The 144,179-nt window shown below is 40.7% G+C and overlaps 1 protein-coding gene across 3 annotated transcripts; it reads right to left on the reverse strand.

Annotated features, from left to right (window-relative positions):
* Window positions 1-49,478: 49,478 nt before the first annotated feature.
* Window positions 49,479-119,993, reverse strand: plppr2a (phospholipid phosphatase related 2a). 3 transcript variants are annotated; one of them, XM_004562894.3, is made up of 7 exons: window positions 119,875-119,993; window positions 93,072-93,260; window positions 63,558-63,678; window positions 61,601-61,851; window positions 56,854-57,030; window positions 54,369-54,496; window positions 49,479-53,329 (listed from the first exon to the last, which is right to left on the reverse strand). In XM_004562894.3, exons 1-7 carry the CDS (start codon window positions 119,965-119,967, stop codon window positions 53,221-53,223), a joined length of 1,068 nt encoding a protein of 355 aa, XP_004562951.2. In that variant the 5' UTR covers window positions 119,968-119,993; the 3' UTR covers window positions 49,479-53,220. The 3 variants fall into 3 exon arrangements, with proteins under 3 accessions (XP_004562951.2, XP_004562954.1, XP_004562953.1); XM_004562897.3 differs by having other exon boundaries at window positions 54,353-54,496; XM_004562896.6 differs by having other exon boundaries at window positions 49,479-53,619; window positions 54,353-54,496.
* Window positions 119,994-144,179: the final 24,186 nt, after the last annotated feature.

Here is a 144,179-nt window from a genome sequence, read left to right on the forward strand (position 1 = left end):
TTTGTTTTCGTTTTCTTTTGTTTTTTGTTTTTTTGGTTGGTTGTTTTTTTTTTTTTTTTTAATCTGAAAAGATACAGAGGAGTAGTTACAACTGTATCCAGCCTATACCAGCATACTGCACAGACAATAGGAAAACAGCTTGAGTCACAATTAGGTTTAGGAAAAAATGTAAATTCATGAGTAATGACACCATGCATAAAGTAACCCTTTGAATTTTCTTTTCCTTTTTTTCTCCTCCATCAGGCGACTTTTGGCATGGTGACTGTTTGACCTCTTTGTTGCTTCAGCTTCTGAGTCATTTTGCAGAGATAACACTGAGTCAAGGTTGTCTGTCCTGTTCTTCCAGGACACAAACGATCACAGTCTACTCTAACCTTAAGCATAAGTGCCACCCATTTAACCCCGTCGCCTCCAGAACTTTGAAAAAAATGTTACCCCAAGAATTAATGACTTATATAATTGTCCTCATAAGGAAGACGTGTCCTCGTAATGAAAGTGAGTAAATGGATGTAGGTCCCCACAACATCTTTAATACCTGGACCACGGGAATCTTTTCTTCTCACACTCGTGCACCAGCATGTTCAGTGTGTGTAGTCAGTAGCCGTGGGGTTATATTGTGTGATGCATTATTCATAAGAAATTTATGAAGGTACAGTTTTTATTGAATTTATGCTAAGAAAAAAGCAGAAGGAGTGCAAAGAGTTAAAAATGTATCAGACGAGAACAGATGCAGGGATAGAGATTGCCTGAGACAATGCAAGAGGAAATTTATGTGCAGGTTTATAGACTGCATACGAAGGTGAAATCTCACACGTACAAGAAATTACAGGTTGGTTACAAGCAGAAAGCACAAAATCACTTTGTGACATGGCAGAATCTAAATTTATAGAGAATTAGATTTTAATTTTCAGATGTGCAGAGTGGAAACAAAGGACACTGTGACTGAATGCTTTGGCAAGAAGGTATGTGAGAAAGCATACAGAGATGGAGAAATGATATTTGTGTTCACTGAAAGAGTGTGTCGAGACAGGATGAATCTAATCCCTACACTAACAATGAAGAGCCTCACAGATTTACTAAACATCAGCTGGTAATTAGAGCAGATCAGATGCCAATCAAGGGAGTAGCACAGGGAAATAAAGAGGCGTGGGGAATGTACTGCCTTTAAATTATGTCAGACAATATGACAGAGGCAAGCATGCAAGCAGTGGTTGATGTGCCATCACTTGGTTTCCCAGTGGCATTGGGTTACAATGTGTCAGTGTCATTACCAGAAATTGTGTGCCTCCATACCATTACAATTGAATTTAGATTCCATAGTGGCCTACTCTAAGTGAAACATGTACAGTATAATGTTTACTATGGTTGTCAACACAAAAAGCACATTATGTGCATTAAGTACATTCATTTGGGTCCATAAGTATTTAGACAGTGATACCAATTTTGTGATAGGAAAGCTGGTAGAGAGACCAAGGGGAAGACATGTAGTAAATAGCCTCCAGGCAGATTGAAGCTCAGGCCTCTGCATTAACTGGCAACTCCACACTGGATTTTAAACCAACAATCAAAATGTGATCGAAGTGAAGGCTTTCAGCTTTAATTCTAGGGTTTTACCAGAAGTATCAGAGTAACTGTTTAGGATTTGCAGCCATTTTTATACACTTTAAGAAGCTCAAAAGCAATTGGACAATTGGCTGTGAAGCAGTTTCACGGTCAGGTTAGGCCTTTTTCCCACTTGAAGTGCATCACGAGTGTTTATTGCTGATGCGACTGCTGATAGAAGTAGCAGGTGACGTGTAGAGCAAAGGAGGAACCACAGCATTTGGTGATGTTCAGGGGCTTTAGACATAAAGCAGTCAATAATCAACGTTATGTTCGTTCGTTAAGTTCCTTTTGAGCCTTTGAATATTGATGAATGTGCATAAAAATGGTTGTAATTCTATTTTATTTATTTATTTATTTATTTATTTTTGTAATTCTATTTAATTGAATTCAATTTTATTTATATAGCACCAAATCACAACAAAATTCACCTCAAGGTGCTTAATATTGTAAAGTTAAGACACAATAATACAGAGAAACCCCAACAATCAAACAATCCCTTGTGAGCAAGCACTTTGGTGACAGTGGGAAGAAAAACTCCTTTTTAACAAAAAGAAACCTCCAGCAGAACCAGGCTCAGGTAGGGGCAGCCATCTGGGTTGTGGGAAAGGAGAAAAGATAAAAGATATCATATGGAAGAGAGCCAGAGATTAATAATGACTCATAATTAAATGCAGATTTCAATGCAACAGTCACACAATACTTCTATTAAAGCCCTTTAATTAGAGCTGAAAGTCTGCACTTCAGTCACACATTGATTGATTGGTTTAAAATCCACTGTGATGGTCTACAGAGCCAAAGTTTTAAAAAATGATGCATAAAAAGAGTAGGTACGCCATATTTATCTAGCTTTTCAATACAATTTTATTATAGCAAATAACAGAGGTGAATGCATATGAGTCTGACATCCCATAGATTTCTTTGTTCAGGACTGGTAGTCTGATCAGTTTCAACACAGTAAAAGATGATATAATTATTATTATTATTATAAATTATTATAAAACGAGACCTGAAAACGCATCGCAGAAACTGAAGGAAGCTGTTGCAAAGTCCTGAATTATAGTGGAAGGAAAATCTCTGCTTTCTGTAAAGAACATTAAAGTTCATCACAGTTTGGAGGTGAACAGAAACGTAGTAAATATTTATGCTTTATATGCATTCTCCTTTTCATTACACGAGTGTCATGCTATGAGACTACAACCTTTCCAATGCAATGTCCATCCATCTATCTCTTCATCTATATCTATGGAAGAGATAGATGGATGGATATTGCTATCCCAGCTATAATAGGGCGAGAGGGCACGGTACATCCTGGAAAGGTTGCCAATCTGACAAAGGACTAACACAGACAACCATTTAGACTCACATTCATACTTATGGGCAATTTAGAACCACCGATTAACCTAACGCCATTACTTACATGTCTTTGGACTGTGGGACAAGCCAGGGTACCTAGAAAGAACCCATGCAGACACGGGAGAACATGTAAATTCCACGCAGAAAGGTCTCGGCCAGATCGGGGACTTTTTTTTAAAAAATTATTATTATTTTGGGGGGAAGACACACAGCTAAGGGATTCACACTGGACTCAAACCCAGGCCATGGGGCATGTGGCTGTGGTTCATTTTTTAGGCAAATGTATAACCACACTATGGAGCCACACATATAAGACTTATGTGTAAAAAAGAAACTGTACCATTGTCTTTGCCACTTGGTTAAAGGCAGATCCTTTGAGAAAACTGTTTTCTGGTCAGATGAATCAAAGATAGAGCTGTTTGGCCGCAGTAACAGACATGTTTAGTGTAGATCAAAGACAGATCCTTGGGAGAAGAACCTGCTGTGAAGCATGGACCTGGAAATGTAATGGTTTAGGCAGTGGCGTGCACAGACATTTTGGGGGGCAAGTGCTCCAGGGGGAAAAAAGGGCACTTTTTGCATATGTGGAAAACCTTTTCTTTGTATAATAAAAAAATCGCACAGGTTAAATGCAATTTGACTTTTATTTTCTCCTTTCTCAGCCTCTCTTTCCTAGGCATTATGCTTGCTGAAATTAGTAAATAAATAGACCAAAATGTATGAGAACGAATAAGACTGACTGTGGTCATTACAAGAACAGGGCAGAATGGTCGTTTTCACAGGCAATTGGGAACTGCCCATTTTTCCTTTAGCAAATTAATGTGTTAATGTTGCCAATATGTTACACCAAAAAAAAATTAACATGTCTAACCAGTGCTTCTCAAAACTTTTAACACCCCCAACACCGTACCCTTCAAACTACCAATAACAACGTCACTGTTCTGTCACAATCAGGTCACAACACAGTGCGTAAATGTCTGCGAGCATCGCTGAGTCAGTAACAACCAGTTAGGCTAAAGACTGCATCTTTAGACAGTTGGACGGTGTTCTAACTTTCTCACAGGAGACACCTACTAAAGACAGTCAAAGACATTAATTTCAATCTTACCAAAGTAGGACAGTAGTTGACGTTAGTTATGGAAAGGCTAATCCACAAAAACGGAGAAACGTCCATAATTCTATTATTCATAATCATGTCAAGGTTTTAGGTTTTTCTGCAGTTCCATCTCTAAAAAGTGTGATGTCTTCCCGTCACTGACTTCAGTTTGAAAACTTTGTATTTATTCACAGATTTCCGTGAGATCATCCTAAAATTTATAACGAAAAATGGGCTCAAAAGAGCCCTCTGCCTAACGGCATGTAGCCTTAGCCTATAGCATAACGTGATATTTTCAATAGTGTATGCAAAAAGGTCGGAATTGATGGAGAGTGGGGTTGCCTAAATGGTTTAGGTTACATTTTAAATGTGTCGTTTTTTTGTTTATCCATATGGATGGATGGAGGGGTAAGCTGGCAAAGTTTGTCATGTGCAGTTTCTGACAGGCTACTTCACAACAAAACAATTGCAGGTTGGTCTTAGAGGGCAAACAGAATAATTTCACTCGATTCATGGGTTACCTGACTGGTTGGGAAGGGAAAGAGCTGCCGTGTTGTCCGCCGTGGCTCCCAGTCGCTATAGTTAGCCTACTATGCCTACTCCAAGTAGTCCTGTGTCATGCCGCTGCTACACGCCTCACAACAAATGAACTGCAAGCGTGTTCACGTGACACGGTGACAGTGAAAAAGCGACAGGGTTCGGGTGTCTTTGAAGAAGGGGCACAAATCAAGCCATTATTTTCACACCTTTTTAAATCGCGCAGCTTTAAAAAAAAAAAAAATCACGTCTTTCAAAAGGGCACTTTTTTGGACTGAGGGCAAAAGGGCAAGTGCTTCAGCACCACCTCGTCTCTATCTGTGCACGCCAGTGGGTTTAGGGTTGCTTTGCTGCCTCAGGGATTTCAGCTTGCTGTCATCGCCAAGCTACAAATTCCACATCGTATCAATAAATGCTTGAACATAATGTGAGGCCACCTTTCTAAAAGCTAAGCAGAACCAGAAATAGTGTAGACGTTTTACAAGGATCATGATCCTAATCACACATCAAATCCACCAAGGAATGGTTTAAAAAGAAGACATGGTTATGAAATAACCTGGTAAAAGCTCAGATTTAAATTCTACAGAGGGGATTTGAAACACGCAGCACACACTGCAAATCCCCCAGACCTCTCCACTGGGAGGAATTTTGCAAGAAGTGAATACAAAATTTAAGTAAGCCAACATCAGAGACTGGTAGGCAATTACACAAAAAACAAGAAGAAAAAGAATTATTTTCTGCTAAAGGTAGTATGTGCCTCTGATGCACAGGGATTCTTAGTTTTTCTACATTTTTCTTTTGGTTTGTTGTTGTTTGTCATGCTTCCCATGATGCACTGCCCTCTCTATGGCTTTATAAACAACTCTGCATTTATTCCTTAGGTATTATTCGTCTCTGGTTCTCTCCCATAGTGTGACTTCTGTCCTGTCTATCTCTGTTATTTTCTCTTTCCCCTTGCACCTAACTGGCCACCACAGATGGTTGCCCCTCCCTGAGCCTGGTTCTGCCAGAAGTTTCTTCCTGTTAAAATGTTTAAAAGGAGTTTTTCCTTGCCACTGTCAACAAGTGGTTGTTCATATGATGTCTCTGTATAATTGTAAAGTCTTTACCTTATAATATAAAGCCTGCTGTTGTGATTTGGCACCATACAAATAAAATTCAGGTTGAAACTACTACAGAAATGACAGTGGTCTTGCAGTGAGAAGGTTTAATCTTTTCTACAAAAAGTCCTGATGGAAACACTTGACTGTATTCTGCACATTTTGTGACCATAACCACATTTTTACTGACTTCATTACATTGGGGTGACAGCAGAGATCTCACATATGTGAAAACCTGCACAAAGAAAACCAAAAGTGCAATCACATTTTTAATTTCGATGCAATTACCCTGTAGAGTATACGTTAAAGAAATAAATCAATATTTTTTATTACGGTAACTCCATGGGTCAGAGGAACCTAAAATATGAGATGGGACAACCCAGTTGAAGTTCAAAATTGTTTTAATCATGCAAAAACAATTACTTACAAAAATCGAACTCAAATAAGAAGATAGAGGCTGTGCAGAAACAAACAAAAGAGAAAGAGGGCCATGAACCAACCACACAATGGGCTAAACTAATATTAGAAAACCAAACCGATAAGACAAATACTGAAAACAGGACTGCTAGCAATTCTCATCTCAACTAATAATTAATAAATAAACTTCAAAAAGGAATAACGGCTAATCAGCACTATCAGAGAGGATGGTAAGAGCCGGTTAATAAGGATGATAAACTTATTCTATTTCTTGCCAAGGATTACATGACAAGATCCTAAATGCGCAGAAAACACAGATTAAACCTGTTATGCTCATTTCCAGCTCCTTAACTTTATTTTTTGGACTTTATTACCTTTGCAAGATTTGAAATTAATGGAGTTAGATTAATTGGAGATTCTAAATTGCCCATAGGTGTGAAAGTGAGTGCGAATGATTCTCTGTCTCTCTGTGTTAGGCCTGTGACAGACTGGCCATCTGTCTAGGGTGTACCCGGCCTCTCGCTCTATGGTAGCTGGGATAGGCTCCAGCCACTTCGCGAGCCTGATAAGGATAAGTGGAAGAGAATGGATGGATTTGCAGTTCAAAATAATTTATCTCCTGCTGGGTCTCAGTAGCAGCCCTGCATATCACCCACTCTCTGAAACAGGTTTAGCTCCTTTCCCTTTGAGCAAACTGTCTTTTGATTGGTTGCCCCTCACGAAGGCAGATGAGTGGAGCGTCTGTGGTGACAAGCAGAGCTGCCTGAGTTCAGTGGGACTACTTGAAACTTTGGCCTGTCTAATATGAGCATCCATATTTGTAACACTGAATTATGATTAAAAAAGCAACATAAGAGATTCATTTAAAATGTTTATTGTATTGCGTAGCCTACTGTAGATCTCCAACGCTCCTGTTGTGTTGTTGGGTGCGAAAAACTGATTCTCAAGTCATGGTGTGAAATTGGTGAGAGTGACTCATAACTGGGTGCAAAATGATGCAATTTACATTCTTTACTGCACTTTGATGCCAAATTGGTAAACAGGTACAAGATGGTTGGTAATAATCAACAAACAAAACCCGTCAACTCTCCGCTGGATTCCTAAAAACCTCAGAGGGGTTTTAGAAAGCTTTTGTTATCTGATAGATTTAATTAATTTAGTCAGATTCACTAAACAAATCCTTAATTTACATTTTCAAGCATGGAAATTTCACGTCCCTGATGACTGACTGTAATTAACCCGTAATGATGATGATAATGAGTGCAACAGTGACATTGTTTATTATATTACAAGCGCAATTGAATACAGCAGGCTACTTCATCTCACTGCAGGACAGAGGGCTGTTCTCATCAAGGTGTAAGGGCAAGCCACAGCAGGGCAGTGTAGTGATCTGCAGGCCGGCTGAGAGTTTGGGCCGGTGCCATCTCTGTTGGTTCTATTTGGATGAAGCATAAAGTCTGGGTGTAGTGGCCTTTTTTTCAACCTTGAGAGTAATTGCTGGAAGGAGAAAGGTTGTTGGCTTGTAGCCCAGGACAAAGAGGCAGTTGGTTTCCAGTAGCCCTGCAGTGGACATCCATATGCTGAACAGGGCAAGATATATATCATATTAAAATGTCAAGAGTGCAGAGCAGGTCACTTATAGCCTGGACCTTTGCTCATAGTGAGGTGAGATGGTAAAGTGTTTATTTGAGCAGGAGGAGAAGGTGTAGTGATGTGAACAATGTGCCTGCAGAGCTACAGTGGGGCAAAAAAGTATTTAGTCAGCTACCGATTGTGCAAGTTCCCCCACTTAAAATGATGACAGAGGTCAGTAATTTGCACCAGAGGTACACTTCAACTGTGAGAGACAGAATGTGAAAAAAAATATCCTTGAATCCACATGGTAGGATTTATAAAGAATTTATTCGTAAATCAGGGTGGAAAATAAGTATTCGGTCAATAACAAAAATACAACTCAATACTTTGTAACATAACCTTTGTTGGCAATAACAGAGGTCAAATGTTTACTATAGGTCTTTACCAGGTTTGCACACACAGTAGCTGGTATTTTGGCCCATTCCTCCATGCAGATCTTCTCGAGAGCAGTGATGTTTTGGGGCTGTCGCCGAGCAACACGGACTTTCAACTCCCGCCACAGATTTTCTATGGGGTTGAGGTCTGGAGACTGGCTAGGCCACTCCAGGACTTTCAAATGCTTCTTACGGAGCCACTCCTTTGTTGCCCGGGCGGTGTGTTTTGGATCATTGTCATGTTGGAAGACCCAGCCTCGTTTCATCTTCAAAGTTCTCACTGATGGAAGGAGGTTTTGGCTCAAAATCTCACGATACATGGCCCCATTCATTCTGTCCTTAACACGGATCAGTCGTCCTGTCCCCTTGGCAGAAAAACAGCCCCATAGCATGATGTTTCCACCCCCATGCTTCACAGTAGGTATGGTGTTCTTGGGATGCAACACGACGAGTTGAGTTTATACCAAAAAGTTCTACTTTGGTTTCATCTGACCACATGACATTCTCCCAATCCTCTGCTGTATCATCCATGTGCTCTCTGGCAAACTTCAGACGGGCCTGGACGTGCACTGGCTTCAGCAGCGGAACACGTCTGGCACTGCGGGATTTGATTCCCTGCCGTTGTAGTGTGTTACTGATGGTGACCTTTGTTACTTTGGTCCCAGCTCTCTGCAGGTCATTCACCAGGTCCCCCCGTGTGGTTCTGGGATCTTTGCTCACCGTTCTCATGATCATTTTGACCCCACGGGATGAGATCTTGCGTGGAGCCCCAGATCGAGGGAGATTATCAGTGGTCTTGTATGTCTTCCATTTTCTGATGATTGCTCCCACAGTTGATTTTTTCACACCAAGCTGCTTGCCTATTGTAGATTCACTCTTCCCAGTCTGGTGCAGGTCTACAATACTTTTCCTGGTGTCCTTCGAAAGCTCTTTGGTCTTGGCCATGGCGGAGTTTGGAGTCTGACTGTTTGAGGCTGTGGACAGGTGTCTTTTATACAGATGATGAGTTCAAACAGGTGCCATTCATACAGGTAACGAGTGGGGGACAGAAAAGCTTCTTACAGAAGACGTTACAGGTCTGTGAGAGCCAGAGATTTTCCTTGTTTGAGGTGACCAAATACTTATTTTCCACCCTAATTTACGAATAAATTCTTTACAAATCCTACCATGTGAATTCATGGATTTTTTTTTCACATTCTGTCTCTCACAGTTGAAGTGTACCTCTGGTGCACATTACTGACCTCTGTCATCATTTTAAGTGGGGGAACTTGCACAATCGGTGGCTGACTAAATACTTTTTTGCCCCACTGTATGTGTATCCACATCACTGGAAAAAGCTATGGGAGGTGTATAGTAAGTGTAGGGGTTGTTGTATTTGATAGCTACAGACATCTTAAAAAAAAGGTTTACCAGGGTTGCAGCCAACTTTGAGGACACTGAGGTCACATTCTCTCTGTTTTCTCTGTAAATGCATAGCTGTAATTCAACCATAATATTAAACCTGTGAGATTTATGAATATGGAAGTTTAAGATATGAGTCCACATTTTTGTTTAGTCACACAGAGTCATTTTTTTCTTAACCTCATTAAAATCAGAAAGTTGCCAATTATTCTATTGAAACTGGTCTGCTGGGTGATAATTTGTGTTATTATATGGACAATTATCACCAGCAAGACACTTGAAAGAAATACTGAAGTAGAGTCTAGCCTGATTGTGACACCATGACTTCACTCCAGTGGCAAAGAGGAAATGTGTACACTTTAGCCATTTTCAAACACCACAGTTCTAAAGATGTGCATGCAGGATGTAAAAGGTCTTTGTCCCAACAGCTTCCCAGTGCATAGAAACCTACCTGGGATTTATGAAGCTTGTGCACTTACTTCCATGCATATGTTAGTAAATCATTTAGAACTAAGATGTTTGTGCAATCTCCATTTTTCTATATAAGGAAACATGTTTTCATCCAGGTGAAGTGGAGAACGTAGTGAAACCTGCATCTCTAAATCAAGAAACCAGGAGAAGGTCTAATTGAAGAAACTTGAAGGATAGCGTGCAAAGAGGAAGCCAGAAAAGGCGCAGCTTTCCAAACTGTTTCAACAGGAGTGATTTTTTTTTTAAGCAAAGAAAAAAAAAAGAAATATCGGGCTGAAAGAATGGGATTTCTGGACATCCCCCCGGACACAATGAAACAAAGCTCAAGTACAAAAAAAATAAAGTTTGGACATTAAAGTTGATATGACAACAGATTAACTGACTGAAGAAAACAGGTCGAGGACAACGAGCAACTCACTGTAATGAAAAAAAAAAGATTCTCCAGCATCTGTGCGATAGTGCCAAGAAATATAAGTAAGTGATGACATCCAATGCAATGATAGGAGTCATTTTTAATAAGACAACACAAGATAAGATGAGACACGTGTCTTACAGTCTATCTTTCTATTACATTTTTTTATTTATTTAATTGTAATTCTGAGCATTTTCTGGCTTATGGTGTAAACTATAAATAAACACCAAAATGCAATAATATTAATATTAATTAGTAGTAGCATGCATTATAAGCAAAGGTAAAATACACCTACAGTCATACAGAAAAGGATTACTTCAATTTACTGCAGCCAAATGTTGCTCTATAACCTCCTGAATCATGGGGTGTACTTAGGATTTCACAGGATTGCATAGAGTTCTGTTTCTTTTCCACATAACTGCAGTATCTGTGTAAGAGCTGTTTCTGTCTATGAATCTTTTGTTGCCCTGCACCATGTGGCTCGTGCAGAAAGCTACTTAGGGGTATAATTGTGTCTCAGATACAGCACTGTTAAATAATCAAAGTCTTTGCTCATTTTTCTTCAGCACGAGTGGATAAAAGCTGGGGAAAGCAAAGAAGCTGCCACTGCCCCCCACACCCCCCCAACCCAACTGAAATAGAGACAGTCATGAGATGGGGCCACAGACTCACAGGAAATGTCAACAGCTTTGCCCTCAGGTCAGGGGCATTTGGTGCCTTGATTGGATCTTTTCTCAGATAACCTATAAAACACAATCAGGCGCCAAGAGAAGGCCACAAAGGATAATGAAATTATCTGAATAGCACGCATAAAACACCAGCAGAGAAAAATAGAAGTGAGGATGAAAGTTTACCCAGAACTGCACTTGACATGGATGAGTATACTGAATAATGAGGAAATACTGAGCCATCTGTTCCAGAAAGGAAAGAGTATGAGAGTGTTTGAAAACAGACAAATGCACAAGTGTCTACAGCACAAACCTAAATATTTTAACAGATGCAGTGTGTCTTCAGCTTGAAATATTATAGTCTGACAGTGCGTCTGAGTGCACGTGTGCAGAAACACATCTTTATCTGCGTGAGAGTACAGCGCAGAAGTGTAGTCGTTGTAGTGCATTATTAATATATTGACGCTGTGATCCGCCTTTATTCTCCAGTTTATGCGTGTTTGGAATTTATAAAGCAATAAAATTAGTTGTAATCCCAGGAAAACACTTGGCAGAATAAATCATTGTGTTGCCTTCCTTAGTCAATTACTGTAATTATTAACCTCCCTTGGGCCCTCTGAACAATGTTTGAACTTACCAAGGCTCAAAATATTTCATTATCTCGGGAGGAGACTAATTGGCACTCTGTTGCAGGTAGTGAGTTAAGAACAGCCATTATTCAACAAATAAACATGCAATTTAAATCCATCTTAAGTTTAATTGTTTCATTTCAGCTGTGGGAGAAGGTCAAGATGTAGGAGCGGCTGTGCAGCACACACGATGATAATTTTAGCCCGATATAATATCTTTGTCAGAAACCTGTTACTTCTCATAGTTATTTCTGTTCAAAGCACAATTATCGATGCGCTGCGACACGTTTTGACAAACTGTTTCATATCTTTTTTTATAATCTATGTATCCATAGGTGAATAAAGTCGAGTCCTCCCACTCCTCTGATTTAGGAGGTGTTAAGTTTAACGGCAACTTCTTCAGCTCCTTGCAGATATTACACGCTACTTAAAGGCTCATATAATCATGATATTTGGTGGACTATTTGAAATTAAAATGTGAAAAAGAAATGCAAATGGTTTAGGCTCATACTAATAGGGATAGTAGAGAACCCTGGAAGTAAAAGTGCTTCTCCAGCTAATGGTGCATGAGTAATACAAAGTGCTTTCTAACTAGCCAAATAGGAACACGACTGATTCAGAATACATTAATGAAACATTTTTAGAGCTTCAGACTCATTTCTATCACTTTTTATCACTTGTATTATAAAACCTGGAGAGAGAAAAAAATCCAGAACTTAGAATTTAATTTATTCTTGCTTAACGTTAATGTGTCTGGAAGTACCAAGCAGAAACCTCTGAATAGTGAAGTTATTGTAGAAGTGCCCAAAACGGCAGGTCCTGGAGTGGCCCTCCATATTCTAAAGCAGCGGTCCCCAACCTTTTTTGCACCACGGACCGGTTTATGCCCGACAATATTTTCATGGACCGGCCTTTAAGGTGTCGCGGATAAATACAACAAAATAAAACTAGTACCGGTACCGAAAAAAAGAAGATTTATTCATAACACACGTGAAAAGACCCAGGAAAACCAAGTTAACGATAAAAACAATAACAAAATAACGCTGAAAACCGATAAAAACCTTGAAAACCATACATTTCACACCTGAGCCTCAACTCTCGCGGCCCGGTACCAAACGACTCATGGACCGGTACCGGTCCGAGGCCCGGAGGTTGGGGACCGCTGTTCTAAAGCATTAAAAATCATATTTACCTCAGCCTGGTACACAAAAAAGGGGGGTCGGCCTCTATGAATAAGTTCACCTTTAAAACAAATGTACAACGGGTGATCTGGGGCTTTTGTTTTTTTGTTTGTTTGTTTTGTGAGGTGTGACGACTTAAGCAGCTCTAGCTAGTAGTTTTTTTGAGGGCTTACATTAGGCCCTAGTCAGATTGGTTGGTGACTGCCTGGCAACCATCAATCACTAGGGAAAAATTTGTATTCTCCAACTGGTTGCACTATGAAACTGAAATCTAGCTGCTGAGGTTGCTTGTAGTTTGTACAGAACACTTTGACTGTTCTGCAAACACTTGCCAACTACTCTCTAAGAAATAGTGATGGAACAGAAAGCTGTTGCTGTCCAGTCTTTTGAAGTATGTTGGTTTCAGAGTTAAGGAGCTAGTTTTGCTACTGCTCAGTAGTTAGTGAGTGCTTGCAGACAAGTTGGCCTCCATCATTCAAACAATGAGTGACCAAAGCAATGTGCTTCCAACCAAGAAAATCACAAGGAATCCTGTGAGGATCCCACATTGACTGGTCTCTGGGCCTGTGTGACTGAGACCTTGGCTAATTTGAGTCACTGAGCTCGTCCTTGTTACCATGTTTGTCCTGGTGGTAGATCTTGGAGCATTCTTAATAGAATTATCCGGTGAACAATATGGTTTTCTGTGAGGTGTGGGCTGCAGAATAGGCGTATGTTTCAGTTTTGGTGAGAAAGGTTTTAGTGTATTATTAGCCCATTACTTAGCACTGCTATCATTAGCTGATAAATTGGCGCTCTGTGTTCTCATCCAAATGTGGTAATTTCTGACCAATTTATCGCTCCTACCCATTTTTTAATAAGAACAAGAGCACGACTGTACAGCGATTACACATGACAGAGTGACAAAAACACAGTGGAATAAGGAGAAATCCCTTTAGTCCTCCATCAACTCTTTGAAGTTGTTGTTGTTCTGATGACGAACACAAGATGGCATACTTGATACTGTCCTCCAGTAACGTTACTTCAGAGGGCCCAGAAAGGGGTGGCTTTTCCTTCCCAGTCAGCTCCTACATCAGTGGAATACTCAAATCTGCGGCCTGCATTTATTAGAAAGTGGAGAGTAAAGAGTGAGCAAAGAAAATCCTGAAACTTCCAAATCCCACCAGATAGAGCCCATCAGCCTGCGAGGCTGAATTTTAACATGTATCTCTGTACCACGTTACATAATATTGGTGATGTGCTAATGTAAAGCTGTTACACTCTAATGGGTATAACAGAACAGCCTATGCCAGGTCCCAGTGTGTGTGTGGGGGTGTGCAGAGGCGTTAGAAAAAAAAAAAGGGGGGGGAGGGGGGGTGCCATAAGTTTGTGTTGTGCCATGCCGCAATCTATTCCATTCTACACCCACACAACTAAACTAACTACTGTAGCAACTAACAAAACGCTGGAGAAAAGCTTTTTCAAGAGTAAACAAAACGTGTTCAGATTCACAAAGGCGCAAACACACGCTCAGATTCATATGCACCTGCCATCCTTTTACCCAGACTGGCACCTACTGTCAGTATGATTTAACCCCACTTGTCCTCTATCCTGGGAAGTTTGATGAGCGCCATCAGACAAGAAGAGCTGGTCCCTTCTTTTTCTTGACATGTGAACAGCTGGGGCCTTCTGTGTTATGACTCCCGCTGCCACATCTGGTGCGTGTGTGTCAGTTTATGGGGCGTGCATTTGACGAGTCCTGCCACATCTGGGAGGCAATCCAGCTGTCCCATTCTTCACACGTCTGGACAGCGTCCTGCAGACACCTAGCTGTCACTCTGGGTTACCTGGAGCCCACCTCACCGTTAGAGGCGAGACACTGGCTACATGTGCATCCACACTACCACATCTGCTCTGTGTGTGTGTGTGTGTGTCGGTGTGTATGTGAGAAGCTGTGTGTTGTTGAGTGTGTGTGTGTGACACTGAGGGTACATGTATGTCCTCAGGGCTGAGGCTCCAGTCTTCACACCTTTCAGTTGAAAACACACCCAGAAAGACACACCAGGCACTGTAGCCACGCTGGGTATATGGGTCAAAGACTCTGCTTCAGAGGGAAGATTTTTGAAGCTCAGGCTTTCGTGATGAAGCAAATACTTATGCAAGAAAAATAGATTTAAGAATATTAATTTAAAATATGAAACAAAGACGTGATAGCATCAATAATGATCTAGCCTTTTTGCGTTAAAGAGACAGAGAGTAAGCTGCTGATGGATCTGAACCAGCTGAGTCGCTTCCAATGCAAATATCTTGAATATGACCTGAAGCAAATTTAGTTTCGTTTTTACATTTTGCATCACCAGAGCGAACACAGAAAACAATTTTTACTCGGCAGACTTTTATTGTGTTTGTGGTATAAATATTATGTGTAAAGATTATTTCCAATGGATGTGACAAATACAATTCATCTTTTGGTAGTCTGAGGCTGAGGCTAACGCTTTGGCAATTAGAAGCCTCAAGAAACATCTTTGTAAATGATATATATTATTTTTTATGCAAGTACAGAGATTAAAATCACTTTTCTAGGTACACAAGATAACCTGGTGAAGTTCAAACTGAGCACCAGAAGGGTAAGAAAAAACTGTGGGGATTTTCACACACAACCATCTCTTGGATTTACAGAAAAAAAATGTTTCCAGTCAGCGGCAGCTCTCTGGGTAAAAATGCCTCGTTAATGCCAGAGGTGAGAGGAAAATGGGTCAGACTGCTTTGAGCTGATTGGAAGGCAACAGTAATTGAAATAACCGCTGATCACAACCAAGACATGCAGAAGAGCATCCCCAAATTCACAACACAACTGTGTGCATGTGTGTGCAGCAGATGACCTACAGCAGCAGAAGAGCATCCCAGGTGTTTCAGCCACCAGCTAAGAACAGGAAATCGAGGCTACCTTTGTACAAATTCATAAAAGAAGATTAGAAAAATGTTGCCTAGTCTGTTAGTATTCATTTCTGTTGTGACATTTGAATTGTAGGGTCAAAATTTGGTTTGAATTAATTCAAAGCATAGCTCCATCCCGCCTTGTATCAACAGTTCAGGCTGATGGTGGTGTAATGGTGTAGGGATACTTTCTTGGCACACTTGGGGACCGTTAGTAATACCTGAACATTGTTTAAATTCTACAGCCTACATGAATATTGTTGCCGACGGTGTCCATTCCTTGATGATTGCACTGTACCCATCTTCTGATGGTTAGACCAGAGCTCAGATAATCTCTATCTGGTTTCTTGAAAATGATGTCTACAATCACAAGATCTCAATCCAATAGTGCACCTATGGGACCTATGGGACCTATGGGATCTATGGGACCTATGGGTGAAGGTGGAGATTCTCATCATGGATGTGCAACTGTGTGATGCTGTCATGTCAACATAGACCAAAATCTCTAATGAACATTTCCAATCTCTTGTTGATTCTATCATCACCAGTTTCTGAAGGTAAAAAAGGGTGTACCTAATAAAGTGGTTATGAACGTTTATGTCAGTCTTTAGGGATGTGTGTGTGTTCTTCTCTAGTGAAATATTTTATCGTGATCAGGAGAGCAACATGTTTCTCAGCCCTGATTTATTTTTGATTCCATTCTCTTTTGGTTAGACGAATTGTTACAAAAGAAAAATCAAAGCAAATAAATGTCTGAGATCAAAAACGTCTTATTTTTCTGTGTCGTCAAGGTTTATTTAGAAAAGTGTCAAGAAGTCAACAATCAGACAAACCAAGGTGTTTAGAGCGTTTTCATACTCCCCCTCTTTACCCCAAGAACTGTCATCCAGTCTTTTGCAAATCATTAGAAGACTGTGTGAAGTGTAAACTCTATTTGTCAGGCTGTTCATGACAGGGAGCAACGACAGTCACAAAGATTAAACAAATATCACTACATATATATATTATATATGTAGAAGTTTTAATCTGAGGTTTCATTGAGATTCATTTTTTTATGTTACAGTTATTTTACAGAGCTAAGATGTGACTAAGCTGCTTCTTGATATTTTGACACCAGATCAGTCACATATTGATTAACTGCATCACATTCATCGCTGGTTCCTGTTTCTCAAATGATCATGTTTCCTGCCTATTTTCTGTTTTTTGTCCAAGTATCGTTATCCTGAGGACTGCCATTTGGGAGTGTCTCTAGCAAAATGTGGTGGATGTTTACACTATTTTCTGATATTTGAGCTGCAACAAAAAAAGTCCAGATAATTGTGAATTGCCACCACACCACAGAGTTGTTGCACAAAGTATGATGTATATCTTTGAAGTCTCGAGAGTCTGTCTCTCATGTTTTAAAGGCAGTCACTCGACTGCATAGGTTGATGTGTAAAAAGCAGCCTTGGAATGAAGCAGCACCACAACTCAGTGTTTCTGTGGATGCATGCGCATCTGCCTTGCCATCTACGAGGAGTGTTGCCAGTTCCTTACCTCCAGATCAACATGCATCTTTCCCTAAGCACTCCACAACTGAAGAATCTCCACACTAATTAACTGAGATTACAGCAATTAGCAGACCATTAATCACACCCTTATTAGTTTAGCAAGGCAGAGAGAAGGAAAGAGTGAAGAGAGGGATGGAAAGACGTGGAAAGTGCAACAGTAGAGGAGGAAAGACTGGTGGGGCGTGGGGGAGAGGCTCTCCTCTTGGCACCAGAGTTGTCTGTGACTCCACATAGTGAAGCTTTAGGAGCAAAACGATGTTTCCCCAGATTAATACCGGGGGTATTTGTTCCTAAACGCGTGCTCGGTGTTTTACGACATACTTAGACTTTGCACACAGACACACCTTCATGCAATTTTTTCAAACGCGCCCTGTGCAGATTTTACATACGATAGGGGAGGTGTACACTTAGAGTGTAAAAAATGTGGCGAGTCCTGAAGACAACCGTGTGTATGTGTGTAATGGTGGTGGGTGGCAGAGTGTGAGTTCAGGTTGGCACAAGTGTTGGTATGTTAAAGCTCGAGCGTGTGTGTGTTTGTTTGTGTGTCATAATGCATGGTCTTACAGTATCAGTAAATGTGTGAGCATGTGTGTTTGAGCCAGGGGGGAAGAGGTTGCATGTGTGTGTGTGTGTGATTATTAAATATGTGTGCATGAGTGTGTGTATATTATATATATGTGTGTGTGTGTGTGTGTGTGCGTGTGTCTTAAGGAAGGAGTGAGAGCAAAGCGGCTTCAGAGGCTGAATTTCTAAATGTGCTCACATCTGGTACTATCTTCCATCTACTATTCTATGTTTCTTCTTCTCTCCTCTGCTACCCCCCCCCCCCCCCCTCCTGCCTCCACCCCAACCCCCACCCCAACTTGCCCCCCCTCGTCAGCGAGCGGGGTCAAATGTTATTCCCTCCTCGTTGTCACGGTTGCCAATCACCTCACTTTCTGTAGCAACTGTTTCCAAGGCAACGGAGAGATCCGGTTGCCAGGCACCGAGAGCAATGCATGTGATTGTTACTTATTTATTTAATTCTATCTTTATCTATTTGTTCATTCTAAATGCGTCTGCACTTGCGTTCACGTGCGCACCCTCCATGCACCAGAAAGGCACACACACTCTGCTCATCTCGCACTCACAAGCACAAATACATGAGCTTCTCTCACACACACACACACACACACACACACACACACACACACACACACACACACACACACACACACACACACACACACAAACGACTGAGACCTTAACTAGCTAACCCATCTGCATTTACCACAGGTGTGAAACGTGCGCATTGGATGACAAACAGTGATTATCATAGCAATAAGGATCCTAATCTGAGCCCTGCTCTCCTCCTGGCCTTCTGTTCCCTCCTCTCATCTGCCACGTCTCATAGGAGCTGCACAGTGATAAAGACAGGCCCTAATGAGAGGGCTCTTATTGCGCTGTGATTTCCTCCCTCTGTCCCTTCATCTCCTACTGCCCCCCCACCTCCCCCCACCCCCAACTCTTCCATATCCATCCTTCTATACCTACAGCATCTCCTTTCTCTCTCTCCCCTTCCGTCTATCCATCAGATCCCTGCAGCCACTCCTGCACACAGCAGGCCTTTTGTTTTCCTGGATAAGTATTACAGGGTAATTGTAATGGAGTGACCCATCGAGGAGGAAATTACTTCTATCACTGCGCGGCCAAACCCAAGGCATACTTATTCATTCAGAGCCTGTTGTCTCTGTTTTGTTTGGTCTTACTGTGGTTATTACAGACTGATCTGTCGGGGGTGGGGTGGGAGACAGTGTAGATGGAGGAGAAAGGGGTTGGGTTAGGGTGGGTGGTGCTTCAGCTGACCACATTGTTGATTCTGATGGGGGTTGCTTTGATGTAAGCTCAGCCACGGATTGTAATGTGGGGCTATTTGATGGCCATGTTTAGCGCCATCGCTTTTGAGAGGCAGATCGCTATTGTTGGCCGGAAATGATAGATTAATCATGTTCATCAGCAGCAGCTCTATGAGAAGTGGACAATGAAGAAATGAGGTTGATTTGAGTGTTGGGAATGTGGTCAGTTTACTGATTGTGGAGACACAGGGGTGGAAGTTGAGTTACAGTAAGTAGAGCTGAGAGGGCTGCGAAATATGAACTACAGCAAACTGCCTATGATGTATTCCTTCATAGCTTCTTCATAGGTCAAAAGAGTACTCTTTATTATATTAGTCCACTACTTTAATTTTTTTTTAACCTTAAGCTGCTTTAAAAAACAAACAAAAAAATCACAAGAAGAGTCATCCAGTCTTAATTTGTATACTTCAGTTTGTGCACTTCTGTGTGCACTTTATTTACTTACTTGCGCGATGTTTGAATTTCTCAAATTGAACACTGCAAGTTGTGTACTTAGAGACGATTGATATCAGGCATTTTGCAAATACGTCCGACTTGTCGTGGATTTGGCTAAATTGTTGTGCAGTGAAGGCAAGAATTATATGACGCCACACATGTATATGTACAATGCCCGATCAGAATTGACCTCCTATAGTAACTTTGATATTTTCTCGTTCCCTCTAGTGCCACCAGCAGAAAAATCGAACGTGTGTCAGGCGTACATGGTTCGTTGACATTTATTGCTCTGCTGAAATGTCTGTTTGATCTGTTGCCTAGCTTGCCATGAGAACACATATAATGAGGGGATACGATTGTTTGTTAGGATGACACCATCTTCTCATCTAACACCAACATTAAGTGTATATTTTAACTTGATTCATGATATCTGAGAAGGAAATGTCAGAGTTAAATGCACATTTAGCTTTGTTTTGTACACAGAAAATGTTGGCGTTACATCAGATTGTAGCTAAATGCAGTCAGTGGATATAATAATCATTGGGTTTTTTTCTATAAATTTCCACAAATATTGAAAAATATGCTATCATGTGCCAGCAAATTCAATATTTCTAAAGTATTTCCTACCGTATGAAACAAAGACATCTTGGCCTTTAAGAAGCTAGAGAATTAAAAGTACTTAAATAGTTAACTGCTAACAAAATTCCTGCCATAAATTTTCTGTGGATAATTATTTATTCTGTTAATAAATGTTTTTCTTTTTCCTTTTGAAGGCATTGTATTTAAAGGTAAGGTGTACACGTTATTGTTCCAGCTCCCTGTTTAATCAGATATCATAGAAAAACCAAACTAGTGAAGCAGGTAATCAGTGTAGGCAGGGAAATCAATTGGATCTTTAATTGCTGTGTGGAAGAAGAGACTGAAAAATTGCAATCTTACACATGCGTGCACACACACACACACACACACACACACACACACACACACACACACGCGCGCACACACCCGTGCACAGTGACAGACAGACAGTGGCACTGATATGAGTGGTGTCTCTGGGGAGTGGCATGGAGAATCCTCTTGGCTGGGAATTTCCAGGGTTTAGCACAGAGACACAGTTTCTGTCAAAGGGCCCTTTACATGGATGAGCCCCAGCATCACATTCGCCCACTGTGAAATAGAGGGATTTGAATAATCTTATTACATCCCATTACAATAACACTAATATGATCCAATGCCCTGCAAACTAGACTGGAGTGGGGGGAAACTGACAATCTGACCACCCCACATGGCACCAAAGCTGGGGCAAGTAAATCACTAAAAAGATATTAAGGGGATAGCATTTTCATGAGATTACTTAACCAACATTTCAACCCCACAAACATGACTCGATTAGTGAGTTGAAGCAGAGGCTGGTGGAAGGACTTATGTGGTTAAGGTCACAATTGCACGGCAAAGGATAAAGTCATGGATTTTTACTCTGCTTAGTGAAAGCAGAGATGTATCGTCTCCTTATACATAGATATATAAGTATATATAACCTGGTTGAAATTGTTCTATGGATGTACTTGAAAAATATAAAAAATAAAGTTCACACAGCTTTAGAATTATGCAGCGTGATCGTAGAATTAGCTGATTTTCTTGAAATTACTGACTGCAAATGATATCGCCTTATAAGCAGTGTGTGATAAGCAGTGTACACTGGTAGTGTGCTACTTACAGTAACATGTAATGTAACGTAAATTGTGTGCGATTTTTAAAAGTAAATGTATGCAATGCATGAAATTTACCTGCAGAGTAACTGTAAAAAAATCAAGTTAAATAAGGAAAAAGGTGTAGGCAGGATGACTTTGGTACATTATAGAAAAGCTAATTTTCAGCATTGTTTTTGATACATTGTTTCGATTTTCACCACCTGTTATCAGCCAGTCAAACCCATGCAGTTTGCTCCTGGCAGCCTGAGTCTGTTAGGCCTGCAATTGACAAACCACTCCACAGCAGGTAACCTTTATGTGCCGAAAATTCAACATTAATTTACTTAGGAAATTTAAAAAAGCTCTATAAAAGCCCTAAACCTGAAAATAGAGTCTTCAGAGGACTTTTCTGCTTTTTGTCCAGTTAAAACATTAAAAGTAATCAAAAAGTAACCAAATGTAATAATTTACATGACTTTTGTGAAAGACTTGAAATAAGTTAATTCCTTACATTTTTAATAAGATAGTAAACTGTAACCTATATTTCAGAAATTACCTTCCCAACACTAAAGATTGATTTACAATCCTGTGCTAAATCTATAGTCATGGTTGTCATGTAATTGCATGATCTAATGCTATTAACTATGCCATTTTCTGAGACCTTCCCAGGGATGTAAGTACACATTTCAACAAAGCACACGGCAACAACTGTGACTCGTCTTCTTGGTAGTATGCTGCTTAAATACATAATGAGGCCTCTATGAAACAAAATGTAATAGAGAGAGTGTGTGTGTATATGTGTGTGTGTGTGTGTTAGTGAGTCTGGGGGGGTTGGGTGGTGGTGGCTATAATTGTATTTAGTTTGCTCACCATGCTAACACAATAGCTCGTATTCTGCCAGTGTAGACATATGCTGTTTTCTTGTTTTCATAGCTCTGACAATCTGCGCTTCAATATTTTTTTTAGCTCCAAGTCCAACATGATCAGCTCACTTTCAGACACGAATGGCAAAACGATGCAGACGCAGCACACAAGTATAAATGCAAACGACGACGTCGCCCACTATAGGCTCTGCAGAGATTAAAGCTAAAGAGCTGCTGGTCTCACACACTGCAGTAAACAGACAGACCTGTATGTCTGTATTAATCTGTCTATGCAAAACTGCTCTCTGCCATGGTTTTTTTAATGGATAGTAACTTTTGTATCTATATATTGAAAAAATATATAAATATATAAAGTGTGTGTGTGTTTCATGGATTTAGTAACTTATTTATAGTTTTACTGTATATATACATACATGGCCTTGCAATTGTTACACTTTTTTATATTGTATTAGTGTTTTTAATATAACAACAATATGTAGTTACTGTATTACTTGTTTGCAATAATGTACTTTATATAAAATGTAGTTGTAAAAAAATAAAAAATACCACATTTGCTTTTGAATCCAAATCCAAATAAAATGCTGCATGTCATGTCATGACTAACATGTTCCCTGCCCTCCCATTTTCTTAGAAAATGAACAGTTCAAAGAGTCATACTGGAGCACTGAACACTGCACTGTTTTCTATAAAAGCCTGAAACTATATATTACAAATAACTAGATGAGTGGAGTGGAGTCGTGGAGTCGTTTGTTTAGTAAAGCTGTAAGTGAACTTTATTTAGGGCCAGAACCTGAGCACGAGAACGTAAATGTACATGTTACCTTCCTTTCATCAGATATTTGAATCACAGATATTGCATGTGAAGGTTGTTCCCGTGTTTGCCTGTCTTATAGCCCCTGTTTCTGTTCTTCTGTCTGCTTCTCCACCCACCCTCCTCCAGGCAGCTTGCAGAACAGCTGAGAGTAGACTGAGATTTATCTCTGACTTTCTAAATGCGTTCCTGCCCGTGCCCCTACCTGCCCGCCAGCCTGTTTGCCCGCCCGTCTGCCCGCCAGCCTGTCTGGATATTGGATTTGCTCTTTGACTGTGACCTTATACACAGTGAGCCACAGGAGCTAGTGCGACTGCTGGACCTTCTGTCCTGTCGTGCAGAGTCGTGTCTTCCTGCCGTCGGGGGCCCAGCCTCCCTCCCACCGAAACATCAACACTCCCCCCTTCTACAAACCCCTCTGCCATGTGCACTTATTGGATTCCCCTCTTCACCACGCACTCTGATAAGGGCATCTGTCAAGCGGATGAACAATCCAAGCTAAAAAGGTGTGTGATGCACGCTTGGAAGGATCTTACTTCCTGCAGAGGCCGAGAGGATGCTGGGTAGAGAGTCTGAGGACCTCGAACGGGACTTCGGAAAGAGGACTGCCATCACCACAGGTGCTCTTCACATCAGGAGGAGAAATGTTTTATCACTGCACATGATGGTGATGATGACGATGATGGCTTCCGCTCAGCTACGCGTATTCTCAAGCAATAACATCGACATCTGTATTATCAACCCAAGAATACCCGTGGTCGAGACGGGAGCAAACGGTCACGCCACCGCTCTTCCCTCCACCTTCTCTCCTCTTATGCTCTCACCTCGCATCCCTAACCCACCCCCTCTGTCCCTGTTCGACGTTATACGGCAGGAGAGAGCTGGAGGGAAGGGTGGGGATTTCATAAGCGTTTTCATGAACTGTCCAGGTCCTGCAAAAGGAAAAGAAGAAGAGGAAGAAGAAGAAGAAGAAAGGAAGAGAGAGCAAACACAATTCTTATGGGATTGATTCAGAAAATAATTGCGACCGCAACAGTTTTTTTAATCAATCATTCATCTGCACATTATTCGCAAAATATCATAAAAATGGTACAAATAAAAAGGCAAAAGCGGAAAATGCCAAAACCCTACATGATATTATAAAACCTCCACATTAACAGATGACAAAGAAAAACAGGAAATCTGTAAATGATTGTTATTGTTTTTTACTTTAAAAAAAATCACTGAAATTATGACCAAAAGCGTCAACTGCTTGTGGAAACATCGTCTTCGTCTATGGGCGCATCACGATCACATTAAAGTTTTCTTTAAAGTGAGAGGATTACTAGGAAGCTACTGAGGAACGAAACAGGAATTCAAACAAAACAAAACAAAACAAAAAAAAACAGGGAGTGGATGCGTTCAGATCATCATCTGAACCGAGAGTGAACGCTCTGCTCAAGATGCCCGCTCCACGTCGCGCACAAGTCCTCGCTAATTGCCGTGAATACGTCTTGTGTTTTAGCGGTGTCAGCCACGGTGCGACAATGAAACTACTCTTGTTTCCAGCGTCGTAAACACTCCCTCCACTTACTCGCCGTTTCTCCCGCAAACACCAAACCGTATCTACAGCCAGCAGCAGGCGAGCAATGAAAGAAATAAGAGCGAGAATGTGATGGACTGCCGTGCTCGCATGAATAGTCATTTTGTCACCGCACACTGGGGCGCAATAAACTCCCCCTCCCCTTTTTTCTCTCTTTTTTTTCTTTATTCTGTTCACCTCTTGGAACCTCTGACTGTGTGCTAGTGAGGAAGTGGGAGATGTGAGCTTTAGCCATCCCCTGTCCCCCGTGTTTTATCAGCAAACGCTACAGTCGCACGCTTGCATCTGAGGGAGTGAGGGCTGCCCCCGCAGTGCTGCGAGCTCGAACCCCCCCCCCCCCCCCCCCCCCCCCCCCCGCCGTCACCTCCTCCACCCCACCTCACCCCGTGCTGCACATGTAAGAGAAATCAGGAGAAAAGGAAAAAATGTATGGAAGAGGAGGCTTTGTAGGGAAACGACGAGTATATATATATATATATATATATATATATATATATATATATATATATATATATATATATATATATATATATATATATATATATGATAAATGTCAAGGAAGGAAAAAAAAAAAGGAGACGTGTGCGCAATTTCAAGAGAAAGAGAGGGAGAAGAAATGGATAGAGAGAGGTGTGTGTGTGTGTGTGTGTGTGTGTGTGTGTGTGTGTGTGTGTGTGTGTGTGTGTGTGAGAGAAGAGAGAAGGGTGGGGTGGGTTTGTGGGGGGAGGGGCGGGGGGTGATATCAGCTGGGTTCGGACTGTCATTCTACAACATGATTGGCTGTGTCAGGGAAGAGAGATAAGCAGTCTTCACATCCCTCTGCCCTCGCATCTTCAAGGCCCCGGAATCAAACGGTGGAGAACACCGACGTGCGCTCCTCTGCACTGAAAAGAGACTTACATGAAAGGAGTGATTCCTGCTATTATTCTAAACACCTCTGCATGTGAAATACCACACTTCTTTTCAAAGGGTGGAGGTGGGGAGGGTGGGGAGGAAGGATGAAAAGGCAGAAAGACAGAGAGAGAGAGTGAGCAAGAGAAAAAAGGCTGCTTTAAAAAAAAAAAAAGAGTTAGAATTCCTCATAGGAGGTTGTAGCCTGATAGTACCCCTGTGGTTCCAAGGCCCTGAGATCTCAAATCCCTGTGTCTTTACAACTCTTTCTTCCTCTTCCACTCGCCATAAGCTCTCACATTAGACAGCATTAAGGGAGGAGATGGAGCGAGGAGAGCAACTCCCCTACATCTCAGTTCCTGTAGGACTTAACATCTTAGCTCTTAACTGTCCCGGTGGCCTGTCCAGCCGCTCTCCCCTGATTCAGTCCACCACTTCCCAAGCGTCATCTAAGAGAAATCCCCAAATTAATTCTCCAGGCGTTATTATAAGCTGTGACACTCTTGTATAGATCTGCAGGATTAAAAAAAGAAACAGGCAGGTATTATAAGGTATTACTTGGTATTAGTTTTTTTTAAGCAACAGCTTAAACCTTCACATCTGATGATGGACTGGTGAAAGGGCTTTTAAACGTTAATTCTATTGATATAAGTAGTTCCTTGTGAGCGCCGAGAGCTACAGGGTGGTGTAAAAGATTCCGATCACAAACCCTTTAAAAATAAAGAACCGCAGATTGGGGATTGATTGAGAAGATCTGAGCGCACGCCGCAATAAGAGCGAGTGTTGTAGTGTTTGGACCCTGCGAGGATAGAACGCCAGGCTGTGTCTGAAACAAGACAGACTGTCTGCGAGGCTGCACAGGCATCACCGGCAGTCTCTGGTGTGCTCCCAAACAGCTCCCCACTATGCGCCGCATCAATTATTCAGCATATTTATCTATGCAATTTGACGGCCTCTCCCCTCCAAAGCTCTGAACAAATTGCGGAAGCAGCTAATATCGCTCCCCGGCTATGTGGCTCAAATCGGCGCGCTATAGCAAAAAAAAAAAACAAAACCCAGAGGCTGAGCACAAGAGTAAACAATCACTTGACACTTAGCACTTATATTTTTTGATCTGTTGGGCTAAATGCAGGCTGTGAACTCGTGCACACCTCCTCTTCCCAGACGTGCGTGCCGCAAGCGCGAGCCTCTTTTTTTCATGAGAGACACAGTGGCGATAAATGTGCGCGCAAGAGACCTGTGGAGCTTTTACAATACCAACAAATCTAAGCATCCCTCACCCCCGCCCCACTCCCATTGGCGAATCCATGTGAACACACACACACACACACACACACACACACACACACACACACACACACACACACACACACACTCTCCTCATTTCTTTCTTTTCTCTCGTTTTCCACCAAACCGGCATTTAGCATGACACACGCCGAGGAGCCAGGGTAGCCAATTATCAAACAGATGTCAATGTATGCGTTACAATACTGAGGGGAGCCCAATTACCACACAGATGTTTTGTTTTCCTTCTCTCACTATTTGCACCCCCCCCCCCCCCCCCCCCCACACACACACACACACACATTTTCTACCCAGCATCCTCTCTGCTCAAGGCCCTGTGGGCCCAGATCCCCCCCCCAACCGCCCGAAAAACACAACCTCCACTAGTCAACACTAAAACCGAAGTGCACACATGTGTATGCGCGCACTCGCGCTCAGCCTTTAGCGAGCCAAAAGGAGAGCATTGGGATGTCAATCAACAGGGCGGAGGAAGGGAAAAGGACTGGAGAGGGAGTAGGTGGGGGATAGGAGTGTGTGCGTGTGTACATGTGTGAGTGGGGTTTTTCTTCCGGGGCGGGGGGGGGGGGGGGGGGGGGCGGAGAGGAGCAGTATATACGGCCACTGATCAGAACCAAGGACAGCTCCCAGTGGGTAGACGCTTGCCGCTTTGCTGCGTTATTAAATGGAAGTCTTCAGACACACACGCGTTCATATGAACGCACCCGTGCAAGTGCGCTAAAGCACCGCTATACGAGCAAACTGATTAGTGCGTGTGTGTCTGTGTGCGCGCGCGCGCACAAAAAGTCAGACACACACATGCACATATAATCACATGTACACCCACACACGCGCGCACACGCACATGACCTTTGTCCAAGCACTAACAACAATTTAGTAATCAACTATTAGCTCATTCCTGTTTCCTCTCTTCATCCATCTCCCTTAATGGATTCCCAAGGCTTCGACCAATCTTTTTGTATTTCCTCCTCCTACTCCACCCCCTCCCCCCATCTCACCACCACCCCCTTCCACCTTCTCGTCTTCATAGGGGGGCCAGCAAGCCTAAAAGACAGACAGCTAGCTCCAAGCCGAGCCCACATGAAAACCGAGGAGATGGAACTTTATGTCTCTCTCTGCTGCTTGATCAATAGGAATTTAATGGACAAGGATTGAGTTCAGGGAGTTCATGCTTGCCAACGTGCCTGAGGGGCTGAGCACATGCACACTGTGAGGGAGGCAGGGGGGCTTGCAGACACACACACACACACACACACACACACACACACACACACACACACACACACACACACACACACACACGGGCACGCATACACTCATTCAAATGGATGTTCTTTCTCTATACCATACAGATGCACGCGTGAACAGGTGCACATCACGCCGTCACATGCCGCCACGAACCAAAAGCTGCAAAATTAAACAAACAAACAAACAAACAAACAAATAAAAAGCCAACAGTTGAAATTCAACTGATTGCAAGTTACAGGCGGGATCGGACATAACTGTTCACTGCACAACTCACAGAAAGAAGACATGGACACGCCGAGGAGAGAAAGCACGAACATGTCACTGAAGTGAGCCGAAACCAAATCATCTGAAGAGGTCCATCACATTATGCTGAGCCCTCGCGCGAGAGAGCAGCTCCTGCCTTACAAATGTGGGTTTTTTTTTAAAGCGCAGGCTGTTTAGCCTGCATGGATACTGACAGAAAACTTATGCTGGATTGCTGCAAAAAACATAAAAGAGAATGTCAAATGAAGAAAGGCCCGAAGAGTTCGGAGTAGATCCACAAATACATCAGCTTGGTGTTGCAAACATTAAATGATGCTTAACATTCACGGACACACAAACTGTGACGGTGATGACTTTCGGATTTATCAGGGCAAAAGAAAGAGTGTCATGATGTGGTGTTGCATTGTTTCCACATTTTCCTTAGTTCTAAGCTTTATTTGGCGGAGAAAATAAAGTTATTCACATCTGCATTGTAGTGCAGGCTGTTCACTTTGAACACGAAGTGAAGTCATTGCAAAATTACAGGCAACAAGCAAAGTCACGTCCAACTCTTAAAAAAAAAAAATTAGTCTTACTAAAGTCTGTGAAGAGGAATTAGAAGAAAAAAATAGGGAGTGGGGAAAAAGCACGGGAGCAAGTTGGAAAATCGCGCGCGAGGAATGAATGAATGTATGAATGAAGGGAATAAAGAGAAGGGGAATGGTCTTAAAGCGCTGTTTCATGACACTGGTGTTGGCTTTGTGCTGCGATTACACTACACAGAGCGCTTTTTCTTCCTCCTCCACCCCATCCCCTTTTATTCCCCCCTCTCTCTTTTAATGGACAGTCTGCTCTGTAACGATGGTCAGTGATTTGAATAAACCCACCTGACGAAACTGACAGCTTTTCATAGTGCACTGTAGCCATATTGGCCACACATTTTCTGCGTGACTTAACGGCTCTGCATTAATTCTATTACACAGCATTTATGTCAAACGGATTATGAGAAGAATGGCAGCAGCGGCGGCAGCAGCGGTGGCAGCAGCAGCAGCATCATCTCTGGAGGATTTATTCCATACTCACCCCATTGTTGGAAGTCTGTCAATTCCCCCCTCATGCACTCAAGTCGACGGCAGTGTATTGGCGATATCTGGAAATCACACTGAAGAGAGGAGGGGGAAACGCCCCCCTTTCTAACTCTCTCTTTCTCCTTCCATCCAGAAAAAGCCTCACCCTTGTTCGAGGGAGGGGAAAAATGAAGGTAAAAGAGGAGAGGGGAAAAAGAAGAAGAGAGATCCGAGAGGCAGACACTCTCCACCCTTTATCCTCCCTTTAGATCCTGGAATCTCTGGCTCTGCTTCTGCCCTCATCTCTCTCTCTCTCCCTCTCTCACTCCCCCCTCTCTCTCTCCTGTTCTCCCATTGTTGCGAATCAAGCGTGGTCAAAGGGGCGCGGCGGAGGCGACTCAACGATTCAGGATTCACAGAGAAGGAACAGATTCAAGCCCCGCGCACGCGCGCACGCGCGCACGCGCACATACATCGCGGTCATGGTGATGCACGCTGATCAGCATGTAATGACAGCTCACACACTGTCGGGGGAAGAATCGGCGTAGGTCTAATTACGACGACGATGATAATAATAATAATAATAATATTACAATAATGATGATAATAATTCGTGACTGTAAAAGCAGAGTGTATTAACTCGTCCGCATTCTTTGCTCACCGGACTCAGTGCAGCTTTTTTCCCTCCTTTGTCTCAGTGTCTTAATTCCATTAGGCTATAACAAGCGCATTAAACAATAGTCTCTAACTAAGGCTTGGAAATTATTCAAATGTAACCTTCACCAAAGTGTTCAAATGATAAACCTGCACACCGGGAGACACTCATTAGGCAGTGGCAGGCTGCCTGGAGAGCTCCGCTTTGGAGCCGTTTGCCCTGAACATGACCGCGTTGCGCGTTAGGCTAATTAACTTTTCAAAATTACAGATGGTCCCGCATTTAAATTCTGGCCGGAGTGATGGACATTTTTTTTTATTAATTCCGCACCCCGTCTTCTTTTGTACCCCAAAAAGAGAGAAAAAAAATAATCATTGTGCCCAAAATCAGGCCCCATCAAAAATCTTTTTTTGTCCTCCTGTTCCTTTAAAATTGTCTACTTCCTCAGCAGCAGCATATAACACGAGCTGATGGATAGATGCACAAGAGAAGGAAGTCACTGCCTGCCCATTCAAAAGCACAAGCACAATCTGTATACACACACAAACACACACACACACATGAGTGTGTGTGTATACTATGGCCTACTGTGAGCATTGCAGCTCCCTGACAGCAACTTCTCAGTGACTGGCTCTATATCCATCCTAATCCAATCCCATGGGATTTCCAGCCGTTGAATTTCCACAGCAAGAAGACTGGCAGCTTCAGCAGGATCTCTGCTTCTCAAATCTTCCCAAACCTCGCCTTATCCGCCGGGGGATTACACAGCTCAACTCCCCGGGTAGCAGTGGAAGTAGAGGTAGTATACTCCAGCAGCAGCAGCAGCAGCAGTAGTAGTAGTAGTAGTAGTCTGGTGGAGGGTGTGGAAGTGGTGTTGCTCCATCATTGCATAATAGCTCAGTATCGCTGACGAGGTGGGCACATTGTGGGACTGCGCCACCCATTCATCACGGTTTTATTATTTGTCAAAGAGCATCAGGATGCAGGGTTTTTACTGGGCTGACACCGAGAGGCAGGTTTGCTTTTCTCCAAAGAAGGGGCCTGGCAGGAACAGCACGCGTGAACATGCACACGCATCATATCTGACCATCCATCACTCTGCGGCTGATAGGGCTGTAGCATTACATAATATTGCTGCATGCTGCCTGTCAATCACAAAGCGGTTCGATTTCCTATCCCGTGCATACTGTAGGTAATCAAAGTTTTTCTGTAGTAATGGGGGTTTGCACAGTTTTTTGGGTCCCCTATTTACTGAGCTTGAGATTGGCCCCCAGCCTTGGTGAGGTGGTGGTTTTCCAGGATCTGAAGCCATCAGCGGCTGTGTGAGGAGCCCAGACAGGACAGCTGAGTTGTAAGTCCTGTTTCCTGCCTGTTTCCAGTCTCTTTGGCTCTCTAATTTCTTCTCTCTGTCTTTCCTCTGTCCCCCCAATCCGCCCCCCCCCCCCACTCTTTTGCAGTCTGCTCAGATCCCAGTGGTATGAGCACATTTCTCATTCCCTCTCCTTCTCTCTCTCTCTCCCTTTCCCTCACTCCCTCAAGATTGCTGCTTTATTAAACAGACTCTCCCTATCTTTCATTTGCCACTCTCCCCACTGTGCTCCCCACTCTCGGCCTGTGTGTGTGTGTTTTTTTTATTTTATTTATTCTCTCTTTCAACGCACACATCACACTGGCTTTTGCATACGTCAATGCATTGCTCAGCACACATGCCTGGGTACACTTTTCCCCACCATATTCTCTTTAGTGCAGTAAAACTAAAGGATGGGAAAGTGTGATAGCAAGAGAGCGAAAAAAGAAAGAAAGGAAGGCTTCCCTTCTTCTATATGTTCCACCCCGACTCCAACCACATCGCTCCCTTTGCTTGGTGTCTACATCGCTCCTGCCCTATGTGCTCTCTCCATCTCTCTCCCTCTCTTTCAGACCCAGGGCAGCTATATTTAGCGGCAGGTTAACTGCTCCTGTCAAAGGTCTGATTTGTATTCTCTGCATGCAAGCCTGACTCGGGCCTCGCAGCAACACAAACAAAAGGCCCTAGTTTGAATATGCACTGAGCCCTACTGGCTTAGGAATCAAAGCCCTCTCTCTGCCCCTCTGCCAGTGGCGCCACCTGCTATGGAAAGGGGAGGGTGTGTGAGGAGAAGGAGAAGGAGGAGGCGGTGGGTCACAGGGACTCAAAGTCAAGCTCAAGTCGCTCCAAATGCACACATTCATGTGCGCGGGGGGGGGGGGGCACCGGTGCAATAGGCCCAAGTCGCTCTGTTGCACAACCCCTTGAATGTGCAATATCTGAGTAAGTGAGGCAAACATGCGATCAGTCGCACCCCTGTGCCAGAATCTGGGATGGCAGGTGGGAGGGACGGGGAGAGAAAAGGAGCCCCCATACAGGAGACAGACCGGGAATAGAATTCTTTCCATCCTCAAAGTGTGCCCCCGGGGGCTTCAAGTGACAAGGGAGATTAAAGTGAAAGGCACATGCATTCCACGCTACTGTACATGTAAAGACACATGGGGAGCCCACGGAGCCTGGCTGGCGGAGAGGTGTGATAAACCCCGCTGCTTTCCCCTCGCTTCCACTGCCTGGTCTCATCTGGTCCTGCAGCAGGCTGTAGGTGACAGGCTGAAATGGCACCGTGCTACATCAAGAGATACAGTCACTCTGACCAGAGGCTCTGAACACAACACATCCCACATACCAACACAAAGCCTGCCTCAGCTAGACTCTTTTCTAGGTCCTTGCCCTTATTAGTTGATGTTGCCTTGCGTGACGTGCTTTCCATTCTCGCACTGGCAATACAGTGACAAAGGTGGCAGATTTAATATCGAAACCATTAATAGCGTTCAGACAGAACCAGGGAAAAGCAGCTACTCATATCTTACCAGTAACAGTCAGTTTTCCTGAATGAAATGAGAACTTTCCCTGGCAACTTATATTAGCTGTAGAGAACTAGTAAACTGGCATTAGATTTTAAACTATAAGGCCTTCCGAGGTTCATTAATACATATTGGATGGTAATCTGTAGAATAGTCCTGCTAGTGAATAGCTCATTTACACATTGCACATAGGAGTATCTCAGTAAATAATGCTGCAACACAACATTGTTGTTGTGCTGCTGCATGCCTGCTGTGCACTTCAGTGTTGTTGCATTATCAAACAGATTGTTCGACGTTTACTGTTAGAAGGCAGAAGGCTTTCAGGATGAGGACTAATCACTGCATTTGGCAAATGTAACATCCGGGAAAACAAGTTAGAGCGGGGTTGCTTGAGGGTAAACTTCCCTAAATCCAATAAAATAAAAAAAGAAACACAGGACAGAGACACTGAGCTGACACTCTGAAAAGCATCAGGAAAATACACAAAGGATGAGCTAGTTGTGAGCAAAAACCCCACTAAACCAATTAAAAAAAAAAAAGTAGTATAAAATGCTTATTGGCATTGGAAGCCATGCTTTGTTAGTAGTTTAGACGATTGCATTTAAGGTCAGAGCTTCATGTTTACTTTCGTGTATATGTGAAATTTGGCTTAAGAGTAAAAGGGGAAGACAGAAACTTCTTTTCATCCATCACTTTCCGAGCACATTCACACATAAAGGAATGTCTTTCTGTGCAACCTTTAAAAGTCTTTTCACTTTTCATGTTTCAGCCCGCTGAGCACTGGGCTCACTTCAACATTATGACTGTGTCGTTGCTTTCGTACAGCTGTACACTCTCTGGCTAGATAAAGATCACTTTTGAGTCTGAGCACTTTTAATTATTTATTGCACTGTAAATATGATCCCACAAACAACTGCGAACATATAACAGGGCTAAAATTATTTGAAATGCATTGTGTGAAGGGTTGATGTGACCCCATTTTATCCAAAGCACTATTCCATTCCCTATTTGTGTCACTAAAAGTATCTATTCAGTAGCAGAGACCACACCTCAAATGTGATTAGACAATGTTTATTGGAAGAGAGTGGAGGATGGAGTGAGTGAAGGTCTGGCACTGAGACTGCGGTTTGGGGAAGGCCTCAGTGAGGATTGGTGACTACTCCAGACAGATGGAGGAGAAAGTATGGAGCCCAGAAATGGGAATAAATAAACTTGTAGGGCAGAAAGGCTTTTATTAATTTTTGTAAGAGGTGTGTCCCTTTTCTTGGAATTTAGATAAATTATCAAAAATAAACAATCAAGGTGTGCAATAAAAAAAAATCCTTTACTGATTTGAGTAAAAATACACTACTTGTCCTCAGGCTAAGAAGACAGAGACAGTCCAGCTTACTGTAAGACTAATAAGATTAATATATGGCAAGTGGGGGAAAGGGCTATATTCAGTAAATGGCCCAGGGTGGGCTAAACACCAGGCCTCTGCTCAATCCAGTGAGTAATATTGGCACTCTGTGTTGATGTAGACTGATCAGGCATAACATTATGATCACCTGTCTAATACTGTGTTGGTCCCCCTTTTGCTGACAAAAGACCCTGACCCATCCAGCCATGGACTCCTCTAAACCCCTGAAAGTGTGATGTGGTATCTGCATCAAGATATTAGCAAAAGACTCTCTAAGTCCTGTAAGTTACGAGGATTGGACTTGTTAGTCCAGCACATTCCACGGATGCTGATTGTGCTCCTCAAACCATTCCTGAACCATTTTTGCTTTGTAGCAGGGTCCATGATCCTGCTGAAAGAGGCCACAGCCATCAGTTAATACTGTTTCCATGAAAGGGTGTTCATGTTCTGTAACAATGCTCAGTTTGGTGGTGTTGACCCAAGGTTTTCCAGCAGAACATTAACCATCGCACTGCCTCCACCAGCTTGCCTTTTTCCCATGGTGCATCCTTGTACACATACACAACAAACTGTGAAGCACTGTGTATTCTGAGAAGTTTCTATTAATTTTGTTAGCAATTTTAGCTCGTATGTTGGATCGGACCACACGGGCAAGCCTTCGTTACCCACTTGCATGCATGACCGAATTTCCCAGAGGAACCCACCCGAGGGATTAATAAAGTTTTATCTTATCTTATCTTATCTTATCTTATCTTATCTTATCTTATCTTATCTTATCTTATCTTATCTTATCTTATCTTATTTTATCTTATGAGTCTTGGTTTTCCATGACTCTGTCACTGGTTCATGACTGTTCCTTCCTTGGACCGTTTTTGATAGATACTAATGCACATGCAAACCAGGAACACCCCCACAGGAGCTGCAGTGTTGGAGATGCTCTGACTCCATCATCTAACCATCACAGTTTGGTCCATGTCAGACTCACTCAAATTCTTATGCTTCCCATTTTCCTGCTTGTAACACAACTTTAAGGATAGAATGTTCACATGCTTCCTAATATATCCTACCTACTAACAGGTGCCATGATGAAGAGATGATCAGTGTTATTAAGGGCATCTGCCAGTGGTCAGAATGTTTTGGCTGACTGGTGTGTTTCTAAATGCTAAAATGAAATTTGATAATTTCTGCAATCTGATCGTCAGATTGCAACACAATTTAATTCAATTCGATTCATTTCGATTCAATTCAATTCAATTCAATTCAATTCAATTCAATTCAATTCAATTCAATTCAATTCAATTCAATTCAATGCACTTCATACTATAAGGTAAAGACCCTACAATAATACAGAGAAAAACCCAACAATCACATAACACCCTGTGAGCAATAATTTGGCAACAGTGGGAAGGAAAAACTCCCTTTTTACAGGAAGAAACCTCCAGCACAACCAAGCTATGGCCATTTGGGGGAGACACAACGCACTCCACTCCACGTGCAAGGACTTCCATCCATTCCTATACTGTGTGTCACACGGTGAGCTTGCAGTACACCCTTTTAATAGTTTATCAGCAAACAGATTCAGGTTGCATCTTTAAGATGCATAACCGTGTATGTCCTACTGCTCCCCTTGAATGTCTGCATGTGTTTTTCTTCAAACTCATAACTGTTCAAATGAAAACTTTTGAATGATATTTCTTCAGGCAAAGCATGGTCCAAAACAGATGTCCATCTTGGTCTGAATCCGGACCAAATCAGATGGACTAAACAATTTTTGATGACTCATTTTGGGCTAAATAAAGACGATGACTGACCAAACACACAGCCTCCACGGACATCTGGTGTTTGGTGGGGAAGGATGAGAATGACTAGTCTCCCTTAACAGGACATATGTTTATACCACGGCTAAGACACCATGACAGACAAACATTCATGTTCACACTCGGGGTTTCCAAATCAACCAAATCAGCAGGGCAAAAGAGCCTCAAATGAGACGTAAACCGACACCTTGCCTGTCACATCACATCACTGTGAAGAAAAAAAAAAACACGCTCTGGCGCTGCTAAATCCCAGAAGGAAAGTTTCTTGATTCTTGTATCTGCCATAAAAAACTCAAATAGTATGATTTGCATATCCTTTAGGAGTTGTAAGAAAGATTCATTCGAGCTTGAATTTTGCCCAAATGCATTATGATCAAAGTGTGAGGTTTATGACCATGTGGTTGGTAAATATTTTGAATGCAAACAGTGACAGTTGGTGTCCAGTCTGCTCAGTCGGGTACTGACACAGCCAAACAATATCAACAAACATGACCAATGATTGCGTGATTCAAAAGGGGACTTATCCAATCAAATCCAAAAAGGAGGGGAAAAAAAAACAATCTTCACAGAACAGTTTCTGAATTGTCCATTACATCCAAGTGGCACCTCGACTCAGACAAGTGAAAATGTGGTTTGAAAAATAGGCCAGGCGCAGACATGTAATGAATACATTTCCTGGTTGGCAGAAACATATTTGAATATAATTTCTAATGAGCTGTGGAACACTTTATATTTTGCTCACTGAAAATAGCTTTGAAAATGAATGAATTGCCGGTCAAATAAGATTTTTCCCCCTCCCCTTCTTCCTTGCTTGTTTCCACAAACACTTTATGACGATTTGTTTAAGGAATGGAAATAAATCACAAGCTATTTTTAAATTACTGTACTCTAACTTGGCTGTGATTACATGATGGTCGTATTAATGCCGAAGCATATTGCAAAGAGATAAGTTACGGCATCGTATTTCTTTGGAAAATTACATCGTAAAAGGTTATTAAAAATAAATATATTTTTTGTAATAGAGTGGGGACCAACGCATGAGGCTAAGCTTGGAGAGAAAAGAAGGAAGTCTCTCTCTCGCTCTCTGTAGATGTAGTTACAACATAGTTAAATACTACATCAAATATAAACATATGAAAAGGAATAAATTCAAATGTGCTGTTTTTTAATGCAAGGCATACTTTTGCAAAGGGATTTCTCTGCTATGAATGCACGGACACATGTAATATTTATGTGTGTGCATGGAGACGGTTTCCTCTGTTTTCTTACATGTGTTTTATTGTTTGTGCAGTTGACACTGCAGACCTGTGTTTTGGGGCTTTCTTTTATACGTGCATACATCCACGTGTATGCACGTATGTTTGTTTTGTCCGTAGACACCGTGTACACGTGTGTTGTTTCTCAGTGAGTATGTGCAGCTTTGTTAGGTGCACTAATGTATGAACTACATTAAGGATAAAATAAATAATAACTGCTATTTTAAGATTAGACTTCAAGGTTTCCTTTTTGATGGAGCTTATAGTTAGGGCTTGATCAGGTGATCCTGAAACCTGCCCTTAGTTTTGTTGCACTGAGTGTTTTTTTCTTCACTCTCTGTATATTTATACACCACTTTGCATGTGCATTAGTTGTTATTAATCCCCCCACAGCGTGTCTTTTGTCCTGTCTCCCTCCCTTGATCCTCAACAGATGGCTGCTCCTCCCTGAGCCTGGTTATGTGGAAGGTGTCTTCCTGTTAAAAGGGAGTTTTTCCTTCCCACTGCCCCCAAGAGGTCGTCTGATTGTTGGGGTTTTCTTTCTATTATTGTAGTGTCTTTGCCTTACAACCTAAAGTGCCTTGAGGTGACTGCTATGTAAATAAAATTGAGTTTTTTCCTCATATTTATAACATAGTTTTTGTATAAACAAATACAGACCTGTCTGTACCTTGTAATTATTTCAATAGATGTCAGATAGTCGGGTGTATTTTAGGTGAAATTGTGTGTCGGAGCTGAAGTGTTGCCCTCGTTCTCTTCCTGGAGTTCTTTCGATATAAGTGGCACCTCGCGTGTCCAAATTATTTTACACTGTCATTTGCTATGTCATTTAAAGCTGTGTCGCTTTAAATATTTTTATAGGCGTCTGGGATGTCAGACTAGATTGTTCCAAGACTGAAGCCCTTATCCTTCAGATGGATGACAAGCCAAGCTTCCACACAACTTACAACGCCAGAGGCAACCTACAGTCCACACAAATGACCCGATCTTTGGAACATTTTACAGATGTTTCTACTTTGCTAGAAGAAAAAAAGCAGTTGCTGGCTATCTCTGCCCAGCCCTCTCCATTTTCTTGTCTATCCATGTCAGTCTGTCTGTCCAAAAGCTGACATGCACTGCCAAGCCCCGCACCCATAAACTCTGACCGATTTTCTCATTTGCAGCTGTCTTAAGGAGACTGGGAGGTGTTTTCAGTTTTATGGATATTGACTCCTCCTCTGCTCTTTGATCCTGGTTGTCCACCTTCAGAATGGAATCTATCAGCTGCTTGTAAAACCCGGTGACAGCTCCAGACAAGTAGGCCCGATGTAAAAATGCATGTACTTTTATTGTTCACGTCTAGTCTTACAATAACCAGGTCTGCCAATCAATCACTCTTCCAGTCAGTCAGGGCTCGAGATGAAAGGGTTTTTGCTACTGGACCGCACACAGTTGGACTTATGATATGCTTGTTTTTCATTTACCCTGATTAATAGGGTGAAAAAGTGCACGTGTGACAGCTGCAGTCTCAGAGCGCTTTGTCTTGTCTGTGCTCACACTCGTCAGCCTCGCCTACTCTCAACAGCTCACTCAAGGGAAATGTCCTTATTGTCTATTAGCTTGCTGTATGTCCATGTGTTTACGTGTGTGTGAAAAAGGTCCTGGGCCTGTCATCAGTCAGATTTACTACAGCAGTAGCAACAGAGGCAGAGGCAGTGTAGCGATGGCAGGCAGGGAGGGGCTATATGGGCTGGGATATAAGGAAGCTGAGCATGGCTCGGTCCCTCGGGGCCTGCTCTATGTGTGAGGATGTGTGTAATGTGTGTGCGCTCAGGTCAGCACCTCGCCCACAGCCCACTGATGATGTCCATGCCTGATGATGTCATGCTATCGATCAGCAAGGCGTCTGTTGTGGGATTTGGTGTCAGTATCTGGAGAGAAGAGAAGAGAAGAGAAGAGAAGAGAAGAGAAGAGAAGAGAAGAGAAGAGAAGAGAAGAGAAGAGAAGAGAAGAGAAGAGAAGAGAAGAGAAGAGAAGATACTGGTGGAGAAAGAGCAACAGATAAAAGCGGGGAAAGGGAAGCTTGTGGATAGATAGAATGGATAAAATATGATTTAAAGTAAAACTTTATCAGGCATTTTAAAGAAAATATTTGAAAATTGAAAGTGACTCAGCTAGCCTGAGGCAGTTCACTCCATGGCCTGAGGGCCACTGACTACACAGGCTCCATCCCTTCTTGTTTTACAGAGAAGGGCAGAATGAAAACCCCTGAGGATGTCTTTGTATTGTTGTATTGTACTGTTGAATATATAGTTAGAGATCCGAGATCTATCTATCTATCTATCTATCTATCTATCTATCTATCTATCCCTGTCTGTCTATAACAATGGGTTCACTGTACTCAAATGGCCTCTGGATTCCAAAGAAATACAACAGAACGGCTGCTTGTCTGTGGTGTCTCAAGCTGTCCGTGTTCATTTCAGAAACAGAGTATAGCTTAGCATGAAACCTGGGCGATTTGATTGCTCTGTCTGAAGGTAGCCCACTTATGTGCTCTATTGTGTAACTTCCAACAGCAATTCAGAGGGCTACCTGTGTCTAGGAAATTTCAACTGTCTCTGGGAGCCACCCAAGATGTGTTTTGTCCTTGTTTGTAAGCATAGACTGTGCTATATACATTAGATGGTTTCCTAGGCAACTAGAACCTGCAATGTCTGCTACCAACAACCAACCCTTCAGCTAAAAAGTGATGTGCGACAAGCGAATCACCTCCTGTGCGGACATCCCTTGAGAAGCCAGAGACGTTACGCTCTCGTTTTAAAAACAACTTGTTAATCACAAAGTGGCGACGCCCTAAAGCATGCCCAGCTTCATGATCTATTTTACTCTAAATAGGATCATAATTTACAGCATGAACATCATACTGGATTGAAAAAAATTGACCCCCCCCCCCCCCCAAATAAAACCCCTAATTAATAGATATACATAATAGATGTTTCCTTATGTTGTAAATTACAAAGAAAACAAAAAATCTGACTGCATATCTGAAGCATGTCCACATAGGCTTAACCTTTGGGACCACGGGGCGACATCAGTCTTTTAAAACCCACACTGACAGGTGCTACTGAAAAAGTCTTCTCTCTAATGTCGGAAGGATCAGTGTTGCTACTACTTGTTATTAAATTCTCTCCAGGGAGTCGGTGGTGTTGCATTCGGCTGTACACGTGTCACAATAGGTTGAGTCTGAAGTAAAGGACATCCAACATGAAAAGGTGAAAGGGGAGGTGGTGGCCAGAGTGCTGTCTGAACATACAAAACATCCTTTTAGCTCAGTTTTTGGTCTCCATTGAGTCCCGAGGGAACATTAGCAGGCAGATTTTCCACTGACATGTATGTATGGTGTGGTTATAAATGATTAAGATTCAGAAAGAATAGATAGATAGATAGATAGATAGATAGATAGATAGATAGATAGATAGATGATAGATAGATAGATAGATAGATAGATAGATAGATAGATAGATAGATAGATAGATAGATAGATAGATAGATAGATAGATAGATAGATAGGTAGATAGATAGATAGATAGATAAAGTATGAGCATGAAATAATGAAGTAGGCTTCCATCTCTGACTTACAGTGGTGAAGTGTATCAAGCCCTTTAACCATCCAGTGGGCCCAGGGGACTTGTGTGTAGGAGGATTACAAACCTTACTGCCAGCTCCGGCCATCATTTAAACCTTCTTCAGCATCTCATGCACTTCTAATCGATGCGTTGCCAAGCATTAGCATCACATTAACAGTGTGAATATATAGACTTCTGCATTATTATAAACATTCACTGCAGTCACCTCGTACCATCAGCCCGCGTAGCGCCGCCACCCTGCCAATAATGACTTTAATGAGCATCCTCCTGCGTGATAGTGGGCTTTTATGAAGTGGGCAGAAAGCATGAAATATACAGTAGCTTGTTTTATGGATTTGTGTCCTCTGGGTTTCCCTCCGATGCCTCGGCATAGCACGGCACCTCCATCACATTGACAGTCAGTCGGTGGGCTGAGCCGTGCTGCTGAAGCTGTATTGTGTAGGCTTGTACAGTACAGTTAAGCTACAAGCTGCTGCATTAGAGCTTGCAGACTCTGATGTGTGCTGCACAGAAAAAGAAGAAGAAGAGGGGGAGGAAAAAAGAGTTTTTCCTTCATCTCCTCCTCCTCCTTTTCCTCCCCTATCTTTCACTATCTGCTTCCTGGAACCTGCCCATGCAATTGGATTTAGTGTCTGTCTGTGTGCCTGGCTTGTCTCAGCCCTCTCTCTCTCTCTCCACTGCTCCATAGCACTCCACTCTCCCACTTTACTGCCCCCCTTGGCTCGTCTCTGCATTCTAATAGGACAATAATGCAGCCAGTGTGGTCCACAACTACAACACTACATGACAGTGCAACAACAATAGAGCTCCTCCAACAGGCTCACTGCCGACTGTGTATTGAGCCGCTGCTGCTGCTGCTGCTGCTGCTGCTACTGCTGCTGCTGTGGTGTGTGTGGATTATTCCACGTCTGTTTACATTCGTGCACGCGCAGTGTGATACCCAGGTCTGTCCGTACAGTGACTATTTGTATTTAGATAAGGGGGGCTGAAAGAGGGAGCAGAGACGAGGGACGGCGAGACAGTCCACTGTTTACCCTCATCGATTGAACTCCAACCACCACGCCTCTCGTTCACATTCCTAGCTGGTTTTTTGCCTCTACTGCATGTGTTCATTTTATGTGTTTCCCCATCCATCCATCCATCCATCCATCCATCCATCCATCCATCCGCTCTCAACAAAACCCTCCTGACCCTCTGCACACTTATCACTGCTCCGATTGCCCTGTGCTGCTCCCTCTGCATCTGCTCCACGTTCAGCTGGGGAGTGGGGAGCTGGCTGGGTAATGGCTGTAGAAACGGCCTAATAACATTACAAGCTGCCATAAGAGTGGGGAGGGGTCAGGAAGGGTGAAACGAGGGAGGGGTGGGTGGGTTAGCGGGTGTACTTATGAATTGCAAGGGGTTGGTGGGGTCTAGAAGGGTGGATGGTTGTGAGTGAGGGATGCGGGTGTGTGTGGGGGGTGGGGGGTGGAAGGGGGGAGGGGCAGGTGCATCACTAATGGCTTTTTAAAAAGGTTACAGCATGTCGCTCCCTCTTCATAATGGGGCCCTGGCTGTGCTGGAAATGCAATTTCCGGGAAAGATAATGCAAGGAGTGAAGGGGCTGCGTGTGTGTGTGTGTGTGCCGGGCAAGAGGTGGGTGGAGGGTTGAAGATGGGGTGAATGGGTCTGGGGGGAGGCTTAGTGTGTACCTTGTGCTTATATTCAAGTCAAAGAAACAGAAAGGGAGTGAATGAGACGGGGGGATGAGGGGGAGAGAGGAGGTGCAGGTGTGAAAAAGCACGGGGCTTATGGAGGTGTGTGCATGCATGCGTGGGTGTGCATGTGTGTGTGTGTTTTGGGGGATGTGTGTTGGGGGGGTGTTTACACATTTTCTCGGATGTTCAGATAAAGCAGGAGAGACGGCGGGAGACGGGCATGAGAGGAGGAGGCGTCGAAGGTGGAGGAAATGCCGCATGTACGCTGGAGGAGATACGGGGTTTATCTGTGTGCTGTGTGCAGCAGCATCAATACTTAATGAAGACATTATCTGCGGACACTGTGCCCGTGTATCTAAACAAACATAATCCTTCAACCTCTTCCCCCTCCACCCCTCCAACATCCTGAATGGTTGGTTAAAGCCAAGTATACTAATTAACCCCACTCCACCGCTGGATATGAGTCTCAACTTTGCTTGATTGAATCTTCCTGCTTTTCACCGGGCATCTGTAATTGCTAGTCATGTTAGAGGGAGGATTTAAGTGTATACATTATGTTCCTGTCGGCGCTGCACACTTTGCTCAATGCTGTAGTAATACTTTCAATTTATTTCACACCCTCTGCACATAACACAAAATCAATACCTCACAGTTATGTGTAATTTCATTGTGTCAGCCTGTAGTTCTGCCTGAACAATTATAATTTAACTAAATTAATATTGAGCTGACATCTGGTATCAGTGCGTGTGTGTGTGTGTGTGTGTTCAGCATGAGTGTGCCTGCCTCTGTGCATTATTTTTCATACATAAATAAAAGAAGAGACTGAGGATTGAGAAGCAGGAACTTAATAAGTTTCTCTACACCTGCTCTGTGGCTTATTTTCTATAGAAATTCAATACAGCACCACACACACACACACACACACACTCACACACATATACCCACACTCTCACTTTCTCTCCCCTCCCTCCCTTCCACGTCTCCCTCTGTTCCATCATGACTCATCCGGCTTGTCTCTCCTCCTCTCCTCCACTTAACCACGATGATGACATGTGCAACTTCCTCAGTGGAGCAGCTCAGCTGACTGTGCCTCACCTCCAAACTGTCAGGGGGAAACTGATGCCCCGAACCTACAGCACCCGCTTTTAGAAACAGGCCCCATATCCCGGCAGATGGGAGACAACGTGGAGTGGGACGGAATTTGAGATTCGAGTGGGAATGCCCCCATCGTCTGCTTGTTATAGATTTTGTGTGGTGCCTCTCCTCTGCCTGCTCGCTTGCTCGCCCTGCTGTAATCAAAACTACAGGAGTGAGAATTCAAATCAGGTTCCACGGCAACACTTTAAACACACTCAAACACACAACGAAATAAAAAGCAAAAGACTGAAATAATTATTGTGAAGATATTATTTTATTTACTCAGTTGTAAAATTATTCTGTTTATAGTTTTGGAAATAAAATAAATAAATAAAATAAAACCTGCTTGAAATGCATTCGCTGCATAAACCTGGATAATAGAAAGTTTATTCAAGAAAAAACAAACAAATATTGTTTAGTGCATGGAACATTTAAATTCCAAGTGGAAAGATGTCAAAAGAACTTGTGGTATCGTACAGAAGACACACAGCTTGATTTGAAGTCCCTGCCATAAAGAGTCATGCTGAAATGTTTGCAACAATGTAAAATTCATTCATAACGTAACTTTATTAAAATCAGGACCGGATTTCCTGGCTAAAAGTAGCAACTCATTACATGAAGGCAACCATTTCAGAAGGCTTGTTACTTCCCGTAGTGACAAATAATCCAGCAGTGAGCTGAAGATGTGGTTGGACTTTATACAACTCGTGTATCATATGATATGAATGGCTGTGTAAGGTCCAGCACAGTATTGGAGAACAACCTCTCAACAGTAACATGTTGTCCGATACTCTGAGGTTTGTGCACTTTTTTCATTTAAATATTTAAGAAAATATAAAAGCAGATGGAATTTGTGAGTCTTCTGACTCACAGCGGTTGTATACATGTGCCTGTGGTCTCTAAACAATGCTCAGTAGAAGCAGCCTGAACCAGTTTTTGGTGATAGTTGTTGTAGCCTCAGTTTTCTCTTCTTAGGTGGCAGGAGAAGTACCTGCTGTGGTCTTCTGCTGTTGTAGCCCATCTACTTTGACTTCAGTGCATTGTGAGATCATCTTCTGCATACTTAGGTGGTAATGAGTGGTTATTGAGTTGAGGCCATTCTCCTCTGGCATCGGAGAACTGTTGCTCACTGGATATTTTCTTTACAGACTATTGTCTGTAAACCCAAGAGATGGTTGTGTTGAGAAGCAGATCTGCAGTTTCTAACATACTCAGACCAAATCTAGCACCAACAGCCACGCCAAGTCCAAAGTCACTTAAATCACCTTTTTTATCCATTCTGATGCTCAGTTTGAACTTTAGGAGGCCAAGTTGACCATATCTTCATGCCTAGAAGTGTTGGGCTTCTTCCATGTGATTGCTTTGTGTTAAGAAGCAATTGATCTTTCAAAAATGACTGGTGCCTGTATTCTTGTCATTGAATGCAAGATAATAAGTGTCTAAATGGGCAGCAAATATTTAAATATATATTTATGTTTGCAAATATTTAACCCTGTAAGACCCATTATTATATATTTATTATATTTTTTTGTATCGCATTTCGATACATTGGGCATTTTGTGCAACTTTTTGTAACAACAAAAGACAAAAAAAAAAGTTTTGTCCATAACATTTTGAAATTATGGCAAGTACTGATCATGTTGATGAGATAGAGGTCTCAGAAACTCATGTATCAAATATGATAAAAAGGGCATGATAGGGTTAAAGATCTACACTTTCTCCCATTATGTAGAAGATGTGATGCATAGTGCGGTTGTGTTTTTTTGCTGTTTGTTGGTTTGGAAAGAGAAAAACTTGAAGATCTCTCAGCCTTGTGCACACTGCTCACACATGTGCATAAATCTGAAGCCCGACAGGCTAAAAATAGAGATCATTTAAGGTTTAGTGATGGGTCACCTAAATTCACTAAATTACTCAATAAATATTGATTAACCTTCACTTGATATCATCTCCTGAGCAAATGGTCCACATTTGCCCATATGCAACTTGACTGTCCAGTTTTACTGACTCGGGAAGGAGATAAAGGATCAGTTGTGTTTTCACCTTTGCCTCTCCACGTCATGCATATTTGCGAAGCATAAATCAGTTAGACGGCTTCAGCCTTGAATTTTTAATATATTTTCTCTCTGTTGAATTGAAAGATGTTGATTGTATCTATCAGGATCATAAGCATAAATCATCAGACTCCTGGAAACAATAACAAGGACAGTCACTGCTTCAGTGTATTTCTTTTCCACTTATGCAAAAGAAGAAGAAGACAAAAATGACATGATTTCTCTCTAAGAAATCTCTTAGTGCACATTCTGCAGTCATATTTTTTGCGCACTCATCCCCAGCATGCAAAACCCTCTCTGCTCCGAATTGGTATTAAAGCGTTTGGTCACCCCAATCACGTTTACCTTCAAACCCAAAAGAGCTTTCTGGTTGAAAATAAAATTACCAAAAATTACAAGAAAAGCTTTGCGATAGGAATGCAGAGAAGAAGACAGTGGAATTAAAATTCCCAGCAAACTAACAGAAGGAGTTGTGCTGCCCACACTAATGAGGCCTGTATGGGCAAGAAAAAAAAGAGACAGAAAGATGCTGCAGGTGGGATTTCACCAGGAAACGGCACCATCCTTTGAACCTCTCTTACTGGGATGTTTGGTAGTCATTTACATTCAGTCAGGCAGTTAAAAATATATATATATATTTATTTTTTAGGAATTGCAGGTGCATCTCTCTAAAAGTCTGGAGAATTGAGCTGGTTGCAATTAGCGTCAGCTGTACTGTAAGGTTTCTTTGATCAGCTTTCCGTGGATAGTGTTCCATGTTTCAGGGCCCGAATTTCCCTCCAAAAAGAAAAAAAGAAAAAGAAAAAGAAAAAAAATCTGTCAAAAAAGAGCCACTCGCTGTGCAAATCACACGTGCAGAGTGGCAGAGCGCGCAGACGCTTACGTATAAGCAGTTCTTACCATTATCTGTGACATTAAGGAAATGGATGCCATTATAACTCATTAGCGTGCACAGGTGCAGATCTTCTCATTAGAAACTTTGATTGTTCCTTTCATTTCATGACACAGCTTGAGATGTCTCTTCACGTCTGGAGGATGAATGCTTTGTTGGAGCCGACTTTGTGCTCCCTCCCTTAATATTTACATGTCTGTGATGTACAACGCCATCGTGTGGATTTAACCCGCAAACGCATGCACCCCTTGAGAGTGGCCAGTCAAGTGTTGTTAAAAAGAAAATGAGAAAAAGCATACTTTTTAATTTTTTTGAATTTAAAGTTTCATATGGTTTTCTTTCATGTGGTCATTCCCAGCACGCGTGACACCGTAGTTTAACTTCCTTTCATTCATATTTAATTGATTCATTTGAACATATTTTAAATAAAACTCTGAAAATAACTGGGCTAAAAGATTATAATTCCCCTTCACAATCATTGAGCTCCATCTCAGGTGTGTGTTGGAAAGGAACGCTTTACCCCACATGATGGCAGTACTGAGCCTGCCGTGTCGCACAGCTTTAAACAGACTGGGAATTTATGCCGAATGAGACTATGTATGTATTTGTTTTCGGTTTCTTTTTTTCGAATATTTTAAAAGTTGTGCTGTAGGTTTAAAAGAACACTTTGCAGACTTAACAGTTCAGCAGTCATGCGGAGCAGCCTGTGAGAACAGTTGGAACAGCATGTCCCCTGATGATGTCATTATTAAGTGGAAGACTGTGAATAGTTTCTGGAGCTTGATGCGTAAAAACAAGTCTGAACATCACAGCCTCTGAATTACTCATATATGCCAGTGATTCTCTTAATATCTTTCTTAAATGCAATATATCTGATATCCTTGTGTTGGAGTTCCTGCATCATAATAATGTTGCAATTGGCCAATCACATTTTGTGATGTCATAGCCTTGCAAAGTGGGGATAGAAAGCAAAAAACAAAAGGATAAAAAAGGCTTTGTTTATCTAAAACTCCTTTCTGGAACAAATTATCAGCATTTCAATTGTTTTATTTGTTCATTTATACAACATAATGATGTCATGTTAGTCAGATTTACATTATTCGTGTTGGTTCGCTTGTGAAAGTTTTAACAGCATTATCTAATGTCTTGGCTCCTGCTAACCTAAAGCATTGATCAGTTGCATTGTTGATGATCCTGGATCAATGATGATGTAGGAACAACACCAACGCGCGGATATCTCATCAGATCGTGCCATATATATTCTGTTACGGTGCTGGTTCATAAGAAAGATGGCCAAGGGTTCAATGAGGTCAGTGTATGTGCGAGTAATCCCTATGAGCCATACTTTAAGGCTTTTTCTCTACTCCTGGCTTTATAAATGTCAATGAAAGTGGATAGCCTAACCCTGTTAGGAGGGGTGCCCGATGCTAGCTTAAAGGTGGTCTTAATGGAAGAGAAGCTAAAACAGCATGTTTCAGACAGTGGATGAGGTGTGTGGCTGCATCAGCTCGAGATAAATAAGGGTTATTTTGAGCTGTGAAGTATGCAAAGCTACTCTAGTAGAGGCCACGAATAAAGCAGGATGAGTTCCCTATGGAACAGATGGAGGTGGAAATTAGCCAACTACCACAGGTCTGCTTCGTGACACTTTAATGTTACTTTAACTTACAACTCAGCAGCTAGACATTTTAGAGAGACATAGGGCACCCTGTCTGCAACTGATTTCATACATTTATTCAAAAGTAACTTTAGGTAGTAAGATTTTATATTTAAAAAAATTAAAGTCGAGAAAAATTACCTTAAAACTTCTCTCATTTTGATTACATTTAAACAACTACTTCACTTTAAAACTTTAAAAGCATAAAAGAACATTTTTTCTGTTCTAATGTTTAAACTTCTGACACCCAGTGAGACTTATCAAGAGACAAAGGGCCTAGGTTATGTAGAGTTAACGATCCAGTAACATGATTTTTAATGATAATGAACATAGAGACATGCTGCTGGTAATACTGCTAAGTACTTTCTGTCAAGTAGAATGTTGGATGTGGGACTTTTTTCATTGCTGTACTGACACATTTGTAAAGAATTTGTCATCTGGAGATATACACCATGTGTATATGGGAAAGGAATGGGAATAATAATGTAGTAAGTCGTGACTAATCATTTTAAATGAATCTGTACCTTTTGTTATTAGTTTTTTCTTTTAATCAGTGATACTTTGGCTCCATGTCAGGAGATCAGAAGATACTTTAGGAGTTGAGCTGCATTTATAAAATACAAAGAAGGGGACAGAAGGCTTTCTAAAAAGCCCTGACGTTATCACTTTTTCCCAACAAAACGAAATGAAATGCAGTCTCAAACCATGACAGAGTCTCCACTGTGTTTTACATGGCAGTTCACTGTTCTAACTTTCTCCTGACCTCCTCTTTATATATTGATAACCTTTTTAACCAAAAATGTAAAATTTGGAGCTATCACTCCATAAGACCTGCTGATGCTGATTTTTTCGTCCAGTTTTTGTGTGACTTGGCAGCCTTTTCTCCCCGCTTCCTTTCCTCAAGTCAAAAAAAGCATCCTGTTCACATGCAAAACAAATGCAGCAGCTCTGACACACAAAATCACCGCCAATCACTCTGAGAACACAACAGCAAAACAAGAAGTGCAGACTGACACAGACAGCTTTTCTTATTTCAATATCCATTTATTGTTCTCATCACACAAATCTTTACAAAAACAGAGGGTTTGCTGCATCAGGATCAAAGGAAACACGGTCCTGCCTCTGAGTAGCAGATCTGAAGGAGACTGGTGCTTTTTATTCACATGTCAGTCAACTGCAGCGTGTTTGTTGTTTGATTTTTAAACATGTGTTACCGAAGACTTTACAGGAAAGTAAAGCTGCGGCGACGGCAGTCGAGCCGGTGGAGAATCCGAGTCTTCGTGGCGGGCGTGTTTACCTTTCATGTTTGATTGTGTCTCATTTGTGCATTTTGGATCACAGAGGATTCACAGAGAATTTGGACAAATGACAAATTCGCACTTGCAAATGAAATTACAGCCAGTCACTGCTTAGAAAACACTTTCGTTACATTTTGTCATCAAGATTATCTTAAGGCATTTCTGCTTCACTGGGACATTGAAGACTGGAAAGAAATGAGGAAACACATGAAACAAAGGGCCATCATGCAGCAAAGGTCACATGTCTGACTCAGCTTCACAAAGTTGCAGGTACACTATGTGGTATAAGTAGCCCTGGCTCTCTGAGCCATCAAAATGTCACAGTTTTGATTATTTATTTATTTGTTTTTTCAGTGAAATCAAACCTCTCACAAGTACAAGATGCTGATGATAATGAAGCTTAGCATCCATCAGGGAACTATATAAGGGTAGTTTAGCACATATTCTCAATGGTCAAACACATGCTTTTGGTTAAGTAGAAGCTATAATGAAAAATAAAATCTACTGGGTGCTAGATTTGGATCTCCAAAAGATGGTCATTTTTATTTAGCTGAGCACAATTAAAAAAAAATAAAATGAAGAGAAGTTATGTTCTTTTTGTTTTAATTTCCAAAATGATACCTATGACAGCCACATAGAGTGTGAGTGGAGCGTTCGTAAGGAAGGTTAACAAAAAACTTAAAGATATGTAGGCTGATGGAGGATTTAGTTGTTGTCACGCAGTCTGATGGCGTATTATCACTAATGTTATAATGCTAATGATTAGCCAGAGAGGCACATATTTACAACACAGGCCTATCATCAGAAAATTGGGCCATCTTTATCTTACATCCACATGAATGGGGAACCAAAAGCGATACATGCCTTTCCATCTGCAACAATTATTCTTTTCTGGGACCTTGCGGCTTTATTACACAATAGACATGACATTGATGAAGTCAGATAGAGCATTCGAGAAGGGGTAGTGATCAAGGTGGGTTGCAAAGCAGCTTGCAGAAGTGCATTAACTGCAGACAGGCTACACCAACTCAAATAGCATAAGTCGGATCAGCTAATGTGGAATAGCATGAGGATCAGCTGATCTGCTGGTATCATGAATGAGTCTCACTTTATGCCAGATAATTAAGACTTAAGAGCAGTAAGCTCCCTTCAGTGGGGAAACCTCTGGTAACTGTAAAACTGGTCCAAGTAGACAGCAGACAAACAAAGTTAGCAGCTGGCTGGTGATCATAGTAGAGCATAGTAGAACCAAAATAGAAAATATGCCCATTCATCATTAATATTACACCATTCATCAAATTAAAGCTCTTAATTTGTTAAGTTGGATGTGAAAGCTGTTAGATAAAATATTAGTGCTAACTAGAATGCAATAATTTGTGAAATGTGTGTTCACAGCTTGACCTATTGCCTTGAAAAAGGAAAAATAGATCTCTTAGGGTGTTTAGATATCTATGCTTTAAACTTATGGCCCCACTATAAACTGTTGACCTGTCTGGGATGTAACCTCACTCTTGCCCCATCACAACTGAAAAGTAGAGGATGGATGGATGGATGATCAAAGCATGAAAAAAGGAAAGTGAAAATGGCCTAATAAAACTCAGAAAGTCAGGATCACATAGTGTCTGATGTCAGAGTAAAATGACTTTTCCAATCCAGCTTTATTCAGTCCAACAGACAGACGCAGCAAATTGAAACAAAAAGTGAGTCATCTGAGTACTTTCCAACTGATGGGTCAGAGTGGTTCAGCACGTCTGCTCGAATTCTCCATCATTGTAACAAAAACAAGATTTTCCTTCAATCGCCACACAGAGTCTTGGTGATGCTCGTGTAAAAATCACACTCTCAATAGAAAAAAGAGCTATGTACAATATCTTACAGGTTCGGTGTTAGAAAGTGGGGAAGAGGAGAAGGAAAGTACAGTAACAAGTAGGGGGTATAAGTGTGCTTGTGCATGTGCGTGCTTTCAAATATGTTAGAGTTTACGTCTGTAAAACGAGGTCTTCTGTGCTTTGTGTGTCTGTGCTTGTGTGTGTGTGTTTGTGTGTGTGTGTGTGTGTTTGTTTGTCCAGCAGAGGGAAACATTTCACAGCACAGTGATGGCATATTAGCCTAGATACAGACACCACAGAGAAGAGAGATAAATGGAGAATGTAAAAAACAAAATGTATTTGTAAAGAAAGGAAAAGCAAACAAAGGCAAATGAAGAGAACAAAAGACAAAAGTGGATCGTGAGGGAGTGTGCAAATCAAAATCAGCAAAACTGTCACGCCACACGGAGCGCTTATGGCAACCACGCCGTATATACACAAACGTCAGTAAATCAATATATCAATAAAATCTCAGAAATAAATCACAGTAATTACACGACGCAGCCAAAGGAGACGCCACTTCGGGATGAGCGATGCTGTTCCACAGTTAAATGAAAGAGACATTTTTTTTAAAAGTCAGTTGGCATCACAGAGAAGTGTCCTGTATGAAGGCTCCTCTTCGCAAAAGAATACAAAAAAAAAAACAAGCAAAAAACAAATATTTGCTCCTGAATGTGATGCACTTAATTTGGCTCACTGTTGTGCCACCTGCATTCGGGAGCTTGGGTTTGTCTCATCCAATGTGTGTTTCTGTTTCACATTAGGTTTTGGCAAAATTGCAACCATCTGAGAGCGACGGAAAACACAAAGTTGATAGCCAAGTGAAGATGTCTGTACCTTCATCCTGTTTGCTTTTGTCTGGTGCTTCTGCTGAAGGATAAGAAACGGATCCTTTGATCCTGGGAAACCTCATGCGAAGCTGACTAGGGCACTGCTACTCAACCCTGGTGGGTGCTTATGCGTGTGTCTGTGTGCACGTGCATGGGATGAAATAAGGAGAGCAAGTGTGTTTGTTTGTGTGTTCATATGGCTTGCTAAAAGGATGTTTTGTACGGGTAAATCTCAGCAGCACACATTTCCTCAGGTGGGTTTCTTTGGTCCAACACGGCGCACGTCAAAGCCGCGTCCTGAGAGCTCACCATCACCTTTTGGGTTCTTTCCTCAAACAGGCGTGCGCTCGTACGGTTGGAGAAAAAGAAGCAGCGGACATTCTCAGTGGTCACCGTTTGATTTCGTTTTTGTAACAGAGCAAACCACTGCTGATGAAAGTGAGCTTCATGTGATTGAGTTTATATACATATAAAAAAATTAGTTACATTTTTCAACATGAAAAAAAAAGGAAAGAAAAAAAAGATGTACCTGACTCTGTACTTATTGATCAGAGCTTTACTTTACTGGTATTCCAACAAAGAGAAAGTCTTTGAAGAGTTTGCCTATCGGTTCCCCGGGGGTTGAGAGGGCAACGGGGGATGTGTGTGCTGTGTATCATGTATTAGGAGGGGTGGGGGGTCTAGACCTGCGTGGAATAGGAGCGGTGCAATGTTGTGTACCGCCCAGCCGGATGGGCGGCGCATTGTGGTGAGTGCTGCTCCGACTGGTCTAGACTTCGCTGGAAATGGAGCGAGACGGTATGAGGACATCGGGGGTGGCGGGGAACCGATAGGGCTGATGGTCATGTGATCTCTGTGAACGGAGACCCCCGCGGAGTCTGCAGGGGAAAGAGAGGAGTGAGAAAGAGAGAGGAGGACGGGGCAGAGAGGAGGCGGAGGAAGAGAGAGAAAAGTGAAGAAAAGAATAATCAAGAGCAATGTACAGGGATGAGTGGAGGACAGAACAGATGTTCGACAGAGCAAAAAACAGAAATAAGGCAACAGATGGTGGAGATAGTGTTGGGGGGGGGGGGGGGGGTGACAACGTTGGGTAAAAAATATTCAAAGCTGGTTAGAATGGTTGGACGTAGGTGTTGTAAGGTGGGGAGGAGGAGGAGAGTGCAAGATGCTGAAGGAGAGTGAGGGACAAGGGAGCAGATTGAAAGGAGAGAGGCAAGGTGGGAGACAGAGGAAAACAAGGCAGTCAGGTGAGGGTTAGAGACAGTGAGAGACCACAGAGGACGCACGGTATTTTTCTAAATGCTTCACCCCTGAGAGAATCGCTTTAGAAAATGCAGCGCTTTCGGAGAGCAGATATAACTTGAGGGGATCGCTTCCACAGCTAAGACTATTTTCTTTTAGCCTCTGCTGACTTCACAGTTTCCCTTCAGCCAAGTGCTCTGCATTATATCCAAATGGTAAATAACACTTGGAGTGTGTCAGCCAAACTGCTGATTCACCTCAAAGACACAAGTGGCTCTCTCTATAAACCAGATAACGTGAAAATTTGTAACACTGTGGGATTTTTAGGAGTAAGCAGCACCTCTTTCCAAAGCAAACATTCACACTAGAATTTGTTCCATCCTCTGACTGAAACATAACCGTGGCTCATTTCACACCACTAGAACAAATCTCACATGCGTTCTTATCAGGGTACAACAAGCCTCGCGTGCGCAGAGATTTAAAGGATTCACTTGGGTGTTTTGCTAGGACTGGGCGTGCGGGTGGGCTTGGAGCATGTTTGAATTTGTTCTTTTTTGAGGAACAAAAGGAAGGTCACGGATTCAGTTAAGAGACAAGGGGTGTGTATCTCAGCCCTTCTGTGAGCACAGTTGTGCCTCACACCCACCCCCGCCCCTTACCTGAGGGCCACTTAACTTTTCGAGTGGACTCTCCACGGAGGGCAGTGTCACCATCGGCATGCCCAGCATTGACTCGGGACGTTGGGGTCGCGGTGGAGGAAGACCGGGCTGCAGCTGTTGGAAGTTGTTAATCACACAAGTCACCTGATGATAGAAACCAACATAAAGAGTTAACTGGGACCAGAATGAGACACATGAGAGAAATTGACCATTTGTCAAATTCAACACCTAATCAGATTGTTCAGTAACAGCTTAGTGGATTTTCCTGTGTGGCAAAATGGTTTACAAGGGCTTTGGGGGAAAAAAGGACCGAATTATCAAAGAGCATGAATGTTAAAGTTATTTTGGGCTTTGGATAAAAACTTTGAACTGTTCTTTTTCCAGTGTACATCTTTAATGGACAAGTTTAAATATTGTTCTCCAATCCACACGGGGTCAAAAGTACTCAAACATACTCAGATATCGACATACATTCACTTAAATCTTCTAATATGTGGTACGAAAGGTTCTTGTCTTTTAACTTGACATGGTCACGGCATATTAACCTCTCATTAGTGATCATGATTGACTACAACTGGTTCTACAACTTTTCAACTCAACATAAAAAGAATTTGACAGTACTCTCTGGATTACTCGATACTCAGAATGGGAAAGTCCACGTGAAAATCTAAGAATGAGAATTACAGATTTACACAAGTTGGGAAGGTCTCAACAACTGCACCATCAGTTCAAACATTTCTATGTAAATGCAAGTTATTTGGATTTTTCCCCACCAGAAAACCCAACTGTCACCCTCAGCTGAGAAGAAATATGTTAGGATATTCAGGAACAACCAAGGAACCACCAAGGTTCCAAGGCATGACCTGGAAACTGCTGGAACACCAGTGTCACTGTCCAAAGTGATGTGGGTTTTTTCACAGCCATGGACTAAGACAGTGCTAACCAAGAAAGAAGGCCCTGCTCCAAAGGTGGCACTGTCAAGCTCAACTGAGACATGCTGCTGCCCACATGGCAAAACCTAACACTCCTGAAGAAAGGTTTTATGTTCAGCTAAAGTAAACAGCAGTGGCGTTTGCAGGGTTACTTAAGTTGGACTACCTGGTATATAATGTTGTGTTACCTGATTGCTAGCGACACAGCTATGTTAGCATAACATTAGCACAGTGAAGCTGGAGGATGAACGCCAACTTTCTTTCCACTCGATAAAAGTTAATGTGAGGGATTCTGGTGATTAGGGACAAATGCAATCGCATAGCAGGATGCTTTCGACCAAAACAGGCGCAGCTTGATGACATCATCAACATGCGCTATCGCGATAGAGCTATATAGTCAAAATCTCTATTGTTGGCCAAATTTATATCGTTTCTATCGTATATCGTTTATATCGTCCACCCCTACTAAGAACACTCCACCAAGCCTCAGGCATGGTTGAGGTAGCATCATAATCTGGGGTTGTTTTGCTGCTGGTTGTATTGCATTACATTAGATTAGAAAAAATCCAAAATAAAGTCAAACATTTGCACCCAATTCTTGCTTTTTAAAGTCATTAAAGAGTATCCTAGAAAAAGAATATATCAAAGAAATAATTAGGAGTCCAAAGTTACCATGGCATTCATGCTCATGATGAGTGGGTGTAAACTGCAAAACATTATCAGGCACCGCTAACTACTGTTAGGTCTGCAACTTTCAGTTACATGATTTTTCATAATTTGGGGTCTCTATGCCACTATAATAGGTTTGAAATGAAACACTCTGTGTACAATTGAAATTGAGACTCTCAACTTTGATTCAATGAATTATACAAAACATTTTGTTACCTGTTTAAATGTTACAGTTATTTTAAGGAGTAACCTAGAAATTCACTTAAAACAATTTTATAGTCAGATTAAGGTTATTTTTCAGTATTTCTTTATCAGTTAGGCAAAGAAAATGTCTTGAGTAATTTATTATTGTGGTACTTGCATTGGGAAACTGTTATAGTGGACCAAAGCAATTGGTCAAAACAAAACCAGATACTATAGCGGGAAAGTTAGAACCAACCAAAGCATGACTCATGCCATGAAAATGTAAAGCTCGCCAGGTATAGTAACAGTAACAAAAAGGGGTGTGGTTTAAAAAAATGGTTGCTTGACTTCTGCTACTGTGGTGCAGCATATTAAAATTGCATGTAAACCTATTTCCGAATGTCATTTAATCTGTTGAGATATTAATGTGGTCTTTAATCATCTGATTGATATGTAGCCCATTAATGACCGTTTTTGTCTTTTTTCATAATTAAAAGCACCTAACAGGACATTTTTCTAAGACACATTGTTTTAGATTATGAAGAAAGATAATAAATTACCATATGAGACATTACACAGCTGTTTTCACAGTGCTCTCAGGGGCAAGTAAGCTCGTCTTTACATGCAAAGATGGAGCGCTTAAAAAACTGAGAACATGTCTTTCTTTTTTAATCTATTTGTCTGCCTGTCTCTCTGCTCCTTCTATTCTCTCCTCACCAAAAACACAGCGATGGCTCCCCCAGTGAAGAATCCCGCCAGGACATCAGCCCAGTGGTTGCGGTACTCAGCCACTCTGACCACACCGACTAGCATGGCGAGACAAAGCAGCGTGAGGCTGATAGTGGGCTTGGTGAGCCGCGTGCCTTTGGTTTTGAACACCAGTGTCACGTACATCTGCAAAGAAGCATAAGGGAGGGAGCGCACAGTAGGGTGCAACAAACACAGAAAGCCACAAAGAGCATGCAAGTGCATAAGATACATCACTATTTTAAACCAGGTAATAAGACGTACAAGAGATTTTCTTCCTGTAATTGGCTGGTTAAAGTGGACCTATGTAGCTTGTCCTTACTTTCTCTCATTATATATTCAGCTACACTAGTGGATGGTCATATTAAACACAGCATTTACCTAATCATAAGGGGAACTAATCATAAGAAAGTTAGCTTAAAAGGGAATGGAGCATAAAGCAGGTGAACTGAGGAACTGCACTAAGCATAGGATAAGTTACAAGAATAAAAATACTGAGATAAAAGTGAGCATATTATGCCACCTTTAAAGTTAAAGTACCTGTTAACTGTTTCGACAAAGGGAGGAAATATATAATCTGAAATTTTGTTCAGGCTAAACACAAATCAAATTTTTGAGGTGGCAGAAATCAGCATAAGTATCCACTTGATTACATCAAATAACAGCCAGTGTTATTTCTTGTTCAGCGTGGTAATGATTGTTTACAAATGACAAATACAAACTGGTAGAAACAAACTAATCAGTGTTGAAATAATTGGTAGGTGGTGCCTTTTTAACTGAAGGCAGCATTTCTGCAAATGTGTTTGTTAAGGTCTGTTTACTTGCATACATCCTTGTTTTGCTTAAATGTGAGTGGTAAAAGGTAAAAAGGTTAAATTTATATTAGTGCTGTCAGCATTAATCTTGTTAAAATGACCTTAACTCCATAACTGCATTAAAGTGGCAAATCTCCATTAGCGAGTTATCGCGGATAGCCTGGTGCGTGGGGCTGCAAGGCCGTGGTTAGCTCTTTAACGCGTTAGTGCCGTGCAGCCACGTGTGAGTGAGAGAGAGAGATAGATAGATAGATAGATAGATAGATAGATAGATAGATAGATAGATAGATAGATAGATAGATAGATAGTAGGGGTGCAACGATATTCGTATCGATATTGAACCGTTCGATACAGTGCTTTCGGTTCGGTACGCATATGTATCGAACAATACAACATTTGTAATTTATTTTATCAACTTTCCTTCTGACGATGCTGTCTGTGTTGAGCGCTCAGTGAATCTGTGTTCGACTACTCCGCCTAGGCTGCACTGTCGAGCGCAGATCCACTGAGCGCTCAACACAGACAGCATAGTCAGAAGGAAGAGCGCAGGGCAAGCTAGCAAGACAGAAGTTAAGCTCTCCTTGCAACATGGACCTCCCCCAACCTCAATCAGATCTGGCGTTTGGAATTATTTTGGTTTTCATGTGACGTATGACCCTGAAGGTAAGCGAGTCATGGACTAAAGTAAAACAGTATGTTGGATGTGCCATGCAATGCTCAATTACATGGGTGGGAACTAGTGTGTTAGCGCAGTAAGCTCGTTAACGTGTTGGCCGTCTAGCCCCATGCACGGGGCGATCGGCGGTAGCTCATTAAAGGAGATTTGCCGTGTTGTGGCGTTAAGGTCATTTCAACGAGATTAACCTGAAAGCACTAGTGAGAACACAACGAATATGACTGCACATTTACGCCGACATCATCCTAGTGCAAAGACAAAAACAACAAGCATGCTACTAACTTTAGCCGAGTCATTTAGACAGCTGTTAGCACATGATTCTCCTTATGCTGCTGAGAATATAGCCCAGAAGAAGCGGATAGTATAGCTTTTATTTTGGAAAGAGACATTTCTCTGTAATAAACACTCTTTTCCAAAGATGAGTGATTCCTCGATCAGATACAGGGCTCGCAATATCGCTAGCCCGACGTCCTGGGGCTAGCGATTTTTCCAGTCGGGCTACCAAAATCTATCTCTGCCCTGCCCGTCGGGCTATTGTAGGAAGGAAAAATATATGTCAATGCTTTTGCATTCTTTCAGAAATTTAGCTGGGTAATTATATCATTGGCATCGGTGAGCCACTGTCAATATGTGACATATTGAAATCGTGTTTGAATTTGCGCTTGTTTTTTGCTTTCACTTTGCAATCGCGCGAACTGTGTATAGAGAGCGACAGCACTGATCTGTGAGTGATGATAATTTGTGCACCAATTCCTCTGGCATCGTCTTATTAATCGTTAGCTTACTATGCAAACATGACAAGTGAAATCTCCCGCAGCAAGCTTAAACATGTGAGAGGTTGATCGCGCAGAGAATCGCTGAGCTTATGTGAGTGCGTGTGTAAAAGCAGCAGGATATATATTTTAGTTCTGCTGAGCCAAATAAGACAGGTCAGGGTGAAGAAGTGACAGCCAAAGAAAAGCTTACCACAAAACGGAGAAGTTATGACAAATCAGACTATAAGGCAAAAAGAAAGTGCAGCTTTATGGTTTCATGGACAAAATAATTTCTGTGGCTGCAATATGACGAGCTAAATAACCAGGGCTGCACATAAGTGGTCCGCAGGTGCGCATTCGCTGTCAAAATAAAAAACACGCACAAGGGTTAGGGTTAAATTTAAAAACTGTACTTTTGAGTTAAAATATATATTTATAATTTTAATAAATGACAAATTAAAAAGGCATGAACATTTTTTTTGTATCGAAAAAATATCGAACCGTGACACCAAAGTATCGAACCGAACCGTGAATTTTGTGTATCGTTGCACCCCTAATAGATAGATAGATAGATAGATAGATAGATAGATAGATAGATAGATAGATAGATAGATAGATAGATAGATGAGCACTCGACTTTGACCGAGTCAAAGTCCAGACCTCAACCCAAGTGAAAACTTGTAGCAGGACTATAACAGAGTGGTGCATAAATGAGTGCCCACAAACCTCAAAGAACTTAAGCAAAGTCCTAAAGAAGAAAAGAAAACACTTATTTCAAGTAGAGATGGCACGATACCACTTTTTTATGTCCGATACCGATACCGATATCATAAATTTGGATATCTGCCGATACCGATATGAATCCGATATAGTGTTTTTTAATCAACAAAACTGTTTTTTTTAATATCTTGCTGCATTTTGTATAAGTTCATACTCAAGTTTAAAACAACAACTACACTAAAGCTATTCTGTTATACCTGTATGCAAAAAAAAAATATTTCATAGTTCAGCAATACTGATCAATCTAATAAACTTAAACCTACACCATCCTCCCTATTCTGGTATTTTAAAGAGTACTTAGCGTAAATATTAAGCAACCTAACTAATAGGGTTCCAACTCCCAGCAACAACAAAAATAAATAAATAAAAAATAGGGAACCACCCCTCACACTCCACCTCATGGTGCTTAATCGACGTAATCAACTTTAATTTGATGCAGTGTGAAAAAAAATGCACAGAAATCAATTATTTTTCAAGAAATATTAAATAGATTCAACATCTTTCTTCAACAAAAGTGCAGACTGCACAGATGGTACCTTTCCAAAGGAAAAAGTACTATAGCTTACTAGGGTATATATATTAGACTTAATAGTCACTATATACTATATACAGTAATTGACTTCTATTCATTTTACATCAAATTAAAACTTTGGGTGTCAGATAATTATTTATTAAAAGCTAGACATTTTAAATGAGAATAAGAAAGAAAAGTATGTCTTTGTGCCCCCTTTTCCCTGTTAATGCCCTATCGGCCCCCCTGGCTAAACTTTGCTAGATCCGCCCCTGCACAGTTACCAGCCGTCAGCTATGTAGAAAAAGATCCTCGAGTAGAAAGTAATATTAAATAAATTCTAACGACAGCTTATCAAGCTTAAACGTGCTGCTGTTGTTCAGCCACTGGTTTCCTCTTTCTGGTGCAAAGTGGGCCAAAAACAAACCAGAGAGACGGACTCACTCGCGACAGAAAAGCCGATCAGCTGATCATTAAGCAGTTTCATGATTGAAGTAGCAGCAAGAAGAGGCAGTCGCTTGTTAAGCTTAACGCAGGAATGCTTTACATACATTCAGAGATGGACTTACACACTTGCTTTACTTCTCTCGGGGATAACTTTGTCGGAGATGACATGCCGGGTTGCTAGCGAAGCTCCAAATGCTATCCAGACCACCGACAGGTCCCGCATGCCACAGCCGCTCTATCACATGATGCATACTGCTCCGACGTGCTAACGTTCTGAGGTGAGTTACGGCGTGTTGCAAGTTTTGTGAGGTGCTTTCATGATATTTAATGGATCGGATTACATTTTTTATTTTTCTCCGATATCCGATCCAGTAATTTAGGTCAGTATCGGACCGATACCGATACGTAATATCGGATCGGTCCATCTCTAATTTCAAGTTATGGATGCTAAAAGCAATTCAACAAGCCATTTTATTGCCGTTTTCCACAGGACCCTATGTAACTTTCCTTTTCAAATGACTGCATTCTTTAATATGTGATGGTCTTCTTTGATTTCATCCTAATCTGAGATCTAGTGGCAATGGTGTTCACTAAAAACAGAAAGTTTGGCATGGGCCTGAAATAACACAGTAAAGACAGCAGGTGGGCTTCAATTGCTAGAACACATCTGAAACTCCCGTTAAGTCTTAAATCTTTACAGTAGCAATATCACCTCCAGTTTTGTCCAACCTACCACTGTGTACACTGCTGAGTAGACGCTGAGTGCTGCATCCTTAGATGGGAAGGATTTACGTGCAGACATAACAATCAGTGGGTTGCCTGTGCAGGCCCGTCGCTCTGTGATGTACTGCATCGTGGACTGGCAGCCTAATGCTGTGTAGTTTGGTCGGCAGGCAGACAGGAAGTGAGGCGTCTGGTTTCCTGTCACTACCTGGCCGGCATTGGCGAAAATAGTCGTGGTGAATAGACCAAAGGCATAAACACCTGGACAGGACAAGAGTGTAGAGAAGGGGGAATTGTGGAAAAGTTAATAAGCAAGCATATATTTTATTTTTATTAAAAGAAAATATAGATTTTGAAAGAGACACACGTCACCAGGTGATAAAAGTAGTAAATGCTTCTACTTCAAAGAGCCCCAACACATTATTATGTGTGAAATTGCAACAGAATCCTCCTCCTCAGCTGATTCAGCTCAAGATGCAGATTGGTAGGCTTCTTAATATTCATGGGAGCCTTACTGCCAGGATCCTGAGCAATCTACCTCAAACATTATGCCACATTTGATCATCCAATTAACAGCTTCATGTGCCAGCTGTGGCTGACAAACAGCAGGTCAGGTTTTTCCAGTTCAGCAATTTCTTTCATAATGTTAAATGGTACTTTTTATTCTCTTTTATTTTTCATCATTCAATTACACACTTATGAAGCACTTATTTATAGACTGAGGATGCCTGTAAGTGAGAGCCCCAATGTTAAAAAAAACAAATAAACAGATTAAAGCCTGCCATCGAGCAGTGCTGGGTCCAACACATCCCAAAGTAATGTGTTACTGCACTAAATTCAGTAATTATATTACGGTTACATTAAAGTCATTACTTGTGTTACAAGTTATCTGCACGCTGAGTGGATACCCTATATATGAACGAGCCCATTACCATTTACCATCAAACAAATAGCTAGCCAAGAACCCAAAGTGACGTTAAATCTTACTGCATGCTGACCTCAGCCCAGCAGCCAGAGTTTAGTCTTGCCCAGGTAACGAAAGCAGTGATGAGCAGTCAGTCTTGCAGCATTGTAGCATTAATTTCTACCTGTTCATGTTTCTATAGTAGAACATGAACAAGTAGAACTGTGGAAATCACTTTAAACTCTCTTTAGGTTGTTTTTCAATGCTGAGTAATTAAGTAACAAAGTAGATTAAAGTTCATCCAGAATGTTCTCACAGTGCTTCACTTGTTCCACATTGTGTCATGTAAAGCCTTGTTCCATTATATTATACAGCAATTACAGTCTCAAGTCTTTTGGAATGTGATGCTACAAGCATGGCATACCTGTTTTTAGGGCAGTTTCTTCTTTGCAGAACTACCGAAAAAAATAGAAAAAATACACCCAGTGGCTGTGTGCTTAGGGTAGTTGTCCTGTTGGAAAATGAACCTTCACCCCAGTCCTGAAGCCAAGAGTGCTCTGGAGCTGTATATCATCATGGACGTCTCTGAACATTGCTGCACTCCATGTTCATCTTTCCCTCAACCCTGACTAGTTCTCAGTTCCTGCTGCTTAAAAACATCCCCACAGCATGATCCTGCCACCACCATGCCCAGTGCTTGGTGCCTTTGTTACTAATGGTCACACGCCGCAAAATGTGGACCAAGTGAAGTGCTATGAATATTTTGCACTTTTAATAAAAGTAATACATTACTTTGTTGAAAATGACTAAGCATTGCCCAGTACCTCAAAGTCTATGTGATGTTTAAACAAGTCAGTGTCAGAATACAACAGGTAAAGAGAATTCATTACAAGTGTTTGTTACAACTCCAGCTACCTGCACACTGCACCGAGCTTCCATCCTTTTGGAGGAATCGTGACCTGACACTGTCCACAGTTTATATATGAAAATGGTTAGAAAGATTTAGATGTGTCACTTCAAAAGCCTGAAAAAGGGACTGTGGAAGACACTACAGCATGCTCACCCAAGAAGCGTATTATGCGTCTCAGTAAGGGGTTGAAGTAGCAGCAGTCTGCAGTCACAATGGTCTTCTCCTGGGTTCCCTCTGCCTTGGTGAAGAAGGCGCACAGCTCTCCAACAAGAATCTGGAAACACACAAAAAACATAGTAGCCATGGTTCCATCCATCCATCCATCCTCTACTTTTCATTGTGGTCCAGATCACAGCGGCGGCAGTCTAAGCAGAGATAACCACATGGGAGCCAAAAGCAACCTCCTTGGTTGCCTTTGTCACAGGAGGGATCCTAGACATAAAACCACCTCAGCTGGCTTCATTCAATATAGAGTAGCAGCTCTAGCCCCTTCAGAATAACTTGCATGCTACCTAGAAGGCTAAGCCCTTCAGAAGAAGCTAATTTCTGCTGCTTTTATACAGTGTTATTCTTTTAGGGGTAATTCAGATATATACATATAAAGGAGAGGACTGGAACATAGATTGACCAGGCCATCTACAGACACATCTTCACATTATGTTTTGGTAAATCTTCAAAAATTGTTTTGTATAATATCACTATAATTTTTAAAAAAAAATACACTCCAAATACCATTTCTAGGTGCACCAATAGTACTGGGGGTTGTGTGTGCATAGACCAAGTTTAAGCATGCCATTTGTGCATGACTCCATTGTGATCCCTGTAGTTAGTGAGTCAAAGTTACTACCTGGTTTTATTTTATTTTTTCTTTATTTTTTGTGTTCCTCTTGTTCTTCCGGTGTGGTTTTGTGGTATGATGTGCCATGTTGTCCTGATAGGGGATGCAGCCACCATTAGAAGGTGCTGACAGCAATGGTAAATAATATCCACAAGCATGCAAGGCACCAAGGTTTCAGAACATTACATTGCAACGCAATAATCAATTAGGTTCACTTAACCTCTCAGTGGTTTTAATGGCATGGCAGGAATGGAGTGGCAGGAATAGAAGCGATCATATTATATGTTACAATTGAACAACTCATAAACTCCATAGACTGTTCACTGCAGAATGACAATGAGCTCAGGATTTGTTTATCTTCAGCTATAAACATGACATAGCTCTACAAAGGATTTAGCCATGACAGTATTGCGGCTCCAAACATTACTTATGATCTCAGAACCCACTGTGCGAAAATAGCTAATTACACACTTTAGTTATCATCTCTTTAATTAAGTGTGAGCTCTCTGGCTGTAGTGCCATAGAGCTGTAACCTCAGTACAGTGCTGCACATTCTGTGAGCGAAAAATAGCAGTCATCGTTGCTGGGTGCTCACAGTTTTATTGCTGTTTTTGTGATGAGCATCAGGCTTGGAGCAGAGAGTCTGGTCAGATGACTTTGTTCAATTCGCTCCCAGCGAGTCTGAAAAGTGGTGGCTTTCCAGACTGATGATCCCTTAATGGGCTGCAACTGTGAGGCTCATCTGTATGAGAGCCTACTCCACTCAAAGACTATAGCACACACTGCAACAGAGCCCTGAGTAACCACCTATGGCAGATATATCCTTCATCATCCTGACAATATGCATGCAGACTGTGACAGAAGTGGGACCGACATTGACACTGATTGTGTTCCACAGATTCATGAGCCTTGCTCTTACTCTTTCCATGCTTAATATAATTCACCATTTACATTCACAGTGGCAATATCTGAAGCACTTCTGTAAAAGGAAACGGAGCAGGAGAAAATGAAAGAAAGAAAGATGAGAGATGCAGAAAATGATCGCGTTTCAGTCAGGTTTGATAAATTTCCATGAGGGACCAGCCAAGCTGAAAGAGTTAAAAGCATGCAGGGAGCCAGCCAGTGCAGCAGTGCTGTGAAGTGCATGCCCAGCCAAGTGATTTCTTTCATTAGAGGCACACGGCCCCACTGGGTTTCCCATGGCAACCATCTAAACACTAATATAAGCATGAAATCAAAGCTACGGGGGGATTAATCAGAAGCTTCAAATCAGAGATGTTATGGGTAGTATGAGACTCTGGACAAGCATTTAGGGGGCAATTAAAAGGCAGGATAGCGTCTATTTCCACAGGGACAGCTTGTCTGCAGAGCATTTAAGCCTGGGTACGCCACAAAATATGAGATAATAGCGCTTTTTAACACTTTACCTGGGGCATAGATGTGGAGGAGTGGGTGGCAGGCATTTTAGAAGCATTTAACAGCACTATAACCCCAAAAAGCCTTTATTTTTAAGGCTTTACAAAACCCCACACTCAACATTCCCAACTCCTCACTGCTTCTAGCACTGTCCATCCTGCCCCTATTGTCCAGCTGACATAATCCTCCCAAGAGAACCTCTTAGTTGACAAAATTGATATGCTTGCAGAGATTTACCTCCTATCGGTCTCACAGTGTGCCTCGAGTAACAGGCTTTACAGACCGTGCCTAAATCAAGTAAAATTTTAAATTAGAAAATTAAAAGGTTTATAAAGTATGTCCACTTGGAAATTACATTCAATTAGTTAAATTATTACATTAGTTAATCTTCAACCTAATTGATTTAAAGCAAGAAAAAAAGTGAGTTTACTTTTCCATGGGATTGTTCTGCAAACGTCTAAATAGATTCTGTGTTAAAGCATTAAAGCATCTGTTTTCAAGTCTTACTTACTTTGTATGTTGTTATATTGCTTCAAGTTTAGCCCATTATTGGAATAGCATGTGCCTTTTACAGTAAAGTTAAACAGTAAAGTGTAACACAAACAGTGCGTGTGAATTGTCTGGTGTTGCTCTGGAAAGTCACCCATGACAGAGATTAACAGGATTTAACAGCTCTACATTTTTATAAAGTACAAAGTAGCACAACAATAACACCCACCTGTGCTGATCAAGCATGACGGTCTTTATCACAGAATAGGCATGATATGGTAATATTATTAATGTGCAATTACACATGTGTATACTGTGAGGGAGTCTCATGATTTTCTGTTCAGTTACTCTGTCGTGACTTACAGACTTACTTATTTATAAACCAACCAATCTGAACAAGACAGTGTTTACTGAGTGGGTGTAAGTGAAAATATTAGGTTTACATGAATACACCTTGTTAGTGAAAACACGCACCAGGCCGGGAGTTTTGAACAGATAAACCCTTAATAAGACAAAAATTTAAAATATAATAATGTTAATTTATGGATTTAACGTTACATTTAGATCCCCTGGTGTTTCGATGAGATGATTTAAGTTGCTTTTAGACTCAAAAATAACCTGTAAATGTTTTTGTCTAGTATTAATAAAGCGGGAAACAGCCATCAGCAGTGGGGGGAAAAAAGTACCCAACTACACCAATAAACTGTGACTAACTACAACGTTAAAACTCATCTGTACCTTTCAACATTTATACCCTAAATGTTGATAAAATCTTATAACACTGACTTTAAGTAATCTGATTAGATGTAAATTTTCAGTGTAATTTTGTTACATAAGTACACTGTAAAACTTTAACTGACTCTGGCCAAATGAAATTTACTTGACTGGTATACAATCGGTTTATACAAAATATGTTTTTCTTAATGATTAATGATTTTTATATTTTTGGCTGCCTTTTAATCAAAATTGTTGTCTCATGTTATATGAGAGCCAAGAATAAATTTTTTTGTGTAGAGTGTGTGAAATGTTTTATGCTGCCTCACTTTGCAAAACAAATCCCTGCTCTCAGAAGCAGCAGGAGCAAAAGAGAAGATGAGTTTATGAGTGAAGAAAGAAGAGGGGGCGCTGTGCTGAAGGTAGAAAGTTAATGGGGTTAGGGTTAGTAATGCAGGAATACATTATTCATGCATTGATGGCATCCGTGTGAATCATGAAGCGCATTATTTCAACCAACATTTTTAAATCATCTCTCTCGGCTGCGGCAGAATGCACTCTGGCTCCCTGCCTCTGTCCCGACTGCTCCTTCAAGGACTCACGGTTAAATGTGATGAGGCTGTCACTGCAGTTTAGAGACAACAGGATAATAATTCCTTGAAATTAAGCTGCTCATCAAGCGTGCGCGATGACAAAGCGGAGGTAGTGTGAAGCATTCGGAAACCAAGGACGTGCGACTTTGTTGCTTCAGCGAACTGCAAAATCAGTACGTAAAGGTGAGTGACAGGCAGTTGCATTGGTCACATGATGCAAAACTAGAGATGAGTTGAGGAATGAAACATTAATACAGACGTGAGATGTGATTAACAATCGGCATCATGACTACACAGCCCATTTTTGTCCTCACAAGGAGGCTGGAGGATTTGGCTGTGTGTGTGTGTGTGTGTGTGTGTGTGTGTGTGTGTGTGTGTGTGTGTGTGTGTGTGTGTGTGCGTGTGTGTGTGTGTGTGTGTGTGTGTGTGTGTGTAAGTAATCAAATCTCAATTTGTGGGTATTAGTAAAATGCGAGTGTGTATTCAGACTGGCCCTTTTTATGAACGTGTGTCTATTATGAGGCAATAAGCGGGGACGTTTTACTCTGAGCCACGAGATGAATGAAGAGGATTGTGGAGATGACAGACAAGCGGTGGGAGTTGGAGAATAAAGAGAGCAACAAGAAAGCAGGGAGGATTAGAGCAACATTATTAAAGAAGAGGAGAGCGGAAAGAAATAACATTTTAGATAAATACATTTCACACCCATGTGCGTTATTTTATATCTAGCTTTGTAATTAGCAATTTCACACTGAACATGTTCATTCAGAAGAAGGAGGAAAAGAAGTCAGGATACACAATCCAGCAGTTTCCTTCAAAGCCGTGTTAAACAAAACCAGCTTCATCTTTTTTTTTCCCTTTTAGTGTATGAAAGAGTGAATTTCAGAGAGCATATATGAGAACAACAGCCAGACATTTTAGCATCTTCTAGAATAATGACATGAAGCTGTGAGGGCCAAATCAGGCATCTAGGAAACAGCCAGGACCTGCTGCTTAGCAGCAAGATACAGATTACTTCCATTAGGATTCCTCTCTGCAGACAGCTGACTTTGGTGTGTTAGTGATCAAATAAGGTGGCAAAAACAGAAAACTCAAACCAAAGGGACAGATGAAAATAAGACTCATGTTAGGCTCTGAGTATTCACATAAAATGTATCAGTATTTATTAAGTCGTCATTGCTAGAATCTGTTTAATAGTAAAATGATCAAAGACACATTTCTAGTCTACATTGTTAACCCTTTAAACCCTGAACTGTTAAATAAGTGCCAGAAAAGTCACATTTCTTGAAAATGGAGTGTTTATAAAATCTTATGACAAATAAAAAGGTATTACTCCACATATATGAGTTTAAATTTGTATTATATTGGCTAAATCTGCCAATTATTATAGGTTTATATTTATTTATTGGCAGCTTATTGCTTAAAAATGTATTGTGCAATTTATTTAGGTGTTTCTGGGGCAAAAAAAAATCAAAAATCAAACTGATAGTGTAGAAGCACTCATTTATCAAATACGATCGACTAGGTGTTAAGGGCTTAGGTTAATTTCACCTGCTGGTGAACACATTTGACCCATTGTAGTGTTTTCCATTTGTCTGAACAACATGATACACTTGGTCTTAAGTCCAGTAAGGTCATTCTTTTGTGATGTGATGCAATATGAAAGAAGTTCGCACTGCATGGGTGTTTTGCACTTTGTTAGTTAGTGATTAATTTTCACTTGGTGTTTTTTTGTGTTTGTTTTTTTCTTCACTTACTGGTTTAGTTTAGCACCAAAGGTACTTGGTTAGGTTCGGGTACTTAAAACTAGTCGGTGGGTGCAGGAAAAGGTTGGCGTGTGGGCTAAAATATTCTCCTTCACAACAATAACTCTGCAGAGTGAAAAATGACTCTATCCAGTATGTTGAAATGTGACACCAAGGGGTTATTCTGACAAGCTGGAAGTGACAGACCCATCTCACTACAGCCATAACCCACTGTGTCACATGCCAATGTCAAAGGACCTCTTGCATAAATGTGACACACCAAAGTCTTTGAAATAGCGGTATTTGAAGCCCCAGGAATGCGCTGCTGATTTGTCCCATGTTTCTACAGTCTGTGAAACAAGGTGACAAGAGCACACACAGAGACATATGAAAGGCTCACTTTTTGTAGTCCACATTCATTAAACTGTAGTTTCACCGCAGTAGATCTACAACAGCATTTGCTATCAGGTTATTAAATACTGCAGTGCAAGTGTAGCTGGATACTCTGAGCTCTGTGTTTGTCTTTTCCTAAGTGCCTGTGTTCACTCTGTGAACTTTTCTACTGAATTTGAGAGGCAGTGATTAGAAAAAGACACGATACACGAATATAGTCCAGAATTAATCCACCCTTGCAGGACTATCATTAAGTGCAATATAAACCAACACTGTTTTTGATCCATATGAAAAGCTGGATTAGGGCCAAGCTCCTTTGTTTTTAACATTTTCTTTCTTTTGCTTTTCTTTTTTGTTTCTGTATGAGAGGGATGGGTGGGGTGGGGAGTGTTCTGGGTATTTCTTAAAATTGGCCATGGTGCAATATAGCTGGAGGGTATTGTGCAATATTTGAGTGTATTTGAGCTAAAGCTTAGTCATTTGGGAGTAAAATCCATGTACAGATTTTAGTGACCCTCTTTGGTTAAAGCATAATTCTGGGTGTAGAGCTATTAGTTATTCCCCATGAACAATTGATTACAGTTTGCATTTCTGCCACTTTCTGGTGCGTGGAAATCTTAAAATACACTAGCTGCCTTTAATTTCTTCTTCAGGATTTTGCTATTCTCAAATGATTGAGTCAGCACTTAGCTTTAGGCACCCTCTCAGGATCACAACCGTGATGTTATATATAGTTCTTTTTTGTCCTGGCTTATTTTTATCTAGTGGAAATTACTGTAAATGAATGTGAATTTTAAGAAAGTTTCTGATTTCTTTTTTGCTGGACATGCATCTCCATATGTGTTTTTTATTGAAAATAAGTACTGTATAGCTTTCAACAATATAAAGATGAGAGAAGTTAGGATAAAGCCCCCAGAAAGTTCAACTTAGAAAAGCAAGAAAAATATCCTCTGTCAATATTATTCAAAGATTGTATGTAATGTGTATGTACAATTTTGTTGCTGCAGATGTTTAAATTGTCATGTTTAAATGACTGAAATGTTTTAAGGTGGACCATAAAATAAAAACAGAACAAAAACCTCAGGCTTTATTTAAACCTTAAGTCCAGAACAAACAAAGCATAAAGGTGTAAAACTCTAAAAAGCAAACATCCAAAATACACAGACAAGAAGCATGAGGAAAGGGAACACATGGGAGGAAAAAGTGAAGCACAAAATTCAAAGAGAAAGGCAGGGCTATTTATACACACCAACTAGAGTAGTTGGGGATAGGAAACAGGAGCCAATCAGACACAGAGGAAGTGAAACCCTAAACAAGACCAAGCAAAACAGGAAACAACCCCAAAGTGCACTCACTGGTCATTTCATTAGTTACACCTCATTAGTTTTAGGTTGGACCCCTTTTGCCTTCAGAGCTGTCTTAATTCTTCAAAGCAAAGATTCAACATATCGACACAGACACGGTGCATACTGACATGACAGTGTCATTCGACTACACATCCATAATAAGAATCTCCAGTTCCAGCACATCCCAAAAATGCCTATTGGACTGAGATCTGGTGACTGAGGACAGTGAAGTGATCGTCATGTTCAAGTTATCTAAAAATTCAAAACACAACACAACCCCATGGCCTTAACAGTTATCCTTAATGTACCAGTAGTTCTGTGTATCTCTATGTCTCAAGACACAATCACTCACATATTGTATAGCTGAAAACCTTTGTTGGGAGATATTCAGTTCATGTCTGTGGCTTAATTTAATGAAGGCATGCTGCAATTCTTGCATTGCATGGACCAACTGCAGATCCACATTGATGAAACGCAGCTCTGCAGCCATGAGACTTAATGCTTCTGACAAGATTGGGAAAGTCATTCATGTGTAAAGTAATGCGATGCAGTGTATAGATGAGATCTGGGCTAATGGATGTTAAAGACACGGCACCTGTCTGAGCAGATCAAGATCATTACCTTTCCTTACATGTGGATCTCACCAGGACTTTGACTGTGAGGGGTGGGTACTAACACGAGACTCCTGGTCTCTGTAAATACAGACTGGACGAGTCTATAGATCAGAGACTTCATAAACACTGATAAGATATGATGAAGAATAACAACTGAGAAAAGAACATGATCTCATTTATGGATGAATAGACATACAAGGCCAAGGGGCACTTTACACAAATGCTAAGGCTTCTACAAAAATGGAGCCTATCAAGCATACACATCAACACACATCATACAACCTAATAAACAGAGTGATGCCCTTCTTCTACTAGGAAAAATTCAACATCACAGCCACTGTTATCCTGCTTGGTATCCGTCCAGAAAGTCAAACCCTGCCTGCTTGCATCAAAGCGATCCTTCTTCCTTCTTACATAAGCACAATCGCTTCATCATTGCGTAGCAGCATCACTAATCCCCTTCTTTCCCTTTAATCTCTTCTTTCCTCTTCCTTTACCTTAGTTTTTTTAAACTGAAAGAAAAAAGTAGGTTATACATTTCTTACTTTTCCCTTCTCTATTTTTATCTTGTTCAATTTCACACCCCACTTTTCTCTGCTCGGTAACATCCCTTAAAATATGTATCAGTGGGACCTATGGCTGCTTTATATCTCATTGTTATCTATCATTCTGTTTCTTTCACACTTCACATCTTTGCTGGGACATTGTTTATTTACAATGAGCCACCTGGATGCACATCCGATGACAGAACTTGGATTTGAGTAACAGAAATTTCATGGAAAATATTCCCCATATGTAGCAAAATGGGAACAGATGTCAGCCTGTAGATGTGTAGGCCTACTACACATGTGAGCAGTGTTGGGCAAGTTACTTTAAAAAAGTAATTAATTATAGTTACTAGTTATCCATCCATCCATCTTCATCCGCTTTATCCGAGGCCGGGTCGCGGGGGCAGCAGCCTAAGCAAAGAGGCCCAGACCTCCCTCTCCCCAGCCACCTCCTCCAGCTCATCCGGGGGAACACCAAGGCGTTCCCAGGCCAGCCGAGAGATATAATTTCTCCAGTGTGTCCTGGGTCTGCCCCGGGGCCTCCTCCGGGGGGGACATGCCTGGAACACCTCACCCAGGAGGCGCCCAGGGGGCATCCTTGTCAGATGCCCGAACCACCTCAGCTGGCTCCTTTCGATGTGGAGCAGCAGCTGCTCTACTCTGAGCCCCTCCCGGATGGCCGAACTTCTCACCCTATCTCTAAGGGAGAGGCCAGCCACCCTTCGGAGGAAGCTCATTTCTGCCGCTTGTATCCGCGATCTCGTTCTTTCGGTCACTACCCACAGCTCGTGGCCATAGGTGAGGGTAGGGACGTAGATCGACCGGTAAATTGAGAGCTTCGCTTTTACACTCAGCTCCCTCTTCAACAAGACGGACCGGTGCAGCGTCTGCATTACTGCAGCTGCAACCCCAATCCGTCTGTCGATCTTCGGCTCCCTTCTCCCATCACTCGCGAACAAGACCCCGAGATACTTGAACTCCTCCACTTGGGGCAGGAACTCATCCCCGACCCGGAGTGGGCATTCCACCCTTTTCCGGCTGAGAACCATGGCCTCAGATTTGGAGGTGCTGATCCTCATTCCCGCTGCTTCACCTCGGCTGCGAACCGTTCCAGTGCAAGCTGGAGGCCCTAGGGTGAGAAGTTCGGCCATCAAGGAGGGGCTCAGAGTAGAGCAGCTGCTGCTCCAAGTTACTAGTTACTTCTTCAAAAAAGTAACTGAGTTAGTAACTGAGTTACAATATTCTAAAAATAATTAATTACTTGAAAAGTAATTATTGCGTTACTTTAAAAGAATGTTTAACCCTCTGGGGCCCAGGGTATAATTGGCCATTTTTGACTACGTTTGATGTTTCCTCTATATTTCACCTTTAAAAACTATTTACTTTGCTTCGTTTGGTATCATCCTTTTCAGCACAACCTCACGTGTCTGAATTTACAGTTATGTTTTCATTTTGACATACTGTAGTAACACAACTGATCTAAAATCAGACAAAAAAAATATAAAATCTGAGTAGAAAAAGTTATATTTTTTACTGTAACAACCACAAACATGTTTATTGAATCATATTTCATAACTTTAGATGCAAATATAAATTGTCAATTTTAAAATCCTATGCACAAGTTTTGCGGACAACAAAGTTATTTGCAGCCATTTACCTTTTACCCTTAAAAAAAAACATTTCAAACTATTTACAGAACAATCAGCTGTTCGGCATTAAATAAGATGCCACACAAATTATTTGTGCCACTCCCAAAAAATAATTTCTGTCCACTATAAAGGAGAAAATCACAGCCTGATACCTGCAGGTCTGACAGCAGCAGGTGTCTCGCTCATCCTGTTTTTTACCTGAAGACAGCAGTCACCTCATTGTTCTGACACACGACACAAAACTACCCACTAACTACACACTAACTACACAAAACAACACTCCAAACACGCTAAACATCACAAATCTCTCACATCTCAAAACTCGCTCTCTCTCTCTTTCTGCTGTTTCTCTCTCTCTCTCTCTCTCTCTCTCTCTCTCTCTCTCTCACACACTCCTAAAACTTCCCCCTCTTCCTAAACAACCAAATGTCACATTGCCATATCAATTTTGATTGGTCGACATGTTACATTTTTCCATCAACACGAACAGGCTGTTTTTTGTTTTGTTTTTTTATTTTTTGCTCATAAGCAGAGAGTGCTCGCTGTGCTGTCCTTCGACAGTAAACGTGACGAAACTATTGAGGAAAAAAACCACATATATATTGTTTATCATGACTCTGGTTTTACGTGGCCTATCAACACAATTTAAAAACTGGTATATATCACCTTGTTGCTTTGTCATCTTGAAGTGGTCATGTGATTGGCTTACCACGACTTTATTCTTCCTCAGTCAAACGGCAGCGCTCATTTGATTGTTTTCCCCCTTAGCTCCAGGTGTTGTGCCAAAAAGTGCTTGTCTACCAGAAAGTGATTGCAGTCCGCGGGAGCGCGCGCAGCTGCTTAAAGCTGTAGTGCCCAGATTACTGACAGCTACTGATATAAGATGCGGTAAGCTGAAGACAGCTTCAACCGTCTGTTTGTTGAAAAATAGTAACGGACCGCATTTTCTTGTTAGTAACAGTAACGGCGTTGTAACGATAGAAAAAGTAATTAGTTAGATTACTCAATACTGAAAAAAGTAATGCCGTTAGTAGCGCCGTTACTTGTAACGCTGTTATTCCCATCACTGCACGTGAGCATGGACACTTATATATATATACATGGGTCAAAGATGCCTTTCCCACATTTTATTTAAATAAATAATCATTAAAATCATTATTAAAGTGAATAAAATTATATAACCTGAGCCTGTTTCTTCCTGTTAAAAAGGAGTTTTTCCTTCCCACTTTTGCCTGCATGCTCATAGGGAGTCATATGATCGTTGGGGTTTCTTTTTAATATTTTAGACTCTTTACCTTCCAATATAAAATGCCTTGAGGTGACTATTGATGTAATTTGCTAGATAAATAAAACTGAATTGAATCAAATTGAATATATTACTTACAGTAATGCTTTTATACTGTAAACAAATAAGCTAATAAGCTTTGCAGGTGGATTCTATTATCTTTAGATACAGTGATTAGCTGTTTTTGATGCTAGCTTAAGCTAACTGGTGGTTTCAGCTTCATATGAGCGGTACAGAATAACAATGGTATCAGTGTGAGAAAGTGTTTGTGGCTGGTCGTGCAATCAGATACACAAGCTTCCTTTTTCAAATAAGTATACAGTAGTACTCTCCAAGCATGACATCCTGGTGCATTTCAGACCCAGCAACACGCTCAGACAAAAACTGGTTCGCCCGAAAGACAAAACTCCAAAACACAAACTTAACAATGTGGTGTATGCTGTACAGTGCAGCGAGGAATGCCCAGACCTCTACATTGGAGAGACCAAACAGCCACTTCACAAGCGCATGGCACAACATAGAAGAGCCACCTCCACAGGACAAGACTCAGCAGTCCATCTGCATCTTAAGGATAAAGGACACTCTTTCGAGGATGCCAATGTTCACATTTTGGACAGAGAGGACAGATGATTTGAAAGAGGAGTGAAAGAAGCCATCTATGTCCACTGTGAGCGACCATCTTTGAACAGAGGCGGTGGTTTACGACACCAACTCTCTGCCATCTATAATCCAGTTCTGAGATCCCTCCCCAGACGCCTTAACGCTCACTCACATCCTGGGCCATCTGACCTCAGGAATTCGCATGATAAGGTGGGGCCAGGTTTCACAATGAGCTCACCCGAAACTCTGGCTGATTGGGACCCACACCCATTTTCACAACTTGGCTCAGGCGATTAGAGGATCATCAGGGGGTCCTTTTGTCCCTCTGTGGGGGGTTACTCCCACTAGGTTTATATCTGGGACTCTCCACCATTTGACCTTAGAACTGAAGAAGCGTCTCGGATGAGAGGTGAAACGTCTTCAAGCAACTTAAAGAAGTCCAGACGCTTTTCTTTGCAAGCTCCTTTGACTACGATGACCTGGATGACTGAGAACCTTCACAGATATACCTGGTACAGTATATACTGAACAGAAGCATGCAGCTCAGAAATCATCATGTCATGTAAAATCAGCATGCAACAAATTTCAGTTTGCTGCGATGGCGCGCAGTATTTACAATTTTACCACCATCGTCCCTGTACCCAAATCCTCCACCATCTCCTCATTGAACGACTGGCGACCTGTAGCCCTGACCCCCATCGTAAGCAAATGCTTCGAGAAGCTGGTCAGGGACTTCATCTGCTCTGCACTACCCGACTCACTGGACCCTCTACAGTTTGCATACCGCCACAACAGGTCCACTGATGATGCCATAGCCCTGACACTACACACTGCCCTGTCACACCTGGAGAAGAGAGACACGTATGTGAGGATGCTGTTTGTAGATTACAGCTCAGCATTCAATACCATCGTTCCCTCGAAGCTGGACAGGAAACTGCAGGATCTAGGACTGAGCAGCTCCCTCTGCAGCTGGATCCTTAGCTTCCTGTCTGACAGACGCCAGGTGGTCAGACTAGGCAGCATCACCTCATCCCCCATCACACTGAACACTGGTGCTCCACAGGGGTGTGTACTGAGCCCTCTCCTGTACTCACTCTACACCTACGACTGCACAGCCACTAACAGCTCCAACATCATTGTGAAGTTTGCGGACGACACTACAGTGGTGGGTCTTATCACCAACGGTGATGAGACGGCTTACAGGGAGGAGGTCAGCGCCCTGACCCACTGGTGTCAAGACAACCATCTCACCCTCAACGTCGCAAAGACAAAGGAGTTGATAGTGGACTTCCGGAGGTGCAGAGAAGTACACACCCCCATCACCATCAACGGCGCTGCTGTGGAGAGAGTGAGCAGCTTCCGGTTCCTTGGAGTACATCTGGCTGAGGATCTTACGTGGTCAGTACACACAAACAAAACAGTGAAGAAGGCGCAGCAGCGCCTCTTCTTTCTCAGGAGACTGAAAAGATTCGGCATGAGCCCCCGCATCCTCAGGACCTTCTATCACTGTGCCATTGAGAGCATCCTCACTGGATGCATCACCACCTGGTATGGCAACAGCACCACCTACAACTGCAAAGCTCTCCAGCGAGTAGTGCGGTGCTCTGAACGGATAATTGGAGGTGAGCTTCCCTCCCTCCAAGACATCTACAGGAAGCGCTGCCTGAGGAAAGCGGGGAGGATCATCAAGGACTCCAGTCACCCCAGCCATAAACTGTTCAGACTGCTTCCATCAGGAAGGAGGTTCTGCAGCATCCGGTCCCGTACCAGCAGACTGAGAGACAGCTTTTTCCATCAGGCCATCAGACTGCTGAACACGTCATAGACACCTCAGCTTCACTACTGGAACTTCAACATTATGCACTCCACACTGTATATAAATGCCACTTGTTTTGCACATATTCAACTCTGTATATTTTATATATTTTATTATTATTATTATTATTATTATTATTATTATTACTTTTTTTTTTTTTACTATTTAATTTGTAAAAATGTGTATACACACACACACACACACACACACACACACACACACACGTAGGAAAATATTTAGTATACACATCCAGAAATGCATACACTATTATATATTGTACATATATTTATTAGTTTCAGGTTGGCCATTCTTGTATTTTGCTCGTTTGTGTTGTTGTGTTTGCACATCTCTGTTGCTTGTGGGGCTCGCACACAAGAATTTCACTCGCATGTGCTGTGCCAGTGTGCCTGCACATGTGATGTGACAATAAAAGTGATTTGATTTGATTTGATTTGATTTGATTTAGGGTGAAAAAACATTTATTGGAAACCAATATTTTCTTTAAAAGTAAATATTTAATAGTAATATAATAATTTGAGAACCTTCAAACCCTTTTCCCCATTTTTAGATAAGATAGTGACGATGGAAAACAGGACAACTTTGAGACACATTTCCTTACAGAACGTATGCCTCTGCTTGCTGCCTTTAGCCAGAATCATTTTTCACAGAGAACTTGTGTGAGTATTAATCCACACTACTGCATTTTTCCTTAGAAACATATAAGTATTACAAGCATCACTAAAACAGTTTATAACTTCTTAAATGGAGACATTTGGAAATACTGTCAACCCAGTTTCAGGTTTTAGACTTTTGGAAATGAATGAGAATCTATGCTTGTTTCATTAGTTAAGCAATTTATGTCATAATATTATAATTCATAGAGTTAACTATTGGTAGGAATACAAACTTAAAACAAATACCAAGAAAAATCTTCAAGGCTATTTTTGATATAAAAATATGTAAAAAAAAAATAAAAAAAATTACATGCAAAGATTATAACAACACAGACAATAATATAGAGAGTTATTTTTAATTTGTCTGATGTAGTGCTGCACTACTGATGATTTGAAACCATTACTTCATTAAACATAGAGATGGTAAGGTCGGCTACCACGGTTTCCATGTAGTTGCCAACTAGTAGACTTTACTCAGCTTCAGTCTGGGACTTTCAGAGAAACATTTATTTACAAATAATTATTTCACACTGTTAAATGAACACTATCATTATTTCAAATGGGCAGGACTGAAAATGTTAGCTACCAAGCTCCTACATTGACATTATTGTTTTATTATTACCCATAGCTGCTACCTTAACAATAGCTTAGCAGATGGCTAATGTTGATGGCTATTGGATAAACATATTTTCATCTGCTCCATTATTTCCCGAGGCGTCGCCACATCATTTGGATCTACTGATGTCTGATTTGGCACAGTTTTTTACGCTGGATGCTCTTCCTGATGAGCCCATTTATCCAGGGTTGGGAAGGGCACTAGAACCAGTACACTAGCTTGAGGCTGGATTTATATGTGTCAAATAATGGCTAATAGATAATATGTGCACTTGCCAGGTTAACATTTATGGTAACCGTTTAGTACTAAAGCGTTGTTGAAACTGGAGTTTTACTGAAATACCTGATAAAATATTTTTTTATGTTTTCAATCTCAATTACCGTTAATGTGTTCAGCTGCTAGTGAGTGGAGGGGTCAACCCTAACCCTATGTCCTGACTAAAGTTTAGTGTCAACCACAGGAGGTTAAAACAGAACTGTTAATATCGATACCGTTTCTAATTAGCATCTAATTGTTTTTGGGTTTTTTTTACAACGCTATACCGTTTGTAATTTCTTCCTTCTTTCACTGTCCTGAGTGTTGGATAGAGGACCTACACTTCAGGCTGAATATTAAACAAAAGGTGAGGCTTTATTGTGGTGGATCAAAGTTCCACTTTAAATACAAAAAAGTCCAACTAAAACCATGTAAAAAATATGAAGGCACAGACAGGAGCAAACCAGACTGAAAAAAGGAAAGACTGTAAATACATTTTGTAGTAATTGGTCAAGAAGAAAGAACACAGTGAAAACAAACAGGAGATCAGGGGAAGACAGAGACAGACAACAAAACAACAGGATATGAAAGAAAACCAGTCTTCAAAGTAAAACAGGAAGCAAAACACAAATACTAAACAGAGATAAAAACACATTTCAGATGACAAATAAAAGAAAACAGAACAAGAAATAACACTGAAACAAGACAGAGGGGGAAACAGCGAAGGTTCTTGAAACACCCTGATTTTATTTGAAGCCGTTGCAATTCCTTGTATTCGTTATTTTCTGCAAACAAATAGATCTCTGCTCTCTGTCTACACCGCCATAGTCAGTGCGCACATGACAGAAAATATTTCTTAAACTGTCCAAAAGTGTACATCTGGAGAGTTTTTTAAAAATGCTGTTTTAAAAAGAAGCATTATTACTGTGATTAAGCGTGAGTGTGAGTTAGATGCTAAAAAGAAAACCTAAGCCTTGGACCAATGTACCCATGTAGAGATGTAAGAATAGACAGTAGCGAACCAGTATGCACCCCTGTTGTGAATGCAGATTGGGCACCAGCATTTGTCAGAGACCTCTGAGGTGTTGACTGAAGCATGGCAGTCCACCAGCCAAGCAGGACCCCTGAGGTGTCTCTGCTTTCGCCTGAGTAAAAATGGATCAAAGCTAAGAAGCAGAAATGACAACCACTGTTCAGTCTAATCTCATTTCACAGGAATGGGTGACTTTAGCTGAAAGCACTAGGAAGGCATGAACTTTATCTTTCTCGCCCTGTTCACTGCATAGGCAATCAGGTTGATGCAATAACCGCCCAGGGCCATAAAGGAAAACGGTAAAGTACAAACTGCAGACTTATGAAGACACAGAGAAACTGGTGGAGAAAAGAGAAGGTGATGGACGGAACGAGGAGATGTGAGTTGATGATTAAAATGGTATGTTGATGCAATCCCCTCCTATCTTAAGGTGATAATCACCATGAGGAGTCAGATGAGAGCTGTGACTGCATGCCAGGCAGAATGGGAACTGTGCAGACTGTGGTAAATTAGCCTTCTGTATGGATTCCAGCATCACAGATAGATAGAAAAGATAGAGAGTCTTTAATGTGTACGGAAGAAAACAGCACAAACGGCTTCTTTCCATGAATAGAATCCTTATCAGTTTCTTTTTCTTAAAGTTGCTTTTTTTTACGTGTATTTTCCCTTCTGGTAGCAGCCTCAATATCAGATGTCTCTCCCTGCATTAACATCACCTCTTCTATTATTATTTGAACATTTTATCTCCTTGCTCTTGTCATCACAAGCTAAGGAACAGAAGTTGAGGGGGCAGAAACCTTCGCCCGTGTGACATATGCTCTCATGGCAGCCAGTGTCACAGAAATCGATGCCACTCCTCTGCCGCATGGAGCCCACCCTGCCATCTGTCTCATTAACCTGGCTTAGCAGCATACAAAACCAGACCGTGTGCTCGTGGGCCCGTGTATGAAAACATAAAGGAGAGATGCTAAAGAAGAAAAACAGCAGGGAAGACTAAAAAGCAAAAGCTTAAGGTAGAGTGAAAGTCTGGAAAATGGGCACTCATCCTGTGGGCACAATTTAAAATGAAGGTGAACTGTTTTGTGGGGTCGTCAACATGAGGTCGTAGTTTGTGTCAGTGATGCACAGTGAGGTTTAATGGAGGAGGAAGAAGCAGGCAAGACATCTCTAAGAGAGGTTAGGTAAATCATTCAGCTTCACCTGTTCGGACCTCAAAGCTCCATCCCTGTTAGTACTGCTTTGAAACCTGTGAAATACCTAGCACTTTTGGGGAGGCTGTGGCTCAGCAGGTAGGTAGGGACATCGTCTCCCAGAAAGTTGCTGGTTCGCTTTTCAGCTCTTGCAGTCTGGATGTTAAAGTATCCTTGGGCAAGATACTGAACTCCAAGATGTATCCACTGAACTGTGTGTTAGACAGAGTGCTTAGGTATGGGAAAAAAGTATGTGTGTGTAATTAGGTAGGCTTGTAATAAAAGTGCTTTGAGTGCTCATTTAAGAGTAGAAAAGTGCTATACAATCAATATATTTATAGAGTACTTTAACTAAATTGAAAACATCGGTTTATTATCGATGCACCAAGGTTAAGTTAATGTTACCGTCAGACTTGATTGAACTTTAGCACTTTACCTTTAACATAGCTAAGATTACCACTGTCTTCAACATAATTTTCTAGGATTGTTTGCCACTGGGGGAAGATGGGTATTTGGGCATTCTGACAGGAAGACTTCAGGAAGTTAGGGAGGAAGCATAAAGTTAAACTAAACCAGGAGGAAGCTGTTATGGCTGAAAAGCTAAAACAGGACTTTCAGTCAGTAGATAGTGGTTTGAATCCAAGAAGAGAGTCCATGTTAATAAATTATTTTTAGCATAAGTTGATTTTTTTCTTTCTTTCAATTTTCTGCTGGACCTTGGGACAGTGGGACAGGCCAGCCTCCACCTTTTGACTTTGCAGTGAAAGACATCTCTATAATGCTTGTATTATTATTATTAGAAACCTATTTTTGAAATAGTAATTTTTCCAGTGGAATTCAATTCAATTCAATTCAATTCAATTCAATTTTATTTATATAGCGCCAAATCACAACAAAAGTCGCCTCAAGGTGCTTCATAGATACAGAGAAAAACCCAACAATCATATGACCCCCTATGAGCAAGCACTTTGGCGACAGTGGGAAGGAAAAACTCCCTTTTAACAGGAAGAAACCTCCGGCAGAACCAGGCTCAGGGAGGGGCGGGGCCATCTGCTGCGACCGGTTGGGGTGAGAGAAGGAAACAGGATAAAGACGTGATGTGGAGGAGAGACAGAGATTAATAACAGATATGATTCAATGCAGAGAGGTCTGTTAACACATAGTGAGTGAGAAAGGTGACTGGAAAGGAAAAACTCAATGCATCATGGGAATCCCCTGGCAGCCTATGTCTATTGCAGCATAACTAAGGGAGGATTCAGGGTCACCTGGTCCAGCCCTAACTATATGCTTTAACAAAAAGGAAAGTTTTAAGCCTAATCTTAAAAGTAGAGATAGTGTCTGTCTCCTGAATCCAAACTGGAAGCTGGTTCCACAGAAGAGGGGCCTGAAAACTGAAGGCTCTGCCTCCCATTCTGCTTTTAAATACTCTAGGAACAACAAGTAGGCCTGCAGAGCGAGAGCGAAGTGCTCTAATAGGGTGATATGGTACTATAAGGTCATTAAGATAAGATGGGGCCTGATTATTTAAGACCTTGTATGTGAGGAGCAGGATTTTGAATTCAATTCTGGACTTAACAGGAAGCCAATGAAGGGAAGCCAAAACAGGAGAAATATGCTCTCTCTTTCTAGTCCCTGTCAGGACTCTTGCTGCAGCATTTTGGATTAGCTGAAGGCTTTTCAGGGAGTTTTTAGGACTTCCTGATAATAATAAATTACAGTCGTCCAGCCTGGAAGTAATAAATGCATGAACTAGTTTTTCAGCATCACTCTGAGACAGGATATTTCTCATTTTAGAGATGTTGTGCAAATGGAAGGACGCAGTCTTACATATTTGTTTAATATGTGCGTTGAAGGACATGTCCTGGTCAAAAATGACTCCAAGGTTCCTCACAGCGTTACTGGAGGCCAAGGTAATGCCATCCAGAGTAAGAATCTGGTTAGATACCATATTTCTAAGATGGTGGAAGAGGTGAGTGAGTGGAGATGAAACTTGGTTTTATTTGAATAAACTGAGTTCAACTACATATGGATTTAACCGCAAAGGATTCTGGGAAGTAGCTAGCCGGTCGTCACGGCAAAGCTACGAGAGCGTCTCTCAGCATGGGCCCGAAAAAAGTTCTGTCAGCCGAGGAAGGAGACGATATTAAGAAGTCGCTGGAGTTTATGACAGAGGAGATTTCTACTGTCAAACTGCAGCAGAAAGCCATCCTGGACCTGGTCGAGGAAGTTAAGGCTCTCCGCATCCAGAACGCCGAGAAGGATCGGCGGCTGGCGTACCTGGAGAACAGAGTGGCAGATTTGGAGCAGTACACCCGGATGAACGATGTTATCATCACGGGGCTTCGCATCAAACCCCGGTCATACGCCCGGGCGGTCGCCACTGACAATGTAGGAGGGCCAGGAGAGGAAGATGTCAACTCCACGGAGCATCAAGTGGTTACCTTTCTACGGTCCAAAGGTGTGGAAGTGGATTATAACAACATTGAGGCTTGCCACCCTCTACCCCGAAAAAATGACAGTAACAAACCAGCCATCATTGTGAGATTTGCAAACAGAAAACAGAAAACAGCACTGTTAAAACAAGGAAGGAAACTGAAAGGATCCGATGTCTTCATGAACGAACATCTGATAAAAAGAAATGCGGACATTGCCAGGAAAGCACGTTACTTGAAGAAACAGGGAAAAATTCAAAATACATGGACCACCAACTGCAAAGTATTCATTAAACTCAATGGAACACCGGAACAAGCCAAAGTGTTGGTCATCAGAAATATGGAAGAGCTGGACAAATACTGAGGTCAACTTACTCTGGAGGTATGAATACACATGTGACGTGACACACAACACAACACATGGCACAGTCCAAAAGAACTTCATCTGCATCCGGCAACAATATCAACATGACTCATTGGAATTCTCTTTATGATAATCTGGAACTGAGAACATTTCGATACACAGACCATAATGTTCTAGACTTAGAAAAGGATATAGACCCGGAAAATAATTTCTTCTACAACATCAGCTGTAACTGCTGCTACTTCACTGATGAACAGTTTAAGCACACCATCAACACGGAAAATAAATTATCAATAATCCATTTTAATAGCAGAAGTCTGTATGCCAACTTCAACAATATAAAGGAATATCTAAATGAGTTGACAAATCCATTTGGAATTATTGCCATTTCTGAAACATGGATCAATGCGGAGAAAGGAATGGACTTTGGACTGGAGGGATATGAAGTGAATTTTGTAAATAGAAGGAACAAGAGTGGAGGGGGAGTAGCTGTGTATGTGGATAAAAACCTAAACTACAAGGTGGTAGAAAGTATGACAACTGTAATTGATAATTTACTAGAATGTATAACAATTGAAATTTATAAGGAAAAAGAAAAAAATGTAATAATTAGCTGTATATATAGAACACCTGGCTCTAGTATTCAAGTATTTAATGACTTCATAGAGGAAATATTCTCTAAAACAAATCAAAAAGTTATGTTTATCTGTGGTGATTTTAATATTGACCTGCTGAATCCAAAAAAGCATAAAATGACCGACGAATTCCTAAACACTATGTACAGTTTGAGTTTACATCCTAAAATAACCAGGCCTAGCAGAATTACACCACATTGTGCCACCTTACTTGACAATATTTTCACTAACAATATGGAAAACAACATTGTGAGCGGAATATTAATTAATGACATCAGTGATCACCTACCAGTTTTTGCAGTTTATGACACTAATTATAAGAAAAATCAGCATGAAGAACAACTGAGATACAGACGTGTAAGGACAGAAGAAACTATGACTGCATTTAAGAACGATCTATTAAATCAGGACTGGGACAAGGTGTACAAAGAAGCTGATATTGATATTGCATATGGCATATTTTTAAGAATATTCATGGAGTTGTACGATAAAAACTGTCCAACAATAAAATACAACAGAAAGCACAAATATTCAGATAGACCATGGCTCACTAAGGGTTTACAAAATGCATGTAAAAAGAAAAATACACTCTATAGGGAATACCTAAAACAAAGAACAAAAGAAGCTGAAAATAAATATAAAAAATACAAAAATAAGTTGACCAATATTATACGTGTATGTAGAAAGGAGTATTATAGTAAAATATTGAACAACAATAAACATAATATGAAAGGAATATGGGATGTTTTAAACGGTATCATTAAAAATAATTCTGGACAACAAAGTTATCCACAATACTTTATCGATAATGGCAATATTATGGAAAACACTGCTGATAAGGTCAACAGCTTTAATCATTATTTTGTAAATATTGGACCAAAACTGGCAGAACAAATTCCTGAGTCACTGCCATCAGTAGAATGTAGTGAAAACCTGATTGATAGGAACCCTAACTCAATGTTCCTCACATCAGTGGAGGAAAAAAAAAAAAAAAAAAAAAAAAAAATATATATATATATATATATATATTAAATATATATAAAATTGTAGGTTGTGTATCCTTCAGGTGTTAATGGGGTTATTGAAAATGTGTATATGTGCGTATGTGTGTATATACGTAGGTATGGATAGATAGAAACATATATGTGTATATATTAAAAAAAAAAAAAAAAAAAAAAATTACACATAACATATAATGTAATTACAAGGAGGTATTTCTGTAGTCTATTGATACTAGATAGTGGAAAAGGGGTGGGATTAAATAAGCTTATGCTTCTTCCTGCTCCTTTTTGAACATGGACGTTATTTGGAGTTGTGGTTGCTCGTTTTCCTTTTGTTTGCTTTGTTCATTTGTCTCTTTTAATTCTATTTTTTTTTATACTTTTTCAACATGTTCAAAATAAAGATTCAATCAATCAATCAATCAATCAATCAAACAAGGCCTTGAATGTTCTGTGGACCTCTCCTTGATTCTGTCAGAACACAGCGTAGCTGAAAGGTGACGTTTTTTCAGATTTATTAAGCAAAGCATTCATCTCCGTGTGTGCCTTTTAACTCAGTGTGACTGCAGTCACATAAAAGACTTATTCTCCTCTTCATCAGAGGTAAAGAGTGGGAAGTGGGACAGATGAGCACAATTTTGATCATTTTCTGTAAGATCTCTATGCTTATCAGTCTAGCCACAGATTTTAATGGCAGTGAGGTGAGAAATCCCATCAGGTGTGAAAATGTGTTAATTGGCAGGTGAGACAAACACAGAAGAGAAGAGCGGTCAGGAAGGATAAAGGGTAAAGATTTACAAATGGAAGGAAGGGTGTTGATGAGTGGAAGCAATGTCACAGTACCCAGGATGGTGAAAGGTGGGGAAAAAATATTTAGTACTATTATGCTGTTCTAGTTACAAACAGGATATTTCTGAATAAATAAAAAGAAAAAACACAGAAAATCCTAAATAGCATAGAAAAGAGATGAATGGTAATAAATAGAACACGAAGGCAAAAAGGTCAATGTGGATGGGATGTAGTGGAGTGAGAAATGTGGACGGTCGTGGAAAACGGCTGTGCAACAGAGAGAGAAAAAGACAAAAATGAAGCTGATCAAAGGGTGGATTTACAGAGAATGAACACACATTTGTGCGCAAACTGTCAGACTGAATCTTTGCAGGATAAGTTTATTTATCCTAAGATTAACTGGCTTACAAGCTCCATTAGGCAAACTTCCAAGATGTCCTTAAAATGAACCAAACTAAAGTGTGCGTTTATACAGAGAATTCTTACTGTTATTCCAGATACAGCAGTGGTCTTTTGATAAATGCTGACAGCATTTATGTGCAACTAATGTATCAATAAAAAGGCATATGGATTATCACAATATGTGTTTTCCTTAAGTAAAACATGATCATTTTGATTACAAATAAGTGATTGACTTGCTGCAGTGTTTTAGGTGCTTTTTGCATTGATATGGTTGCAAGAATTATTCCTAAATATGTCTGTGAAGGTTCTCAGTCATCCAGGTCATCGTAGTCAAAGGAGCTTGCAAAGAAAAGCGTCTGGACTTCTTTAAGTTGCTTGAAGACGTTTCACCTCTCATCCGAGAAGCTTCTTCAGTTCTAAGGTCAAATGGTGGAGAGTCCCAGATATAAGCCTAGTGGGAGTAACCCCCCACAGAGGGACAAAAGGACCCCCTGATGATCCTCTAATCGCCTGAGCCAAGGTGGGAAACTGGGCATGGGTCCCAATCAGCCAGAGTTTCGGGTGTGTTCATTGTGAAACCTGGCCCCACCTTATCATGCGAATTCCTGAGGTCAGATGGCCCAGGATGTGAGTGGGCGTTAAGGCGTTTGGGAAGGGATCTCAAAACTGGATTATAGATGGCAGAGAGTTGGTGTCGTAAACCCCCGCCTCTGTCCAAAGATGGTCGCTCACAGTGGACATAGATGGCTTCTTTCACTCCTCTTTCAAACCATCTGTCCTCTCTGTCCAAAATGTGAACATTGGCATCCTCGAAAGAGTGTCCTTTATCCTTAAGATGCAGATGGACTGCTGAGTCTTGTCCTGTGGAGGTGGCTCTTCTGTGTTGTGCCATGCGCTTGTGAAGTGGCTGTTTGGTCTCTCCAATGTAGAGGTCTGGGCATTCCTCGCTGCACTGTACAGCATACACCACATTGTTAAGTTTGTGTTTTGGCGTTTTGTCTTTCGGGTGAACCAGTTTCTCTCTGAGCGTGTTGCTGGGTCTGAAATACATGAGTGTATTGAGTCACCCAACAAGCTTGAAAGTCAACTTTTGGTATGACCACCATTCTTCAACATAGCCTGAACTGTCTGAGGCAACTTTCTTGTCATTTCTTTAAGTAATCTTCAGGAATAATTCTCCAGGCTTCTTGAAGGACATTCAAAGCTCTTCTTTGGATGTTGCTGCCTTTTTCTTATGTCCTCTGTCAAGATGATCCCACACTGCTTCAATTATGTTGAGTATCTACTGACTCATGGATTGGTTCTGGGGAGGCCAATCCATGACTGATAGTGTTCCATTGTGTGTTTTTCTATCCAGGTATGTTTTGGGGTTCATTGTCCAGCACAAAAATAATTCCATTGTCAATCAGACAATAAAGTATATTCCATAGTGGATTCAACCTAAAGTAGTTTTCTGTGTAATTTCATCAATTTTGATGACATCTCCAACACCACTGAGTGAAACGGAGCCCCAAACCATGACAGAACCTCCACCGTTTTTTTAATGATGGCTGTAGTCACTCATGTTGTTCTTCACTCCTCATCTTCCCTGTTCACTGACAGTTTAAACATAAAATTTCAAATGCATCTCTCAGGTTTTATGTCAGGTTTTGCTGGTTTTTCCCTGTTCCTTAAGGACATGACTTCCAGACTGTTCATGTGCTATATTCCTGCCTCCCCCCCCCCCCACACACACACACACTTGTGCAGGACACGCTGCACACCAACCTGAAATATGCCAATTTTTCAGCTAATAAGATAACCTTTATTAGTCCCACATGTGGGAAATTTAATACCTCTTTGCTAAGTTGTCTGTTGTGTGTAGCCGTAACACTGGTCCTTGGATTCCTTGATATGACCATTTATGCTTGAATGAGTCATAGGGTGGTGTTAAGTGACTCAACAAACAAACAAACAAACAAACAAAAAACAAGTACAACGACATTCCTCTGAAATATAAAGAAATCAAGTGTGACTCAAAACTTTGCTTAGTAATTAAGATGAGCCATGGCCATTGTTTGAAAAAATTACAGCGCATTTGGAAATTTGCTCATGCATAGCAACAGAAGCTAACAGTAAATTGGCAGTGCTTACCGGGTGGGAGGTTAGTGGGGGATAATTACATTGTCTCCATGTGGAGATGCAAAGATAGTTTGAAGAAATAATTGACCAGTTATTCAGTACTCCCTGAAAGTGGCTGCGATATCACCCAACTACAGTATGCTTGAGAAAGAAGGCAAGTTTGCTCCCATGGAAAGATGAATGTGACCTGGACGCATATGAATTTTAAAATCTTTACAGATTATAAAAGATCTTACCTAAATTACCCTAAATGTCCGCTCATATTGTTGGGTTATCTTAACAGGCAGATTAACAATTCCAAGAAATTGGACTAATAGGAACTGGTTTTCTAAAAGAACCGGTTCTCAAATTCCATCCCTAATTATAGGCCTGTTGTGGACTGTATTAGATTTCATAAACTTATAGGTGTAACAAATTTTGACTTTTTTTATTACTGAAAAGATGGATCTCACCCATGCTCAGTGCTTTTGGAAATAATCTAAAGAAACTATAGAAAAAAATAACCCCTTCTTTATTAGTTCTTCCCACCTTTAGTGTAAGTTATAAAAAGGTTCACCTTAATGTTACTGAGGCTGAAACCTGCCTTGTACCTCTTCTTATGTTTTGGTCTCCACACAGTGGACTGGGTCTTTGTGCTAAAACCTTCAAAAAATGATTGATGATTTTAATTAAATGTTGGGAGCCACACTGGGAGCCGACTGAGTGCTAGACTGCCCTCTGTTGGGCTTGGAGGACTGGCACTGACCCAAATACACTGGATGCCTATTACCTTCAATGGCTCAGCCAGACAAGGTCTCATTTACATGGTCAGTACAAGTAATTAAGTCCACATTCTAAAGTGTAATTAGTTCCTGCAGTAGCAGTATTATTGTACGATGCTCTAATACTCTATATCTCTACTACATTCAGTAGAGATTCATTCTACATTCAAATCAAAGAATATGCACAATAACTGAATATAATTAAAAAATGGCAACGCACGTTTACACCAGACTGCCACTATCTCAGGGAGTTACTGCTGTGATTTTCTTTGGTGCTTGTTACACATACCAAGGCCTCTGTCAGCACAGGTTAGGGCAGACTAGCTGGTGTAAGTAATGTGCTCTGACCCAGTTCAACATCCCGAGTAATTTACCCTGAGTTAGGGCAGATTTAAAGGTCTCTGTGGATAATCCAACTCAAGAGAAATTAAATTATCCACAAAATAATATGTCCTGCTGTGTGGGTATTAGTGAGTTACTTAGCACTAAATAACACGTACAATTTTCTGCTAAGTCCTATCCTGAGCCAGCCCTATTTCTTTATGAGACAGACTTTCTTGTCATTTTTAAGTGGTCTTTCTGAAAAATTTCGAAAATTTTATTTGGACATTGGCTGCTTTTCCCACTCATCTTCAGTCCAGTCCAGTTTCTTAAGCCATCATTCAAGCATAAAAAAGCTCCTAACTCAGTGGATGAATCAGTGTTGTGTCTGCACAGAACAGACTTAGGCCCATTATTACAAGCAGCAGTGGCAGTCCTAGCCTGTTTGGCACCCTGGGCGAACACTCCCTCCCTCTAATTTTGCACTCCAGTCGAACACCCATCCCCCAACCCGAGGATCACCACAACATAACCTAATACACCTACACCTTAATTCACAGATTCACTTTGTCTAAGGTGTATTTCTGGGATTTTGCACAACCCAGGATTCAAATCATGAATACATAATGGGCTTGGATTTACAACATTAGGATTGAAATGTGCTCTTTTTGGAAGCAGCCGGGCACCCTCCCCTTTCGACAGGTCGTGTGTGAAACTTTAAATCATCAAACTGTAAATTTTAAATTTTAAATTGTTATTGATCCGTTTACCCCTAGTCCTAAAGTGTATATTTATTTTCTTACTCTTCTTATATTTATTGTTTGTTTACTTGCACTGCTGTAACTCGAGCCTCGTAGTCTCGTCTCTCTGTATACTGTACTGTATGTAGCGGAGATGACAATAAAGTTTATTCTGACTTCAGCACAGCAGCAAGCAGGCGCACTGAGGGCTCTCGCGCTCACTTTTCGCGCATAGAATTTAGAAAAAACAACGGTGCAAATTATAAGTCTGTATCATAATGTCTGGTGTTTTCGTGTTTGTTGGTTTGTTTTTATTTTGTTTTATTTTGCGAGTTGGTTATTAGATGCAGCTCCAGCCAGCCAGAGAATCCCCCGCCGCCCCGCCCTCTCCTCCCTGTGCCGCAAGCAGCAGGCGCACCTCGCAAACGGAGGGCGCCCTTACTCCCAGCAAATGGGCGATAGAAAACCAATCGGTGCCTATGCCATTCCCAGTATGCGCTGGCTGATGTTGGGGCAGCATGAATAAGAGCAATTTTTTTTTTTTTTGCCGCCCCGGACAACCGCCTGTGTCACCCGTATCAAAAACCGCAAGCAGCCTTTCACAGAAACACATAATTTGTTCTGATTTCTTATTTTGAATTTATAAAAATGCAAACAGTACCACAGTTTAAAATAAAGAAATAGTACTTTTGCACCAACAAGGTGATTCACAAAGAGTTACCATATTAGCTGAAAACAGCATGGAGTGCAGCATGTCCTTAAAATATTGAAAAAGTGAGGAAACTGTACAAATGGAAGACAAAAGAAGAACCCAACAAACATGCCCTATGCACACACAGCCCTACAATCCAATCCCCATTTATGAATGAAATGAAACAGCATTTATAAAAAATAAATGCTGTTTCATCCAAATGTGAGAAAACAAACACTTTCATAAAAGAAGACATACAAACTTGTACATTTGTACATTTTCTTCTCTCTTTTATTATATTCCTACCAAATAAATCAACTTTATCACTTAGTTGTGAATATAAATACTTTCTGAATCCATTAAATTACTTACGCGTATTGTTTTGTCTGCTGTGGTTGCTAACAGCTCACAATTAGAAAAAAAAAATCACTGTGTATTGTGGCTGGGAGACAAACTGTACACAGCGGTACCACATTATAACAGCCCACAGTCTTTCTTCTGGCAATGAACTGCTGCACAGAAAACCTCATCATCTGCGATTGTTTGGTGCTCCAGTTGTGGAGTATTCTTGTCTTTGCACTGAGTGCAGGCTGTGGTTTTTGTCTGTGCATGTAATCTGCTCAGGTTGTTTGTGTGCTTTGTATTGTGGATGCTGGTTGGTTTCTGTATGTGCTGTTTATTTTCTTTCTTTCTTTTTTCTTTCTTTCTTTCTTTCTCGTGGTGTGCTGGGGATTTAAGCTGTTCGGGTTTTTTTCTGCACTCAGGGTCAGGTGTTACACATTTCAGGCTCAATGCCTCCTATCTCACTTGAGGCTCAACAGCTAACCTCACACGCACACACATGCACAAGCATTCATGCATGTGCAAACATACATGAATACAGTACAAAAATAATAGCACACACCCCCTCTTAAAAAATTACTCTCCGTCGTGCTCATGTGTCTTTTTCTCACCTATTACTTCAGGGTTTTTTTGTTTTGTTTTTGAAGAACAGCATCTGTTGCCTGCCATCACTGCTCTGTCTCAACTCCAACTTTTACCTCGCTTCGTTTTTATTGCTTTCTGTGTTGTTTGTCTCTCTTCCTCTGATGCTCTCTTTCTCTCTCTCTAATGACCTGTCTGCCTCTTCCTATCACATCTCTGTGTGGTCCGAGCTGATGGTTTCCTCAGTTTTTTTTGTACTCTTCACACACATACAAACACACACTTGCATCCGCTTGTCAAGAACAGAGGGCGGAGGGGGTTACCTCTATGCAGCTTACCAATCTGCACACTATCGACAGTGGTGCAACACACAAACACACACACACGCGCACAACAGATGATTCATCATGAGAACTACCAAACACCAGAAGTAGGAGATTCTTATGCACTTTCGCAGCATCTAAAGACAGAGCAAATCTAATACACAATCTCAACTTTGATAACTTCCATCTTTCTAACGCATCATTTTCCCCCACTCTGCTTTTTCAGAGCACGGGAGATGCAAACCCACTTGCATGATTATCTCTTGAATTTCTTAACTACCCACCCCCTTCCATATCTGCCAAGCTTTACTTCCATACTTAGAAATGAATAAATAATTAGAACTCTTACCGTGAGGGTAGGGATGGCTGTGACGAGCGAGTAGATGAGCACCGGAGGGATCTTGCTGGTATCATCCGGACCAGGGTAGGGCTTAGAGAAGGTCTTGTCGTAACAGAAGAAGCCCTGGATGTGCACGGGGAAGGTGTCCGTGTACTCAAAGTAGTAAGCCAGCAGCACCGTCCCAGCCATGATCACCAGCTGGAAATAGAACATTATCCCTCCGTTAGGAAGCGAGAGGACGAGAGGTGAAGCAGAGGAGGTAGAGGTGGAGGAGCCGGAGTGGGAGCGGGAGAGAAAGAGGGGAGAGACGAGTCCCTGTACCCCTCAGCAGCGGGGAGATGCATAGGAAATGCCGGATCCAGAGAGAGGCAGAGTGAGAGGTTCAGTGTTTGGAATTAGGAGACATGGCGAGAGAGAGAGAGAAAGATGAGAAGACAAGAAATAAAAGAGCCAAATCTGCAGGAGACTTCTTTCATCAAGAGATGGAAACAAAGATTCAAAGAAGGGGAAAAAAAACAAAACAGGATAAAAGAGGATTCCCAACACCGCAAGCAGAAAAAAGACAAAGAATTGCATAGAGAGTGAGCAAGAGAAGGAGAGAGTGAGAAAGCAATGGAGAGAGAAAGAGTGATAGAGAGAGAGAGGGAGAGAGGAAGTGAAATGTGAGGGAGAGGAAGGGGGAGGCAGCCTTCATGCTGCTGGCACTCATGAAATCTACTACAGTTGAGCTGTGGGTGTATTTGTAGATGCTGCGTGCACATGTGTGTGTCAGTGTGGAATACGTGAGTGTGTGTGGCCTCATCACGTGCACAGAGACTGAAGTTTCTGCAGACACTCTGACTATCAGCTGCTATCCCCGCTAAAAAGTTTAGTTGATATCATGCAAAATTTAATCAATTTCATTTCATTTTCTGATGTAACTTGATGGCTTTTTAAGTTTTCAAAAAACTCTTTTTCCCTCTGCGTGTCCATTTTAGAATTCATTTGTGCACTGCTTTCTACTTTGTTTTCTCTGATCACTTTGATTTCAAAGTGATCAGAGAATGCTTCCATGTGCCATTTCAAGCTGACACATGCAAGCAGTGCGCCAACTTGAAATGAAATTCCAACCTAGTGAGCAGCGTCACGAACCCTGATTGGTACTCACAGCTTGTTTTTGCAGTTTTCAGAAGGAAACAAGGAGGAGATTTCTCTAACACAAGTCCCAAATGAGAGTGCACTCCTCAGATCTGCAGATTCACAAATGCAGCAGATCAAAGGCAGCAAAATTGATTACGATTTGTAGTAATTAAAGCCTCACCAATTTACCAATATTGTGGACCAGTATTGTTGACTGATATTAGCTGCTGGCCAATCCATCTGTATCAGCATTTATAACAGCTAATAACTGACAATGTACAAAATAAAGATCGTAGAAACACCCTTGACACGTGTTATGGATTTTGATGTCACGTTATTTGACCACCAGAGGGCAATCTGCATTTTCCTTGTTGGCATCATCAAAAACACAACAACAAGCTGGCTTAAATGTGAAGTCAATAAATAACGGCAAGTTATTGTTAATGTCTGGCTCTCTTCCACAGTGTCTTTGTCCTGTCTTCCTCCACTCAACTCCGTTGCGGCAGGTGGCTTCGCCCTCTCTTAGCCTGGTTCTGCCAAAGCTTTCTTCTTGTTAAAAGGGAGTTTTTCCTTCCCACTGTTGCCAAAGTGCTTGCTCATCAGGGGTTATCTAACTGTTGGAGTTTTCTCTGTTTGCTGTTTATTGCTGTCGGGTCCTTACCTTACAATGTAAAGTGCCTTGAGGCAACTGTTGTTATGATTTGGTGCTATAGAAATAAAACTGAATTGAACCAAATTGTTTATTTCACCTTTGCTGAAGAAAATTCCTATTACCTGGAAAATCATCAACTGAGATTCTAACACGGATCACAGACAATGGGAAATGGTGGGAAAGCTTATTAACTCCATTTGATGGCAGCTGGGACTGTATGTTTTCAACTTGGCTAAGACAGGAGGACCATGGGCTGTATTCACCCTTGTTGTGTTGGCTATTAAACCTTGATTATACTCTAATTTAGTCAGACATGGACAGCTAGAAATACTGCAGATGAGTAGGTGTTCCATCTATAGGCACATGTGTAGTTGGTGTATTTTTGTGTGGTCACAAAAAGCTTGGCAAGTCTGATGACAACATTTCATTCGAACCCATGATGTCTGTACTGAGAGGTGTGCAGTCTGCTTTACTGAAACGAAAGCTATGCACACTTGATGTTTCGGTCTTCTGTCACATCATCAATAAGCACAGGTTACTCAGTGCCACTGGAAGTCATGCTTGCCCATACATCACAATGTTTCACACAGGTTTTACAGATGATGTTGTGAGCGTTGAATCATGACCCATTCCAAACCTTCTCCATATATTTTTTTCCCTATAATTCTGTTGCATTCATAGTCATTGATCCAATGAATGCTGTTTCGGAACTTTTCTTGCTTTTTACATTTTCTTTCTTTCTTTCTTTCTTTCTTTCTTTCTTTCTTTCTTTCTTTCTTTCTTTCTTTCTTTCTTTCTTTCTTTGATGGACTTGTAATGATACATCTACCTCCTGAAAATGGTTCTTGTGAAGGGCGTCAAAAGCATCAGGCAATCATCTACCACTGGTCTCTTCCACAGATATCCAGGCCTTTTTATGCCTGTAGAGCTGACCAGCTCACTATATTTTCAGAATGAACTAGAACCGAATGAACTCTCATGTTTCCACTTTCTCTGTGATGGATTTGTTTTATTTTTGAAGTATGGGCAGAATTGCCCATTTCACACACATTGAGAGTTCCACTGAAACTGTTTCCGAAATCCAAATGCTACACTTGGAAATCAACTGCAGACCTTTTACCTCCAAGTACGGGAAACAGCTTTTGCTAGAATTGTCCGATTACATTTGAGCCTCTGAAAAAAGACCGTCCCTTAAAATGGATGTAATTCCTAGAAGAAAAGTCAACACTTAAGGCCTATATCTATCTTAGAACTGTAACCTGGGTAAGTATATAAAATAAGTTGTATTAGTGCCTGAAAATATATGAATGTTATGGTAAGATGAAGCACAGATCCTTATTCACCATTCATCATTGGCAAATTTTACCTCACATACATGTACACATGTTTACACATGTCAATGTATATCAACATCTACACATATACGTCTGGCATGCACTTTACATATGTCCTGAATTTATATATAGAAGGGTGCATGTATTTATATTATATGCAAATATACATAGGGGCACAAATATAAAGGATTTTTATTTGTATAAACACCCTTCATTTGTGCCTCCCTCGTTTTGTTTTTTGACTAGCTGCAGTTGTCATAACTGAAACACCAGAATTATAAAATACAAAAAAGTGTTTGTACAGATTTGTGTTGAACTTACGCTTCACTTTGTGGTTTATAAATTATTGTAGTAGCGGTTTATGTTTGTATTTTATGTGTTTGTGTATCTTGCACACACGCTTGATGGGAGCTGTTTGTTGGGTTTGCTTTGGGTGAGAGGAGGTGTTCTAAATGTGTGACTCATAAAGCCTTCCCTTGTTTTCCTGTTTGATGGTGTAGCGCTCCTCCCCTGCATTTTCCCAACGTATTGTGACTGACTGTGACTCACACTTCTAGGAAGAAACACTTTTAAGTCACAACGCCACGTTAAAATCATGATCATACTTATGCATAGTTGAGCACAGAGCACAGCATACCATGTCTCCTTTATTTCCACTTCTATGCGCTGGAAAAATATTAGAGAATGTGCGTCTGCTGAAGATTTTGCCTCAAGCTCCCATATGTCGGAGTTCATAGTTGTTGACCGGCAAATCTGCATCTCCAGCCAATAGATGAAGAGCTTATTTTTAGAGTCATCTTTAAATATGAGCTCTTTCTAAATCAAACCAGGAACCAAAAAAATACTACAAATGAGTATTACAGCCACATGAATCGAGAACAGAGAATATTTAATTTACTTTACAGAATAAATAGAACATTATTATATTAATATTCATTAAAATGGAACATCAATAATTTAGTAGCGCATTGGGCTCACAGTTAATAACACCTAACAGATTATTGTTCGTAAAATGATCAATATAACCTTGACCATGACTTTCAGCTTTATTGTCCATAAACCTATACTTTATTCTTAGCATTCCAACTTCAACATTTTAACTCAGGGTTCTCAAGTTTTCAAACTTAATTTATAGCACTTTTTAACTTTAAAGATACAGTGTGTAGAATTTCACCACTAGATGTTAATAGATTGTAGATTGCAGTCAACTAAATTCTGTTTTTTACACATTCTAATTCAAGTGCATTATGTTATCTATGGCAGCTGTTATAGGACAAATATTTTTTACTCAGCAATAGAGATCAGAAACATTGAATTAAATTAAGAATGTACCACATAATGTAACTCCTGTTGTTTCTGTTGTTAGCCACTGTTAGCTGCTGCCAGCTAGCATTAGCTGCTATTAGCCGATGTCAGTCAAGTTTTCTTTTAAGTGGATCTAACATTGCTGGACTCAGGCACGTAGCGAATAAACTCTCATCAATTTAAAAATATAATCAAACTGTTTATCAGATTGAAAGTGTAATTTTTAGGACACTCGAGCCAAACATTAGCTGGCATAATGTTAGCTTATAACCAGCTATTGTTGTGGTTTAGTTTGTGGTTTTGTTGTCAGGTGCCTAGAAGAGAGGACCATCAAATTTGTCCAATTTGCTGAGAATAGGTAATTGCAACAATTTCAGGAATAAATAAGCATGTTTATGCAGTTTTTTTGTGTTTAAGAGCATTGATTCCAGTTTAGGAGATTATGTTTAATGTGAGGAGGAAGAGGATGATTTTTAATCCAGATGGCTGTTAAGTTGTGTCTTTCCTTCATATTTTAACTTCTTTGGTGAGAAGGGGATCCCTTCTCATATGTATGATCACAAGTATGAGCAATCTTGAGTCTGAAGGTGCAGATATGAATAAAAATTTGTCTCCACAGCACACGTACGCTGCTGCATTCTCTTATGTATGTGGCCGGTCTATAGCCATAAATGTAAAATGTGATTAGATGGAATGGTGCTTTCCATCTTGGCCACTGTATTCAAGATGGTGGGGCCACATGGCAGCTTCAAAAAAACAGTGTCCGCTCCTAAGTATTTGTATGCAAGATGCAATTGCACTCTAATCATGTATTTTTATGAGTTCAATATTCTTTTTTAAAGTTAAAAAAACAAAAATAAAAAAACCCCACTGACTGTTCCTTTAATTTAACTTGTGGTTTTTTTATTCTCAGAATGCAAAATAACTAATAAGTGAATAGATGTGTGGCGATACCACTCCTTCAGAAAAGACAACATGGAATCAAGTACACCATAAAACTTGTTTTTGAAGCTATTAAAGGGGGGGAAATAGTCTTGAGTCACTTTCATCGTACTTAACATAAGAACGTTTTTTATATTTGCCAGTGCAGATTAAGCCGCTACTCTCATGATGGTTTGCTGTTAACTGCAATGTGACTTGTGGCAGTTTATTCACACCCTGGCAACTCTCTGTCCTACCCTCCTCTTGGCACTCCTTCACATTCTTCTCTCCACTCTGCTGTGTACCTGTCTTTCCTTTTTTCTTTATTGACCTCGTCCAAAAGAGAGCAGCTATTAACAGAAAAAAGGGACAGGCAGAGTTAGAAACCTGCCCTGCTCTGACCTATTTTTGTCTGGAGATGGAAGGGCAGATCAGCAGCACAAAAGATCCGTGGCTTGTCAAGATGAAAGGTCACATTAAGACAGTTCAAGTCTGGAGCTGTCAAAAAGCAATGTGTGGCTGCCTGTTACAGTCGCAAAAAGAGGGTGAAGACTGACGAGTGTCTTCTTCTATTCCCAAGCTTCTAAAGATGTCATCATCTCCCTCTGAGCCTCAGCATTTTCGAAATATGCTTTTTGGCTGTCATATTATGAAGGCGTTAGGAGACTACATCTCATTAAGACATAAAACTCACTTCATTATTTTAGGTATCAGGATATTTTTAACGAGCTTCATTTCCTGATTTAAAAAAAACATGCAGGAAATAAGTTTTGAATCATTGATTTCTGTGAGTATGAAAAGTGCTTGTCAGTGATAAGAAGAGGGCTTATCTGCCCTGCATGTCTGATCTGTTAAGAATAAAAAGGCAATGAACAATAATTTAATTCATATATCTAAAACCTCGGGTACCCTTACTTTTGTATCATCACATTAAAACAAGAATAATTCCACATTTACTCTGCTACAATTGCAGCAACATACACTTTAAATACAGTTGTGTGTGTTAAATTTACATAAAAATATTTCTGAAGCAAGTTTACATAATGTATGTCTTTATTCACTGCTCCAAATTAGAGCTGCCTATTTTTCATCTTTAAGTACGGAAATAACTCAAGCTCAACAGAGTTCTTTGTCATGAGGTAGATGTCTTTTTCAGATGATATCTTCCAGTAAAAACTGAGTTTCTGATGTTCAGCTGGCTTCTGGTATAAAGGAGAATATCACTGATGTCAGGTTGCAAAGCTGAAAGTTCACAATTCTAGCAACAGAAAATGTTCTTCTTAAGGTTGAAAGAATGTCACCAAATATAACAGGAGCTGATGAAGGAGTCGCTGTCTAAACCAAAACCAAATGCAAAATGCCTGCAAAACCAAAAGTGTTAGTGTAATGGTGCCACTGGTGGAAAAGTTTTGGGAAGAACAAAGTCACTACTTTGGGAAAGACTAATATCAAATGCAAAATTTAATGCAAATCTAAATTGTAGATACTGAGATACTTTAGTGGCATAAAAAGTCAAAACTTCACAACTGTCAGATTAATTCAATGACCAACATGAATGTCTTAATTCACATCAGTCACTAGTGGTCCAAAGTTTGCTTTAAAAGCATCCATCAATCCTTCCATCCATTCATTTTTTTTCCATTCAGGGGTGGGTCACAGGGGTTTAGCCTAAACTGGGACACCCAGACCTCCCTCTCCCCGGCCACCCTCACCAGCTTAACCAGAGGAACACCAGCACATCCTGTGTCTACCCTAGGGCCTCCTCCTGGTAAGACATGCCTGGAACACCTCACCCTTGAGACAAGCATCAACTGACTCCTTTGCAAAGGCAGTTTGCTTAAAAACATCTGGAATGGTTTTCCCAAAGACCCAACCTCAAGGTTGTGGACTATACTTAACAGCTGGTTCCGTGCTTTTAAGGTGAACTCTAACAATTCTGCCAAATATATACAGTACATATATATTTATATTTGATGGTTATGTGTAAAATTCAATAAAGAAGGACTGTGTTCACTTATCTCCCTGTTTTCCCAGGTTTTTGGCTGCTAGTCTATCCTTTATCCTTCCCTGTAAAACAGAATTGCTTTAGTCCAATCGCCTTTCTGTCCACTTTGTCCAAGCCAATCAACCTGCTGCATATTGCGTATTTTAAATTGCACTGATCCTCTTTCATCCAGCATGCAAACCACCTCCTCATCTCTGCATCACCCAAGTACTCAGCCTGTATCCTATCTTCACCACCACTGCCATCTAGACTGCAGGGGGTCCTGATCTAATTCCTATCACTGCTGGGATTCTGTCTGCTGTGATGGCCCATCAGAGTCTGATTGCCAAATAGCATAACTGAATTCTGTATTGCAAAAATTCCTATTTATTTTATTGTAATGAGCTCTCCTTATTGATATATATTACTATTTATATATTCAGATTATTAAAAACCTCACAAACAAATGTGTAAAGCTTTATATATCTTTTTCCATTAGTTATAGTTGGCAGTCCAGAGCAAAATAGCAGATTGGGTAACACACTGGCTGCATGACTGATAAGGAAAAGACAACTTTAAGTATTACAGTCTCTCCCTTGGCAAGACTTAAAAGCCTTAAGACCTCACAGCACACAAATCAAGGCAGGAAAATATTTCTCATCTTGCACATCATCATTCACTAAAAGGGCACAGTATTCAGTATGTGCTCCCTCTGTGAGCATTGTCACATTCCCGATGGCACCACAGGATGAGCTCTTGCCCTTTTCTCAGATGAATATCCTGTTCTACCTGATATCAGTGTGTCTGACAATGGAAACGTCGCAGTGTGTTTCTCTTTAAACTGCTCCATGCTCCCTGCTGCTTTTAAAGGATAAAACATGGCTCAGATACCCAGACACTCCTTTTCCTGTCCCTGACAGAGATGAAACATTTTACCTGTCAAAAATGCACCCCACCCCACCTTGGTATCAGTTCTTCCACTTCTCCACCAACATACACAGCTTTTTGATGAATATTTCATATCAGCTGATGAACTGACAGACTGTGCCCACTTCTAGTGGCTGCGATGCCACGAGGCAAGAAGGGTTTACATCAGCAGTGACATCAAGACGTCTGAAAACACGGCACAAATAACTGGAAAGCATTTCAGGAACAAGTCCAGGGAACAGCAACAGCCAACGGCATGTGAAGGACCCACCACAGCGAGCTCAGATCCAAAAATATGACCACTTTCCCCTCCTTCATTTAACCGGTGTGAAATACACAGCAACATCCCACATATCCAGTTTTTTTTCTATAAACAGGAAGAGACAACACTGCTCAGAGTTGATGAACTCGATCTTAAATAGAAAGTTGTCTTTATATTTTTACAGTTGAGATTTGAGTTTGGACGTTCTCAGCTTTTTTTGAGCAGATTATGTATAGACATCATAGATATCACAACACTTTGCCACTTTTATTATTAATAAACATAAAGTGGTGAAATGTGCAGTAACACCTCAATTCTCTTATTTCCACAGCTTTTATTGTTTTCTGAGGCTGCCATGGACACGCCACAGCGCTCCTGTATTTATTAGCAGTTCATTTTAAAAAGCCACAGGGGTGCGCCTTTATACTCTACCTGCTAGGTAGAGCAGGCTGAGCAAATCCAACATAGCCATCTAGCTCATTAAAAATAATAAAAAGGAATTCTAACATGGCACCTTATCTGCAAATCTACCCTCATGTTGTTAAGTGGAAAACGTCTTTTAGGTTCTCTTTTTCCAAAAGCAAAACTAAAGACTTTCTTAGGTTGGAGCTCAGACTAATGTAAACATCTACTACTGCAACCATATTTTTTATCTATCCAATGGATCAAATTCAGATGACATATGGAGTCATTATGAGCTGCGCCTTTAACAAGCAAATATTAACTCACAGGCCAGGGATGCTGTGAGACTTTTGCTAGCAGCTCAAAGCTTACCATCTTATCATGTATGGAAGCTTACACTGAAAAAAATGAATTAACTGCATTTTCCCATTCATAGGTCAAAGAATTCAGGCTCTCAAAAACTTGACTTGCTGCTTAAACCATTGATTTATTTGAAATTTTTAGATAATAAGTGGAAATATTGACTGATTTTTTGTGTTTTATTTGTTTTATTTTTACCAGCAGCGAGCTACTATAGAAAACTGAGACAAAATTAAAGAAACTATATTAAAATTAATTACTAGTTAGCTGTTTTAATGTCAGTGAACCAACTAATATTGATGTTAATTCTTTTGCACTGTCTTGCAATGTTTCACTATAGTTCATTCAGAAAATGTGATTAATATCATAATAATATTGTTGACCGTGCTATTTGTACTTCCACTTAAGCACTAAAAGTCGACATGAGCACATGTTTGCAGTCAATCCTTAATGAATTATAACATGGACTGTGTGACAGAAAATGTACAAGAACCCACAGTTATATAAAGCAGTGGTTATCACTGTTGCCTAAGAACAAGGAGTTTCCTGGTTAAAACCATCTGGTCAGATAGAGGCTTTCTGTGTGCCGTTTCTGTGCTCTCCCTCTGTCTGCGTGGGTTCTCTCAGCATGATCTGGGTTTCACTCACGGTCCAAAGAAATGTATTTCAAATGGTAATTTAAGCTGGTCATAGGTGTAGATGGAAGGCGGATAAAGTGGTCACCTTCATAGAATAAAGTGCTGTATTAAAAGGTGTCAGAAAAAGGGTAAATTTGGCTTCAATTGTGGCCAATAAGACCAATAAATTGTATTTTATATTTTCAATAATGTCCATCTCTTCAAAACCCATTACGCCAGTTTCTCAAACTTTGAGAAAATAAGTGTTTTTATTTGCTTGTTTCTTTTTTCTACATTGATTTGGTTAGTTTGGTGGTTTTATATCAGGATTGTTCACTGATTTATGGATGGCTGTGCATGAAAATGTTACTAAAGGCACGTGAATACGTTTGATTTTTTGTTTTTTACATTTTTGAGTCATTCTTGTTCTGGAAATTCATCACACTGAGGCACTGATAGACATCTATCAGATAGATAGAAATACACATCTTACATTATATGTTTAGTAATACATCATATCATCATGATATTGTAATAATAAATATAAATAGGAATAATTTAGCACTAAAAAACTGTTTCAACCATACATTGTGGCCTGGGATTTTCCTGACTTGAAATCATCCTTAAACATACATTTAAATAATTAATTTTTCAAAGGTACACAAAGGTAGGCAAGCTATCTTGTAATTTCTTTAAGTAGTCTTTTGAAGTAGTTCTCAAATCTTCTCTGGGGAGTCCAGTTTGTTCCAGTGTATGTTGTTCCATTGATGCTTTGACTTTGAATGACTTGGCAGCATGTTAGAGATCATTGTCATGCTGAAACATGAAGCCTGATAGTATTGCATGGCGGATCAAAATGTGACAGTATTTTTCTGCATTGATAATTTCATCATTTTCACCTCGTTCTGAAACACCACTGGCTGAAATGTAGCCTCAAACCATGACACAGCCTCCACTGTGATTTCACAGATGGGTGTAGTTACTCATTGTTGTATCTCTTTCCTACTTCTTTGTTCAACAACGGTTTGAATAAAACATTTAAAATTTGGATTCATCACTCCATCAGACCTGCTGCCACTGATTTTTGAGTATAGTTCTTGTGTAAGTTGGTATACTTCAGCCTTTTCTTTCTGTTTTCCTACCTTAGTAATGACTTTTTGACTGTCACCCTTCAACATTTCTGAACCAGCTTCAGTGACACTTCACTGAAGTGTCACTGAAGCTACACACTTTTATTTCACACTTCTGACTTGCTCCATAAATACAGACATGATTGACAATGGTTTGAAACAAAAAAAAAATCAAATTCAGTCTGACACTGCCACTACGTTTCTCCTGCACTCGTCCAGCTTACTTTAAATTTTTGCAAGAATATCGGGTTCCTTGGAAGCAAAATATAATGAAATGATGGGAGACTCAAGACTTCTGCACAGTACTGTACATTAATACTTGTATTGTTGGAAATACTTCAGAATTAATGCAGAAATATGACATAAATGGCAGGTTTACATTAGTGATAGTATGAATTTAAAGAGTACACTTTCAGCTCCTTGCATCCACATCAGTGAGTGCTTCGTTTCCGTAATCGCATCGCAGCAATGACGTTTTTGCTGGAAGCATGCTGCCCTCTTTCTGTTAAGGTTGTAAATCAATCAGATAGATTTAACAAAAAGTGTAAACCAGAGAATGCCTCGGATTTGATTACCAATAAAATGTTTAGTTGTTCAGACTGATAGGATTGATAAATGTTAAGATTTGCACTTCCACGTCTCCACAGTGTAAGTAAAAGCCACAGCGCTCTAACGAGGGTCACGATCAAAGCTTGTCTTTCCTGTGTTGTTCTCCTTCCCTCTCTTTCTCTGGAGGTCCACGTGTCTCCCTGAATGCTGTTAAAGCTGTGTTACCTAAAAGAGCAGTTTTGTGTTTTACAGATGGAGGATTTAGAGCAGAAGCTCAGGAGAGGCACAGGAGTCCACCATCAGACACATGCTATCCATTAAGAGGCCTGCATCAACACACGCTACACTGCACCTGGCCAGCATGTCAGGAGTCCTGGAGGAAGAGGCGGAAACCCAGAAGAGTAGCGGGGGTAGCAGGGGATTGAAAAACAATGGAACAGGAAAGAGAGTTGAAAGAGGAGTTTGGACGATGATGGTGAAAGAACACAGACTGGGTGCTGGGGAACAGGTGCAAAGCTTGGGGGTGCAGCAAAATTACCTTGCTGCCTCCACCTCTGCTCTATTTTCTTTTTCACTGTTTGTCTTTTAAAAGTATCATTTCTACTCAGGTGTTTTTGGGTTTTTTTTGTGGAATCCATCTCATAGTCTCAAATCCCCAGTGCTGTCAGCATAAAAAGCAGCCACCTTGTTGAAAATATGAAACACGACAACAAAGTCTCACTGGGGTGTACATGTGTAAGCTCTATGTGCTTTTGTCAGACCTGCAGCAGCGCTTCGGCTTTGCTGCTCTGCCGCGAACGCCACAAAAACACGTCTACGGTGCTCAATGGTAACGCTCTTCGGTGTTGAAGCAGAGGAGCTTCACACCATGACAAACTGCACAGAACAGAAAATGTGATAAATTATTGAGCAACTGGTGTATCTGGTTTCCTCTGCTGCACATTCCAGAAAAAAAAACAAAACAAAACAAAAAAACCCCCACAAAGACTGTAAACTTGAATTCTTTTACTGGGATTTGGAGCTTGTTTCACCACCTAGGTTTGAAGCCAAACACCACCTACTAGCCAATACGTTGCCAGTGCAACCACCAACACCACCCACACGCCGCCCTCCCACTTCCATTTCTTTGGTTCTCCTCTCAGCCTTTGATTAAATAAAAGAAAGGCCATGACCCTAGCTCTACGCATGGGATGATTTCCATCATGTCATCCTAATATGTGTTATTTTATGTGAACTGGAAGCTAACAGGCAGCCGCTGCTAACTTCATGGCTCAGCGGTCTGTGCTGATTCTAATCTGTCATTCTAAATACAATAGAGGCTTTCTGCTGAGAGTGGCATTAAGGGAACTAGAAGGGGGAGAAAACAATAAAAACCCAGTTTATTTGGTGCAGTATACCCTGTTATATATCAACACTGTTAAAAAGCCTTGTGGCTAGAAGTGTTCACGAATGAAGGGCTCAGGTTTGTAAAAGTTTGCCTGCACGGAGACAAAAGGATGAAATTTACTTTTCTTCTTTTAGTTGGCAAACAAACTGTATGTTACTGCCCTAAAGTGTTGAAGAGGTTCGAAACAGACATTTACGATCTGACTCTGCAGTTCTTCTAAGCTAACCGCTCCACAACTTTACTTTTGTTTTAGTACATCACCAGTTTACACATTATAGTTTTAGAACAATAGTCTGGGCTCGCACCTGGTCCACTACACACTGTTAGAGTCGGAGTGAGAGGAATCCTATTCACACTAAATGCAGGACAGAACAGCTAACCATCCACAATTAACTCCATTTAGCTGGGCATACAGCATGGTGCATGATGATTTGTGAAGCATAAACAATTTGTTACATTAATATTTGTACCATCCATTCTCTTCCACTTATCCAATTCATGGGGGCTGGAGCCGTGCCCAGCTACCATAGGATGAGAGGCAGGGTACACCCTGGGCAGGTCACCAGTCTGCCGCAGGGCTACCACATAGAGACAGACAACCATTTGCACTCAATTTAGATTCTTCAATTAACCTAGCCTAGCTAACTGCATGTCTTTGGACTATGGGAGGAAGCCAAAGAGAACCCACACTAACAGGGTGGTGGAATTGAATTTAGGACTTTCTTGTGGTAAGGCAACAGTGCTAACCACTGCGCCACCATGCTGCCCCAACAGCTCTATATTTCAACAATTACAACAGCTTTTTGGATAATGCTACTCATTTTGAAAAGTAACAGCTGGGCAAAGAAGGCAAGGCATCCCTGTTTGAAGACAGCAGGAAGATTAATTTCTTTACTTAAAAACTCTGATAAACTTGAATGCACTTCTTGCCAGAAGTAATATCAATAACGGGAAAAAAATCCATCAACACCCAGAACTGCTGGTGTATCCGCTGAAGTAAGGCTGATGGCTGAGGAGAAGTAGCAGGTCTAAATATTAATCAAGGTTCATTAATGTCTGTGTAACACAGACATTTCTACTGATACCACCTTCATCTGATCAGCAGCTTCATTATGTCTTAAAATATGTGCTTGTTTGCCTTCACACACATATGAACTTGAGTGACATCCCATTTTTAATCCATGGGGTCTATTATGATGTCGGTCTATCCTTTGCAGCTGTGACAGCTTCATCTCTCAGTGGAAGACTTTACACAAGGTTTAGGAGTCTGTTTATGGGAATTTCTGACCATTCTTCCAGAAGCATTAAGAGTTCCTTTCACCACAACTAAAGGGATCAGTTCCTGAAAAAACAATCATGTTTGTCTGCAAATACTTGCCAGCCAGTGGTGGTAAAATTTGAATAAGGTACATGTTCCTAAGTGTTGCAGCCAATGTGTGTTTAAATAAAAGCAAAATGTTTACTTTGAAAGCAGTGTCCATTTCTGCTGTCTGCTGCACTTTTCATGATTTCACAACAGCTCGGAGAGTAGCTGGTCAGTGTTTGCACACAAGTTCGTCACTACCACAGCAATATGCTAGCAACCAAAGCAATCACAAACAGTTGGGGAATACAAGCTTTTCCCTACCCACAGCTGGATGCATGATTGGAGCCTTATTCACTTGAACTTACACTGTCACCGTGATTATCAGCCACCGAAATGGAGGACAAGTTGACCTCAAGAAGTCAGTGTCTGCATATCTGGAAAACCTAAAAAGGTTACCAGAGTTTTTAGGTCCTCCCCAGGGACTGGTGACAACACCAGCACACCAACATTATTATATTATATCATAGTGCTTCTTGGAGTGACTTTGATTTAAGGTTCACTGTAGGTAACAATAAGAACTTTGTCTCCTATTTCAAAATTCATGTCAAGAACTTAAAATTGAAACTCATCTGCAGCTTCATTTAGTGCCTATGTCAAAACGGTGTCTCAGTCTTGTGTAATTGTGTTGTATCTGTGAAAGCAACAGTTGAAGCGAGTCACTAAACCTCACCACTAACAACTAATGATTCAGCAGCTTCTGCCAAACTGTCTCTTATCGATTCTGTCTGAACATGGTCTGCCCAGCATTGCTCCATAAAATTTTCTGAGACTATATCTAAGTTTGGTGCAGATTGATCCAGTGTGTCATCTGATTTGGTTGTAATATTATCTTTCATACAGATACCTGGATGGACAGACAGGAAAATACATTTGCTGTCTCCTCCTCCCTTACTCTGTACCATGCACCAGTACTCTCTTGATATTTTGCTCAAATGATGACAAACAGCTATATTAAAGCAATAATAGTTCGAGCTGCCTTGAGCACCTAATCTATACAAATATTCCAATGTGACAAATAGGCATTGTAAGCAGAGTAAATGGCCCTGCTTTGTCAAGTTTTTGCAGCTGAATGAGAACGAGAGTACAAATTTGAAAAGTTTAGGCAGAGTGCTCAAGAGTGAAAAATGTGGAGCAATGGGAGCTGGAAAAAGAAAGAACTAACGGTGCATTTAGCAAGTCCCAGAAGACGAAAGGAAAAATAGAGGAAGGAGAAAAACAGGTGTTCAGGGAACGAGAGAGGGTGGGAAGATGATGGGAGCAGACTGAAATAGTGCGTGTGAATGTAAGAGCAGGACGAAGAGGTGAGCTGGTGATGGAGAGGGCCGCCCAGAGAGTTTCAGTCCATCTCCGAGTGAGTATGTGTGTGCGTTTGTTTATGGGCAGGTAGGGTTAGGACAGATGTGAAGAGAATACAAGAGTGGGAGCTTTTGTACATTCTGCTGTAAAAAAAAAAAAAAAGGGCTGAAGGAAAAGGAGTCCAATGGGATCAGTAAAAAAGAGATGAGAGGAGCAAGCACTGCTTTAATCATCCTCCAATCCAGCCCTCTTTTTCACACTTTAAAAAGAAAACACCTCTCCTAGTGCTCTTATTTCACTGCATACCAGTCACCATGTAAACTGCCTTGTAGGAGTCTTTTAATAGATAACACTGTGCATGTACAACCATGCATGCTGCTGGGGATCCACCTCTTTGCATGCCGTTGGTGCAGCAAGAAATCCACCTCTGCAGTGCATGTATCTCCACGGGGAAACCTTGTGTATACAAAATATAGAGATTACACTGCAGCAAAACAGCTATTACCAGCCCACAATCTGCCGCAAGCTCCTAACTCCTTGTCTGCCAAGTTATACAGTGTGCAGTCTATGTATTACTCACTCCGACTACAGTAGCTGGTTTACCTTCTTTTTTGATGAATCATCAGAATATTTTTTATTGCTAAATTTACCATGCATTATTTCAACCAGAGCACAAACTGTAAATAAAAGGTGGATGTAGCTACCATATTGCCAGCCACTGGTTTATGGACTAGTATAACATTTTGGTTCCTGCTTTGATGATTCTTGGAGACTGAAATATCTATAAATAAATACGTATAAATTTCACTTACGTTTTGAGTTCATTTAATAGGAAAAAATGTGAATAGGCATCGCCATTCCCCCTGACTGTATTGTAAGTATGTGACTGAGACCAAGTTAAATGTGGAGGTGAATATAACTCTTAGGAGGGAAATTTTAATTTGAGTTAATTTGGCCTCAAAATATGACACTGGGGCTCTGACACTGGAAAAAATGCATAACACAATTACAATCACTTATTGCCAAAAGATTAGAGAAGTGACCCTCCCGTCTCCAGACAGCTTGCTAAAAAAGAGCAGCTGGTAAATTATAAGTTATTGTTATGTCAGCTAATGTTAGCCTAACGTGAGCTAAAAATGTAATTTTCCCCTGTGGTAAACAGTTCGAATCAAACTGTACTGTGTCTCATATTGTATCAAAGTTTATTTTCTAAGAGTCCAAGTCCTACAATCTTAGATCAACTTCAAACAAACTTTTACTAATGCCAGCTAACGACAACTAACAGCAACTAACAGCTGCTAACAGCTGCTGTTAGTTGCTAGTTGACAGCAGCTAGCGTCAGCAAAACAGCAGCGCTTTACTGAGAGAAAAGTTCAGACTATCCTCAACAATCGGGCAGCTTTCACAAAGTTTTACAGCCTCCAACAGAGTAAATCAATGTGGACACATATTGACAGCTCAGGTCAACACTGGACTGTTAGCCTGCACTCAGAGTTGTTTGTCCTACAGTAGCCAACTTTATCTAGGACTATGCACTTCAATTGGGAGGAGTAGAAAAACAGAATTCAGTTGACTGCAACCGACAATCTACTCACGGGGTGAAGCTAATATTTTCAGCTAAAAGTAGCTAACTTAGTTAGCAGTCTGCAATCATAAACTGTATGAGTGCAATGGACAGACACACTAGTAATATTAGTAACAGACTGAAATACTAGAGTTTCACTTCCCAAACTGAGACATAAAGTTCTAGTAGTCAGCAGTATGATCAGTCCCTTTTGAGCTTTTGAGTTACAACTCTATTATAAAAATGCTTCAAAAGACGTGGCTGCTCACCTATTTCCCAAGGGGTTACCAATGCAGATAGATCCAGATGTTTGGTTTGGCATTCTATTCCTGCCTTAACCCTCACATTTATTTCGTATCATCTCGGGACAAACACTAGGAGTACACTAGCTTGTCACCCTCTGAGACTGGGTTTATGTCTCCTCCCGGTCTCAAACATTGAATCTTTCACAGTGAAATAGGTTAACAACCACACCATAAAGCATTTTTAGTGTTGTCGAGTTTTGGCTTGCTTTTGGATCAGCCACAAGTGATCACTCAACAAAATGCATCTTTTGAGATTTTTCTTCATTGTCAACAAATGTCATGAATATCACCTACTGCTTATTCTCTAAAAATTGTAGCTGCATCCTGACAATGTTTGTCTTATTAATCTGTCACTGAGCCGATTCCCATAAACACATAGATTTCAAACTAAAGCCTGTACTGTCTATCATTATCTTCTCTGAATACAGATACAACATGCAACACCAGATCTGTCCTTTAAGGGAAAATCCTGGTTGTTATTGTGACATTTTGAAGAGATTTTTGATTTAATATATACAGGTTAGGTAACCTCACAGCACAGAGCTTTAAACAGACACGGTGACACAAAAATCAAGCAGCTCTAAATTGCTCTGCCAACAAACCATAACCTTCTGCTGGTCTTTTCATATCATCTTTATTACATTCACTGTCAAAATAGCATTGTCTAACCTGGTGAATCTGTCAGTCATATAAGGCAATAACACATTCAGTTTTACTAGCTAAGGTCTCAGAACAATCTATATGTCATATAAGACACTCATTCAACTACAGCTAAGCCACCGAACTTGCACAAAAAATAAAAGAAATTAAAGCTAGAGCACAGCATTGTGCTGTGAGTTCTACTTATAGAGTTAACCAGATGGACTATAAAAGAAGTCATCTAGTATGATTCGCTTGATCACACCCAAGGTACAGCATTACAGCATCTGTTTTGTGGGTCAGCGTTTGCCTTTGTTTGAGCGGATTTAACAGTTAGCTCAGTATTTCTGGCTATTGACTGTCTATCTCATTCTCCATACATTTGACCTTGTGTGCATGCAAAGGTTTGATTGCGTGGGGAAGAGATGTGGTTGGCTACACCGGGAGACTTCGTGTGACTTGGTAAGCTATCAGCTATCCACCATTAAACACTCTGGCCTATTTATAGCAGCTGAGGAGGCAGCTCAAGACACTGATGTGATGCTGAAGTGTTCTCTGTCTAATCTCTGCATGTCACTCTGGTGTTAATGAGGCTTCTGAGACCGATGTGTGTGTGCGTGTGTGTGACACATTCAAGAGTTTTTTTGTTTTTATGTGCTGTGTGTCAAAGTGAATTAAGAGAGAAAACTGAGTAATAAAAACTATGTGAAAGATCAAAGTTCAAATAGTTAATGCTGCATTTTGCAGGAAAGCTTTAGCTGTGTTACAGCAGTGCCCTCTGGTGGAGACATTTTTGCCTGTAAATCATCAGACTGAGAGGCAACACCAAAGGAACGGATGTATATATACCACAGAAATGAAGGTTTACTTTCAAAAATGTGAAAATTTTTCCACAGATCTACAAAAACAATGAGATTGATGTGCAAGATGTAACCCATTGCCTCTCATTTAATTTTTTTAAGCAAAGGAGTTCAGGGATGATCGAGATGTGAGTTAGTCATATTTGGTTCAGTTTAATTGTGGCACCCACACTATCAAAACTGGAAGTGCATAAAAGCTGATGTGCGACACATTGGAGAAATGCATGCAAGCTCCGAGTTAAAGAACAGCTACCTGCCTTCATGGTAAATCTTAACTATGGCTAACATCCTAATTTTAACCTTAACAAGGGCATGAAAATGACTTCTTTACAGTATTGCCTCAGTCCATCGAGGCATTAATTTATGCACAGCTGTACTCCAGCATTTCAGTGGAGTTAAAGTCTGGATTTTTGATTGGGACATTGTGGAGCCATGATTCTTTCTTTTTTTCATCCACTCTGTTGCAGATTTGCTGCTGTGATTGGAATCATTGTCCTATAGCATGAGCAGTTTGGGCCAAGCTTTAGCTGTCACATTTGACTCTACAGAGGAGTTCATGGTTGACTCAGTGAGTGTAAGGTGCCAGGTTCTATGGCCTGAAAACAAGCTCAAATCTTCCCCCCTGCATCACCATGCTTGGACAGCTGGCTTGAGGTGTTTGTGCTGATATGCCATGTTTTGGTTTTCACCAAATGTGTTGCTGTGTGTTATGATCAAACATCGTCACATTAGGCTTGTCTGGCCAGCAGACATCATTCCCTAAGTCTTGTGGTTAGTTGAGATGCAGCTTGGCAAACTTCACAGTGCTGTCATTTTATTCTTGAAGAGAGGAGAATTTCTCCTACCAATCCTTTCAAACAAGTCATACTTGTCAGAAATTTTTTAACTAAATTGTCGTGGATTTTAACACTTAACATGCTAACATGTCTGACACACAGCTCTTGGGTTTTTCACAATTTCTTTGCACAGTATGAACTTGGGGTGAATTTGGGGCATCCATTCCCAGGTAGGTTGTGGCATTGTTCTCACAAACACCTGAGTGCTCCAGACCAGCAAACTGCCAATATGTCTGCTTTTATTGAGGAGCTCCCACTTGCTGATAATCAGTTAATCAAGTGCATTTAATTAGCAGTGTCTGGCTGCTACTTATCCTCTTGGTTTTTATGTAAGCAGTAGTTACACAGCTTATTTTATTGCCATGATATGGGTTCGAGTATTTGGACATCTTATTTCTGTTTTTATTAGTCTCAAGGAAATGCACAATCATAGTTTTAAGGCTCAGGATTTAAGGCTCAAAACTACTTTGGCCTTTGAACACTTCTGTTTTTTGACTCCTACACCCCAAAAGGACAAATTATACAATTAGCTGTCCTAAATAATAGCAGCATGAAAAGGCAAAAGGTACGTTTTTAACACAGCAACCACATTTTAATGTCAGAAGTCAGACTGAACAGTTTAGTTCAACTTGTGAGGAGACCTGTAAAAAGCATTTAAACTGGCAGAATGTGACTTTATATCTGGTGCTCCACTGGTTTAGATAAGAGTAATCAGCTGTTCTTCACAATCGAAAACACCTCTACACTGAACCACACAGTAGATTAGCATTGAACAAAAGTTTTGTTTAAACAGCAAATTTGCTGGTGTCTCTCCGAATGGCAAAGACTATTTTTTGAGGTGCAGAGGTAGCGAAAGTATCACCTATCAGATAACAAATAGAAAAAATGTCCACAGAATATATTTTTAAATATGATATTTAGGTAACAAAGGTTAAAACAGTTCTTATCTCCAGCCTTTACAGAATGGGATTAGATTAGGAGCAGAGACGATAAGATAGAATTGAACACGGTAAAACAGGATTAATTTGAAATTAATGAAAGGTGATGTTGATATCTGTGCTGCTGTGAATGGCTGGGAGAAATCCTGCCAGAACCAGAGACCAAAGATAAGTGCTAGCAGGGAGGGAATCACACTGAAAAATGGGAAATGACAGAGCAAAATGGAGGGGATAGAATAGACACACAGAACAAGATGGCTGAGTGGGTAGCACTGATAGAAAAGGTTGTGACTTGTGATTAGGGCACAGAGGATGAAAGGAGTCAGAAGAAAAAGAGCACAGATGGAGAATGAGTCTGGCTGATTGGTTTCCATGGTAACTGCTGATGAGGTGTGTAGGGCTCAATAAAAGAGCAGGTCCTTCTGGCTTGGTATGGATCACTGTCACACACACACACACACACACACACACACACACACACACACACACACACACACACACACACTAAAGATGTGGAGGGACATGTTTGATAGGTATTGTCAAACCTGTTCCTACTGCAGGACAGTGAGAAATTATTAACATTCTTCATTTATGCAATTTAAAAATATACATCACTTAGCAACAACATTACAACTACTGCCAGCAGAAATAAATAACACTGATTGGCACATTACAGGGCAGTGCTCTGCCAGGAATCCTCAGGTGCTGGCATCAATGTGGATGTTACCCAGTCTAAACATGCTTCACACTAATAACACACCCCCATGGCTTCCTCACTACACTGGTTTGCCCCACTGTAACGCATAAGGTGCTTAATTATTGCTTAGGGTTGCACGCCCCATCCTGTAACCCTGAGATTTGAAAATCTCTGCTGCTTGTTCCTGATGATACGACAGGGCAACCTTAGAGGTCCCATGTCTGTGCGATGACAGGTTAGAGCTATACAATACCAAACTGATGGTTTCAATGTAATAGTTGATCTGCGCATCCAACTCCCATATTATGACATCCAGAAGAACTCTGTTAAACCACAGTCTTTTGTTTGTTTGACAATATAAAAGCTGGACAGTCTGAAAAGTGAAAACAATGGGGAAGTGCCTTAAACATGAATTCTTCTTTGTTGCCTTTAGGAAGCAGTAGGTGTAAAAGCAAAAAATATTTCTGGTATTAAAGAACTTTTACTTTGCCCATAGCAAGCCCTTTCTCAATGGTGTGTTAGTTAGCTAAATCCAATCTGAAAATGCTTTTTAAAGCTACAAGTTTCTGTTCATTTATCAAAGGCCTCAGTATTTCTGTTTATCCATTTTTCTATGACTGGTTAGTGAGTAACTACTACTTCCCAACTAACCAGCCAAACAACTCCTGGAAACCTATTTGTGAAATAGTAACTGTAGTTTGCTCACACTGCTTCCTATGGGTCAGTAAGCAGATTAGGCACTGTAGCAATAATTGTGGTTACTCACCATGGCTGGTAAGCATTATCATTCATTATTTTTGAAGTAATTGATTAAGAATTTATTTGTTGTCTTTTCTTTCTTTCTTTTTTTTCTTCAGTTTCAGACAGGAATTAAATTCACCATGAACTGGAATAAACTGGGATACAGGATGGCAGTAGTATCCTGTGAAGGTAAGCATGGCGAGCAGCAGTTGCCCAGTGACAACTAAGAATAAACATGAATTAAAACCTACCAAAGTAAGAGTGAGGTCTGTCCTTGCATTTCAAATTACATTCTGTCATCAAGAATTCTTCCTGTTTGAATTTATCCTTTCAGTCACAGTTGGCCGTTGTCTCTGGAAGCATGCTCGTACCTCTTGATTGGCTAAGAGCCGTTGAAATCTGTAGTGTCTGTTGATTTCATTTGCATGTCCATGTCACATTACTAAATGCTATAGGCAGCTTGTAGTATCCAGAGAAGTAGCAACACAAACCCTTGACAATCACAGAATATGCAGTCATCTCCAAGAATCATCCCCTGCAACATAAACTGCTAAAGCACCTCACAATCAATAATGTAATGTTATTTAAGGCAGTGTAGAGGCTCAATAGTTAACACTGTCAATTTACAGTGAGAAGCTCCAGGGTTGGGAACTTGAATGCATGGAAAACATCCAGGTAAAATTATGAATGTAACTTGGACTCTTTGAACTAACAATGGGTTTGTTATTGTAGCTGTGTCTTTGAATTTAAACCACACAGGCAGCTGTCATAATATATGGAAGTTTGGGCAAGAAAACTCTGGTAAGTTTTTTTTTCCTTGCTTGCTTAGAAGGCACCTTCTAATGCCATATTTTAGACGTAAGAGTTAGAAAACCACTGTTCTGCAAAAAAAACAACCAACTTTGATGCCTCAAAAGAAATTCGACCCTTAAAAAGCAGTGGGAGAGAAAAAAAAGCTCTGTGATGTTTTCTGTCTGCTTAGCAACAGTATCAGTAATGAGACAACCCAGTTTATACAGTGACTCAGTGCTGTGATTTCCAGCTTGCATCAATATAAGTCTGTTGTAAGGGTATGTCTAACTGTAGAATGACTTGTAAACACTATTTATCTCTAGAGTATTTCTGCATCTAGTATTACCATTTATCAGGGATGAATGTTTTAGTAGATCATCCACTGCCATGTCATTCCCATTGCCATTTTACAGAAAGATCATCATCAAACAAAACACATCAATCTAGTCAAAAGAAGGAAAAAAATCCCCAAACTTCTTTTCCAAATAACAAAAGTCTGTTTGTAGCTTGACAACCACAAATACATACATGCAGTTATTTTCTGTGTACTTTTTCAATATGCTTTAGACATAATGAAGCTCAGTGAATCCAGGGGAAAAATTCTAAAACATTAAAAAATTAACAAAACAAGAAGGATTTTTAGAAAACACATTCTCCTCCAAGGCCTGTGCCCTGTTTTGCAATTATAGACAAAGAAATTCATATCCATCCCAAAACTCAATTGGATTCTTTCTTTACCCATGCTCAGTCATGGAGAAGACAAACAAACAGCTCTCATTCTGGCAGAAAAGTAAATCTGGGCAAACTCAACTGGCTACAAGTAAAGTAAGAAAACTGTGAAGACAAATAGAGAATCAACAATCGAAAGACGAAAATAAAGAGAATTAAAAGAAAAAGCAGGTGCCATGTATTAGTAGCCTAAAACAGTATGTTTAACAGAGGTGGGAGGTAACGAACTGTACTTAGTTAGAATTTTCAGGCATCTGTACTTTACTTGAGTATTTATTTTTCTGACAACTTTTTACTTTTACTTCCTACATTTTTAAACAAATATCTCTACTTTCATTTTTAAAACAGGCTCATTACTTTCGGTTTGACACGTTTGAGGGGAGGGGAGAGCCCGTACTTTTTCACTTTTACTCGAATAGAAGTTAACTCAGTACTTCAGCTTTTACTGGAGTATGTTTTAACACTAGTATCTGTACTTCTACTTAAGCACAGGATGTCTGAGTGAAGTAACTAGGAGTATAGAAAAGTACCAATTCAAAATTGCTTCCCCAAGACTGCTAGCTATACTATGCTCCCTGCATCAGTGACCAATCATTACTAACACAGTGAAAAGACCACATGATTAAATTGTCTTCATTAGTTTATTATATTTCAAGTTATGTTAAATGGTGCACATCTACAATATAGTATTTCACATGTGTGTCAAAATGAGTCCTGTTAAATATTACAGTGTTAGCTTAATTAGCTAGCTTACAGCGGTGGATTAATTCTGCTACCAATAGTTGCCATAAATGGGGAGCCAGTTATTCTTAAATACAGAATTAACAGTTCAAGAATTTAGATGGAGGCAGGACTTAGCAAACAATCCGTTTGCTGTCCCTCATTAGTGCTCCACCAGTATTGTAATTTTCAATGCAGTAATGAATTTGGCTAATAGCTCATAACTTTGCAGCTGTGCCATACAAGATTTAAATCATTCTATTGTTTAAACGTTGCTTAATTTGATATATATAAATATAAAATAATAGCTTTAGAAGCCTTAAGCTTCTCTCCCATGCCAAAGAAACCCTTTTTTTCACTACTCTGCCTCTACAGGTAACAGCTGCTGGCCTCCTTTCTTTCAACTCGATTACTTGCCAGGCTTCTCTATCACAGTGCAATCATACACATACAGACACACATAGATGAAGAGTTAGTAAGGGAATTGACTGAGACCTGAGGGGTGAGCACCAGTGTGTGGGAGGCATATGGCGGAGTGGCCTAATGGAGAGCTTTTAGAGTGTATTATAACCAAAGACACCAGTGTTTCATTGGTAGCCTGATGAAGGAGTTGGCTAGTGTAACTACATTATTCAGGTCCCCCTTTGAAACAGTTTGGTACAGTAGGTGCACAGTGCAAATTTGCTGAGCTGTTCAGATAAAGGGCAGCAAAAGGACACCAGGATCCCCCTTTATTTCTTACTCTTGCGTCCACATATAAAACAATGAATGCACTAACAGCTGAAGAAAGGAAAACAACAGATCTCTAACACACCCATTGAGTGTATGGATGAACAAGCATTTCAAAAATTGGACATTTCTGCATTGCAAATCCTTTTTTGGTTGATTTTATGAGATATTGAAATATTCTAACATACTGGGATTATGAGTTCACTTATTTCACACATAAAGTGATATTTCACTTTACATGCAGTGCATGTATAGAATGTGATAAAGTTTAATTTTTGAATTCAATTATAAGGAGCAAACCCTTTTGTGCTATTCTAATTTTCTGAGATGTACTAGTACTGTATTACACTGTCACATTGAATTGAAAATGTGCATCATAAGGGTGTGTTTAGATCTGACTGAGTTATGTCTGCAGGAAAGGATGAATTTTGACAGAAATCAGCAGGCAAAACAAGACATAACTTGTTTTTGGAAAAACAGCAACTGTCAGTCTTTTTCACCTCACATACTGTGTTTTGTCTCATGTCTGTTTTTGTGTTTTCTTCACTCTTCGACTCTGCCGTGTCCTCTAGAGAGGTGCATTTCATTTCAAAAACTTCACCTAGTTCAAAGTTTCCTTTAATGAGACCCATCTCCAGATAAAGTGCAAATTATATCCAGCACATACACTGTGCGCTGCACATGTATTGTCAACACTAAACAGAATCCTAATGTTTAAATCCAAAAGGATGCTGTGGTTGCACCTGGAAAGCAATGGTGAAAACAGCTTCTCTTATCTGTAACAGAACAATGCTTTAACTGCAAAGACTGCTCCCTAAAAAGCTGATGGTTGGCTTAGCTGAAGCCAATGAGCTTCAGGACCGCTAGCTTTGTCTAATTAGATTGCAGATCGTCTGATTACCTCACCAGTTTGTGCTTTTCACCACCTCAGTTTCAAATGGGTGAAAGCTCTGGGACTTCCACAGCCCTCTGAGTCATCTGTCTGACTGTTCTCACAAACAATGTAGAGCACCCTTTCCACAAGGGATGTAGCGGTGTGTGTGTCCATGCATGTTAGCGTGTTTTTCTGAAAATTTTCAGCCTGCCACAGAAAATGACCTTTGGTGTGCCCAAACCTAAATCCTGCAGTACATCAGCTGAAAATCCACTATGTCTCTGCTGTGACATCCACAACTACCTCGATGAATCATGCAGTTCACAAAAACCTCAGCATGCCACAGAACAACTGTAGCCACTTTACCAAGCCACCACTTCCCCTGGTGCTGGAACAGAGCAGAGCGCGTGACACAAAGTGAGAATGTCAGCAATTTGCTGAGCTGTCCCAAACTCCACTGTTGAGAGCCTGAAAAAATGTTACCGCTGAGGCTGAGCCTGTAGGGATGTAAAGAGATGAAAGCGCTTAAAGCTGGGCGTTAAATAGTGAGTCACTTCTCAGGTCTCTCCTCGCTAACACGATGGGCAATCTCAGAGATAAACCTGGAGTCAGCATGAAACAGGAGATTTGGTCAAGCTTTTTGCATGATCTGCAAAGTGAGGTGAGGAGTTTTCTGGTGATTTCATCAGTTCTATTGAAAACCGTTTTCCTTCCTAGTGTAACACAGGATTAGTGCAGAAACTGCAAGCCATACATCAGCATGTCCATACTGCTTACCTCCACAAACAGAAAGCAGGGAACGATGGAGCTGCTGCTCTTCACGCCCGGCTTCTCCTCCACGGCCATCCCTCTCTTTGTTTCTTTGAACATCCCCCTGAACAGGCCCAACTTTCTACCACCTTATCCTGAAAGAGAGAGAGAGAGTAAGTCAGATGAGTGTGCTTGCCAGCCTTGAGGTCATGCCCAGAGTGCAAGATTAAGTAAAATCCATTCAGGACAAACGAGCTTTGGATAGATCTGAAGCTTTCTTTGATGTCTTTTTTTTGCTGTTATTTCATATGCTTCTATTGTTATTTTGTTACAAACTCTAAGAGCAGATTGTACCCAAAGCCCTAACATTAGTACACCTACTCTAATGAGCTCACCAGCCATGCTGTGAGCCATCATTTACATTCGATTTTTTAAATAAATGTATTCATTTGTCTTCCTTTTACTGACGTTCTGCCACTGACTGTGAGTAAATATTATTTTGCATTATTGCAGTCTGAATTTAAAAAGGGAAAAGCGTGCTGTCATACATTTCATTCATACTATTTGCACAAAATCTAAAGATTTAATATATATAAGAGTGAGAAACACACAAAGATTTTCTCAGAATAGGTCATTTTTGATGATTTTGCTCATTTGTCTAAGAAGTTAGAGATCATATTTCTCCCATGTTAAATTATCTTCATTGGCTCCCTGTTAAATTTAGGATTGAATGTAAAATCTTTCCACACGTCCTGAATAATCATATCTTAAAGACCTTGTAGTACCTTATTATTCTAATAGAGCACTTGGCTCTCACACTTCAGGCTTAGTTGTGGTTCCTAGAGTTTTGAGAAGAGTTCCTTATCTCTCTGTCCTCGTGTTTTTCCCCTTATCTCTTTCCCCTCATGGGAGAGGACTGCCCGTCCCTTAGCCTGGTTCTGCTGTCTCTGTCTGTTTAAGGGGATTTCTTCCTTCCCTTTGTCGTTGGGGTTTTCTATCTAATATTGTTGAGTGTCTTCTATTTATATCACCTGCAGATTTTTGCTGTTATAAACTGGAACTATATAAATAAAATTTAATTGAACTAACTGCACAACAGAGTGGTCTACACATGTCCCAGGAATTTTATGTAATAAAATCCCAGAAATACTGTTTCAAATGCATAGCTGGTACAATATTGGCATAAAGCCACAACAGCCCACCAAAGCTAGTTGTAGAGACAGACAACATTACCCAGACAATACAGTTTATTCAAGATCGCGATTTAATGAGTGTAAACAATTAAATTTCTGGGAAGAACATATAGTGTATTTGGATGTGTTTCTTTTGTTTGTAGAGACTGCAGAAATCATAGAGCTGTGAATAGTGTGAATAGTAGGTTTTGCCAGCACTGGGTTGTAAGGAGGTTTTACACAATTGTTGAACTATTCCTTTTTTGGTTGTTTTTTTTTCCATTCAGCAATCAACTGCAAGTAGTTGAGCAACCACTTCGGATTGCAAGTGGACAGAATCACAATCATAGCCAGCTTAGACTGACTGCAATTTGGGAACATTTGCAAATAACTGCCTTCTAATTTCTAACCACAGACAGATTGCCAACACTATGCAATTCTTCGGAGTCAACCTGTGCAATGAGGGCAACTAGTATTTGATCTTTCTCTTTGCAACAGGAAACTTGACTACACTAGCTGCAAATTGGTTGTATTTTTGTTATATTCCCATATAAACGCAAGGCTGCAGAGCACCTATGTCATCTTGCAGTTAAATTGTTGTCCTGCAGCAACTACTTCACTCTTTGCAGAGGAATTTCTGAATTTCTGTTTCAGGTCTATGAGCTTCTGGCTGGACTATATTTTCATTTCTGTTTAATGAGAATTAAACAGACTGACTCTGTCTTGTTTTAGCACCTTCTCCTGACTGTGAATGAGCAGACCATGTCCTAACACCCATTCAAATGCAACAACATTGCAAGTTCACTGCAAACATTCACAATAATTTTAGTCATGCCATTGTCTGAAACCAGTTTTCCCCAGTGTCACTGTAACATATCCCACAATCTACAATCTATCTGTGTCTTTATTAGGGAAAATACAGTGACACACATTTCAAGAAAAATGAGGACAGAAGGGAAAAATCTTTGTGTAAAAAACACAAAAAGACAAGGATTGCGAGATTGTACGTGCCAGCAGCATGTACAGTCTGATTTCTGTTGTCACATCCAAAGTGAGTAGGAGTGCTCAGCTACAGTTAGTGTTGTCTTTCTGGTTTTATGACATTATCGTTTCTAAAAATGTCACAGGCTTGATATAGACCCTGAAATTTCCTGTTGTCAAGTTCACTTTAAACACACATAAAATACACAGACAGTAGATGAGAGAAGACAAGCAGTAAGAAATAAAAGATTTTCTTCTTTGTTTTGTTTTTTTGCCCAGAAGTTATCAGATTGACCTCTATCCTGTTGGTGAGTAGTGTGTTAGGTGCCGGACAGCTTTCCTCCTCCTAAATTCTTCTGCACTGGTGGAAAGAATAGGCCTGAGGGATGAATAAGGCATGAAGCCAAGCTCTTAGCAGCCCCCAGAACAACGCAATGTGCCAACCAAGACTGCTTTTAGAGACGGTTGGTTGTCTGGTTGTGTGTGTCTGTACAGCTGTGGGTATGTGATACTTGTCCAAAAAAAAGTAACTGTCAGGGTGAACAAGCAGAAGCCCCAGGTAATGGAAACCAGCAGTGAGGAGGAGAAGAGAGAGAAACAAAAATAGAGGGAAGAATCGTTCCTGTTACTTCTCCTCTGGAGGCTGATGGGAAGTGTTACTTTGTGTTTCATTTCCGTGGTGGGAGGCAGCACAATGAGACTCTCTCCTACAGTTTGGCCACCGGGTGGAAAAGTGAGTGGGCGGTAGCAGATTTCCTGTAGATGTAGTCCTGGGAGAAACTACTCAGGTGGCCAATGATGAGGCGGAGAAGCTTTTAATGATTAATATCTAATAAGTGGGACATCAAGAACGGGAATAATAAAACCTGTCACGTTCCTTTGGGGTATAAGCAAACTTCTGAGCCATCCCATTTGATATCGCTATTATATTTTTTCTCAGAAGTGTTCTCCAAGTGCTGATTTGGGTGGCAGGCTTGCAGCCTAATTAGTATGGGAAAATCTGTCCGCTGCTCAGCATGCAGCACAAAAACAGAGCCAGAGGCTGACATGGATCTTTTTAGTCTTACTGTCCTTGCATCAGGTCAAGAGCATTAATCAGTGCTGTGCAGGTTATTCGAAGAATCTGCAGCCTTTTTGCATAAATCTCACAGCTTTAGATATTCTGACACAAAAAAATAGTGCAGCAACATTAATTAGAATGTATGAATGTATGTAAAATGTATCAGATCATCCCAAGCCATGCAAAGCTAATGACTTACTATATTCACATTATCCATCCATCCGTTTTCTCAACCGCTTATTCAATTCAGTATCCAGTCAGGCTGAAGCTTATCCCAGCTGTCACAGGGTAAAAGAGGGGGAGGCCCTGGATAGATCTGTATTTACATCATTAATTGGAGATTATGTATCTGAATTTTAGGAGCGGGACCACGCCTCCAAACACGCTCCTTCCTTTTGCCATCTATATAGGTTCCCCCCAGCAGGGCCGTGCAGAGAGGTTTAAAGGGGCGGGTGCTCAAAGTTAAAAAGGGGCACATTGAAGCAGGCTGAATAACAACAACACACATTCATCAAGAATCTAATATGGGCAACAAGGCAAAGCAAACGTCGCCGATGTTTTACCTGATGGGTACATGGTAAATGGCCTGCATTTGTATAGCGCTTTTCTAGTCCTTAAGGACCCCAAAGCGCTTTACAATACATTCAGTCATTCACACACAGGCGATGACAGCTACATTGTAGCCACAGCCATCCTGGGGCGCACTGACAGAGGCGAGGCTGCCGGACACTGGCGCCACCGGGCCCTCTGACCACCACCAGTAGGCAAACACGGGGTTAGTATCTTGCCCAAGGCTATTTGGCATGCAGCCAGGAGGCAGCCTGGGATCGAACCACCGACCTTCTGATTAGTGGCTGACCTGCTCTGCCACCTGAGCTACAGCCACAGTACAATGTTGCTGTTGAGGGGTTGCTGCTCCTGCTGCTGATAGTGCTGGAGGGCAGGGCTGTGCTGAGACTGTAGACATTAAAAAGTCCATAGGAGAGATGGTAGCTGATTAAACAAGTATCATGAGATAATAACAAAATGCAAAGATTGGTGACAGGGCTTGGAACCATAAGGCAACAAAAAACTGTGAGAAATAATTTAGGCTCTGCCTGTGAATCACTCTTTGCTTCTCTTCTTCCTTCCATCCCATCATTTCATATATCACTCTCCACTTGCTGTCCATCTGAGAACAAGGCACAACTTGCTATTGCAATAAACTATAATCTAATTATCCACACCTAACAACTCTTGCACTTAATCTAAATGATGACAGAAAAATGTTATAGCCCTGCCTTTAGTAGCCTCACACAGCTCCTACTGTTTCCTCCTCATGTCCTTACCAGCCATGTCTGGACAATGTTATATCATGAGTAATTTTTTTTTTTAAAAATCCATCTAAATAAAACACACACATGCACGCACACACAGTGACATTTTAGACCTTCTTCAGAATACTGTATATACTATGGGCATCACGGTGCTGATCCAGAATCCTTACATTATTATTTATTACTAGAGCTACAATAATAAAGCAATGAGGAGGGGGAAGTAATAAATATGAAATAATGTCATTATGATGATTCCATTTGTTTCACTATCCACTCTGTGCAGGGGCAAAGCTTATTACATTTTTAAACTGTAGAGATACAATAATGTTACTGCTGCAACATCCAAATTTTGTCTTATTTAAAATATAAATCTAATATAATCTGCTTCTTAATGTATGTTCTTTAAAATACAGCGTGTGTTTTTTAAAATATTATAATAATGCATAATTATGTGGACATGCATATTAGATCATTTTTAGTGAAATATAACCCCTTGTTTCAGTTCGTCAGCTGCAACAAGACAACTTACCAACGTGTACGTAATAAGCTAATACTCCTGTGTGCTATACACTACAGTGTACGCTGTACACCTACTTACTGGTTTTGTAGCATCAGTCTGTGACTCTGAGTTAACTTGTGTTTCTCCTACAGCTCCGGACCGCTAAAAATGCGCGTGCTCTTTGTGAGCTCGTTCCCAGCTCGTAACCAGCGCGTTCTGCCGTCAAGGGCGATCATTGGTTAAATGTGATCATGTGACTGATGCAAGCCAGATCCTTTTATTTAGCAAAACTGTGATTAATAGTTAAATATTATTGTTGAGGGGCACAGACAGGACTCCGCACGCACACACACACACATTAAAAATAATAATAATAATAATTTAAAAAAAAAAAGTTGCCTCAACAAAAGGGCACTTTGGGCACCCATCAGGAAAGGGGCGGGTGCTCAAGCCCCTCTAGCCCCCCCCTCTGCACGTGCCTGCCCCCCAGTTCTGCAAACTGTTCATTCTCGTTTACGTGCCCCACCCTCCTTGTTCTCAATTCTTTAACTGCCTCAGCTTACAGAGTAGAGATGGACCGATCCGATATTACATATCGGTATCGGTCCGATACTGACCTAAATTACTGGATTGGATATCGGAGAAAAATAAAAAATGTAATCCGATCCATTAAATATCACGAAAGCACCTCACAAAACTTGCAACACACCGTAACTCGCCTCAGAACGTTAGCACGTCGGAGCAGTATGCATCACGTGATAGAGTGGCTGTGGCATGCCGGACCTTCGCTAGCAACCCGGCATTTCATCTCCGACAAAGTTATCGCCGAGAGAAGTAAAGCAAGTGTGTAAGTCCATCTCTGAATGTTTGTAAAGCATTCCTGCGTTAAGCTTAACAAACGATATATGGAGCGACTGCCTCTTCTTGCTGTTACTTCAATCATGAAACTGCTTAATGATCAGATCGGCTTTTCTGTCGCGAGTCCGTCTCTCTTGTTTGTTTCTGGCCCACTTTGCACCAGAAAGAGGAAACCAGCGGATAAACAACAGCAGCACATTTAAGCTTGATAAGCTGTTGTTAGAATTTATTTAATATTACTTTCTACATCAGGATCTTTTTCTATGTAGCTCACGCTGGTAACTGTGCAGGGGCGGATGTAGCAAAGTTTAGCCAGGGGGGCCGATAGGGCATTAACAGGGAAAAGGGGGCACAAAGACATACTTTTCTTTCTTATTCTCATTTAAAATGTCTAGCTTTTAATAAATAATTATCTGACACCCAAAGTTTTAATTTGATGTAAAATGAATAGAAGTCAATTACTGTATATAGTAAGTCTAATATACCCTAGTAAGCTATAGTACTTTTTCCTTTGGGAATGTACCATCTGTGCAGTCTGCAATTTTGTTGAAGAAAGATGTTGAATCTATTTAATATTTTAATATATTGAAAAATAATTGATTTCTGTGCATTTTTTTCCACACTGCATCAAATTAAGGTTGATTACGTCGATTAAGCATCACGAGGTGGAGCGTGAGGGGTGGTTCCCTATTTTTTATTTATTTATTTTTGTGGTTGCTGGGAGTTGGAATCCTATTAGTTAGGTTGCTTAATATTTACGCTAAGTACTCTTTAAAATACCAGAATAGGGAGGATGGTGTAGGTTTAAGTTTATTAAATTGATCAGTATTGCTGAACTATGAAATATTTTTTTTTACATACAGGTATAACAGAATAGCTTTAGTGTAGTTGTTGTTTTAAACTTGAGTATGAACTTATACAAAATGCAGCAAGATATTAAAAAAAAACAGTTTTGTTGATTAAAAAACACTATATTGGATTCATATCGGTATCGGCAGATATCCAAATTTATGATATCGGTATCGGACATAAAAAAGTGGTATCGTGCCATCTCTATTACAGAGCTCTGGCTTCAGGCTTTATTGGAACCGATACCAATAGCTTGATTTGATAAGGCTTGGGACCATTCGGATCCGCACTACACCAGTGTCTGCTTCAGGGGCCTGTGAAGGGGAGCACTCCACCACCTTGAAAGAGCTCTGTGTGCATTAAGATTATGCAGTCTCTTGATCGGTCAGGCTAAGAGGTGGATATTTCCCTTTGGGAGACCAAAAGATTTTGATGATTTTGATGATTGCAAGCAGAAGTTTGATCCTCACAGTCCATGCAGTGTGTTAACTGAAAGCAGGGAAGTGATATAAACTCGAGTGTATCCTTTGATGAAATGGGAAAAAGTTGAGTCAGAACACGTATTTAAGAATTTTTTGAATCAGTGGCCCAAAGGGTGATTCTGGATTAATAAATGTAATGTGCATTTGACAGACTAACAGAGATACAAATGATTCTGTGAAGATTTCATGCAATTATGTAGCGACTGGAGATGCCTTGTGGTCAGAACTTGGTCAGCACTACTTGAAATAAAAAAGCTGGAGACAGCAGCATAGTAACATTACCACCACTGGCATTTTGAAGGTATAATTACAAAGAAATGCAGGCATGTTGTAGTATACTGGGCTCAGACTACACAATATTATTGTCATGATAATCACCAAGTCAGATTAGAGCATTATAGAGACATAAAATCGTCTTTTGCTCCCCAAGCAATCATGCTTGACCCCTTAAAAGATACCAGTGGGTAGGACTTGGCAATTTATGATGCAGGCTGTCTACTCAATTTTACAGTTCTTGAACTGATGTCCTGCGTGACTTGAATTGACCAAAATTGGGCTGGTATTGTGCAGTCTGAACCTGGCAACAGATAAACAGGATATACTGCAATTTATATCCTTTTTCTCCAGCAAAGTGGAGCCCTTTATATTGAGATTTGTTTGGAGAGAGAGGAAAAGAAGATCTTATACCCTGATGCAGTTTTGGAGGGGAAAAAAGTGTCAATGACTTCTTAGTTCTTAGATAACTGCAATCAGCAGGTCATACATAACTGATCCACCTCGAACTGCAATTACTTACGTTCTTGAAAAAGTGAGCCTGTGGCAGTCATTTAGAAATGCTGGTTAAAATCTGTTTCTGTATAGCAGAGTGAGTGCATGAAAGTGAGAAGCGGTCCAGCTGGTTGTTTAAAAGGTCCATGTGAAAAGGGGCCTAATCGAATAGTCCATCTATCAATTAGAGAAAATGAAATCAACCTGTCAGCAGACACAATGATGGTGAGAAACTCCCAAAACAGACCAGAGACAAAGAGACTTTGTTGCATAGCCACACACACCAGCAATACACCCATCGGAATATAAAACATGAGAGAACTGAAATCAAAATGGTGGAGATGAGAGAAGCAAAGGGAGCAGCAGAGGGGAAAGTTGAATTAACACTAGCAAGCACACACACACGCCTGCACTTCAGGGGGAGCAGGACATTTGAATCGTCTGCTGCTCTGAGGACTCCCGTCAAAGAGTAGAGACCCAGGCAGCCATATGTCCTCTCTTTTGCCTCTGCAGTCCACCACCCTGCCCCAGGACATCCCTGTGCATGTAAGCACACACTTAGACACAACCTCTCTCTCTATTACACACACACACAAAAGCTAATTGGGCAAAACAATCTGGATCATGCTCACTCCTGCTTTACCAAAGCATGCTCTTGCATGTCTTTTTATGCAAAAATCCACATTTGTGCAGCGGTAACATGAGAGGATGTGCAGCAGCAATGCAGCGTTAAAATACCAACTGTCAGTCACCCGTTCCTCTATTTCATGTCTGCACCACAGCCAAAGACATACACGAGCTGCAAACGAAATATCCAAGACTTTGTCAGCAGAGTATTACTCTGTATTTTGGACACTGTTTTGGACCATTTGCATGGAGTCAGGTGCCAGAACATGCGATCAGAGCAAACTGTCGAATACCTCAGCTCGCTTTTGTGTGTGTTCAGTGTGTTGAGATTTATTTATTTTTTGTCCTGCAATTGTCAAACCACTCACTTGCAGTTCAGATTGCATGCACAGTCCTACTCAGCACGCTTCTTCCACACATAGAGGCTATGTGTGAACAATGCACCTATCCTGACACCTGAGTTGAGTCACAAACAAACAGCAAACATCCCACTCCTTTGACTAAGGGGCAATCCCTTATACTATTAAAAGAACAAAGTAAAAGGGTGAGAGTAAAACCATAATAGGATTTGCCCGGTGCTCAATAATTAGGGCTTCTGTTTGGGGAATACCACCGAGAGACACTCCCCCCACATTCACACGACTCTTAGAAGAAGCACGTAACAGCGGGTCTTTGACCGGTTAGGGTGCAGAAAATCCAACAGCGGCTGCTCCGTTACAGCATCCCGGGCAGGCATGCTGTTCAAATCATCCCGGCATGGGAGCGAGGAGAGGAAAGCCTCCCCGTCTGCCTCTTCATTCACCACTCCCCCTCCCTCCTTACCTTGGATCTGACGGTTGCCACGGCACCAGATTCCTAAGCAGTGGCCATGTCAGAAGAGATGATGAGGGGAAGTGGTGTGAAAATGTCCTTCCACCCAGGTGTCTGCCCCTTCTCTCTTTCTCCTCCTTCTCTTCCTCTTCTTCCTCTTCTCTCTCCTCTCCTCTCGCCTGCTCCACAGCAAAGCGTGAGAGAGCTGATGAAGGGGACGGCAGCAACAGCAGCAGAAGAAGCAGCAGCAGCGTCAGTCTCTAAATCTCACACACAAATACACATGCACACACACACAAACACACACACACGCTCACGCTCCTTTTAATTAGCTTGTTCCAACAACCAGCGATGACTAATAAATCAAGTGGCAGAAATCACCTCCTGTGCTCCGCTGATCGGATGAGGAGACACAGAGGACAGGGAGAGAGTGCAAGCACATGTGTTCGAGGAAGTAAGAGTGTGTGTGAGAGAGAGACAGTGATCTAGAGCATGAGAGAGGGGGAGAGAGAGAGAGAGAGAGAAGGAGAGAGAGGAAGGGAGGGCATGCATTGTGTGTCAGCTCATTTGTATTCAAAGCTTGTTTTGCCTCTCCATCCCTCCCCTTCTCTCTCTCCCTCCATCCATCCATCTCTTCCTTTATCTAACTCCCTCCATCCATTCTTGGTTTCTCTTCTTTTCCCCTTTTACTGTTCTGTCCTTTGTGCATTCACGTAAAGGACACAAACTTGACCGGAACATCAGAGGAAAGAGGGGTCAAGGAATTCCACAGATTTAAAAAAAATGGGATGGAAGTGGAAAGGAAGGTTTCTCATGTGTGTGTGTGTGTGTGGAGGGGGGGGGGGGGTTGTTTGTTTGTTTATAAGGTTTCACAGCTGCATGCCTCCAGCAAAGCACACTCTGGATGTGGGTTAATGATACATGGCTGGCTATTGATCTAGGTCAGAGCTGGTAGCCGAGAGCCAGGCTGGACACTAGTGCACGTTTACCCCAGAGGTGAATGAAAGTTTGCTGTTGTGCAGAGAAAAAAAATACAGAAATGCAATACAAGCTTGGCAAAATGTTTTTAGCAATCAGTATTTCATGTAGATTTTAAAGAAACAGACAATAAAACAGCAAAACAAGCATCTGACGGCCCCTTCTTCATAAAGCCCACCAGTTCTGAAGCAATGCTTCTCTGTAAAGGGTCAGGACAATGCCATACTGACAGCTGAAGACAGGAGCAGCAGTGGCAATGTAATGAAGAGAGTTGCAGAGAACTCTCATCGCTTTTGGATGAGACAGAAATATCTTAAAATTTCCCAAAATAAAAAACATATTGTTGTTATTAGCAGCAAATGAATGCCAAGAAAACAAGTTTCCAGAGCCATTTCTTTGGCATTCGCTACTCAAATGCAACAAATATAATAAGCGTCATAGGCACCATAACAAAAAAATACAAGCTTTCTTGTTGGTAGTGTCCAAAACAGCTGTTTCTGTATAATATGAATGAGAGAGCTGGTGGGTCTTCAAGAATAAAAATATGTTTTGGGGGAATAAGTATAGCTGGTCCCCTTTAAGTCACTGGATGAGCATTAAAAATCTCAGATCTGATTACCTTTTGCTAGAAGCTTCAAAAGTCAGGTTTTTTCACTCTTTTGTCCACTTAGACATTAATAGGATGTTGGTGTCTGCAGCTCAGAGGTGCAAAAGGAATCAAGGTTGCTCTTGGTTGAGGTCTTAGGTCTTTTTGTGTGGTAGGCTCCTAGTGGCTTCCGCTATGCCCAGTCTTCATTAATATAGCATTACCTTTGGGGCATTAACAGCCCGCAGGCTTATTTTATGCACACAGCTCCTGACCTATTTTAGGATTGACAATCCATCAAAAAAAGAGGCGAAGAACACCAGTAACCCAATGGTGATTTAGTTTCTCGTGCTGGTGAAACTGTTAGCATTGTAAGTAAGTAAGAATAAAGGCCACAAATGGGCATGGACTAATCAAATAACCTTCCTGTTGTGCAATTATTTACCTACAAGTAGATGTGGAAATCAAATCTAACAGTTTGTGAAATTCATCACTATTCTCTGTCATTCTTTTCAAATTACCTCATCACTGGGTTTCACTTCCCCTCCTCCAGTGCTGAGTGCACTGTCCTGACTTGTAGGGGTCTCAGTGGGATTGTCATAGTGGTAGATGAGATATGGGCTGAGCATCTTAGAAATGAGAAATCTGCCTGTTATGGGGCCATTATGGTTTACAGCAGGTTGGATGCCTGTCCCATGGGTCTACTCTCCTCCCGCCCATATACCCTGCTCCCTTTCTCTTTGTCCAACCCCCTCTCTGACTGCTTTCACCCACGCCAAGCTTACAGTGGAAACCCCACAAACTAATGCTAATATATATTGTAATATATCTATATCACTAAGCACTTCTGGATGGATGCAAACTGCATTTCGTTGCCCTGTACCTGTGCATGTGCAATGACAATAAAGTTGAATTCTATTCTATTCTATTCTAAACTATGTCCATGACTGATGGAGAGAGAAGTCTGAGAAGGTGAAGGATAGAGAAGGGCAAAAGAAAGAAGAGGAAAGGCCAAAAACGAAAGAGGTCCAGACCTCAAGGAGAATTGACTGAGCTGTTTCTGTGTATGAATTGGGTGTTTCCATGGAAACCATTGCAATCAGAACCATACACAGGAAAACGCACATTTAGTCATTGGAATCAGGTTTGATGTAGGATACTGTATGCACATTTACTTATTCGTGCGCACTGCAGTTAGAATCCAGTAAAGCGTCTGGAGTTTATATGTGTGCTACTTGCCTGCATTCATATGTCTTACTGCTGCAACCAATTAGCTATGTAAGCATTATGGTAATTTAAAGTATCAAAGTCTGGTGGTAAAAGTTAAGTCAATGCAGAAATAAAAAACAAACAAACAAACAAAACTGCAGTTCCACAAATAGCCACTTGAGGCTAACTCAAAAATAGAATTAATTCCCACTAACTCCCATGTTAAAATGTCCATTGTTACAGCAGAATTAAAAATGTTTACAGCTTGATTTTGGTCCCTTGCCAGAATTTTATTGCTGTGTTGTGGTTAATATTATATTATTATTTTGTCTTAAAGTTATACATGACTGAAGATGGCTGTGACTGCTTTGTTAGGCTGCTAGCTGTAGGCCTTACCTCAGCTAATCTGAATGACTGAACTAGACCTCTTGATTGTGGTTGTTGTGTTGGGTTGAATTTTAGATTCTTTTCAACACAATTATCAAAGAAGTGTTACAGCCTGGTTTGAAGTTTGTGTTTCAGTTTTGGTAACTGGATTTCTGGTATTTCATTAGCAGTTACTTAGCTGTAATTAGCGGATTAGCAGCAGGGTTGCTAGCTTTAGCTGATAACTAACCTTTCTATCTTCTTGTCGAATTGCAACACTTCAGAATTCAATAAACCAAGATGGAAACAATAAAATGCCAAACACAAGGCTTGAAATTTATTTTCAGTAGGTGAAGTGACAGTAGCTACATCCATCTTCTTAGTAATGGATAAACACCATCTGTTTTTGCATCTATCCAACCAGTCAATCTATTACTTGTAGCTAGCTGTTGCAGTCATTTATCCTTTATCATTTTTTTTATACAAATGACTCACTTACTAAATACCATGGTGGCTCTGCGGTGTTTCAATAAGACATTATATAATAATGCTGGAGACTTTGATGAGTTTGTGTAGTAAAAATGAAGCTACTGTAATTTCACTAACAAGGTAATAAGAAGTTGGGCTTAATACGTTTAAAACAACAGAGGTGTGAAACTTGCATTCTGACAAGATTGTTCTTAATGTTTTGTTTTATACTTATAAAGATAATATAATATATTTATATTTTCTCTGCACATATGACAGTGGTATGAATGTCTACAAGAAAATAATTCAAAGGATACAAATGGCTTTTTTCATACAAGACAACCATGCTTAAAGTATCCAGCCACATACTGGGGAAAAGTGGAGCACATCAGTAGGCTACATAACATTAATAACTCATTTTACACCCATCATTTAAACATAAATGAATAGAGACAAACATTATCCCTCTATTACCACAAACATCATCCTGCACAGCTCCCCAAACATCAACTCACCAGCACAGAAGCCCCCAAATACCTCCTTGTATCATTATGCCAAGAGCTCCAGCTGTGGTCGAGAAGGGAAATTCATTAATCAGCCTTAGAACAAAGGACCACATTCCTCCGCTATCCCCCCTTTGTCTGTTCATCCCACTTGATCCTGTGCTAATTCTTCCAGTAAAACTGAGAAAAAAGCTCTAATTTTGTTTCTCAGTCTTGAACCAGACCAGTTAGATCACATCTGTATATTAATTATTTTGAATATGGCAACTTTGACAGTCTGTAAGTCTAAACACATGAATAAATAGTAGATATCATTCTGGTGCATAGTTTGATTTGTGCTTGGTAATGTACATTTATCTTAAACACAGCTGGACAAACATAAGGAAGTACAGTATTTAGCAGCTGTTCCAATATTTGTAAAAAAGTATCCAGAAGAATTAAACTGAATTAACCACTCATCATGCAGTAGATTTGTGGCATGTTTAGCAGCTCAAGTGTTGACACACAGATACTGAGTGGCTTCTTCAAGAGTCTTCTTTAAATTATATGAAGGATTTCCCTTAAAATAATCATTTCATACCATAGCCTCTTATCAGAGGTTTTACCATGGAACTGTATGGCTTCTTGTTAGTCATAAGAAATGTCCCATTGCCTGAAAAAAAAAACGCCATTAGTGACAAACCATCAACACTACAGCATGCTTCTGCAAATATCAAGGTGGGGCCTACAGCAGGTGTTCCTTCCTTTTCACAGTGATTGGAAAATAAATTCCATCTCATGCGATTTGATTTCTTGAGCTGCGGTCGGCTATTATCACCCCCACCTCTTTACACAGGATCAACTGAAGTGGTCCCTTGTTCATGTCGGAATGCTATAAACCCCTCGGGCACAGAGGGAAATGATGCATGTTATTGTGAACACACCAGATGGGGTCCCGAAGCAGAGAACGTGAAGGTAGAGCAGCAATCTTTCTATAATGAGATGTAAATGGAGGCAACTCCAAGCTAGGGATAGTGACAGGCTCATTTTAATGGATAACAGTGCAAAGTAATGTAAGTGACAGGTAGCAAACCTGCATGAAAATAAATCACATTTGTTAAATTATGCTCAGCACACAGCTCCTCTCAGAATCTAACCTATTATTAGTCCCACCAGTCAACATTAAAGTCTCTAAAATCAATATTTTTAACAATAACATTGTTTCAGAAGACTGTATGTGATGTGAAATGAGTCACGAACCCCATAATTATCATCTACCTTTGTTGTTTTCCTTAGTGCCACAGCTTTTTATAAGCACATCTATAACACTGCTTGAAAAATACTTGGAAAATCTATTGTAAATCCCTTTCCTATACCAAAAACTACAAAAGGCTAAGATCCTAATTTACATTAATTTACTTAATGTAATCTTAATCTTAAATACTGTAGATTCAGCATCATTTACACATTATTCTTCTTTTATTCTGTGTACATTTTAGATTGAAATCTGTCCGTTTTGCTCGTGTAAGTTGTATGTGACACATGAAGGAGAAAGTAACACCTCATTTGCAGGGGGATGATGAAATTAACATAATATCTATGCAAATCAAAATAATTAGGATTATATAATAGACAATAATTTTTTTTAAGTATAAATGTTAATAATCACTGCATGTTTGATGAGTTTTGTTTAGATCGGCCCACCTGTTAAGGAGGAGATAGGGTACGTACAGACATATGCATATATATGTATAGTGGGCAGCACGGTGGTTAGCACTGTTGCCGCACAGCTAGAAGGTCCTGAGTTCAATTCCATCATCAGGCCAGGGTCTTTCTGTGTGGAGTTTGCATGTTCTCCCCGTGTTTGCGTGGGTTCACTCCGGGTACTCCGGCTTCCTCCCACTGTCCAAAGACATGCAACTTGTGGGGATAGGTTAATTGGATAATCCAAATTGCCACTAGGTGTGAATGTGTGAGGAATGAGAGTGCGAATGGTTGTCTGTCCCTGTGTGTTGGCCCTGCGACAGACTGGCGACCTGTCCAGGGTGTATCCAGCCCCATGACAGCTGGGATAGGCTCCAGCACCCCCCGCGACCCTGAAAAGGATAAGCGGAAGCAAATGGATGGATGGATCATTATAGTAACGTTATATGTTATAGTAATATATCCAAACTAATATTTGTTTGGAAGAAAAAAGAATAGCTAATGTACTAGTGATGTATTTATGCAAAGGATGTGGAATATAAATTATTTTATATAAACATTTCAGCATATCCTATAAATAAAATGAAAATAAAACAACAGTCTGCATCTAAAGTAGCTGTTTTATATGCAATTCAAAACATGTAGTAAACAAGAAGTCATTCATGCATGATTTGCAATGAATCCTCAGCGGACACATCACTAACAACAAAGAGCTCAGTCCATGGCAGGAAACAGGAATGATATGACCCAAGCGTTAAGGAGACAAATAGCTATAGTCAGGTTGCTTTTATTAAAAGTGGTGGCTGAAGTCCAGGCACTCGACCACCCATCATCATCACTGTCATCATCCTTATCCCTGCTGCCACCAGTTCCTCTCTGACTTCCTCACTGCCACTTTTCCAAATGCTTCCTCGCCCGATGTCAAAGTCAATAATCCATCAGTTGTGAAATAGGATGCTAAAATACTCAAAATATCAAACATTACAGTCACACAAGAGACTGAAGAAGTCAATTAGATGAGTGACGAAACGTTTTACCTACTGAAAACTTTACATCCAGATGAACAGAATCAACTTCTAGGGTTTTGCTTAACTTCTATTTACAGCTTAGATACAGTTGGATCCAGAAACAAAACTGGAAAAAATGTAATTGTTTGTCTGTTATTTTTTGAAATTTAAAGAAACCCCATGAAAAAAAAAAAAGTGTGTGTATATATATATATATATATATATATATATATATATATATATATATATATATATATAAATGTGTGATTGGGTGCATTTAGTGCATTTAGTTTTATGTGTTTATATGCGTTTCAGATTCTGAAAGCAGAGAGAGACGCAGAGTGAAGCGCTGAGGGTCTGATGGTGTTAACAAATCCAGATTGGAGCCCAAGGCTGGTGAGACTTGCGATAAGACACCCACATGCTGAAGCAGAGCGCCTCATTAGGTAGGACATACAACGGTGGGGGCGGAGGACCAAGAGAGGATGGGTGGGAGGACGAGAGAGATGAAGGGAATAGTTGTTCACACTCCATCTGGGTAGAATCTTTAAAAATGCTCCTGCGGTGTCGGGACTTTGCACTGGCAGTTCAAAGTGTTGGTGACATCGTAGATGGGTGGAGGGTTACATAAAACCATAAAATTCTCCGAATGTGAGTCCTACTGATAGTGAAAAGATCTGCACTATCAGACTTGAACTGCCCACAGCTTTTTCATTTGTAATGATGACTGGCTACAGCTGGCCGGGCAAGTGCACATAGGGGTTATTAGGCCAAGATGTCAAGCAAAGGTAGTAGCAGACTTCATGGGGCGAGAGTAGTAGTAGAAGTGAGGTTATACTGTATATAGCAAGTCTGAGTTTCTTGTCCTTAAAATTTGCATGCAACCCTTTGTGCTTGATAGTTTTGAATATCTGGGAATAGTTCAGCTGGACAGCTTTGTGAAGCTATTTCATCGTCTAGAATGTGTAAAAAGAAGAGTATGTGTGAGTACGTGAGAAAGAAAAAAGCAGGCAAACCTCCAGAACTCTTTTTTTTTGGCTTCTTGGCAAGATTTTACTACTCTGCTGGAGGAATCAGAGACATAAGCTCAGGGCTGTCTCTTTTGCTATTATGTCCAAACGTAACTACATCATGTCAACACAGAAACACAGACAAAAAGCCATCAAGCACAACAGTCAGTGTCGTCAAATATCAGTTAAAATGCACCAAGTAAATACGGCCACTGTCAATATAATATTAGTGTAGCAGATTTCAGACAACTGAAAGTTTGCCAAAAACATCAAATTAATTGGGGTAATTTTGCTATGGGATCTGGGAGGCTGTTAGGGGTACTAACAGTTTTCTTTGACAAAATGCACTCTGAATGTTAAAGGGTCATATTTGGCACAGACAAGAGACTCCCTAAAGTACAGAGTCCATCCAAGAAAAACCTTAAACATCTAACAAGTAAAGAATTTTGAATGAAGGAGTAGTCCAAATTTCTGCCACTCAGTCCCGGAGATTTGTGGCTAACTATGTAAAATACCATTCAAAAATTCATTTTCTTAAAAGCTTATCCAGCCAGGATTAAGAGGGGCACTTGGCACCAGGCAGGAGAAAGGATACACGCTGGACAAGTCACTTTCAGCCAAAATATGAGATCATCTCATCCAAGTGCCTCCATAGTTTGGCACTACTTTTGGTCACCCAGCAATATAGGCAAAGAAGAAGGGATGAATGATTCCACACAGCCAGATATATGCAGAGACTCCTTTATGCATTAATGAGTGTTGTTCAACAATAAATAAACACGTCGTAGTGGGTTTCTGTCCATCATGGTGACATTCTGCCATCCACTCCATCATCACCTCTTCTTCACCTCGCTTGGCTCTAATGTGTGATTTTCTGGGATGAGAAAGCTGACTGTTTCTCACACAGTGACATCGATGAATCACTCAGCTTTGCAGCCAGCTCTAACCTTAAAGGCCCTCCCTCACCTGTTTCAGTTCTGCCCTAGCTTAAACTCTGTCTGTCCATCATGACGATTAAAGTGGTTTATGGAGATCCATGCTGACAAGCTGGGGGAAAAAACGAGTCCTGCGTTGCTGGAGCCTGGAAGGTAGAACTCAGAATACTGAGTTTCTTACTTTGAGTTAGCTTTGTGAACATGATGGAGGGACACAGACGGGTAACTCTTCAGGTAACTCCTTTCTGACTTACCATAGACCACTATGAAATATATGTCTCTTCCACTTAATCCCCCCATCACCACCACCACCTTTCAAGCTGCTTTTCAAAACCACCATCTATAGTAACAACAGTCTTGTCTCATCTCACCCTTTGCATAATTTATTAGGGGCTCTGTCCCTCAGACCCATTACTGTCTTATCAGGTGACCCAGTTATGGGGGGAAAGCCTGCATCACAGATATGATCAGTCTGGAGACCATAAATCTTCACATTGGAACGCTGCCCAGTCGGTAGGATGCTGAATGTGCAACCAGAGCCCAGAAAAGCTGGTGCAATAGTGGATAGTATTTAAGAAACAATAAATCTACCAGATAACGTTTATTTTTGTAACTGTAGAAATTAACTGATTGTAGAATAACACATTGCTGTATAACCAGTGTGGCATGATCCAGGTAAAGATAACATATCAAGAGTTTTTGAACCACTACTGGTTTTGGTCCTTATACATTTTAAGGTGTTTAAGGTTTTAAGGTGGTTTATACTGCAGTCGCACTAGAGTAAACAAAAAAAATTAACATTAATTTCTTATATTCAGGGTCCTGCCAGAAGCTCATAGAATTAAAAGCTTTTTTGGGGAAATTCCTCCACAAATAGTCACTAATACTGCAGACGGACATAGGTGCTCAGCAGTGTTGCTTTTATATAAGAATATAACCAGAATACAGACCTTTGATTTAAGTCACCTTGAAGAGCTACGCTTATTCACAGGCAACTGTGGCAATCTACTACAGCTGTCAATCTGTTTATGTTCATCATTTGAATTCTAGAATTTTACATTTATAAATTATTATAACCACAATTTCAAAAAGTTGGGACCCTGTGCAAAATGCAAATAATAATTAAAATAGATTTGAAAAAACTTATAAATCCATATTTCATTCAAAGTATATCATAGAAAAGACACCAACGTTTACCCGCATATTGAATTTGTTTGAAAGACGGTTTGAATAATTGTATACATTGTGAGATTTTAAGTAGATAAAATAGGATTTTGTTTGTAGCTCTGCGTGTCATTTTGGGTTAAAGGTCTCCATCCTAAAAAGGACCAAATAGCGTGTGCTTCCTACCTGCATTTTGTTCAACTCGATCAGCTCTGCAACCTCGTAGAATCTTTTCTTTTCTAAAGCAAGAGTCTAAAAGAAAAAAAATGGGTCACACTCAGAAGGATGTAGCCATTTGTATATTTTATTGATCTCAGGGCCAAGTAGTGGGATCATTTAAGCTTCACGATTAAAAAAGGAACGAAGGCAGAAATGTAAATGAAGCAGAAATAGGAAATGATTTGAGGATCACAAAGCAGACGGCTATTTAGAGAAAGTGCCTCAGCAGAGGCCAGAAATAGCTTTGTTCCAGCCAAAAATAGTCCTCCTCTCTCCTATTTCTAACTCGTATTGCCTGTTAATGCAAAATAGATTAAGGATTGGCTTTTCTAGAGATTTTTTTTAGTAAGCAGCCGATTTATCATGTGTGGGCCTTAGAACCACAAAACTGTTGCAAGATTTTATATTATATAAAGAATGTTTTAGTGTTGTGGGACTAGCGAAGAAGCCTGGGCAAAAACCTACATTTAAATCCAATTTTGTCCTCAGGCTGCACTGCCCTTGTCTGTCACAGCAGTCAAAATATTGGATTAAAACTTGTGTTTAGTCAGACATTTTATTATTCCAGGCAGACAGCATGCTCCTGCAGGATGACAATACCTGACTGAGACACAGAGTAATGTATGGGGTTAAGATGCAACCTCGATATCAAAATGACTAAAATGACTTTGATCACCACATGATGTTTGTCATCACAAGTTATTTTGAGCTTTCTTAAATTATGTCACATTACATCACATTACATGTGTTTCCACCAGTTGCTAAGGAAAAATATGTTTTGTACTCTGAGTTGCACCATATATGAGCTTGAATGCTAATCCTTTTTCATGTATTGTGACCCTGTATATCTGCTATCGCTGATCCCCTCTTTTCATACACTCTCCAGGGACTCTGTGAAAGTCAGAAGGACAGAAGGATGGCATCCTTGATAATAGGCACGAAGTAAATAAGAAAAGTGTTTTAACCTTAAATATGTTGTTGTTTTGGTCATCCTGCTGTAGCTATGTGGACATAGATCAGAGACAGTCAGAAGGGACTGTTATGGGCTACAGTAGAAAAAAATCTGCGTGTGTGCCCCCAGCGCTTCATGTCCCATGATGGCTAAACAAGAAATATGCAATGCTGCCAGACAGCATAAGACAGAGCTGCAGTCCGAGAGGGAGGACAGAGAGGCAATGTTGCATAATTGCTTCTTATCTGTGTCATGCATATAAACTTCTATGCATGCTGCAAGGTCTTGCTCTGAGCTGGTTAAAGTGTCAGCATGCGATGTCCTTCTGGCTATTTTGTGGGCAGATGAATGTGTGCAAACTAGCTGAAATCATACATTTCTTTCTGAGGATGTGGGTGCTGCTGTGCATCCGCTCTTAATGTGTAGGTTTCAGCAGTTCTTTGATTTGTTTCAGCAGGGGGGAAAGATCCCATGGAGAGTAACTGTAAGCTTACAACGTCTTAGCTCAAAAGATTAGCTTTATTCGGTAGCGAGAAAATGGAAGATGCCTGATTAAAGAAGACATGCCTTTGAATGCTCCAGTTCAACCCAACGCTTGGCATACGATAATACAGAGATGCCGTTTCCGTGTGTTCTTTGCAGGGGTGGATATAGCAATTCAGTAATTCCTGGGCAAACCTAGACATGACACCTTACACATCTGTCTACTTCAGAATTTAGCTTTTCCATTGCCATCAGATTTTCTTTTAAAAATGGAAAAATGTTTGTTTCATTTATATTAAAATTAAACAAACAGCTGTTTTTCTCTGTTATACTTACTCTTCGATAGAGGAAGCATGATGTGTTCGGTTGTTATTACTGAACTACGCAGCTGAGGTCTATTCTTGTTCTACAGAGTGGGCCATTTATATGGATACACCGTAATAACATGGGAATGGTTGGTGATATTAAAGTCCTGTTTGTGGCACATTAGTATATGTGAGGGGGCAAACTCCTCAAGATGGGTGGTGACCATGGTGGCCATTTAGAAGTCGGCCATCTTGGATACAACTTTTGTTTTTTCAATAGGAAGAGGGCCATGTGACACATCAAACTTATTGGTGATGTCACAAGAAAAACAATGGTGTGCTTGGTTTCAATGTAACTTTATTCTTCCATAAGTTATTTACAAGTTTCTCTTTGTTCACAGCCATTGACATGTCGAAGAGGTTAACACGTGAGGAGCGGATCGAAATTGTGTTGATATCTGGTGAATGCAGTAACCGGGTCATTGCAGCAGATTTCAATGCAAGACAACCTACGAGACCACCCATCTCCCATGCTACAGTTAGCAAACTGCTTTCTAAGTAAGGAAGCCAGTTGACCTTAGAGACTCCAGGATGAAAAGTGCACATTTTAAAGGAAAGGATTTTTAACCTGGCCCGGTTTAGCTTTTAAGGTAATCTGATGATGCTGGGGGAGGAATCGTTTTAAGTAGGATTCATGTGGATCTGCTAGGATAAAAAAAAGACTGGATTGGAGACCCTCTGTGCCCAAGGAAAGGAAATTGGTCAAGATTTGGAGAAGTTTGAGCTTGAGAGTGGAAGCCCCGGGATCTGGTGTGGAGACCCACCCTCTAACAACGCCAGGCCTGATAAGGTTACAACCCTGACCTCTTGGATTCCAAGCCGAAGTTGTGTCTTCAGCCAGTAGTCTGACTTGGAGGGAAAAAACGCTCACACTGCTCACATTGCATTGTGAGCATGGTGGTTTCCTGTTGGTCAACATTAGAGCTTACTACGTTCTTGTATGGAGGCCATTTTGGGCCATACATAACACATGTATTAAGGAACTTTATCAGGCTGATTTGGACATGATGGAGAAGAATGAACATAATGCTGTAATGTCAAGTATATCATATTTGATTAATATTTTTCCCCCCAATAAATTGCACAAATCCCAGTTGTGGAAAGACTGATAACAATTAAAACATATATATATGGAAAATTGTAACTCAATTTTTGTTTGAAAGTTTTCCAAAAGGTCCAATAAACACTTCAGTTAAAAAAAAAAAGTGTATTTCCTGTCAATTATTTCAAGGTTCAGGCTTTACAGGTATAATAATAAACACTTTTATAGGTATCTTCAATTCAGAAGTATTATATATTAACAAAAAAGAGAGCCAAGTTAAGGTAACCGCCACAAAAGCAAATTATTGGGGGAAAAAGTGTAGCTGTGTACACGAAAGACACATTTGTGCATATTTATGGATTCTGTAACCATTTTAGGACGCAGTAAATAGAAGTGTTTTGAGGGTGTCTGGCTTTAAAATTTTAACTGGCTGTGAGAACTGAAAAAACACTTTTCATTTGTAGTGTAATCGTTGGTTTGATTTTGCCCGTGGTAAATACTCCAGTTCTTTTTATCTTGGATTTGAAACATTCATTAACAAAAAAAAAAGGGTCAGAATGCAGAGCAGAAGTCAGCAAAAGGCCAAAGAGCTAGAAGGAGGTCTCCACAGTGTGACTGCGCATATGTTACAAACATGTTCACACAAACAAGCAGCAGATGTCTTATTAAATCTGCTTTAATCAGACTTTGTTGTCTTTGTATGTTTTAATTGAAAGTAATTTGTCAAAGTAGATTACAGCCTGGGAAACAGCTGTGAGCAAGATGAGAGGGTCCTGTGGAAAGTGAGAAAGGGCTGTTGAGCTAACTAGGTGCACAATTTTTCCTCTGAACACTGAGTCACGTAGGCAAGGCAGCTTTTTAAAGTGCAGTTAAAAAAACAACAACAACGAAAACATAACTTTTATCTTTAACACTGCTTTTAACTACCTGTACTTTCATAAACGCACTTTACATTAAATGGAGGTTAATTGGAGCCAATCAATATGCTCACTACTGATTGGCTTATCAATATTGCTCCATTGCATAGCTTATTTTTTTCTAAGTCGATTTTAAGAAAGTTAAAAGTGTATCTAGCAGTTAGTAATATGACAGTAAAGTCTCCGAGCTGCAGTTCATAGGAGGTTTTCAGCCAAATCCAGCAAAAGCAGGAGCAGTGTGGGGAAAAAGGATTAGGAGGATTGTGAGCGAAGGGCTAGTATATGAGATTTGTGCAGTGCTGCTGAGGTCAGCTTCTCATGACCAAAGCAAAACTGTGGTTATTTTAGGAAACGTGGAGGCAGAAAAAAATATGTTCCCACAAATCAAACTGATGTCATTTTTTTTCACCAAAGATGCAAATTGATTTACCAGAAAGTTTACTCCATTTCCCCCCAGAAAGTTTACGTTTGTCTAACAGAGGAAGTGCTTTCCAAACAGGACATTTTCTATTCATCCCTTTGCTCACTATGTAGGTCTCATAATCTTGTAGTTTTCTTTTCTATAAATACAGGGCAACTCTTAGCAGACTTCCTTTTATAAAAAAAATTGGGTTCATGAGCTTCATGAGATCATCGCAACGCACTGAGTCCAAGTCTTTATACTTTATACATATGCCTCTTATCTTCAGGGCGTTTCACAAATGGGACTAAGCTGAAGTTGCTGTGGCGTGTCACAGCAGTTGAGGTGCAAGTGAAAAATGCAATAATGGCAACATTTAAATAATGGCAGAATAAACGCTGCGATTTCTGCATACGTTTTGACACCACCACTTTGACTTACTGCCAGAGCATGTTAAGTGTGAGAACTCTCAGACCACACACACAAAACGGGGCTGCACAGTAGCTGAAGCTGAAACATCAACTCATTTCAAATCAAAGATTTCTGCAGACACATTTACTCGAGCCATGTAATTTCAGGCCCTTGAAGTTCTCCAAGAGGACATGCACCCACAGCTGTGGCTG

Source organism: Maylandia zebra, linkage group LG4, assembly GCF_041146795.1.
Source record: "Maylandia zebra isolate NMK-2024a linkage group LG4, Mzebra_GT3a, whole genome shotgun sequence".
NCBI lineage: Eukaryota > Metazoa > Chordata > Actinopteri > Cichliformes > Cichlidae > Maylandia > Maylandia zebra.

What these genes read in the sequence shown, in the direction of transcription:
- plppr2a (XM_004562894.3), bottom strand. Translation starts at nt 119,967, where the DNA reads ATGTTCAAAGAAACAAAGAGAGGGATGGCCGTGGAGGAGAAGCCGGGC. An exon ending in CAGCCATCCCTACCCTCACG is followed by an intron (nt 63,679 to 93,071) that starts GTAAGAGTTCTA and finishes GTGTGTTTCCAG; the next exon opens with ATTCTTGTTGGAGAGCTGTG. An exon ending in GAGCCATCGCTGTGTTTTTG is followed by an intron (nt 54,497 to 56,853) that starts GTGAGGAGAGAA and finishes TTCTATCATCAG; the next exon opens with GTGACTTGTGTGATTAACAA.